The sequence below is a fragment of the Leuresthes tenuis genome, unplaced genomic scaffold, assembly GCF_036924035.1.
Source record: "Leuresthes tenuis unplaced genomic scaffold, fLeuTen1.0.hap1 SCAF_21, whole genome shotgun sequence".
Taxonomy (NCBI): Eukaryota; Metazoa; Chordata; class Actinopteri; order Atheriniformes; family Atherinopsidae; genus Leuresthes; species Leuresthes tenuis.
The window spans coordinates 15,714,935-15,826,760 of record NW_027325375.1 but is presented as its reverse complement, the minus strand read 5'-3'; the positions used below and the strand labels follow the sequence as shown (position 1 = coordinate 15,826,760).

Here is a 111,826-nt window from a genome sequence, read left to right as displayed (position 1 = left end):
GATAGGATGAAGTGGAGCCGGTGGGATCACTTGATTTGGTTTCCCAACCAACTGACATATGTGACATGAGTGGCAGTGTCTTGAAACATCTCTTTTCAAACCAGGCCAGAAGAAATGCTTCAATGTACGATAGTAAGTTTTAGCTATCCCTAGATGTCCAGACAAAACATTATTATGAGCTAAGCTCAATATCTGTGCACGGTAACCAGCAGGGACAACAATCTGGTATGCAGTATTACACCCACTGTCATCAGCTGAAGGAGCCCACTTACGCTTCAGAATCCCATCTTCCCAGTAGTAAGCCACTTGAGAGGCAGTAATCTTATCTTTAGGCAATGCTGCTGCTACACACTTGGCCAAGGAAGGATCTGCCTTCTGAGCCTCTATCAGCTGCTCCCTGCCAACCTTTACCTGAGTCTCAGACTCATCAGTCAAGGTGACAGGATGGTACAATGTAACCTCAACAGGATCACCTACAATGGAATCAATAGATTGTTTAGCTACAGTTAATTCAGAAGTGGCAGAGGGACCAGCAGACACCATCTCGACAGTTTCTTCATGTGGGGCACTAAACACTTCTGAAAGGTCTACTACATCCTCAACCTTTCTTGACTGAGCACGACTTACAACACAAGCAGGAAACACTTTTGGCATCTGAGATAACTGATCACCTTCGTTAACAGACCTAGAGCTAACTGGGTTGTTCACAACTATGGGCGTAGGGAACACCTCCCCACCAGCCAAATCATTACCCAGAATCATGTCCACTCCTTCTACAGGAAGTTCAGGGCGAATAGCCACTGTCACAGGGCCTGTAACCAAGCCAGACTGTAAATACACAACATGCAATGGGGCTTCAAACCAAGTCAGTCCACACCCCCGCACTAAAGCATTTTCACCGGTAGAGGTTTCTTCATAGAGTGGCAATACTCCCTCCACCAACAAAGACTGAGCGGCTGCTGTATCTCTTAGGATACGAACTGGGACAAACTTCTCTAACTCAGAGGTGGCCACTAACCCCTCCATACGGAAAGGTGCAAAAAGGTCAGGCTCAGTGCTGTTCTCACTGGACTTACTCAGCCTTTTCCCCAACCCAAGTCTGTCCTTAGTGAGCTGACTGAGACCATCTTCTCCCCCAGGCAGACGTGACACTGAAGCGAGCAATGCCACTGGCTTAGCAGGTTTCTGCTTCTTACTGAGAGCATGACAGTCAGCTTTAACATGACCAGGCTTTTTACAGAAGAAACAAACTCTCTCAAAATTTCGAGAGCCAAAACTAGCAGGCTTTGTAGCAGAAACCAAAGAACCAGGACTGTTACTGCCAGCTTTAAAGCGAAAAGGACGAGGAGAAGCATAGTTCCTGGCTTCACAAGGTTTATCATTAAAATTACTTTGTGAGCCAGGACATATTCGTCAGCAAGCACAGCGGCATCCCCAACTTTGGTTACACGCTGCTCACTCAGATAGGTGGCGACTGCTTCAGGAACACAGTTTTGGAATTCTTCCAAAAGTACCAACTCACAAAGTTGCTCTTTGGTTTCAGCTTTTTGAGATGTGCACCACCTATTAAACAGAATTTCCTTCTCCCTAGCAAATTCTACAAAGGTCTGCTTGTCAACCTTACGACTACCTCTAAATCGCTTTCTATAGGCGTCTGGGACCAGCTCATAAGCCCGCAAAATGGCTGCTTTAACAATTTCATAGTCGGCACTTTGGGTGAGTGTTAATGAAGAGTAGACCTCCTGTGCTTTACCAGTTAAGACACACTGAAGCAACAAGGTCCATACATCTTTTGGCCAGTCAAATGTGGTGGCTACCCGCTCAAAATGGGCAAAATATTTTTCCACCTCTTTCTCAGAGAAATAAGGGACTAAACTAATGTTCCTCCCAACATCAAACCGAGAGGAAGCAGAAGACGTACGAGAACTGGTACTCTGAGACTGCATCTCAAATGACCTCATCTCCAACTCTTTCATTTTCTCCTCATGTACCAGCCGCAACCTCTCCATTTCCAACTTCCTCCCCTCTTCTCTGTCCTTTGTCTCAATTTCCAACTGTTTCATTTTGAACTGCAACTCCAACTCTTGCAAACGAACAGATTGAGCATCCTGAGTCTGCAACTGCACAGCCTCTGTCTTACCAGCAGACACCTTAACAGGATGACTTAAGTCTGAATCTTCAGACTCACTCAATAGCACCCCCTGCTGAACAAGAGCAGTGACTATTCTGGCTCTCAGCTCATCCTTCTTAAGAGAAATTGATGCAGTTTCAATGCAGTAGTGCTGTGGAATGGACATGAGCTGTGCCTTACTGTAATTAAAAAGCTTCTCTGCTGTAGGACCTTCAGTAAACCTCTCTAGGTCAAACTCCATAATGAGGTTGAAACAATAACTTTATGCAAATATAAAGAGATGCCACTGAGGCCCAACCCGGTGCAACACAGTAACACTACCACACAGCAAGGGCTACCAAAACCAAGCACAGTAAATTACTACAAATCCTCCAACATCACACAATATCACACTTCCACAAAGAATTAAAGTGTTTTATAACAACAAGCACAGTTAAGGTCACTGTCAGACTACACAAAGCCAGAAATAAGCAATTACAACTTACAAAGAACACACTAGGCTGAACCATAGCAGTTACTCCACAACTATTTCTCGCCACACAGTATAGAAATAGTATTAATACTGCCACTTCTACCTGAGCCAAAAGCACTCAATACTCAAGTCTACTGCTCTTCTCCACTGATAAGAAAGTGGAACACAATTGTAATCCCTACAAAAACCATGTGACCAACAAACAAAACCCACATATGAGCATATGAGCATCAGGGTCACACATACTCCTGTAAGACCACCACTACAGCCTAGCATTTGACAAAATCTACTGCGCAAAACAAAACAAAATTGCTCCAACTCCCCATACACACCCAACAAGGTTGCATGTGGAAAACAAAGGCCGGCACATGCCACCACATGCTATCAATAGCTTAGAGGTTGTCTTAAATAACCTATTCTAGAGTTTACCTGGTTCCCTCTCTCTAAGACTGTTTACCTTACTAGGACTCAACTAGTCTTCGTTGGCTTTCCTGGGCACGCCAGGGGCCACCCCAGGGTTACCGCTCAAAAACAATAAAGTGGTGATGGTCACACCGGCTGACTTAACCAGGCAAACTCTCAGCAAAGAAAAACCCTACCTCATGTGGCAACACAAACATGGACCTCCTAACAAACAAACAAAATGGAAAACGTGGGTCTAGGGAAACAAAGCACTTACTCACCTACTTCAAACTAAACTTTGGATGAGCCCCCATTATGTTACGACCAGTCACAACATAATAAGGAAAACCATACTGAGTATGATGGAAAAGAATAACATTTATTTACAACCAAAAAGAAGTGCAACACAAACAAAGGATGGGATCTTGTGCCAGGGAGTTGAGAGAGAGGGGGCAGAGGAAAGATCCGCTTATATAAGCCGCGCCCTCAGCCTCATGCAGGTGCCCTCAATCATCTCTCAGGGAACTGCACCTTAAACAGAGACATGGCAGACACATACAAAGGATGGCAACAAAAATATACAGTGACATGTAACACTTGGCGTCGTACTAACGGAGGTTTGTGCGGGGTTTTGCCGGCACCGCTGCGCCCCTGTTCCAGCTTCTACAAAAGGACAAAGACTTTGTGTGGACTGAGTCATGTCAGGAGGTGTTCAGTAGTCTCCAGTGGGCTCTGAGTGAAGCCCCGGTGCTGGCTCCGGTTGATCCCGATTTACCCTTTGTCTTAGACACAGATGCAAGCAGTGAGGGTGTTGGGGGAGTGTTGTCACAGGTGGGGGCGTGTGGGGGCGTGTGGTCGCTTATTTCAGCCGAGCATTCAACAAGCATGAGAAGCGTTACTGTGTCACCCACAGGGAGTTGTTGGCAGTGGTACTATCGATCAGGCACTTCAGATACTACCTGTGTGGGTTGGGGTTCTTAGTGAGGACTGACCACTCGGCCCTGCAGTGGCTCATGACATTCAAAGAGCTGGAAGGGCAGGTGGCCAGGTGGCTAGAGGAGCTGCAGGCCTTTAACTTCAGGGTGGAGCATAGGGCTGGGGTGCGTCACGCTAATGCAGATGCCCTCTCACGCCGGCCATGTGCAGCAGACGGGTGCCGTTTTTGTGAGAAGAGAGAGGCGAGGGAGAGGGAGCTCCTGGAGGAGGAGACCGGGACCACAGAGTCCGTGGGAGAGATGATGTGTCAGGCGCTGCAGAGTGGAAGCAGCAACAGGAACAAGATGTAGATCTGCAGCCTGTTCTACAGTGGGTTGTGGCTCGGCAGCGGCCAACGTGGGAAGAAGTGGCAGCATTCTCCGCCACAACCAAGGGACTGTGGTCCAAGTTTGATGCTCTGCGGATGGCGCAGGGCGTCCTGCAGCAAGCCTGGAAGGAGCCTGCAACGGGTGAGGATAGGTGGCAAGTTGTGGTCCCCAGAAGCCTGCGGGTAGATGTGCTTGGGGCCATGCATGGAGCGGCGGGGTCTGGGCATTTTGGGGTTGCAAAAACCCTCCGCCGCCTTCACCAGTGCTTCTACTGGGGGCGGTGTAGGAGGGACGTAGAGGACTTCTGCCGTCAGTGCGACCCCTGTGTGGCCCGCAAGGGTCCCTCTGGCCAGTCACACGCTCCCCTCCAGCAGTTTGCAGTGGGTGGCCCGATGGAGAGAGTGGCGGTGGACATTGTGGGCCCTCTGCCACGCTCTTCCAAAGGTAACCGCTATGTTCTCTCAGCCATCGACTACTTCACTCAGTTTTATGGCCAGAGGCATACCCGCTGCCCGACCAAGAGGCGGGAACAGTTGTGGACGCGCTGCTGGAGGGCATGTTCAGCCGTTTTGGGGTGCCGGAGATCATACACTCCGATCAGGGGAGAAATTTTGAGTCCCGGCTGTTTGCTTTGATGTGTGAGCGTCTCGGTGCACACAAGACTCGCACCACCCCCTTGCGACCCCAGAGTGATGGGTTGGTAGAAAGATTCCACCGCACCTTGGGTCAGCAGCTGGCTATCCTCACGTCGAAGCACCAGAAGGACTGGGATGACCATTTGCCCCTTGTGCTAATGGCGTGTCGGTCTGCAGTGCAAGAGACCACAGCTTGCACACCAGCTCTTCTCATGTTGGGGAGAGAGCTGCGCACCCCAGCCATTGTGGCATTTGGTCGACCGCCAGATTTGGAAGACACACCCCCGGGTCCTGAGTACGCACGGAAACTTCAGGATCGCCTTGAGTCAGTGCATAGTTTTGCTCGGAAGCAGCAGTTGAGTGCTGGTGTGAGACAAAGACGTAATTATGACGTGAGAACGCAGGGGAGGCATTTTCTGGCTGGTGAGCTGGTGTGGGTCCCCAACGCAAGAAAGGTCGGTGCCATAAACTTGACAGCCAGTGGGTGGGCCCTTGTAGAGTGTTAGAGAGACTGGGAGAAGTCGTCTACTGGGTGCAGCTGCCATCCAAGGGCAGAAAGGTGGTTCTCCACAGAGACAGACTGGCTCCTTACAGAGGGGCCTCTCCCGTACCTGCACAGACTACATCAGCAGCTCCATCCCCGCAGGCTTCCTCACCTTTCCCTCCATCCCCCCTTTCCCCATCCACAACGGTTGTTGTCATGAAAACTAAATGTATGTTCTGTCAGTTGATGTCAGTTATTGTCAGTTTGATAGTTTTTCTTACTTTTCTTAGTTTTCTTAAGTGGAGTAAGGAGATGAATAAATAATAGAGACTTACCGAAACGTCGTCTCTTTCTCTTCAAACTCCACACAGATACAATTCGATGCATAAATCTTCAGTGCTAGAAATTCAATCACTATTTTCTTTCAAAATCCCATGACACAGATTTACTTCCATATATAGTTAATGCAAGTAATATTAAACATATAAATAATAATAATGTGGGTATATCACCAATGGCTTTGTATGCCTCACATGCACCAGAAGCACCACCGTATTCTTTGGCCCAAAGCTAATTCAAAATAGACTGAAGCAAAAAAGGAAATAAAGGCAATAAGCCAGTAAGCAGGGCTTTCAAGTCAGACAGCATACTGTCCAGTTGACAGCACAAGCAATACAGTGGATCGACTGTGGCTTTCCAATAGAGTTATTAGCAAAACTATACAGCAAATAGTATGCACTGCCCAGTGAATGAACATGTTTGGAGTTGTATCTATTATGCTTAAATGTGCACGGAATACATTAAATATTATTGCTTTTTTCAAGCAAATCGAAAGAAGGATGGATTTATGACAAGGTGAACTAAAACATTTGGGTAAAAACTCAAAGTCATCACTATGGAAATATTACATTTGTTTTCAGTATGAAAACATTTGGAGATATTTAGATCTTTTGGATAAAGTTTCAATATCTCAATTAGTTACAGTATGTGACTGTTAAAAGACTTTCTTTTATTTAGTGTTTTCAGTTGTTACGAGACACACAACATAAGACTGTGTTATGAGACTGTGAGACTATGTGATTGTACTGCTGTTTATGTAGATGTAGTATCTTGTTTTCACTACAGTGGGTCTTAAGTGAAAAGGCCAGAAGCTCATGCTGTGTCATCATGTTTTGTTTAAGCCCCGCCCAATTTTTTGTTTTGTTTGTTTTCTGTACAGCGTAAGTTGCAAGTTCATTCCTCAATGACTGAGTGTGTGCTCGTGTCAAATAGATATGCTAAAAGTAGCTAAATAATATCTTTGCCGCCATCGGCTTATTCTCCGAGTTCAGCTGCAAAGCTCAATAGTGACATTAATGAGTCACATTGGCTCTTTTTGGGTTAATATTGTCCACAGAATTATGTTCTTAATAGTATTTGTCACAACCGGGGTAGAGGGGTTGTGCGTGGCGTATAGGAGGTAGGACCCAGATGCAGACTTTAAAGGAAAACGTGATTTATTAACACAAAAGAAACATAAAGCACGGCTTAGGCCGGATTGCTATAAACTGTGGGGAAATCAAACAAACAAAACTTGGCTAAGGCTATGGCTATGGAAAAAGTTGCGGTAAAACCTGACCAGACAAACCTGAACACATGAACAACCGTGGGGAATTGTCAGTGAGGATTTTGCAATGAACTTGTCGGAACCTGGTAACTAAATACTGTGGTGAGGTGATTGGAGACTGTGCAGCTGTGAACAAAAACAGATGACTTGAGGGAACATGATGACATGGTAAGAGTGACTAGGGAAAACAAAAACTAGTGACTAAACAGAAACCTAAGACCTGAAAGCAAAACTATAATAATGACAGGAAAAAAATCAAAACCCAAGAGATTACAAAGCAATCAAAGACAAAACATGACATGACAGTATTTGTGCCATTCTTGTTATCACTATCTAATAATAATCATAACCATAACCAGAAATGCGCTTTCTAAATGACAGAATAACCCACTGAGTGAAGAAGAATTTTTTATGTCTGTTTGTGTTTGCCATTATGTAGCAGCTACAGCATTGGTATTCCTGTAATTTGGAAACCTTTGCTGTGCTTTTCCCTCTGAAGCACTTGAAACATTCATTCTACAGCTCCAGAAACCTGAGTAACTTATATGAATATTAAATCCTCAATTTCCAGTTTTATTTGGATTTTATAGAATCAACTGAATATTCTTTGCATATTTGCTGATTTGTTTTATACTGATTAAAATGTCTATTGATTATTTACAAATCTTTGTCAGTCTGGACAAAACCACAGTAAGACACAAAATTATGATATTGATCCAAATGTAACAAAACTGTATTTCTAAATGAGACCTCCAATCAACAATCGCAACAAACAGTAAGATAAAACATAAAATAGTAAGATGCTGACTATAATTTTGTTTAGATGTACGGTATATACACATATATATGTATGTGATTATATTATGCAGCAAAGCACTGTGAATGACATTCCTTGATGTGTCATGTCATAAAGAGTTCACAGTTTTGCAGCTAAAATCTGCTTATTTCTTTTGAAAAACGTCTTTATAGCATTCAACACTTCTCCTGTCTTTAAAGAGTACACAATTGGATTGAGCAAAGCTGGTATGGTGTGTGTCAAGGAGGAATTAATCATTCTAGTATTTGGATGGATGTAGGAAGCCACTGCAGCTATGTTGGTGGCCAACAATGGTAGAAAGAAAATAGTTACAAGAATCATGTGAGAAGTGCAAGTTTTCAGTGCTCTCAGTCGTTCTTCTCTTGATGCAATCCTGCTCAGTGCTGTGAAAATGCATACATAAGTGAGAAATATCAGTATAAGAGGAATGCAGACAATTGTAATTAAAGCAACATATGCCATTATATTATTTAGTGAAGTGTTATTACAGGCTAGACGATATACTGGTGCGTGATCACAGTAAAAGCTTTGCACCACCAGAGATCCACAGAAAGAAAGGCGATCAATAAGTCCAGCCATAAATGCCATCAGACTCAACAAAAACAACCATGCAAACAACAGCATTGCAACAATGGCATTTTTAGTCACAATACAGTGATACCTCAAAGGGAAGCATATTGCTATAAGTCTGTCATATGCCATAGTGACAAGCGTCCATGACTGTAAACCTGCAAAGAATGCAACAAAGAACATGTAACTTATGCAAGCTCCGTAGACAATATATCTCCTGTTAAACAAAAATGTGTCTAAGAGTTTTGGGATGAGAGCAGTGCTGCCACACAGATCTATCAAAGCAAGGTTGAACACAATCATGTATTTGGGGGTATGAAGAGTTTTTACCAGGCAGATAATAAAGAGGAGAAAAACATTTCCAAGAACAGTTATGATGTATACAAAACACAAGAAAACATAGTAATACTTAACATTAGACATGTTGGAAAACCCACTCAGAAAGAATTTTCCAGGACGAACAAATGTGGTATTAAATACAAATGTTACTTTTGCATCAAGATCCATTGCAAAATATCGCTTCCCCTGAAAAAACTAAAATGAGCTGTGGTGTTAGAACTTGTAATTCATAGTCTGTATCACGTGCACTGTGAGTAAGGCGTTGGTAACTGTGTCACATGGTCTCTAATGAGATATTGACATACATGAATGTGTACATGTCTAATTAGTTGGAAGTTAAACTCTGGTGTCTTAGGACACTCACAATATGCCTTGTGGCGTTGATGAATGGAGAGACAAACTGTGGCAATCGTAAAAGCTGACAGCAAATGCTCCAAACTATTAAATAAAATAGTATAAATTGTAGTTAACTCTTCTGTCTTTAAATAGTATACAATTGGATTGAGCAAAGCTGGTATGGTGTGTGTCAAAGAGAAATGAATGCTTCTGGCATTAGGATGTAGGAGGTCATTGCAGCTTTTGAAGTTAGTGGCCACCGCTGGTAGGAAGAGAATAGCCACACTGACCACTGCTTACTGCACGTAAGGTAATCATAAGTACATCACACGATCCCAGTAAAAAAAAAAAAAAAATCATGAGCTATCGCTTTAATGTATCATTTTAACAATGGTTAATACAATAAAAGGGAAGTTAATTCCACAAGTGCCTTTTTTCTATATGATTTGGAATTCCGTTATAGAAATTGTAAGAGGTGCCATCACCTCTGAACTTTTCTCCTTAGATTTTTAAATCTATCTAAAATCTATACTAAAAATATTATTGTCAGATTTAGAACTGGATACATCACTCTACCTATTCCACCAAATAACAGGGAGTCTTATTTTAAGATGATAAATAAATGCTGTATGATTTTAATTCTTGTAAGAACATTGACAAAAACAGTTCTCATTGACTTTATTTTGGGAGGTGGGGGTTTGAATGTCTCTAGCCCAGTGATGAGGAAACATGAGACGATTGAAGAGAGAAAAAAACCTTTACTTGCTGAGTTGTCATTTTCCAGGACGAACAAATGTGGTATTAAATACAAAAACAGTTCTCATTGACTTTATTTAGGCAGGTGGGGGTTTGAATGTCTCTAGCCCAGTGATGAGGAAACATGAGACGATGAAGAGAGAAAAAAACCTTTACTTGCTGAGTTGTCATTTTCCAGGACGAACAAATGTGGTATTAAATACAAATGTTACTTTTGCATCAAGATCCATTGCAAAATACCGCTTCCCCTGAAAAAACTAAAATGAGCTGTGTTGTTAGAACTTGTAATTCATAGTCTGTATCACGTGCACTGTGAGTAAGGCGTTGGTAACTGTGTCACATGGTGGGGAGGTGGGGGTTTGAATGTCTCTAGCCCAGTGATGAGGAAACATGAGACGATGAAGAGAGAAAAAAACCTTTACTTGCTGAGTTGTCATGTTGCAAGTGTCATGTTGCAACCTCCTATGGTAACCTAATGACATTAGCTGATGCTTGGATGTGTGTGAGTAGGAATAACTTCACACAGCAAGGAGTCTTTTGTAGTGGACTTTACTTCCTTCTGCAGAAGAGTACAGATCACTTAGCCCTATAATGCCATTTAGAATTGTAGGCTCTGACTGAGGCACAGAGCAGAAACCTTATTGTCCATGAAGTTAGCCTGTGCACTGCACAATTGTTTATGGCAGCAACAGAACACATCCTCTTTGCTCATCCTCATGTTGAATGGGGGGCGTAAACTCTTTAACTGTGAACTTTCTTAAAATATTAAACATTGCGATATTAAAAAAAAAGAAAAATCATTTAATGTACTGGCATGTGAGTAAAGTGTAGCAAAAGCAGAGAAACCAGAAATCTTGCAAAACCAAACTGATGATAATGAGAGTCGCCTTTCATCTTTCATCATTTAATAATTAATCAAATGTATAAAGTCTTGAGCTATTTGATTAAATCTCAGGCTAAGATGTGTAGGATGTCAACAACATGGGAAAAATCACAAAAAGTAGAAAGCAGCAGGTAAGATAATGGCCTGTTGACCTTTTCTCCTTCTTTTGGTCTTTCTCTAAAGTGGATGCCTTATGGCTTTTACATCTTGACATCTTTTACGTCTGTGAATGGTTGGGATCCGCCTAGCCCTGGATTCACACCGAACGCAAAACAAGCGACGGAAGTGGCCAGTTGGCATTCATTTCCAATGTACGAGAGCGAAGACGCGCGGCAAAAGGGAACGTGGCGGTGAGCTGCTCGAAGGGAGAGCGGTGAGTGATGCGGAGGGGGATTAATGCCCCGATGAATGCTCAGCGTTGGGGCATGGGCCCTGGGTCCAGTGCACGGCCATGTCTGGGTGGCTGGGGCCTAGCGGGGTCGGTGGGCTGTTGCCCCTGGTTCCCAGGGAACCTCTGCTCTATTCTTATGGAGGCTCTGTTCGGGGGCTTCCTCTGCAGTCTTCTGGGTGGATGCGTGGTTGTCCCTGCGGTGGGCTTCCCGGGTTCTTTGCTCTGTTGGGGCTGCTGGTGGCCTGGGTCTTGTGGCCCTCTCTGTCTGCTTCTGATTGCTGGGGGAAGCTGTGGATTGTGGCTCTGTACACTTATACACTCATTAACCTACTAAGCATGGTTATCATGTAGGTCCTGTGCCATGGGTGTTGCATGTTCATGCACACACACACATGCCTTCATTAGCCCAGTAGCATGCTTGCTAAGCAGTTGATGTATTATCCTGTGGTTTCAGGTCATTTATATCCACAGTTGTGTTGTATGTGATTGCGGCTACTTGTGCTTGTTTTTGTTTGTTTGTGTGTTTGTTTTTTCTCTGCTTGTCTGCTTTCAGGTGCTCCTGGTGGCGCTAAGGGCGGCCACAGAGGCCGTGGATTGTCATCTGTTTTGTTTTTACAGGTGTAGCAGCTGGTTGTGTGGTTTTTCTTTATATTTTTGTTCTGTTTCTTCTTCTTTGCTCTTCCTCTTTCCCTGTCCCCCAGTCCGGTTTGGCACTATTACCTGCGAAATATTGTAACAAAAATAAATAAATGGGTAGTTGGTGGGCATCAGGGGGGGCTTTACATTTATAAAGCTTCCCTTGGCAAAGCAAATCTGTTTGGCATAAAAGGTATTCAGATTCTGCTGCCATAATGCTGGACAGGACAGGGGGAAAAAAATGAATTGTGCTCCGGGCCATTGCCTACATAGGGGATAGTAGCTGTGGGGATGGAATCAGAAACAACTATTTACACCAGGGTTCTCACAGTCTAAAAGATAGATAAAGCATGAGTTACCCACTCTATCCTGGGCCCACAAGTGCTGATGATGATGATGATGATGATGAACCCTCTTTTTTTTAAAATAAAAGTCTTTAATTGGATAGCAGTCTCACTTTAAAGGAGCATGTGGAACAGTTTGCTGAGAAAATATAAAAAATAGGTAATCAGAATGAAATCTCTCATCTGACGACAAAAAAATTATTGAACCATCTTGACCCTAAAGAAGTCTACATTTACCAAAACAATGTAGAAGGTCATAGGCCCTCTGACTACAGATTTTAATGTTCAGTACAACTGTATAATTACAATTCTTTAGACTGGAAATTCAGACAGGGAGCAATAAGGGGAAGTCAGCCAGGGCAATAGGCCTCAACACCATCTTCAGCTGCTTTATTGCAGCATATATGTTGTAAGATGTACATGACTCCAAGATACAAATAAGTTCCAAATTACATGCAAGGTTTTTCTATTCCTCTAATAAGCTATGTAACCCATTTTCACATCCTTCACTCGTAAGATGTATGACTGAGGCTGCTGCTGTTCACTTGCAAAAATATGCATTATGCATAATCAGTATTCATGCCCATTAAAGTTGTTTTTGCTGATGTATCCATCCATAACCTGTAATGTTATCACAATTAGTATTTCATATTGATTTTAGCATTCACACTTCAAATGTTAACAGAAATATTTGAAGAAGAGACACAAGACAAACAAAGACTTGCTTGTACAGGGTTTGATTTAAACTCACAACCAAGAACAAACTAACAAAGCAATGTTTAGATTTTATTTAGACACCAACATTTTCCCTTAAGCATATTAAAACATTTTCATTTCATTTTTCCTAAACTAGTCATGTACACTCTTTCTTGTCTAATTTTTTTCCCCCATTTCTTTTTCTGAAGTTAATTAGATTCTATGTTTGTGTAGCATTGCATGTACTTTTTTAGAGAAGACACAGTTTTGTGGGTTATGTCGAAAACTACTGTACATCACTAGTGTTTCCCAAACAATCGGATTACACCTACATCTACCAAAAAGACGCACAGAATAGACTACAACTGAGTATCAACATCATAGCAATACTACAGCCACTACACCGGGTCAACAACAAAACCAACGAACCCCCATCTGTTACAGAATGGCTCACGAGGTGGTGGGCAAGATAACTTAATTTCAGGACAAGTTCATGCTGCTGAGGTGCTGTCAGTCTAGGTGACAGCAAGAAGAGAGCCACCAGACTGCAAGCTGAAGCAGCTATTTCAAGGGGGAGAGCACAGGTGTGTCCCATCCTACTAACAACCCTCCTGCAGACAGATAGAGAAAAGCAGTAGTAGCAACAAGAAGAGCTGATGCAAGGGGGAGGGGTCGTCACAATACAAAGATTGACTTGATGACAATTTGCATTAATTTTAAGTTTGTAATCACCTCTTGAAGGATGTGATTTTCTTAAAGACAAAGAAAAGTTTTTCCTTTATTTGGATAATACCCTTTACGAGTTTTCATTTTGGTTTGCTGTCTGACCTGAATGATGTGACCCTAATTTCATCAGCAGCTATTCTGATCACAATTTCATAGATTTTCTAATTGTTATTTTGGATCCACTGATTTTTAATATTTTCTTCATTGATACTTTGATTTCTTGTGTCTGCAGAACATAAATGATTGGGTTTAACATGGGAGGAAAGACCGAGGTCAGAGACAGGTTTAAGATCCTGTTATTTGGATGAATTTTTTCCATCAAGGTGAATGTAACCAACAGTGGGGTGAAATAGACTACCACCAATAACAGATGAGCTATGCATGTTTTAAAGGCCTTCATTCCTTGGTGAACTGTGGCCAGTTTAGCTAATGTATAGCCAATATAAAAGTAACTTAATAGGATAAAAACCAATGGAATCCAAAAAATAAGAACTGGGTAAAAAAAACTAATTACATCATTGGGAAAAAAGTCATTGCACGCAAGCCGATAAATCTGACCATGGTCACAGAAATAACTGTTAACAACCACTGAATTACAGAAGGAAAGTCTTGTAATAAGACCAACTGCAATTAGAACAGCAATGATAACAAAAATCCAGAAAGAGGTAATCAGAGAAAACATAAACCTGTGGGTCACCTTCGCTTGGTAGTGAAGAGGATAGGTGATGGCAACAAGTCGATCATAGGCAAGAGCAACCAGGTTAAAAGATTGCATCGAAAGGCAAGTGTAGCAGAAAAAGAGGAATGTCAAGCAGTCATTGTAAGGAATTAGGTTATGGTTAAACAGAAAGATGTCAAGAACCTTCGGAACCAGAGCGGAGCTACCAAACAGGTCCACAAATGCAAGGTTAAAAACTGCAACATATTTAGGAGTTCTTAGGTTATGATCCAGATATATTACAGCCATTACAGCTGTGTTTCCCAGCACTGACACAATGTAGACAAAGAAGAGAAAGACATAGTAATATTTGACATTAGGTATCCCGATAAATCCTTGTATAATGAAATATGGAGGACGCACAAAAGTAATATTTTTTCCTAGAGCATAGTTAAATAATTCCATTGTTAAACTCTTTCAAGCTTTCAGTGTCCACAGCACGGTGAATAATGTGTTGTCCTCTGTCAGTCAGCACTTTGTTATGTAGCTGGAGAGATGGAGGTGAACTCTTCTCCAGAGCTCATGTACCAGTGCTCTGTCAAGCTTTAAATGATCTGAGAGGTAGTCATCAAGCAGAGCAATGCTACCCCCTCCTCTGCATGTTAGAGCATCATTGCCTGTTCCCCTGTGTGTATCATCATCAAACAACCCTATGTCAGTTAAACCTAATCATTGCAGTCATGGAATAACACGATCTTAGCACAAGCCTACATAATACCTATTATATTTTTGTTTTAGTTAGTTTGTTTTTTATATTGGTTCTTATATTTCAGAGTTCTGATAAGCTGTATGTTTAAACTCTGGTTTTGTATAAAGTTATCATTGGGGAGATAGTAAATCAAAGCATATTTCCTCAGCTATAATAGAGAAACAGAAACTTGGTAATACAAAGATGATTAGACAGCAACCATGTCAGGGATTTTGTAAGGCTGTGCTCAGACCCAGTGCTTTCTGCACTATAGGTGGTCGTCTCCTGGCATTTCACTCAATACTGAGATCAGGCTAAATCTTCAGTCTTCCTTATTTTATTTCAGAAATGAAGACCTGCAAAATGAATGGCCCAACCATCAGTATCAGTACCCCTTCAATATCTTGTCAAAAGTATGTTGTGGCACATGACAGAAGATGTGAACTTATGTCATGGTTATGTGGTGGTTAGCACTGTCGCCTCACAGAAAGAGGGTTCCAGGTTCAATCCCCACCCAGGACCTTTCCGTGTGGAGTTTGCATGTTCTCCCTGTGTATGCATGGGTACTCCAGCTTCCTCCCACTGTCCAAAAACATGCATGTTAGGTTAATTAGTGTCTCTAAAATTGTCCTTAGGAGTGAGTGTGAGTGTGTGTGTGGTTGTTTGTCTCTGTGATGGACTGGCGACCTGTTCAGGGTGAACCCCGCCTCTTGCCCGATGACCGCTGCGATAGGCTCCAACCCCCCCGTGACCTGACCGACCGATTAAGCGGCTATAGAAAACGGATGGATATTTTCTTTATTAGATATTTATTTTGTATTAGTATAGTTTAAAGGATTTGTGCTCAGAAAGGAGGAAAAACATGTCAAATGCTGCTTTTCCTTATGTAAGTAAGCATGTAGGTAAGCTTGTTCCAGCAGTCTAATCTAAGTTTAATGTAACAAAGACAAAGAGAGCAGAACTGATTTTGCCCTGAACCCTTTGTCACACTCCTTTTCAATCACTCTGACACACAATGCAGAAGAGAATGCAACGAGATGGAAAGCAGGTTGAAAAGCATCTTTACCTGAGTAAAGATGGTGCCAGAAAATTGAGCCATAAATAAAAACATGCCCAGAATTGGTGCATCAAAGTGCCTCAAAATGACAAAGCCTTTGGTGTTGCTGCTACATCTGCTGAGGATGATGAGGATAACAGGCATCCAACAGAGAACGGGCCCAAGGTTTAAGATAGATGAAGATGGCAGTCAGTGAGGTTGACTATATGGCAATAAGATTAGTAAGTGAGGTTTTTCTGTATTTCTACAAAAGATGAGCAAGGCTCAGCTTAATTTCAGTTATTTGTCCATGAATATATTAATTTTTAGCCACTTTTACTTCTTATTACATTTAAACACAGAAACAATGAATTGGAAAAACAACATTAAGCTTAATCATGACTTTTTAATTTAGTAAAGGACTTGAACATTCTGACAAAATAAACAAGTGCAGGTGACTTTACTGTATATTACATATAGCTATACTGTGGGGAAAAATATATTGTTTAGGCTTGATTACCTTTTTTGCCTTAATCTGTTTATGAAAACATTCTGCCCATATGTGGTCCCACATAAGTTTCCGACTGATTTTGTATCAACTCTTAAACCTCAACACTTAATTTCATCTTTGGCACCATATGAAATCCTTTTAACACATGCTGTCATCCTCACTTTACACACTATCTTAATTATACCTGATTCAAAATCAAAGAATCAATCAAGTCAAGAAAAAAGTATTTTATTTAAAATAGTTTATTTTCTTGTTGTTTAGTTATTTAAATAATCTCTGAAATCAACTAGCAATAGTCACAGCATTTTTAGCATATGCAGTTCCACAGTAACTAATTTCACAAAGAAGCAGAAGCAGTTTGAGGAATTCAAAGCAAGAATCACACAATTGATTTTGTTTTGTGTTCTTACAAACTTTCATATAAAATACAGTTAATTTATATTATTATAGTATAGTATTATACCTGTATTATGGTATGTCTGTTTATACATGGCAAAGTACTGTGAGAATCTAGTTTTAAGTTTAGAAACTTTTTATTCATTGAATTTCTTTCCTTAACAAAATACAAACTAATATGTGAGATAATACTGCAAATAAAAGGTAAGAAACACTAGCACTGACAATTATGATCACTTTTCTATTGTAATCAGGTATCCATCATCAGTCTGTCTTGTGTTTGCAGGAAACAAAAAAGAAAAATAATTAGGCCAGAGACATGACACATTTAGATACACATTTGTTCTTAAGCTAAATATGATTGTCACTTCTATTTAAACAGTTGCTAATTGCCGCAAGTTAAAGAAAAGCTCTGGAAGTATTAAAGCCCTCAACTATCTCTTGAACTGTGGAAAACTCAGTCAAAGCATCACAAATACAATACAAACATAAATAAATGATGTATGAGATAACAAAGTAAAAGTTATAACATTGGAGCTGAGTTAGCAACAACTAAACATTAGTAAAATTAAGTTACTCATGCTACGAGGCTTCTCGCTTTACTGTTAGTTACTATTAAAGTATAATTTGTCATTTCTGAGCTCAGCTGAACATTTCATTGAAGTCACTGACAGACATGTTTATTCATAAATCACATTACTTGTCAGCCTTTTTTTTGTTAAACATGACATATCTATAAATTTTTGCTAATGCATGTTATAACAACATGTAAAAACTGTAACAGAGGGTTTAATCTTCATCTGTTCTATCTGGAAGTGCTTCCTTTACAACTGGAATTAGATGCAAAGTAAAACATGCCGCAATTACAGATTCAAAAATTCTCCCAGACCAGATCTCACTTTACCATGATTTTGGATTGCCTCCTGATTTGTAATATTTTCTTCATTGATACTTTGATTTCCTGTGTCTGCAGAACATAAATGATTGGGTTTAACATGGGAGGAACCACTGAGGACAGAGACAGGTTTATGATCCTGGCATTTGGATGTATTTTTGCACTCATAGTGACAGTGATTAATATTGGGATGAAATAGATTGCCACTAATGAAAGATGAGCTGTACAGGTTTTAAAGGCTTTCACTCTTTCTTGAACTGTAGCTACTTTAGCCAAGGCATGGCCAATATAAAGGTAACTACATAAGATGAATGTAATAGGACACCAAAGAATGAGAACTGGCAACAAATTGCCAATGACTCGATTAGGAGTAATGTCATTGCACGCAAGTTTGTATATCTGACCATAGTCACAGAAATAGCTGTTAACAACCACAGACTTACAGAAGGAAAGTCTTATAAGAAGACCAACTGCAATTAGAACAGCAATGATAACAAAAATCCAGAAAGAGGCAATCAGAGAAAACATAAACTTATGGGTCACCTTCGCTTGGTAGTGCAGAGGATAAGTGATGGCAACAAGTCGATCATAGGCAAGAGCAACCAGGTTAAGAGCCTGCATTGAAAGCCAAGTGTAGCAGAAAAAGAGGAATGTCAAGCAGTCATCATAGGGGATGAAATAGTGATTAAATAAAAATATGTCTAGAACCTTTGGCACCAGAGCAGAGCTACCTATCAAGTCCACAAATGCAAGGTTAAAAACTACAATATATTTAGGAGTCTTTAAGTTATGATCCGAGTATATTATAGCCATTACAGCTGTGTTTCCCAGCACTGAAACAATATAGACAAAAAATAAAAACACATAGTAATACTTCATGTTAGGTATGCTAATAAATCCACTTATTATGAAATATGCAGGACGCACAAAAGTGATATTTCTTCCAGAAGCAGAGTTGAATAATTCCATTGTGCGCACGTATTCGGTCTGAGCTCTGGCAGCAGTACTGCACATGTCAGTGCTGTGATATCATGTATCGTCAGCTCTTTATTAATTGTTTTTCATACCTCATTTATCCTCACGTCTGATCCTCTGAGTGTAGAAAGCATCAGGGGGGAAAAACAAAGGTTAAAACAAACTGAAACTATTGTATTGTTGCAATATACGTATATTTAAAGTACTCTGCAAAAGTTTTAGGCAGGTGTAAAAAACTGCTGTAAACAAAGAATACTTTCAGAAATATAAATAATGATTGTTTATTTTTATCAATTTACAAAATGCAAATTGAGCGAACAAAAAGAAAAATCCTGCCCTGATCTCAACATCATCGAGTGTGTCTGATTCACTGCATTTTGATGATGGATGAAAATAAATGATTAACACTTCCATTTTTGAAAGCATTCTTTGTTTACAGATTTATTTTTCACCCCTGCCTAAGACTTTTTCAAAGTACTGTAACTATATGTTTAACATTTTCCAATGCAGTTTGAAAGCTTGTAGAGCCACATATGTTTTAATGTAAGTTATATGGTATTTCAGTAGCTGACATTTCAAATAACCCACTGTTTAATGAGAAAATGATTTCAAGACTTGCCGTTTTTAAGTTGTTCATGACTATTTTTCAGCTTTTTTAAATACCTCCTGTCAATTTAGAAATTAGTAATTTTTTGGTTCAGTTGAAGTTTCTTAGATAGCCCAAAATCAATGACTTTCCTGTGTTTGTTGGAAAACCACATAAATATGTACATACATAAATTGTTCTCATACAATTAATATTTAGCTGGCAGTGGTGATCCACACATTACGTTCCACTTTATAGCACTAGCTATATATTAAACTTTTATCATTGCTGGAGCTCCAAGATACAAGTATTTATATGCAGTTGCTCTTTCAAACAACTATATGTATCTGTGCATTTTAAACATTTAATAAGCCTTGCAACCTTCCACACATTACAAACAACTTGACTATAAACATAAATACATCTCGATTGGTTATTCATGTAATTATAGCCCTAGCAAAAAATAAATACTAAGACGCCTTGCAAAGCGAAGCACGTTTCACTTAACCACATTAAATTCATAGAACATTTTAGAACATGCCACATCGTTAATTGTTGCTACAATGAAAGCTAAGTTTTCCCACTCATACTTCCAAAGTCGTCTGTGCCTGCAGATGTGGCCTGTCGGAACAACACACCACAGTCTGTTACATTCTGTTTGAACAACAGGTGGAAATATTCTTTCCACGTGACCTCTTTATAACCTAGAGTCAATTGCCCTTTTTAAAGATGTCTGCATGGCCCTGTTTGAGTGTATTCTGAACTTTATGGGTTTGCAAAGAAGTAATGTCAGTTCAAGTCATAAACATATTAACGCCATTGGACTAGAAACCTTCACATAAGCATATTCATTTGGTTTCCTTGTCTCGTTTTATCACACAAGTAAAAACAATATCAATATCTTTGTCACTTCAAACACTGCAAAAGACATCTGTACTGTTTGAAAGTTGTTTCTCGGTTATCTTTTGAAATCTTTCTAAATTCAGTAACTGTTTATTTGAAAGTTATTCCCTCAACAGATACAAGCTTCATGCATGTGATCACACCAAATATAATGGGTCAGAAACACCAACAGACATAGAGAGGTGTGGTTTCTTCTTTATTGTTATCTTGGAGTGCATTTTAAAAAGATTTCTCCAAGGAACTTTGGTTCACTCTGTTTTTTATGTAGAAATAATTGTGCTGAACACAACAGAAGATTCAGCTTCATGATCATGACATTTAATTATATCCATACTTTAAGTAAAGTAAACAGAAGTAAATGTCATGATCATGAGGAGGACATAAATCATTGCTAATTTAATATGAGCAGTGCAGGTTTTAAAGGTCTCAGGTGTTTCTTGAACTGAGGCCACTCCAGTCAAAGCACAACACATACATTGATAACAAAATAAGATGAAATAAAAACTATAAAGTTGAAGGCAAATTAGCAACAACTAAACATTCATAAAATAAAGTTACTAGTGCTATGAGGCTTCTCGTGTTAGTTTTTTTAAATATCAAACCTTAAAGGGGAACTCCGGTATTTTTAAACCTAGACCTTATTTCCACCATGAAATACATTTATCTACTCACCGAGAAATGTTTATCACGAGTTATCTAAATAGCTTCCGAAGGACGCCGACTTTCGCCAAACTGTTCTCGGTGAGTAGATAAATGTATTTTATGCCAGAAATAAGGTCTAAGTTTAAAAATACCGGAGTTCTCCTTTTATTTGATTTCATTGCAGTCACTGACAGACATTTTTTAGTAATAAATCACATCACTTGGCAGCTTTTTCTTAATTTCATAATATTGTTTTAAGCTCTCGTGAACAACATGTACAAACTGTAACAAAAGTTTCATCCTCTCTACTTGGAAGTGCTATCTTTAACTGGAATTAGATGCAAAATAAAGCATGCTGCAATTATATATTTTACAGTTGTCCATGACCAAATCTCACTTTACCATGATTTTGGATTGCCTTCTGACATGTAATATTTTCTTTACTGATACTTTGATTTCCTGTGTCTGAAGAACATAAATGATTGGATTTAGTATGGGAGGAAAGACTGAGGACAGAGACAGGTTTATGATCCTAGCACTGACAATTATGATCACTTTTCTATTGTAATTCTGATGTGCATTCTAGTCCTGAGCAACGTTTTCAGGTATCCATCATCAGTCTGTCTTGTGTTTGCAGGAAACAAAAAAGAAAAATAATTAGGCCAGAGACATGACACATTTAGATACACATTTGTTCTTAAGCTAAATATGATTGTCACTTCTATTTAAACAGTTGCTAATTGCCGCAAGTTAAAGAAAAGCTCTGGAGGTATTAAAGCCCTCAACTATCTCTTGAACTGTGGAAAATTGAGTCAAAGCATCACAAATACAATACAAACATAAATAAATGATGAATGAGATAACAAAGTAAAAATTATAACATTGGAGCTGAGTTAGCAACAACTAAACATTAGTAGAATTAAGTTACTCATGCTACGAGGCTTCTCGCTTTACTGTTAGTTAATATTAAAGTATAATTTGTCATTTCTGAGCTCAGCTGAACATTTCATTGAAGTCACTAACAGACATGTTTATTCATAAATCACATCACTTGTCAGCCTTTTTTTTGTTAAATATGACATATCTATAAATTCTTGCTAATGCATGTTATAACAACATGTAAAAACTGTAACAGAGGGTTTAATCTTCATCTGTTCTATCTGGAAGTGCTTCCTTTACAACTTGAATTAGATGCAAAGTAAAACATGCTGCAATTACAGATTCAAAACTTCTCCCAGACCAGATCTCACTTTACCATGATTTTGGACTGCCTCCTGATTTGTAATATTTTCTTCATTGATACTTTGATTTCCTGTGTCTGCAGAACATAAATGATTGGGTTTAACATGGGAGGAAACACCGAGGATAGAGACAGGTTTATGATCCTGGCATTTGGATGTATTTTTGCACTCATAGTGAAAGTGATTAATATTGGAATGAAATAGATTGCCACTAATGAAAGATGAGTTGTACAGGTTCTAAAGGCTTTCACTCTTTCTTGAACTGTAGCTACTTTAGCCAAGGCATGGCCAATATAAAGGTAACTACATAAGATGAATATAATAGGACACCAAAGAATGAGAACTGGCAACAAATTGCCAATGACTCGATTTGGAGTAATGTCATTGCACGCAAGTTTGTATATCTGACCATGGTCACAGAAATAGCTGTTAACAACCACAGACTTACAGAAGGAAAGTCTTGTAATAAGACCAACTGCAATTAGAACAGCAATGATAACAAAAATCCAGAAAGAGGCAATCAGAGAAAACATAAACTTATGGGTCACCTTCGCTTGGTAGTGCAGAGGATAAGTGATGGCAACAAGTCGATCATAGGCAAGAGCAACCAGGTTAAGAGCCTGCATTGAAAGGCAAGTGTAGCAGAAAAAGAGGAATGTCAAGCAGTCATCGTAGGGGATGAAATAGTGATTAAATAAAAATATGTCTAGAACCTTTGGCACCAGAGTAGAACTACTTATCAAGTCTGCAAATGCAAGGTTAAAAACTACAATATATTTAGGAGTCTTTAAGTTATGATCCAAGTATATTATAGCCATTACAGCTGTGTTTCCCAGCACTGAAACAATATAGACAAAAAATAAAAACACATAGTAATACTTCATGTTAGGTATGCCAATAAATCCACTTATTATGAAATATGCAGGACGCACAAAAGTGATATTTTTTCCAGAAGCAGAGTTGAATAATTCCATTGTGCGCACGTATTCGGTCTGAGCTCTGGCAGCAGTACTGCACATGTCAGTGCTGTGATATCATGTGTTGTCAGCTCTTTATTAATTGTTTTTCAAACCTCATTTATCGTCACGTCTGATCCCCTGAGTGTAGAAAGCATCGAGGGGGGCGGGGGTTCAAACAACTGAAACTATTGTATTGTTGCAATAGGCAGGTGTAAAAAAAAACCTGCTGTAAACAAAGGATACTTTCAGAAATATAAATAATGATTGTTTATTTTTATCAATTTACAAAATGCAAATTGAGCGAACAAAAGAAAAATCCTGCCCTGATCTCAACATCATCGAGTGTGTCTGATTCACTGCATTTTGATGATGGATGAAAATAAATGATTAACACTTCCATTTTTGAAAGCATTCTTTGTTTACAGATTTTATTTTTCACCCCTGCCTAAGACTTTTGCAAAGTATTGTAAATATATGTTTAACATTTTCCAATGCAGTTTGAAACTTGTAGAGCCAAATATTTTTTAATGTAAGTTATATGGTATTTCAGTAGCTGACATTTCAAATAACCCACTGTTTAATGAGAAAATGATTTCAAGACTTGTCGTTTTTAAGTTGTTCATGACTATTTTTCAGCTTTTTTAAATACCTCCTGTCAACTTAGAAATTAGTAATTTTTTGGTTCAGTTGAAGTTTCTTTGAAAGCTCAAACCCAGTGACTTTCCTGTGTTTGTTGGAAAACCACGTAAATATGTACATACATAAATTGTTTTCATACATTTAATATTTAGCTGGCAGTGGTGATCCACACAATACATTCCACTTTATAGCACTCGCTATATATTAAACTTTCATCATTGCTTGAGATCCAAGATACAAGTATTTATATGCAGTTGCTCTTTCAAATAACTATATGTATCTGTGCATTTTAAACATTTAATAAATTTTGCAACCTTCCACACATTACAAACTACTTGACTATAAACATAAATACATATTGATTGGTTATTCATGTAATTATAGCCCTAGCAAAGATTAAATACTAAGACGCCTTGCAAAGCAAAGCACGTTTCACTTAACCACATTAAATTTATAGAACATTTTAGAATATGCCACATCGTAAATTGTTGCTACAATGAAAGCTAAGTTCTCCCATCTCATAATTCCAAAGTCTTCTGTGCCTGCAGATGTGGCCTGTCGGAACAACACACCACAGTCCCGTTCACAATCTGGTAAGATGATTGCTACTCTGTGTCATCTAGGTTCTCAGAGGACACATATGCACAGGCAAGGGAATTAGTGTACCCTTTTTTTATTTTCATTGGAGGAGAGACAATGACAGATATGATGGAATTTGTTAGAAAATTTCATGTTTACATTCTGTTTGAACATCAGGTGGAAATATTTTTTCCACGTGACCTCTTTATAACCTTGAGTCAATTGTCCTTTTTAAAGATGTCTGCATGGCCCTGTTTGAGGGTATTCTGAACTTTCTGGGTTTGCAAAGAAGTAATGTCAGTTCAAGTCATAAACATGTTAAGGCCATTGGACTAGAAACCTTCACATGAACATATTCATTTGGTTTCCTTGTGGTCTCGTTTTATCACACAAGTAAAAACAATATCAATATCTTTGTCACTTCAAACACTGCAAAAGACATCTGTACTGTATGAAAGTTGTTTCTCGGTTATCTTTTGAAATCTTTATAAATTCAGTAACTGTTTATTTGAAAGTTACAAGCTTTCAACAGATACAAGCTTCATGCATGTGTTCACACCAAATATAATGGGTCAGAAACACCAACAGACATAGAGAGGTGTGGTTTCTTCTTTATTGTTATCTCGGAGTACATTTTAAAAAGATTTCTCCAAGGAACTTTGGTTCACTCTGTTTTTTATATAGAAATAATTGTGCTGAACACAACAGAAGATTCAGCTTCATGATCATGACATTTAATTATATCCATACTTTAAGTAAAGTAAACAGAAGTAAATGTCATGATCATGAGGAGGACATAAATCATTGCTAATTTAATATGAGCAGTGCAGGTTTTAAAGGTCTCAGGTGTTTCTTGAACTGAGGCCACTCCAGTCAAAGCACAACACATACATTGATAACAAAATAAGATTAAATAAAAACTATAAAGTTGAAGGCAAATTAGCAACAACTAAACATTCATAAAATAAAGTTACTAGTGCTATAAGGCTTCTCGTGTTAGTTTTTCTAATATCAAACCTTAAAGGAGAACTCCGATATTTTTAAACCTAGACCTTATTTCTGGCATGAAATACATTTATCTACTCACCAAGAACAGTTTGGCGAAAGTCGGCGTCCTTCGGAAGCTATTTAGATAACTCGTGATCCATATAACGGAGTATATATAGTATATAAAGTATTGGTGAAATAAATGTTTATGTTTATGTATTTAGCAGACGCTTTTATCCAAAGCGACTTACAAATGAAGATTTAACAAGCTATATAAAGCTAACAATAAACTACATAGAAGGAACCCACTAGTCTGACTATGTCAGGTGACAGAGTAGAGATAGGGTGTAGGCATAGAAAGAAGTGCAGAAAAATAAAGTGCAGAGATAGAGGGGGTAGGGAAGTACAAGGTAAGTGCTAGGACAGGAGATTTTCAAGAGCTTCTTGAAGATAGACAGGGAAGACAGACAGACATATATAAATAAAGACAGATAATGCCTTATTTAGAGGCTGCATCGTCTTTGCCCCGTTCACTCCATTATATGGATCGCAAGTTATCTAAATAATTGACATTTCTGAGCTCAGCTGCACATTTCATTGCAGTCACTGACAGACATTTTTTATTCATAAATCACATCACTTGGCAGCTTTTTCTTAATTTCATAATATTGTTTTAAGCTCTCATGAACAACATGTACAAATGTAACAAAAGTTTCATCCTCTCTACTTGGAAGTGCTATCTTTACAACTGGAATTAGATGCAAAATAAAGCATGCTGCAATTATATATTTTACAGTTGTCCGTGACCAAATCTCACTTTATCATGATTTTGGATTGCCTCCTGACATGTAATATTTTCTTTACTGATACTTTGATTTCATGTGTCTGAAGAACATAAATGCTTGGATTTAACATGGGCGAAAAGACTGAGGACAGAGACAGGTTCATGATCCTGGCATTCGGATGTATTTTTGCACTCATAGTGAAAGTGATTACGATTGGGATGAAATAGATTGCCACTAATTAGAGATGAGCTGTACAGGTTTTAAAGGCTTTCACTCTTTCTTGAACTGTAGCTACTTTAGCTAAAGAATTCCCAATACAAATGTAACTGAACAAGATGAATGCCAGTGGAAGAAAAAGAAAACAAATTGGCAACAAATTGCCAATAACACAATTTGGAGTAAAGTCATTGCACGCAAGTCGGAATATCTGACCATGGTCACAGAAATAGCTGTTTACAACCACAGACTTACAGAAGGAAAGTCTTGTAATTAGACCAGCTGCAATTAGAACAGCAATTATGACAATGAGCCAGAAAGAGGCAATCAAAGAAAGCATAAACCTATGGGTCACCTTCACTTGGTAGTGCAGAGGATAGAGGATTGCCACCACTCGATCATAGGAGAGAGCAACCAGATTAAGAGCCTGCATTGAAAGGCAAGTGTAGCAGAAAAATAGGAATGTCAAGCAGTCATCGTAGGGGATGTAATGGTGATTAAATAAAAATATGTCTAGAACCTTTGGCACCAGAGCAGAGCTACCTATCAAGTCCACAAATGCAAGGTTAAAAACTACAATGTACTTTGGTGTTTTTAGGTTATGATCCAAGTATATGACAGCCATTACAGCTGTTTTTCCCAGCACTGACACAATGTAGACAAAGAAGAGAAAGGCATAGTAATACTTCATGGTAGGTATGCCAATAAATCCACTTATTATGAAATATGCAGGACGCACAAACGTGATATTTTTTCCAGAAGCAGAGTTTAATAATTCCATTGTGAATTTATTGTTGCACCTATTCTGTCTGAGCTCTGGCAGCAGTACTGCACAAGTCAGTGCTGTGATATCATGTGTTGTCAGCTCTTCTCTGTCGGTGTCCCTTAGATTCTGAACCTGAAGAAAGCTTTAACTGTTTTCCGTATCTCATTCATGTGTGATCCCCCCCGAGGGAATTTCCTTGGAAACAAACTTAATTGAGTACGGTAATGAGAGAATCTGTTCATACGTGGAAATATGTATATTCAATTTCACACATGAAAAGACATACTTTTTGCAAAAGTGTTAATTATACACTGTAACAGTCGAACGATCATTGGTTATCATCCTCTCAATCCCCTTCCAAACTTGTAGTTTTTTATGCTTCCAGAGTAGCTGAATATTCTTTACAATTAACAAAGCAATAATGGATTCCCTTTTCACATATGTGATTTCCATATGTTTAAAGGATTTTAAAGCAAAATTATATGGATGTTTATATATATATCTTTAAACAGCTGTTGGAAAAAATAACAAAGAAGTGGAACAAATTTTAATTATAACTCCAATATTTGTACATCTCATGACTTTCCCCATGCTCCCTCCAGCCACACTAGGAGGAACTTGTTACTTTTTAAGTAAACACACCCCAGAGTTTTGTGTCCTGCATTTGCTCTCTGTGTGTGACATCGATACAAACAGAGCATGAAGTTCCAAAGCCAAAGTAGATAATTGGAATGAGTCAAACGTGAAAATCCAACATCCAATTCAGGGACTGCTGTACACCCACATGTATATTAGTGTATTTGTTGGGGCCTAACCTCTGACATGGATTAATCAGGCACTGTCAGGTTTGGTGGGTTAGTATCTGTTAGCAGCCAAAATACAAATTGTATGCGGTAATTATTACCTTTGTTGCCTTCTTTAAGTGATGTTTGTAGCTGGGTGCTGGCTGTTGGTCTTCTGTTGTTTTTCAGGCTGGGCTGGACGGCTGGGAGGAGCGCTCTCACCATTCCCACCTGTGTCCTGTCACTAATCTGGCACCAGTTAAAGCCTGCTCTCTCCTGGCCTGCGGTGTCGGATTATTGTCTCACTATGGATGAACACGCATGCCAGTTGTATACGTCAAGCCAGAGATCTGTACCCAGCCCAGCCAGCCACCGAGCCAGCCCGCAGCCCATATCCAAGCCTGTCTTCACGAGCACATACACGGGATCTTCGGAACACGGGAATCACTCATCTCCCGAGCCTTGCCCGCAAGGCCTCCTTCCACCTCACTCGGACCCTGGTTCATTCTCCTCGCCTCCTGAGATCCTTATTTCCCCCTCCCTGAATAAATCCCTTTTGACCACCTTCTGTCTGCTGTTCGCTTTTGGGCCCAGTCCTCTCCAGAACCTAACATTGTACATGGAATTGGTTTTAAATAAAGTGGCCATCATACTGACAGAACCCTGTCACCCAGTTCATCAGAAATGCATTTTTAATATTTTTTTCAGGCATATAAGCACAAAAATGTAATTGGTTTAAAATGCTAAAATTGTTTAACAAACTTAAAATTCTTTTGAAAGAGTACATTTTTCTATGCAAAGGATCTTTTTATGCAAAATATTGTAATTAGGGTTTATATATATATATATATATATACATTCATGTATAATACATTCATATGTATGATGTATATACATACATCATACGTATGAAGGTGCGATGACAGATCAAAACACTTTTAAACTTAGTTTTTAGAATATGCATATCTGTTTCCCTAGCAGAAAAGGGGAAATAAATGACCAAATCAAGTGTTAACATCTTTATCATTATTGGGTCAGTTGGTGCATCCTGGATGCATTTTTTTTTTAAATGTTCCTACAACTAATCTTGTTGTTTTGTTTTTTTTTACATAAAACTTACTACAAACCTTAAAAGTTAGAACAAACAACTTTCTGTGTACACCTAAACTAATCTTTAACTAATCTTTACTTAAAAAGCTGTTTAATGAGGCCCCTAATGAGTTGTTTATTGCCACTGCTCATGCAGCATGATGACACATTTGTTGTGTCACACAGATAAACACTTAATTGCAGGGAACAACCAAGGGAAAAGGAAGGCTGTTGAAAGTGAGTTGTAATACAGTAATACTAGATTGAAACTTTTCACAACTTTTTGTGACATGTTAGGGTCAGTACACTTTTATAGATCACAGATACTGGCTCCTTCTAGCTGTCTTGAGCGGCTGGGGTCATAGTTTGCAACTTGAAAATTTATTATGAATTTACCATTTAAATTAGTTATAAAAAAAAAAGACAAACTAACTTCAAGGACTTTCTATCTTTTACTTTTGTGTAATTTATCTCCAACAGTGCATACGTGCGATGAAATTATATGTAATATCTTTAGAACTAAAAATGGTTCTAAATGGTCCAATAATGATTCTAGAACAGTGATGTCAGTAAAAAATAAAACCACTAAATCAAAAAGCAGTTTATTTTTAAAATGTGAGAATAAATACAAGATCACTTTGTAAATGTTGAGAGGTTACTTGAAAAGAAGACATATTTATTTTACAGTATTATCTCAACAAATTCTTTATCCACTGATTTTAGAATATCACCACATGTGCACATGATTTTTATTTTATGTGGGATACTTCAGACCAGTTATAATATTATGATCACCCACCCAATATTGAGTGGTCTGTCCCGTTTTCCACCAAAACAGCCCTGAACTGTTCGGGTGTGGACTCTATTAGACCATAGACCTGAAGATATACTGTAGTACCTTGCACAAAGCAGTCAGTTTCAGGTCATTTAAGTCCTGATTGGTTTGAGGTGGGGCCTTAATGGATCTGACTTGTTTGTCCAGCATATCCCACAGATGCCCGATTAGGCTGACATTTGTTATAGGTTTAATATTACCTTTTACTATACATATTTATGCATTGTGCTTATACTGAGTTGAAACACTCATTTTTTAAGGAAACAAGCATTGACCCCATGGTGTGAAGGAAAGAGACTGAGTTGAGTGTTGAAAGAAACTGCCACATGCTGACAGGGGGAGTCAAGACAGGTGGAATGATGAGATGGGGTACGAGGCTCATATCGGACCAAGGTTCAATCAGGAAAAGCCAAGCCTAAACCACGACTTCTCCCCAACTTTTGGACTAATAATATTTACATCATATTTGTATGGCAATATAAAAGTTTATTTTGCAAAGGAGTGAGAGCAAATGTCATATTTCCAACTATTAACCCACATACAAACTCAACTCTTATGTTATGGGTTTGTAATGATAATAAAATGATATATAAAGATTCATCTGATCATTTTTGACAAGTTGTCACATTCTTCATTTTCCCTTTTAAGCTTTTTGTGGTGTCCTTGCAGTGTTTTTGCACTCAGCCACTTTATCCATCACCTGCACTACCATCATCACAAAGACATTTTAGAAGGGTTAATGGATGACTTTAGGAAACCATTAAGTGTCTTACTTGAGCAGCAACATCTCAGATAAAAAAAAAAAGAAAAATAGCCAGAATTGAAAGTAAACACCAACATGAGCATATTCGAAGAGTGCACAAAACTCTTTGTTTTGGGTTATACAGAACTATGTGTTCTCTAATCTTGCTTTGAAAGTATGTTTAACCGAGGTACTGGGTTTATTCAGTAGAGAAAAAACATTGCTCTATTTGACCCACCTGTCATTGTCATTCCCACCTGACGACCACACGGTCTCAGCACGAATCTCAGACTGTCTTTCTGACATATCAACATGGATGAAAGCCCATCACCTCCAACTTAACCTCCCTAAAACTGAACTGCTTGTCTTCCCAGCCAAACCAACCATACACCACAGCATCTCCATCCAAACTGAATCCCTATCTCTTGCTCCATCAAAGGTAGCTAGAAACTTACGTGTCATGATTGATGACCAACTAACCTTTAAAGATCACGTTATCTCCGTTGCTCGTTCATGCCGCTTTGCATTGCTAAACATAAGAAAGATCAGACCATACCTAACCCAACACGTCATCCAGCTCCTGGTGAAGGCCATGTTCATCTCCCGCCTTGACTAGTGTAATGCTCTCCTAACTGGTCTCCCAGCCTGTACTATGAAACCTCTGCAGATGCTCCCGAACGCAGCGGCGCGTCTGGTCTTTGATCAGCCTAAAAGAACACACATCACCCCTTATGTTCATTGAACTCCACTGGCTACCCTTAGCCGCCCGCATCAAGTTCAAGTCACTGATGTTAGCCTACAAAGTGCTTAACGGCTCCCATCTATTTGAATGCTCTTGCAAAGGCTTAAGTCACAACTCAGTCCCTCCGGTCGTCGCAGGTTTGTCGTCTAGCAGTGCCTACACCACGCTTAAGACAATCCAAACTCTTTTCATGTGTCGTTCCACGATAGTGGAATGACCTACCGAGCGCTAAGAGAACAGGGACGTCCCTGTCTATCTTCAAGAAACTCTTGAAAACCTAGCTCTTCAGGGAGCATCTCCTGTCCTAGCACTTACCCTGTACTTCCCTACCCCCTCCATCTCTGCACTTTATCTTTCTGTACTTTACTCTATGCCTGCACTCTATCTCTACTCTGTCACCTCTGACAGAGTCTGACTAGTGGTTTCCTTCTATGTAGTTTATTGTTAGCTTTTCATATAGCTTGTTATATCTTCAATTGTAAGTTGCTTTGGATAAAAGCGTCTGCTAAATGCATAAACATAAACATAAACATAAACATGACCAAAACATGGTCCAGGTCATTTAAACTTTGTTAACTTCATGAGGCAAAGAAAGTGGAAGTAGATGCAGGCTTACTGCATTGGCCTCCCCTGGATTCTATTCTGTTAATACTCAACAAAAATAATACAGGTTCTTACATTTACAATCTAAGACCAAACATGGTTCACTCTACTCTTACTGTTTCTTCATACTGTAGATATGTAATTGTGTTTGCTGTTTTTTTTTCTTTTGTTGTTTACATCAAGCATATTGCATCCTCATAAAGTTTGGTTGAACAAACTTCAGTTCACAACTGAACAACTCTTTAATCCCAAGCTGACAGCTGGAAAAACTCCCGCCTAATGAGGCTGTTAATGACTTGTTTGTTGTCACAGCTCAGGCAGGGTGATGACACAAGCAAAATGTGAATTTACCTCTTGGCTGAGCAGCATTTATTGACATTAAACATTTATAAACAAACATTTATTTGTTTACTTTACAAATGTGAACCATATGAGACGAGAAATATTGATACCGGTCACGATTTACGTTTTGATTCATGTCCTGTCTCGTCATTTCCTGTTTTATTTTGAAACACTAACTACTCCTCTCGTTTCATGTACCTTGCCCTTCCTCCTGTGTCAAGCGTCTGATTGTCTTCCCTGATTCCCAAAGTGTTTCCTCCTGTTCCCCTTGGTTCCTCATGCGCTCTAATAGTCTGCGTCTCTCTTGTCTTGTGTGTTGTTTCATGTCATGAGCTTCATTACTAGCGTCTTTGTTCCACAGCCATAGATTCCTTGAGCCTACAGTCGAGCGATCGTCCTGCAGAGCGTATCCTCTGTTTTGTTGTAAGTTTTTTCATAGCCATAGTTTATTCACCACGTTAAGTTTCATAGCCTGATTTTGTTCCTCCCATTTGGAGTGGTTTTGTATTTCAATTAACTTGTTGTGCCTCCGTTAAAGGAGTGTTTAAGTTAATTGTTAAAGTTTTATAGTGCCTCGGTTTTTTTGAGAGAGCGTCTTTTGTTTAAGTCCGCCTCAGTAGGAGAGTGTGAGTTTATTTTATCTTTAATAGCCCTTTGTTTTCCTCCTAGAGTGGAGAGGTTTTGTTTGATCATTTTCATAACTGCACCCTCCTCAAGCATAGTTATTGAGGAGAGTGCTTTAGGAGTTTCACAGCCCTTTGGTTTGTTCTGTCTGGAGATCCTCGACCCGCTGTTTATAGTAAATAAACATTCTTGATCTGAAACTGACCCTGCATCTGTGTCCTGAGGCCGTGACAATGCCCGGGAAATAAAACAAGAAAGGAGAACAAAATGAACAAGTCCTGCAACCCATACTCAGAGATTGTTTGTCTTATATGACCAACAAGCTCTCCTATGGGCAGCTGGAGATAGTTCCCTCTCTGGTAGTTCCCTGTAATACAACTCATGTGATCACTTTCAGTCCGGAACAAGAATCATTATTAAGTGTTTACCGTAAAAAGCCGCAAAGCCTTCATAAGAATGAGGGACAGGATGGAGTGGGAACTTTTGTGTTTTCATTCATTCCATCTTTTTTACAAACAGTAATTCTAAACTAATTGTGGATGCAGATGGGCTGACTCACTAGCTTTAGACCTCTTGGAGTTCTTTTGTACTCCACCTGTGCACCTCAGCAAGCAAAAGTCCTGAAAAACTATTCTTATTTTTACCATTTATTAGTAAACACTAAATTTACACTAAAATAAAGAAACCTAAATCTAGATTTTTTCTACAAAAGACAAACTAAAATGCGATGCAAGTCAAAAGACTGTGTTGCTCTAAGGTCCAGTGGCTTCTGGCTACCTTTCTGATGTTTTCTTTCTTCTCTGTCCAAACAGCCAATCAAAGCTGAGCAACATATGCGTCATTGGTCACTGGTTAAATACTCATCTCTACAGCAACACAGAACTATCAGCACAAGGAAATAAATAAATCACAAAACTAGAAAAACTGTATATTAAATTCTAGTAACATAAAAATGGCTTCAACACTAATTCAGACAAATTTCTAATAAAGCTATTGTTGTTCACATATTTTTCTGTTTATTTTGTGCGAACGGTTAACGCGTCAGAAATTCACTCAAATCAGCCCACCGAGACTATATGTAAACTTGCAGTCGCTTAAAGCATTTCCAAAAAGCCCCTTTGCTCTAATAAAATCCGGATTTTATAACCTCAACATAGATTCCTGGTTAAGATTAGATACTGAAACTACTTGGCTCGGGACTTTTTTTAATTGTTGCTTAGGTGATACATCAACACTTGCTCACATTACAGCAAAATGTTGCATATTTAAAAAACACAATATAAGTAATCATTTCAATCTGAGCAAACAACCGATGTGATTGATTTTGAGATGACACCAAAGTCTGGTCATAAATTTTCACCTTACAAGTCAAATTTAGGTTACAGATAAACAAAGCATCCCCAGTTCAGTGAGCTCTGATGTCTTCAAAAAGAAACTTATGTGGTGGTACCTGATGCTCAAGCACCAGAAGGGAAAAGCTTTTGTTACTGTTTTTAAATTTAGAATGCACATAAAAAACACCTTGATGAAAATGCAATTACTGACAAATGGCATTCGCATTTTAACATTTAGTGCAAGGTAGTTTGATATAAGACCGATATGAAACTGTTTAGATTAAGTAAAAATATTTTCATAGGCTTGCATTTATGTTGATTATGATTGTGTCATGGGAAAAAGATAAAAACGTTTCATGCTTTGGTGGACAATGACAGTGGAGTGAAAAGTTGGTGATCAGTTGTTACGTTCTCCTGCAACAAATGACCACACAAAATGTTTTGCTGGAATCGGAAAAACAAACAAAAAAAAAAACATTGACCAAAAAATTTCAGTTGAGAAAAATATTTCAACTATAAAAATTAATGGCAAAACTTTAAAGTATTGCCAGAAAAGGAAAAGCATTGATAGATAAATGGCAAATATGGATTTTACATTTTTTTTTACAATCAAACAGCACTTACAGACCAAAACCAAGAGGGAGATGGACAAAAACCAAACTTTTGAGGAAGCACATCCCAAATTGCTGTGGCACATCATAATTCTTACTGATTCCATGAGGCTCGGTGTGTTGTGTCTAATACAATATCAAAATGTCTCTCAGGAGACTATTAAGGCTCTAGGGCCTATAAAGTCAAACTGCCACATCAAGCAATATCCTGGGGATTTACTATTAAGGTATTGTTACCAAATAAATTAAATTAGCTTCGTAGGTACATTAAAGGAGTTTAGATTGTCCCATGGTGAGATATCACATTTGAAAAGAAAAAAAATAAAGAGGACAAAATGAAAAGATTCATCCCCTTGGGAATCAACAGTGTGGCCTTTTTTCATGATTTCAAAGAAAACTGCCTGGTGTTTTTAGCATACACAGCCAGACTGAAACTAACGCTTATTTTCCTCTGCAATTTATACTCAAAGTTTTCCTCTCAGCTCGCCTGAAATTAAACTATCCTGTCCATTTCAGAGCCAATAGGAAACCATCTGATTGTCCAAACTAAGAGCTCTAACTGATAAAATATAGACTAATCATAAGTGCTTCAGAATGCCCCACTGAAAAAGAAAAAATACATAGAATATATATTTACACACATATATATATATATATATAATTAGATCTGTTGTGTCATTCTTAAAGGTGATTCTTGAAAATCAAAATGAGAAAAAATAATGGTACAAGAAGAAACAATAAAAAACATGAAAGACATTAACAACATTTTTGTTTTGCAGGTTCAAGGCGCCCATCTAATACATTGTAACAAGGCCTGCTAAAGGCCTACCTCTGCATTGATATGCTCAAGAGATACTCCTGACAAAGGAGCAGGACGTTACAATAGTCATTTTATTCATGTGACAAATTTCATTACATGTAAACGCAATAAACTTTGCACCGAAAGACACAATTCATAAACATATGCACAAACATTAGACATGAGGAAAAAACAAAGAGCACTGTCCATACAAAAGCAGAAGTGAATTACACAGTGTCATTCAGTAAAGTACATGCCCAATGCATATCAAACATACAATAAAGCCCCCCCCAAAAAAGTTGTAGCAATATATGACACCACTGGAGTTAGAATGGGCCCTATCAAGGATGTACACAGCTGATCTGCTTTAGAAGTCGTTGTATATCTAGCAGTAAATTATATTATAGCATAACCTGTCCTAGTTATTGTAGGAATTCTTTTAGTACCCACACAAAACATCCACAAAAGTAGTAGTTTCACAATTAGCTGTTACCACAGCAATGATAATACTATTAGGAATTTGTAGCAGCAATTATAATAATTATAAAAGTATAAGTAGCGCTGGCATTTTATTTAAAACATTTTAAAATTTGAAAACTCTAAGCCTCAATCAAATAGATACGTTATAATGTGCAAGGACGATCATCGTGGATTTCGAAGTAAACTTTGTGTTCTTTCCTCCTCTGCAAGCTTGACCCCAGGGAATCCCACCACAATGCTACTGTGCCTTCTCATTTGCCCTCAGGAGAGTCCTGATGTGTTTTTTCCCTTCCTCCCATAAGGCTTTTTTCTGAGAGGACAACAATCTTGCTCAAATCTCTTACGACCAACTGGATAATTGATCCTGAGAGACTTGGTGCTAACACACCCTTTCCTTGAAAGAAGACACAAACACAAATATTTATCACACAGATGATGTAGATATTGATATTGATATAATTTATATTATTTCACTACTTTTTGTTTTTGCAAGTCTATGTGCAAGCAAATACCTTTCCTTCCAATCATGACACATATCTCTGGTCTTTATCTGATCTGTAAACATAAAGAACATTAACTTTATGTAGCCAGGTGGAAAAGGGGAACTATAAGTTTACGCCACCAAGTGGAGCTGTCTCAATTAAGGAGTCCCACCTTTGGCTGTGGTATTTGGTTAGCAGTCCAGAAGAATACCTGAATGTGAGACGCCATATTGTTTACAACAACACGGACATGTGGGTTTGGTCAGTTAGACAGTTAGAAATAACTCATGAACGCAAGGCTCAAGAAAAAAATAGAAATCGGAAAAAAAATCATGCACATTGCTGTCAGACTGCTATCTGTGTACAGTTGTAAGCGAGGGAGGGGAGAGGGGGGTGGAGGGCGGGAAGATTAATGTATCGAATACATTTGAGCCACTGTGATTGGTTAATGATTATGACTGTCAACTTGTGATGTTCGAAACTCTGCCGAAGTGGAAATTGTGAGTAAATGAAAAAGAAAAATGTCGGGAAAGAAACCAGTGGAGCTCAAAAAAGAAAAAAATCATAAAGAGAAATTACACTGGCTGTGCGTAATAGCCGACGTGGATGTTTTTTTTTTTTATTTACTCTTTTACATTTATGCTCCTTGTGTGACCGTTTATATGTTTATGGTTCAGACCGTTCTGTGTAAGAGAGCTGCACTGGGATTGGGTCCCGCCGACACCCAACTAAAATCTTGCGGGAGCGGGCGGTATGAACGTTGCTGCGGGCGGGAGCGGGCGGTGTAGGTACCAGATGTGTTCGGGTTACCAGATCTGCTCAGGGCCCTGCGCCTGTTTGGGTTTACGTTTACCCCACTATTTACATTTTATGAATTAAGTATTTTTTGCCAATATGAGGTTATTTAATAGAAACTCCAACTTTATTACAAACTACATTGCGTCCCATTTCATAAGAATCAGATGTGCTCGGGGTGAAGTCCCTTTCGAAAGATAATGTTGGATTTCTTTGTAAAAGCCGTCCATGTTTCCTACGAAGAGCCGCGAAAACAACTTCAATAGGTTGTTTTTTTTACCTCTTCAGTAAGTTGTCCGGACCAATCACATTCCCAATCACATTCCCTTACGTCATCGTGCCAACGTCCAGCCAATAGGCGCAGGGCCCCGAGCAGATCTGGTAACCCGAGCACATCTGGTACCTACAGCGGCTAAAAAAAAAACACTGCGGGATCGGGATGTATCCTAGCGACAGGATGTCAATAAATGATGTGGAAAGGTAGCTCAAAGAAGGTCTTTACAGCACAAAGACAAAGCAACATTTGGAGAAGTTTCTCAATAGTCCATGAATCTCTTTATTAATAGCCTATACAATGACGTGTTTTCTCCTGCAGGACGGGAGAAGACACAATGCATTTCCATTATTGTGTGGGTATAAATTATGTTTTGCGGGTGCGGGTGATAATGGTCAGAAATTCAGCGGGATGAAGAAAATAGTCTCGCGCAGGGCTCTACTGTGTATTTTAAAAGAACTTGACAAAGCTCTCATAGTGTCATATGAGTATGTTAATTCAATTTCTGTATAGAGATATGTAGAACTATGTAAAAGTCTTTGACATTAAAAGTATGTTTTGTTACAGTCAAAGTTATACTGCAGTGATTCTTGAAACATTATTTTATGTATTATAAGTATGTATTCCCGGTGGCGGTGGCGTGGAGGGCCTTGAGAAAGTGGTTAGCCCCGGGGCCCATGGTGTTTTAATGCGGGCCTGATCATGACCATGTTTTTGTGAAGTATTTTGTACTGATGCCTCTGATTTTGTTGATACATAGCGGATTCACAGGTCCAGGTCAGTTTCCTGAGCTTCGTTTCTGCAGTGTCTTGTGTTGCAGACGGATAATCGTGTCAGTATATTCACACGATTCAATGATTCAATTGATTGTTTATTAATGTCTGAAATGTAAAATGTTTAACTGGGAAATTGTGCGCTGTTCGTGTTAGAGATCAGCCATTATAGTTATTTTTGCACTCTTGTTATATTTTGCTTGTACTTGTCTACTGACTTCTGTTGTCAGAACTTATGTTTTAGCACAAGTTAAGTCTTGAGAAACCTTTGCAATGCCAAAGAGCCCTCTGAAAGTGGTTTATTTTGTTTTCTTTTGTAAGGATTATATCAGAGATTATTATAAGCAGCTTTGAGTTGTATTTTATTCTTTCATATTCAGGTAAAGTGAACACCAATTTTTCTGTTCAGAATAAAAATAAGATTTCTGTGTGCTGAGCCCATTTAGCCATTAATGATTAAACTAGACAGACAAAGACATAGACAGACACAGTTGTTAGCCTTTATATGCAAGGCCTGTCCACTGATATAAAGTTATTTTGACATGTATCATTGTATTTAAGGATAATAATATCAGGAAACATTTTTTTTTAAATTAGTCATGTAAACCTATAAAAAGAAGAAAAAGCCTAAATGCCTGGCTGAAAACAGAACATGCTTTTCTGTCAGAGTAATGTTTGATGATAGATGATGAACCCAGAGTACACTGAAATGCCACATAAAGTCAATGAATGCAACACATTCTGACAGAAAGTTCTCCCAGGCCCTCAAAGCTGGTAAATTTAGACGAAATGATGAAAACATTGCAAGTATGATGTTGTTTTCTCTAATCATATTACAGTTAAAGTAATTAGAAAAATAACCAAACTGCAGCATGTAATCCACTTTGCCAAATCATTTGTTGTCCTCTTTCTTTTTTTTTTTTGAACAATTCAAACTCTGTCTCCATCCTACTTGAAGAGATAGAAGTGGTTGAGGACTACAGCTGCATGGGATGTTACCTGGACAGAAGATTGGACTGGACAAACTGTACTTCTTAAGTAAGTTTCAATTCTTTGGTACACCATGGTTGCATATTTTCCACAAGTCTGAGGTGGAGAGTGCAATCTGTTTTGCAGCCATCTGCTGGCAGCATCAGCGCCAGTGACTCAAAGAAACTGAACAAACTTATAAAGAAGGCTGGTACTGTGCAGGGGCCTGTTGTGAAGCCAAAGCTGCACAAGTTAATGGACAGAAAAAATAACATTGCACCTGCTTTATATAATATCATGTTGAAACAACGGCGTGTGTTCAGTAAGACGCTTCTTCAGCTCCACAAAATGAAACAGGAAGTGATTCCTGCCAGCAGTAAAAACCATACAGTTTGTGACAGTTTGTAATTGTTGAAGGGAAAATAATTTTCAAATTTTCCTTTTGTTTCTTTAGGACAAATAAAGTACTTTTTTCATTTTATTTTTAATTTCTTTTAACATCCGCTTTTAATGTCAGCAAATGCATAAGCATTTGTTTTCCTCTCAGGTGGAAATAATTGTAATGGATGCATATTTTTAATGAAACTGAAAATGGATCACACTATCAACTTGCTCGTCTTTCCTTAGGTACCCTCACTCTTCTGCTGTGTCTAATCACACATTTTTATTTGCATTATCTCTGTCAGCTTCACCTGTAGAGCATTTTATGGGCCCAACCAAACAATATAAGCTTTCTGTAAAACTATGTCTGTCAAACCACTGGTGTGCGCAGACATTGGCCACCAGTTTAGCTTTGCCTATGCTGGAGAGATGTTAATTTTTTATGTTTCTTTAGCCCTCATCATCCTCTCTTAATTTTTCATCATCATTTCAGTCTTACATTTGGTCAGTGGACAGGCGAGGTTCACCTGAGGTAAGAGTGTGTTTTTACATCTTGTATATTTGTCAGATTAAACTAGAGATCTTCACTTGTCCGATTACAAAATGTATGTCCCAAATGGACCCATATTTCCATCTTATTTTGATAATCTATTCTATCTCATTTTCAAAAACGCTTTAACCATAAAGTACTACCATACTACCTGTGCCAACCAGAGCTGTGCCAACCAGGGCTTTATCATTTCTTTATACTACATACCACACTTCTTTGTCTACACTGCTCCACACTTTCTTAACTTAGCAATGACACCTGACAGGTACATAGCGTCATACAGTCTCTTTTTCTCCAGTGATCAACCCATTCATCTACTGTAGAAAAACTAAAGAAGAGAATATTCAGATGCTTGTTTAAGACACAAAAGGCTAATACTCCTACCAAAGCCTTGCCAAATTATTATTTGTATTATTATTATTTAGTTTTTATTGTTAATTGCCTGCGTCCACTGGACAGGGCTGATGGCTTCAGTAATTTCTGTCATACCTTGGTCCCCAAGATTTTCCGTGGTTGCAAACATTTTTAAACCAACTGCAGGTTTATGTTGTTTTTCAAAGGCTATGACAAACTATCAGAACTTGTTTCTATTCTTCAGAGACAAAGCTGCATCAACAAACTTTGCACTGTCTCTCTTTCACAAAATCTTTATCTAAATGAGGGCCCTCTAACTGTTACCGTCACTGTGTGACGTAAGCTTTCAAGCTCACCTCAGATGTATGCTGGTAGATCATTTGCCTTATTCTACTTTCAGTATGGTTCAGGTGGAAGACAACTACACATGGGTGTCAGAGTTTGTTATTGTCAGCTTTCTAAGTCTCCAACCAGAGTATTTTCACGTGGTGGCGTGGTTCTTCTTCATCCTTTATGTTACTACACTGATGGGTAACCTGACGCTGGTTGTAGTGTTTGCTTTGGAGCAGAGTCTCCAGAAGCCCATGTACATCATCATGGTCAGCCTGGCTCTCTCAGACATTGGTAAATAAATTAATAAATCTTTTATCTTTTATGCCAAGTCAGGTGTTTTTTTCCCTGACCAATGGTACCATTTCTAATCTTTCATTATAGTTTTTTTCTTCTGTTTTTTCCTCCAGGCTTTACCACAGTGTCTTTGCCAAAACCTATAGCTCGCTATTGGTGGAATGATGGAAGTATTGCCTTTTACAACTGACCATAGCTGTGGACCAATATCTGACCATCTGTTTTCCTCTCAGGTGGAAAAAAAGGAAAACACTTATATCAATCTTTTGTCTAAGCTCTGTAACTAGACAGAAAACACACTACGAAAACACATTACACTCTTTTCCGCTTCATCCTCTCCTCAGATACGTCGTGGTGATGACATTCAAGACTATAACAGGCCTGACAATCTTCTGCGGGGTTGTGGCACACATCTTCCCTGGCATCAGTTCCAACAGTTTTGCCAGGATTGCATTTTGTGGGCACAACCAAATCATACAGTCCTTCTGTGACACTTTGTCTCTTAAATCTCTAGTGTGTGCAGATATTAGCCGCCAGTTCAGTGTCTCCTATGGTGTCGCAATGTTTAATCTTTATGTTCCTTTAAGCTTCATAATCTTGACTTACTTTTGCATTGTCATTTCTGTCTTGCGCATGGCCAGTGAACAGGTGAGGATAACCTCTTCTCATTCTAAACTGATATGTTTCTATGTTTTGCATGTGTCAGATTAAGCTAAGGAGCTTTGTGAGGTTACAAAATGTATGTCCACGTATTTTTGTGTTTTAATTGTATTATCCAAATTACTTTAACTATTGTCACCTTTTCTACCTGTGCCAGTGGTGGAAGAAGAAGACCAGGGGGAGCTTAAATGGAAACTATAAGGTTATTTGTTTTTCTGCCAACAAATACTAAAAAGATCAGCAGGACAAAGATTGTATACATCGCACTTTTGACTTTGGACTTTGTTCATTTACTGAAAAGCTGCCATCAATGTATTTTGCCAGAAGATGGCGCCATCCTCAAATCTTTATGTTCATCGGCAAAGAAGTCACACACTAAGCAACACAAATCATGTATTATGTAATGCTTGGATCTTACCCCATAATTATATTTGCACAAATAAATATTTATGCAAACATGTGAACTGAATGTGTGTGAACAGCAAAAATCCTCAATCTAGCTCTTTCCTAGGTTTTGTATGGACTGACGTTTCAAACAACAGTGAAATTCCCAACAAAATGATACCTTTGAATGGTGCCACAGTCTTTTCTGTCATGACCCAGACTCTTTTCATTACGACGGAATAGTCGTATTCATATTGAATGACTGGCCCTTGTGTAGTGGATGTAGTATGACTTCAGGGAAGAGAGGAGAAAGAGAGGTAAACAGGAGGGAGAAAAAGAAAAAAACTACCCGGGAGCCAGACTTGCCTCTATCTGTGCTGCTGTGCTATGTTATATTTACTGTCACTTTATATTTCATCTCCAAAACTTGAAAAAAAACATCCATCCTTTAACTTTATCTTTGTTTGTTCAGGACGTCATTAACCAAGTCCATTAGGCATGACACATTTGCAAAAACACCTCACAGGATGGCAGGCTGGACCGTACTTTGTGTTACACTCTGTTCTTCCTGCTGCACTTTGGCCTACTCACTGTTGAGCAAACTGGACAAGTGACTGAACAGCATCACATGTTTGTAATAAAAGAATTATGCAATTTGATTTTCGCCTCTCATATATTGGGACTTAATCTTCAATGTTGAACGTTCAAGCCATGCCTTCGACGATTATAACAAGTACCATGACAAAAATTAACAAATGAGAATCTGTTGCCAGCTCATAACAAACACATTCCAACAGGAGGTATGGAATGTAGTAAGTGCTGTGGCATGAAAAAGTTTTCACAATCTGATCAAAATCTGCTGTTGTGAAGAGCCAGTCAACTAAATGATGACTGGACTTTTACAAGGCATGATGTTTAAAATGCCACATTTCATTATAGTAATATAGTATTTGAGTAAACTGGCAAACAAACAGAAAAAAGACCAAACAATTGCATACTTCTACTTTCAGCTGTTGTTCAGCTCAAGACAGAAGAAAGAAATCCTGGATTTGGAGCGACAGTAACAGAAAAAAAAAGAATAACTTCTGAGTTAGGGATGCACAACCTCTGGTAATATATCTTAGCTTATTTTGACTTTCATTTTTTTGAGGAACCCTGAAACAAACAAACCAAACTGTCACACAAACTCCATTGTGGAAGTTTAAAGGGCCCAAAGCAAAACTGTAGGTACCCTGCATGTTTATTAGTTAATGACACTTCCTTCGGCAAATATCACATCCTATAAACACTTTTTGGTTAAGATTAAAAGATATCCCGCTCTACCTTGAGGGATGTTTTCCCCGTAAAATACTTTTATGATGTGAGACTCTCAGACAGTCTTGCCTGAACTGTACAGCTTAAAGGTCTCAGTGATTGTATTGACTTTGTGGTCAATAGCAAAATTTTAACCTAGCACCTTATAGAAATTGATATCGACAAGGATTTTCATGCATTCTGACCCATAACCCAGTTATACAACCCACCATTTCTTCTTGCTTGCAAAACTTACTGTTATTTAATTTAATCTTTTTAGTCAAATGTGTTCATTTATTTTCATGGCTCTCTAGCAATCTCAGAGGCGTTCTCCAGACCTCAGCATGATGTTCACTGGCTCCTGTGAACTGATAAATCTTAAATGCATTACGAGCTAAGGAAGCAGCAACGGAAGGCCATTTAGCTGTCTTCCAACAACCTCCAGCTGTGTAGGCACAAGTTAGCACTTAATTTTCAGTGCTAAGCTGGCTAATGATTGTTGGGGTAGGATTTGATTTGTCACTTTATATCTAAAGTTTTGAAATATGCATAATTTGGTCTTTACAGTTATCGTGAGTACCCATAACAAGTTGGTTTGACACCTGTGGTTAGATCATTTCTGTAACTTAATAGAAGTTTGAGGGAAGTACTCTTAACATGTATTCACGGTGTCAGAGATTCTTGGGCTATAATTTTGTATTTTCATGAATCAAAAAGGTTTTTAGAGTACATTTCAGACTAAAATGCAGAAGATGTTTCATCCTGTTATTTTGAAGATGAACACACAGTTCAGCTAAATCATTTTGTACATAAAACGTTCTACTCTCAATTGTCACTATCTTCAGACACTCTTTGAAAAATTCTTGCATAGATTTACATTAGTATAATGAGAGAAATGTACCGAGAATAAAAGGGCTTGTGCTTGAGAATAATTATCCATAAATATCACACGATTGGAGTAATTACTTTAGGGTATTCGTGATTTCAGAGAATTTGTAGAGTTTATAAGTTCAAACTAAAGGTGTTTGAGTGTATAAGACCACTTTAATCCTTCCTTCAAACCACCTTCACAATTCACAATATTGATTTGAACAGAAATACCAGCTGTGTTTGTTGAGCTCCACATTTAAGTCCGCTAAAAATACCTGATGTGTGGTTTAGCACCCCGTTTGGATTCTTGTTGATCACTCAGTGGCACTATTCTTAACACTATGGGCAATGAATCATGACAGAGGGAAGCGCACTTCAATAACCTTTATTTAGTTTACAGATGTATTCCATTTTTGAAGACTGGAGGGAGGAGAAGGAGCATTAGTGCTATTTACAATTGGTTTGAAAACGTTTATCTCTGTACAGATTTGAACCCTGATCAATATAAACAATATTTTTAAGACCTAGTGCTGTTACAAAGCGATTCTTTAAAGCAAAAAAACCACAAAGAAAAAGGATTACATTAAATTATGAACAAATGGAAAAGAAAAATAATAAAAGAGCACAGAAAAAAAAGAGTAAAATCCATCAGTCCATCAATGATTAGAGAGGATTTGCTTTTAAGCACAAGACATTGTCAGCGAGTGACTGTGAACTGGCTAGAAGCTAACCATTTACACAATCATAGACTAAACACCAATATAATGCATATCACAAAGATCTAAAGTCATCATGTTCTATATAAGATTTATATTAAATATATTCTACACATGTTACCTTAGTTTGGAGCATTAATTCCATTGGAAACATATAAAACAAAACGATACATTTTTTTATACATTTGTAATAATCTGATAAAGGAGCACATGCTTCTGTTGTGCAAAATGGATTTATTAATTCAGAATGAGAATAAATGAGACAGAAAGGAGTAAATTAAGACACCCCCCCAAAAAAAATCTGAAAAAAAAATTGATTTTGCTGCTTATGCAGGGACTGTCGGACAGATCCTTCAAAAAAGAAGCATGATGAGAGTGGGATGGTGCATGTTTTTATTAAATCACAACACTAGTCGGTCAGTAATATGCATGGACTGTCAAAACACAGTCACAAAAGTCATGGACCAACAAACATCCAAAACAATACCACTAACACTGGCTGTTTGTCTATTTGTTTGCTTAGTAGGCTTCGTTTGGCTAAAATAAGATGGACTGAAAGAGCAGAATGTATTTCGGACAGTACAGCACTCTGCAGACAAAAAGGATTAATTTCTCTCTTGTGACCAGTGAGGGCACATGTAGAGTAGGGCAGTAAAAAGAACACAGATGTTTGTGTTTGTGATTGAGCATGTCCTAGTTTGAGTTCTCTGATCAGGCACATCAACGCTTTGTCTGCTGCACTGAGGGATTTCACACAAACACATACGGTTGGATGTGTTGACAGGGTGTCATAGTGTGTCTGTATGTGTGTGTGTGTTGGTGAGCTGTTAGTGGTTAAAGTTCTCAGTGCTCTCTGTATGGGTTAACAAGGCCACACCCACAAACTTGAGCACTGTATTACAATGACAACCTGGTAGAATGAAGAGCCATTTAGGAACTGACTAAATCGACCAGCTGAGGAGGTCAGACAAGGTGTGTATGTGTGCTGCAGGTGTGAGCTTGTGCACAAGTGAATGGCAGAAGGCTTAAGAAATAAAGAAAAGAGAAAAAAAAAACCATGCAAATCCAGTTCCTTCCTCTAATTTTCAGCTATGACAACAAATCAAGTACAACAAAGGAATCAACTCTATGTTTAATCAATTTCCTGCTCCCCAACTCTGTCTTGGATCAGTCTGAGCCTGCTGTATGTGTGCATAAGGTGGGGGGGGTGGGGGGGGGGGGGGGGGGTGCATTTGTCTGTATGCATATCCTCATTGTGGACAGGCTCCAGGACAGGGGACAAGCTCATTGGGTCCAGGATATTGATGGTGTGAACAGATGAGAAGGATGGAGGGCTGGCAGCGTAGGTGTGTATTTACAGAATGACACAGCAGTTACTCTCCCCGGTCTTCTCTCTATTCCTTTGACCTGGACACACATAAAGACAAAAACATCACAATAAAGGCAAACAATGATCCTGCACAGTGAAAAACTGATCCAGCATAAGATGACCAGCAATCATTTCATGAATGAAAAGCATTAAGTTTGGAGAGAGATAAACACTGCTTTCTATAATCAACGAGATGACATCAGTAAGTACAGCAGCATCAAAAGCATCTTTAGAACTTGATTTGTGTTTGGACTGTTTTTGACCAGTCAAGCTCTCCTTGTAACTTGTATTTTAGACCCAATAAACAGACTATTCAAGGTGATTTTCCCCTTAATCAACTCTTCCATATTGGCTTCATTCAATTGACAGGCCAATGATCTCTTCTCAACCTCTGATAGCACATTTGTGCCTGTGCTTGTCCTGTTGGATCTCAGTGCTGTATTTGATACGATCAATCGCAAAGTCACAGAAACTTGAACGTGTTATTGGGATTAAAGGAACTGCATTAGGCTGGTTTCAGTCATATCTAACTAATATATTTGAGATTGCTCATATAAACGAAGAATCGTCCTTGCACATCAGAGTAAATTATGGAGTTCCACAAGATTCTTTTTACTTTATACATACTTCCATTAGGTAACATTATTAGACAGCATGACATAAATTGCCACAGCTATGCTGATGATACTCAGCTGTACTTATCTATGAAACCAGATTAAACAAATCAGTTGGTGAAACTACAAGCAAGTCTCAAAGACATACAGACCTGGATGACTGAACACTGAAGTCATTGCCTTCGGATCCAAAAATACAGGGAGAAACTGTCTAATAAACATATTTACTTCTTTGTTTCTAGTACAGCAGTGAGGAACCTTGGGGTCTTTTTTTTTCAAACCAGAATCTGTCCTTTGACAAAAATATAAAACAGGTTTCTAGGACTGCCTTCTTTCACCTTCTTAATACTGCCAAAATTAGGAACATCCTGTCTCAGACTGATGCAAAAAAATTGCTCCATGCATTTGTTACTTTAAGATTGGACTACTGTAATTCTTTATCATTGGGCTGTCCCACAAATTCTCTGAAAAGCCTCCAGCTGATCCAAAATGCTGCAGCCAGAGTTCTGATTAGAACTAACTGGAGAGATTTCTCCAGTTTTAGTTGATCTTCATTGGCTCCCTGTTAAATTCAGAATAGAATTTAAAATTCTTCGCCTCACTTATAAAGCTCTTAATGACCAAGCTCCATCATATCTTAAAGATCTCATTGTTAGATATTTTCCCAACAGAGCACTTTGCTCTTAAACTGCAGGTTTACTTGTGGTTCCCAGAGTTTCTAAAAGTAAAATGGGAGACGGAGCCTTCAGTTATCAGACCCCTCTTTGTGGAACCACCTGCTAGTTTGGGTTCAGGAAGCAGACATCCTCTATACCTTTAAGATTAGGCTTAAAACTTTACTATTTGATAAAGTTTATAATTAGGGATGGCTCAGGTGACTCTGAAACATCTCATAGTTATGCTGCTATAGGCCTTGACAGCTGGGGGACCTCTCATGATGCACCTTTCTCTCTCTGATCTTGTTTTTCTCTACGTACATATGACATTGTTGTTGTCATTAACTTGTGTTTCTCTTTCAGCAGATATCCCTGCCCTGGTGTTATGGAGCTTGTCTTCTCTTTCCTGTCCTCTCAACCCCCAACCAGTCGACGCAGATGGCCATCCTTCCCGAATCTGGTTCTGATGGAGCTTTGTTTCTATTAAAAGGAGTTTTTCTTTCCACCGTGACATACTTAGGATGGGGGATTGGCTCAAAGAGAAGTTTCAATGCAGTCTGTTGGTTTCCTAAGGTTGCCTACTTTTTTGTGATTGGCTCTGAATGAATTGAACTAATTTGGAATTGAATTGCCGTATTTTGCGCACTATAAGGCTCACCTGATTATAAAGCGCACCCTCAATTAAGGGGTTAATTTCTATATTTAACCCATACATAAGGCACACATGATTGTAAGGCATACGTATTACGTAATATTCTCTGATTGGTTTATCGCTGCCATCACACGTAGTGTATGTATTACGTCCCTGTGTCAGCGGGAAATGGTCCGACCGTCAAGGACAACATCGTCGGTCGTTTTTACACTTATAAACTTATAAACTGCACATCAGTCTGCATCACCCATCTCAGACTGAAGAACAGGCACTCACTGGGACATGGGCAAATGCATTAATGATGACATGATTCAATTGCTAAGTACGAGCTCGATACAATCTTCGCCCCATTCAGAGTGAATGGCTGGGCCTGACCCTGGATTCACATCGAATGCAAAGCGAGCGACGGAAGTGGCCAGTTGCCATTAATTTCCAATGTACGAGAGTGAAGAGGCGCGGCAAAAGTGAACGTGGCGGTGAGCGGCGCGAAGGGAGAGTGGTGAGTGATGCGGAGGGGGCTTAATGCCCCGATGAATGCTCTGCGCTCCCCACAGTAAATTCAAAATGGCGGTATCCGTGACAGATTTTAGAATCCAGTGCACACATAAAGCGCACTGGATTATGTGGCGCAGGGCCATTTTTTGTGAAAATTTAAGGCTTTTAGGTGCGCCTTATGGTGCGGAAAATACGGTAATCTGACAGGAATACCATAGTATTCCAATTAATCGGAGTGTAATTGACTTTAGTAGTTGTACAGAAACCTGAAGATATAAGTTTCTGAGAAATATAAGGAAACGCTGCCTCATCATAAAAAAGCTTTTAATACATCTTAATATTTAACTGTTAATATAAACTTAATATGAAACTAAACACTTTACCTGCAATACTGGTGTATCTCTTTAAAACTGACAAATCTGCATTAACTAAACCATTTCTTCGTTCACAAAACAGGTTTTACTCTTAAGTAATATGAGTTTTTTTCTTTTCTTTTTTGTAACCTTTCCTCACTTAGAGTAATTCTGCAGAAGGCATAGAAAAGTAAAGATTTGTTAGATCTGATCTGCAAGTAAAATCATGTTACAACACTGTCATAAAAAGGAAGCCTGTCATCGAGAATGATTAATACTAGCTATGTATTGTGCAAAATGTGCTGTATCTTGGGGTAACACTTAAAAGAGCCAGTTATATGCACTAGTGGCCGTTCCTGAAACAGAAGCCATGTGTAGAAGTAAATAAGGGCTTGAGAACAGAACATTTAAAGTTTTCAGCATGTGAAAAAGCCCTCTGAAAGAAAAAGAGGGGAGACGGGGGGGTGGTTACCTTGGGAATTTGGCTCAGGCAAAGTCTCTCTGGCAACTAAATGCATCACTGTGGTCTTCCCCAGGGGCAACTTGAGAGCTAGCATTGGAGAAATGAGAGCAACAGAGAGAAAGAAAGAGATGCAAGGGTTATTTTCAGACAGCTACAGTAAATCTGTCTGTAAAGTGTCATTCACCACGAGAATCATTTGACTCCTTCAAATTTCAATGGAGGAGCCAGGGTTGAGCTTCTCTGTAAAGAAAAGTAAGCTGTGGCTGTAGATGTCAAAATACATGACTGAGAGGTCATTTGGTTCCAGAAAGATAACGTCTCACAGTCTGAAAGTGTCTGAGATAGATAAAACAGTATAAACATACATGTAATCCAAGTGTTTGATCAATGTCACTTTTTGATATGGAGTTAGTGGCTCATTTATTATTCTTGGATGGCTAAAATCGCTTAAAAAGGACTCGGATAACTTGGAATAAAAGAAAATCTTAAATTATTCAATTTCAGAAGTACAAGTCGGGGGACAAATCATTACGATTTATAATCAACTTTTCACACAAATGTTACTGAACCACAAACCAGTACGTTTAACAAAATATGAGTGAATTGTGTACATCTCAGGTGAAAGCAACTGTGTATAAGGAGCTCCAATCAATCAAACGGTGATTGTTATCAGCCAATATTTGTCCAGAGTAATGTGATCAGTGGTCACTAAGAACGCTGATCGGGGGTCGACTGTGAAAGACCAGCTTTACATCGCAAAAACTGCAGGTGCATTGCTGAAATGCTACGTCACAGTTGCATGTGTGTATGCATCACCAACCTCTCTTTGAACCAGTGACTACCGATTGCTTTGAGGTACTGAAGTAAATTTCACATCCCGATGACGTAGCAATAGATCTTGTTAGTGAAATGTGTGCTTTAACTTGAGTCTGCGATTACATTTCAGAACCACTGGAAGTTTTGGCTCGATTGTAACAAGATGTAATATAATCGTACAAACATGTTACGACATATGATAAAGAGAATTATCAGATGGATGGCACTAATGGGGGGAAAAAAAGTGTATGGACAGTCGTAGCTGCATCAACCACAAATAGCACGGTCAAATCTAAATGGATTTAGTGAGGGGGGGTGGGTCGAAAAGCAAGGAGAAATGAGGTGGCTCAGCCACAAAAAAAAGACATCCTCTTTACTCTTCACTGGCTGTATTCATTTTCAAACCCCCTCCCTCTCTGTCTCTTCTTTATTCTTCCAGACGTCTACTCTTTAGCCAGTCTTCCGCCTTTTTCCTGACCAGTCTCTTTCCCCTCTTTTTCTGTATTTCCTCTCTCCTCCCTCTCCGTCAAAGCGGGCTTGTCAAGAGCACTGAGGTACCTCTGTTCTACGGCTCAGGAAAAAGATGAGAACAGCAAAGAACTTTCCAGCAGCACACTGCTGTGATTTCGTGTGCATGTCTATGTGCACATAGGCGTTTTCTTTGGGTGGTGCAGCGCCAGTGTTTTCTCACCTCCTAGTGTTACGTTGCCGTGTAGAAAACGTCCCTGGTAGATGAGCCTCAGGATGTTAGGACTGCTGACCTGCTCCTCCTCCCAGTCTGACAGAAGAAGAGGGAGACAGATGGAAAGTGAGCGTTTAAAAGAAAATCAATTATGGATATGGATAAAAGGAACTTTTATTCTTTTTTTTTTGCTTATCTCATGATAGGAACGTACATAATTCCTTTTTTCTGAACGTCTCTATTATTTGAACTTTTATCCATGATTTGATATAATCATAATCTTCTTTATAATTAAAACATCCCTGCATTATTGTAAATATGGCCTAATTTTCCCCTTTGCAACCTGAAATTAAATTCAGTTTAAAAGGCTTCATGATGGTGTGGTGGGTAGCACTGCTGCTCAGTAATGAATCTGAATATTTGGGCTTTGTGGAATGTACGGCAAGGCTTGATAAAGAGTTGGAGTAAAAGATGAACATGAGGTGTGGCTTGGGAAGAGCAAAAGACAAAAGGGAAGGCATTAAATGAGAGAGAAAACAGTGGAGGGAGTTGCATGGCTGCAGAGTCTGGCCACCAGATGTTTGTTTCTAGCTAAGCCGGGGGTGTTGCTGACTGAGTGCCTGCTCTGGGTCTCATGGGGTTCCAGTCTGTTGTCTGGGAGTAGCACAGGGCGCTTCCAAAACTGACGGGAACGAACAAAAAAACCCTATTATTAAAGAGAATCCAAGTCCATCTGTGTGATCTGTAGTTTTTCTTACTTTGTGAATTTATCTGGAACAGGACTACATTCACGTCACCATGAAAATATGCTGCTCTCGGTTCTGTTTAGAGGGTGGTCTGTCGTATCAAATGAATTCTGGTCTTATAGCCGTTAGGGAGTGGGTGTATTACAGAGATCCAGCATTCCTGTATGCGTTAACAATCAGGTTAAAAAGAATTCACTACAGTTAGCCAAGATCCCAACATCTCAGTAGGCCCTCACTGCCATATGGATGTAAATGTAACAAGGTCCTTCATATTAAATATAAATAATTTCTGTGCAGATGCGCAACTGAGTTCAATGAGCTCGTTTATGGATGAGGTTCATATTCTCCATTAATATTGCACCGAAGAAGGCTGTCAAAAACTGACAAATTTCAGGTGGGCACCTCTCACTAACACCAGACTAAATGCCATTCTTTTAATGAATTATTTTGCTGAGTTGTGCGGGCATGCACTCTGCATGAGCCATAGCCACCAGGCCTTGTGTTTATTTTTGCACCAGACACAGAGGTAACTACCAAATATGTAACTAATGAAACGGCATTCGGACATGTGTGACAAAAATCATTAAAAACCAGCAAAACATTGAACTTTGTCAATGTGGACATTCTTCCTTAGGCAAAAAGCCGCTGACATTTTGGCGTCCATATGTGGCGCTATTAATGCAAGAGCATGTAATGTCACTTCTAAACCAAGCATGATGACAGCAGACAATGTTATTCAAAAATTCAATACAAATATATAAAGAATTTTGTATATACAACTACACGATCAATTAAATCATATATATCTTGCAACACTACATTAAGTTTTAAAGCGAATAGGTGGATGATTTAATGTTAAAAAATTAAACAGCCTGGAATGCTAAGTCTTGGTAATCATAGAAGTGACTAAAACTGTGCAGCAACATTCGCACAGCAGGCAGCACAACAGAAACTGACAAAAAGAGGCATGCTTCATCAAAAGCAGGTTTCCAAATACCGCTATTAAGAAGATAAAAAAGGACAAAACAAGGCTCTGCCAGGTGAACCTGAAGAATTCAATAGGTGACTCGACCTGTCAAACACCTGATTTTGTCGTATGTAGCTAAAGGTCTGTTTTCTCAGAGGAGTTATTTTAGGGGTCTATTGTTGCATTCTTTCACCTGCTGCTGAAGTTACCTTTTGTTACTGTTGTGCAAACTGTGAGACTGAGGTGTTTTTGTCACAGGGGCTCTGCTGGTTAATGTGCTTCAATTGTGTGTGAAATTGCGTGTGTTAAATTGCTACTGTAGCTTAATGTGAGGCTAATGTTTGGATGCATCGTGAAGGGCAGGGCCCACTTAAGCCATCTTGCACTGGAGTCTGGTGCTGACTCGTTCCATCGTTGGCAAAAAAAATATGACTTTATCTGATGCATGATAAATATAAATCTATTTAAGCTTCACAGTTTATAATTATTTAGAATATTATCATTCAGCAAGCCCTGAGCTTTTTTTTTTTCATAGAAACAGCTTCTTGCTGCAGCATAAAGCAAAAAGAAAAGTTCAATTGTGAGTTGAAACTTTGTTATTTTTTCTATTGAAACTTACTATTAACTTAATATGAAGCCACATTGCTCATTCAGGATCATTTTAAGGTTTATTACTGACAAAAAATTTAAATGACAGTTGCTTTAAAGTAAGTGTAGTGTCAAAGCAGTTATATATGGGTAATCCAAGTGATGGGAAAGTCGTTTTTTACATGCGTTATTGTGCTTAATTAAAGTGTGAGGAGTAATGAATAAAATCAAAAGTCTGAGTGACCTGTCTCTACTTTTTGAAGGTAAATTACAAGTACCATCGCTCTAGGTTGACATTATTTATCACTGAAGGATTTTAAACTACTTTTATATCACACAAACACCTTATCTGTACACTTTCCTCTGCCATTACCAGTGACAATCATGAGCTACTCACCCATTGGCCAGTTGTCATAAACATGTTTGGCAATGTCTGCTGCAGAGTCGTTGGGAGAGAAGAAGAATTCTTTCGTCTTCCCACTGACTAAAATAAGCCGCAGATTTATCTGAAACACACAAAGAGCACAGTCAATACGTTAGTATCTGATAGACAGTACAGAGCGCATGAAAAATTTATACACACAAAACAAGTGTCTCACACTGCATTTCTGCCTAAACAGTGGGATCAGAAGGCACACAGGTTCTAGTGAAGTAATTTAATAGGAAACAGGAGAAGGATATGAGGGCCCTGTGGAGCATCCTTCCGCTGGATCAACTCCCATCTGTCACTCCAACTTCCTTCTCAGTTTTCTCTCCTGACTCTTACTGTTCTGCATTGTCTTTGACGCCCCGGTTTGCCGACTGTCAATTTGCTCCCTTTTCACTTTTACCATTAACGAGACTGCCTTTAAACATGTGCTTTATAACAGAAAATAGCATAAAGGCTCCCCACGTCAAACAGTAAGGTGCAACTTAGAAGCATGATGCACATTTGTTTTCAACCTTACATTTTCCAACTATTTTAGATTTTCTAATTACAGTTTTAATTCCCAAACTTGAGCACAGAATAAAAATCTTGGGTGTGAAGGCATTAAGAAACCTTACAGTGACAGACAGAGAGCTTTATAACACCTTTATAAATTCAACCCAACCATCAACATTAAGCTTGTGTGAAATACTAAAGATTGTTCCAATCTGAAAACAAACTCAAATGGTTATTCCAGTAGCAAGTGATAACCGCAAGTCAAATGAAAATGACTAATAGTGTGACAAACTCTCAAGAGAAGTCAGACTCAGAACATCTTTGGAGCAAGTAGGGGCACAGCGACCCAATATAAAACAACATGTCGAAGCACACAGATGTGCATTTCTAGGCGCCATATGTCTTTGCATCCTTCACTTTAGTGCATACACTGGGTTGAAATATTAATCTGTATAGCAATTAAACAGCCCTGCATTAGGATGCAGATCAGAGTTTCTCTCATATACAACATGATTTGTGTTTATTAATGGAACAGTATGCCTTTAAGAATCAGAGCAGCAGTCTGTGGTGTGTGTGCGTTTTTGCCTCCGCTTACTGTATTTGTGTGGCTAGCCTGCAGTGCTCGGATGGCACAAGCACATGCGTCTCTGTTGCTAGTGTCTTTCCATACGCTGAGTGTATGTTAGCCCCACTCTCTGCCACACCAAACCTACTCTGCTATCGGCACACGCACACACGTGTAAATGGAGAAATGATACCCAAACAGCCCCGCTTTGAACTGGCTGCAGTGATGTAACAGAGCTGACACCAACGAATTAAAGCAGAGATCTTTGTAAACACGTTGCCAAATCAGCTTATAGGTTTAAGCACAGAGGAGCCATACAGAGGAATAAACACACGTGCACACATCACACACATTTTTGAGCTTGAAAATCACAAATCACAAACAGTCATCACAAATGATAATTTGCTTATTTATATTTTCATCTCAACAGTGACAAACTGCCACAAATATATAGAAAATAAAAAAATAAATATGCTAAGAGGGATACCTTGAACTGAGCCAGTTACCATGGCGACTCTATGACCCTGAACTGGTCACTGGTAAGGTTTTTCTTCAACATACTTATCCTCAACAAAGTTTCCCCCTGACTCCTTCCTCTTCAGATCATGAGGCAGCTGTCTAACTCTCATTTCCTCATTTGTGCAGTTGTTATTAAAGCACAAAGCAGAACGCCTTCGTTTACAGCTGTCTGGGACACCGAAATCCGGACTAGATATTAGCACAGGTTATATGACTGCTGTCTGAGTTAGTGACCCAAAGACTTTTTCATCAATGTCAGGTAGATTAATCAACAGTACGGCTCAGCATAAAGTTTATAACAGCATGATTTGCGCTCATTAAAGCAGTAATTTCAAGCCAGTTCCCTACTGCACTAAGTTGTACTTTGATGTAGAAATGACTGTTTGTACAAGACAAATGAGCAAACTGAGCAAAACGTGACCTAATTGTGTTAACTGTTGTTGACACATTCATGTTTCTAGCTTCCTGTTATTGTTTCAACTTCAACTAAACGGAACCATGCAGAATATTAGCAACTAGCAAATTCATACTATTAAAAGGCACTAACAGATATAAGAAACCAACTAAAAGAGGAAGAAGTTTAACACAAACATGTGCTCGTTCCTTTCTTGTTGAACACTTGGTCGTAACCACATTGTCACCATGGTGACAGGCAGTCGTGGGTGGCTTAACCTGATAACACCTTCAAGATAGCTTCTTCAGCCCACTTTTTTTACCGTGCCACATCATACTGACGTCCTCCACTTGCAGCAATCTCTGCATTCCTCCAGCCACTTTGTCTGTTTCACTCTGCCACTCACTCGAACCCTCTCTGTAAATCTCTGTATATGTACAGCATACAGCTGAGATATGTACAAGCCCAGAATAACAAGAGGCACTGAGTTACACAACAGTTAAACAAGGCACACTCTACCTTTCTCCACGTACCATCCGACACAACACAGAATATCTCTGTCTGCAACTTTTGCCCTCAGTCTTTGCTTTCTTGTATTAGTGTAAATATCTTCTTTTTTTTTGTCTAGTTCATTTAAAGAGACACATGACAAATGAAAAGAAATACCCAGTGGAAAGATAAATCATTTAAGCAGTGCTTCCATAGTTGGTACATGAGTTATTAAATAGTATGATGACTGTATGAGTACAGAAACTATACAAATCTAATGGCTTGTGGAGTAAACATTTCGCCAAATAAAATCTAATTCTACAGAACATTGGAACCAGTGCTCCAATTAAGACATCAAATTAGGAATATTTCAGGTAGAGACTGATGACTGCGGGTGTGAATGATTTATTTTCTTTATCACCAGTCTGTATCACTTTGAATCAACTTTATCTGAATTTATTTTATTTTTCCCACTCCTTCCTCCATCTCACTGAGTGTCACTGTGGCTTCTTCCTGGGTTTCCCTTGGCAACAAGATTTTGCAGAAGCTTAGGGAACTATATTCAACTTGAAACTGTTTACTAAAATCAAAAAGTCCAGGGTATTAGAGAGGTCATCAATTCATTCATAAACACAGCACATATACATATCTGAAGGCAAAACTCCAATTACTTGTGAATATCAGAATCAGCGCCCACATCAGCTGATTTAATCATTTTGTAGAGCTTATGGAGAGTTGATACCACATTGTGAATAATACTCTGTTGCACTGTGGAGATGTGAAAGCAACTGTAAGCCTTGTGAACAGAATGTTGAAACATCCTGCTGCATTCACTCCTTCTGAAAATGCAAACGCAAACAAACCTGTGCAGGAAACCAGTGACACAGCTCTACAGTTGTCAGGCATCCACAGAAAACTTTCAGACACACACACTCTGCGTCAGTGTGACCATGCCGCTGCCAACATGTGAAGCAAGCAAACCGTCTTTGTTAAACACTGCTTGCACGCAGAGGAAAAGCAGGAAATTCAATGGCATCTATAATTATTCCACCCAGAGTACAGCTCTCAGCTCTTTCTGGAGGCAAAGGAGTGTGTGCGTGTGTATCCGTGCGTGTGTATGTATGTTTACATATGCTTGTGTTTACAAGTACATTATCCTGAATGTATTATTGCTGCTCTTTAGACCCTCTGCTACAGGCAGCAAATTATAGTGTGAGAAGCCTTCCAGTGGGAATGTATTAGAGCAGCTTTATATGTAGTCTATACAACAAGGTTAGGTGCTGCAGTCAATGTAGATTTCGAACTGGATGAATGAATTATAAAGAGGAGGTTTGTGATTGGCTCGACTGGTCTGTTTAAAGCGAGGCGGTTGAACCCAGCAGCCCGCATGCTTCAACTTGCCTGTACAATTTCCGCAGTAAACTCAGCAACCTACCCACACAGTTCTCTTAAAAAAAAAAAATTTAAAAAAAAAGTCATTACATGTTGGCTTTCCTGTTAATCGCAGACAGGAACTGTCTGATGGCACTGATATCTAGCTGTCAACACATTCAAATATGAATAAAAATTAGCTGCTACCCAAGAGGAGACATGAGAGGCTGTGTTGTGTCATGTTGGAGAAAGAAAAGAAAAACCTGCCACCTGAGCAACACTATTCCAGATTTTTTAATTGCTCAAAACCGCAAGCTGTGAGCATTTTGCGAATCCAAGAGCAACTGCAATTCTTAGCCGGTACTGGCAACACACTGTATCAAGGACCATTGTTTTCTGTAATCAGAAGCACCACCGTGTACGAGGGAACCCTGTATGAGAAGCAGCAGCTTCATGTCCTCAGAAAAGAACATTTCAAGCAAGCTCATGAGAAAATAAACTCATCTGATTAGTCAAGGAGCATATTAATGCAATATTATAAATAGTGTGCGTGTGAGTGGTGGTGGTGGGGGGGGGTTTGTATGTGTTCCTTCCTGTGGGTACACACAGAGCAGTTATGCAACTGGGCTGACTGATTGTATGATACAAGAAAAAGCCTAAGGCAAGGACACATATTCTCAGAGGCTCTGTGACTATGAGTGTTATAAGGGGGATAATGCTTGATTAGCATTTTGAGTTTGAGTTCCTCCTTTAAACAAGTTCTCTTTATTAGTTATTTCGACACTAAGCAGGACCAACTGCAGCTTACCGTATTAGATGGTGCTTACATTCATGTATATTCATTATTAAACTCAAGTCAAAGGTTTTACTGATGCTACAAAAACAGCTTGGTAGTAACAAGACAGTAACACACAGCCATAGATCACAATTCCCTAATTAATAACACTTAGCTGTGTTTCTACTACAGTCAACGATGATTTACCAAAATGCAAACATCATACTTCAAATCTTTTACTTTGAAAACTTGTGTTTGCTGTCATGTCTGATTTTCTTTTCTTCTTTTTTTCCAAAAAGATAAGAATTTGATTTGCTGACATAAACCAAAACATAGAAAACTCGAGTGGGATACATTCAAATACATCTTATAATAAAATCCTTCACAGGTTAATCAAGTGTTTGGGTCATAAAAGCAAATTGATAAATACATCATTGTTGACTCACTGTGGTCAGGTGCTGTGAAACATGGGTTATTTCAAACAAATGAGGACATTTACATTCTTAGGAACAGCAAAAAAAAAAAAAAAAAAGCATATCCACTAAGGAACCAAAGCAAAAGTAGGAAGATTTTTGAGGCCATCCAGATACAGTATCTGCCTTACTTTAGCCTGGCAAAAGAGATTTCCACTGCAGGAAAGATACAGCAGAAGAACATTGACCCAGCAGAAGTTTGTTTATCATTAACTTCCCCATATTTGTAACCTATGTATCTTTTACGGCCAGTATGTCACAGTTTGTTTTGAATTACTCCCCCAACAGATGGGAATTCCCAGCACACACCGGTTTTCTCTGAGAAATATATAGAGGACAGGTGAAATACCAAAGGACAAAGGTTGCAAATAGATAACTTAATAAAAACATCAACAGTGAACACAGTGAGACAGGACAAGATGACTCATTATGATCATTGTTGTGTATACAACCAGCAAATGCTGGACTTTGAGGCAACAAAACTGCTGTTCTTCCTGTAACTTCTCACCTTGGAACAAATTGTCATTTTTGCTGTTACACAAGCAAAAAAAAAAAAATTAAAGCTACAGCCGTGCAGTCTGACTTGTCAAGGCCTATTCCAACACTGCTGAATATGCCCACAGTCATGCTCTGCTGGTTGCCATGCCAACCCTTGTGTTAACCATGGAGCTAGTTAGTCATCTGTGCGATTCTGCCTTGTTTTTCTGCATGTTCACAGTGCACTCGTCTTCTGGGTGCTCGTGTAATCAGTGAACAATGCAAAAAAAGAAACTTAAATGTTACAAAGTAAAAGTTTTACTGATTTTCTCCTCATGCTTCAGAGTTGCTGGGCCGTCACAAGGTGACGGACGTAATATACAGTAATACTTCAAATATATCCCTTTAGGAGTGTTTTTAATTCAAGAAATCACAAAAGCTACACTTGACTAATTAATAAAAACAATGTCTCTTTAATACAAATTGTTTCCCAAAAGGAGGCAAAACTATAGTTATTCTTGCATTTCCTATTCACATCCAAACATCACATTCACATACCAACATGTGAAGTGTCTGACTTTTAGACTAAAGTTGACAGGTTTCCTTAATAATAATAATATGTACCACATACAAACAACAGCTAAGGTAAAGCATTTCCATCTTTTGTGGCTGTTGAGGAAAATGCAAATCTTGCTTATTTGCCCTGAAACACACAGGAGCATGCCTGGCACTACATTTCATAATCAGACAGCAAAACCAAGTGTCTTCTAATGTCTCACACAGATTTTTTTTTCGTTGCCCTTTTTATGTGATAAAAATCAGATGAAGTTTGGTGTGAACCAGCAAAACAAAAAAGGACAGATTCACTCAAATCTACACCATCTACACCGTCAATATTTGTAATAGAGGCACCTAATACAAGGTTGTTATGTTTGCAAAGTGTAAGGCCGCTCATGTGACCTGGTGGTCTGGGATCAAGTCACAGCAGAGTTTTCTTTCCAGTGTCTCCATGTTTCTGATTAAAGTGAGCGGCCTCCTCTGTGACCATATAACACAAGCGGTGTTCCTGTTGGGTCATTAGTCATTAAAGCAATCATGCACCGTAAGACACGGATGCACTTTCTGGTGCTGTTCACTTGCTAGCTTCCTGAAGCGCAGGCAGCCAATGGTTACATTAGCATTCAAAGCATTCAAAGCAGCTCCAGACATTCTGTGGGATTATAATTGCACAAAATACGTACACAATAATTTCCAGGTTCAGCTCTGGGGCCTTTCTGTGTGGAGTTTGCATGTTCTCCCCGTGTATGTGTGGGTTCTCTCAGGGTACTCCGGCTTCCTGCCACTGTCCAAAAACATGCATGGTTGGTTAATTGGTTGGTCTCTAAAATTGTCTTTAGGAGTGAGTGTGAGTAGTTGCTCGTCTCGTTTGTCTCCGTGTGGCCCTGTGATGGACTGGCGACCTGTCCATGGTGTACTCCGCCTCTTGCCCGATGACCGCTGGGATAGGCTCCAGCCCCCCCGCGACCGGACCGACGGATTAAGCGGGTATAGAAAATGGATGGATGTACACAATAATGATCCTCCATTTAGATCTCATCTTTAATACTATTCATGTAGCATGTATACAAAGTGAGCAATCCTGTAATCGTTAGATAAACTCTTAGATTGCAAAGACTTTGGTATTTGATATACTTATTTCATATATTTTTTGAGTGTTGGGCAAGCAACTATGAGGGTTATCATTTTAAGCGGTTAAATTTTTTTGCTTTTAAAGAAAAAAAAAAGTGTGCTGCTCACTCCTGTCACTCAAATGTCTGATTATACAGTTGCCCTGTCATGCCTCATATCTCTGTTCAGCTTGATCCTTTAGACCGTCACTCAAAAAGACATCCTTTGAGATGACATCATAGGTGGAATCCACTCTGCTCCTCTTCTTTTCTCCTACATCTCCTACGTGTCACAAGCTGGATCAGCTTGTTCCTGTACCTGAGCTTCGGCTCCCTACCTCACTCCCTTCGACCTGTATACATACAAATAAACCTTTAATCCATCAGCTGCTGATTCTCCCCTCTCTAGAGACAGGTAGTGCTGCCTTTAGTGCCATCATAAACTCGTCTGGCATGCGCACACACCCAAGACTGCATTCCTTCCTCTTGACAGACACCAGGTAGTGTAGACGCCTTTGATCACATCTTCCTCGTATCGCTGCCTGCGTGTGATCAGAGACGTCACAAGGCATTGAGACAGGTGTTCCCTGCAGAGCAGCTTCCTGCTTCTCCCTCAGTGCTTTGTTAAGGGAGAGGCTTCACACTTTAAAATGGTTGCTCAACACACCAAGACTAAATTAATTAACATGGCAAATGTGAACCATGCCATAACAAGTGAGCAACTGTACGGCATCCTCTTTAAACTCCCCCACACTCACCGGACACTATGTGTGGATACAGAGAGATCAAAGAGACCTTTGTCTTCTGTTTATGTGTGTGACTTAGGTGCAGAAAGATATGGGGACAATGAAGCAGAAGCTGATGTGTTAGCCAACCTTCTGATGAATAATGAAGTAATGAAGGCAGCCAAACAACCAGTTCAATCAGAGACCTTATGGTTCGTTGGCCCTGGCTGAATCTATCCAGCCCTTCTTCCGCTCCAACAGATTTCCATGTGCCCTTTAACGCACATGCACAACCATTTAGAGTATCTAATATGGTTTGTTATGATAAGATTGTACACAGAAGGGCCATTCAGGCACGTATCTCAGTGCTATGACACATTTCCTTGCTCTGAAAATTGTTTGTACGTGTATTTAATTGCAGACGCATTTCATAATAAAATTGAAGTTGCGTATTAACAACTCACGCAGATGCTTGACTCTGAAATAATTTCACCATGCTACTTCAGGGGAAAGAAAGCACAAAGTAAATACAATTCACATATTGCATCTGTTGGGCAGATGGTTACCATGTGATGTGGCATCTTAGTTACTGAATATTAGAGCAACTGATTAATTTGTTTTTCTTGTTAGGCTAGCTGTCAGTCTGCTGTCAAAGAGATGAAATAGATGACTTTTCGATGTTTTAACATATAAACATGCAGTGCTCTGACATTTAAGGTCACATGTTAAACACAAACATGCCATCTGAAGTGTTTTAATACCTTCTCGTTTATATCTGAAGAGAAAAATGCTAAATGCCACATGTATTTCAGTTCATCATTTCATTTTACCGGATATGCACCTAAACTTTTCACTACTTTTAAGATTTTCCTCAGACACTACCTCATCCTGATTGTCACTCCTAAACCCTGTATCTGCGCAAATGACAATAAAGCTAAAGACCCACACACTCAAAGTAGGACCTTGACATAATCGAGCCCTTTTCCTTCTGAAGCATCTGCAAAGCACAGTCAAATTCTATGATTGGACATTACCGAGGCCTGCGCTAACACTGCAAGTCTGCACTCAAAATGAAGCTGCAAGACACTGAAGCTCCCACAAACATTGGTGAAAAGTACAGCCGACCTACACTGCTGCTCCACTTTGCAGCACTGCATAGTGTGTTAGATGTAAGGTTTAACACGTCATGCTTTTTATTGCACAGTGGAGTATGTCAGGGTGCAGTAAAAACCATCTGTGAAGGGTGACGTTACACACCCCATTCTGCCACTTATCTGCCATGCTTTGGACAAAGAAGCATCGCTGCATTTATCACAGTTTTGGATTCCAGAAAGCAGCCCCAACTGTACACACATCAGGTGGAGTAGGCCTGACTGTTCTCATCTCAACAGGGGAAAAACCAGACTCCTATCAATACTTTCAGACAAATGCCTGAAACCACAATGTACAAGAGAAAAAAACCATCTGAAAGAAAAAAATACCAGGAGAGGAAAAAGACAGCAGAAATTTGTAGAGCCCCACATCACCCCAAAAGTGCTGATGCTGTACAGACAGCACGAGAACAATGTCGAAGTCTGATGCTAAAAAACGCTGACACTTCAGGAGGCGAGCCTGAGGGGGCCGAGGTAGGAAATGAGAGAGCAAGAGGGAGCAGAGAGAGAGACTCAAAGGCAGAACAACAAAGGTCAGACAGGGGCAGCGAGACGAGGAAGCTTGACATTGAACAAGGCAGTAAAGTCCACCAAGTTCCTGCGGTCATCCACTTACTAGCTGGTGTTTTACACTTGCATTTACACAAACACACAAACATTAGCATGCTATCCCAAAATTGCTGCTGGGGGTGCCATTTAGGCTTTGGTTTTGAGGATGTTGGCTGAGTTGTGAAATTTCTCTCGTATCCTTCAATCGATTCTCTTCTCATCCCTTTGTCAGCGTCTAGACTGTCTGCCCCGCTCTCCAGGTTAGGTTTATTGAGAGCGATGAAACCCAGAAAATAACAAGGTCCAAATAAGTGAGTCACCTGCGGTTTTCAGAACTGGTTAAGCATAGAAAGATGCCGACTGAAAGAGGTACGGAAATTACAACTTTCCTGTTTGACTTAGAAGTTTAAATGTTAGCTAGACAGGGCACATATGGAGCTGATAAGGATTTCCGCTAAACAGATGTTTTCCTACAGCGAGATCTAAACCCATATGCTTCAACCCAATACTAAAAACATCACCCTGCTCCACCAGAAACAAACTGTGAAACCACCAACCATTTGTCACTTTTCTGCAGACAGATGTGGCTCTGAGAAAGGGCCATAATGGTGATGCACTGCAACAAACGGCTGTAAATTTCCAGTGATTGTCCAGTCGTATCTCACTCTGTTTTATAACAGTGACAGTTTGGCTTACATCACTTGAATTAAAAAGCTAATGAAGTGAGTTAACCAAATGGCACAGAACGATGCTTGGAATGAAAGGATAACTTATTTGCAAAAATAAAAACACTCAAATAAAAGCTTTAAAAAGGCAAATTTTACTTCACTAAATAAAATAAACGTATGTAAATACTATAAATGATGTCAAACTTACAGTCAATAACTGGGTCAAAGACGCGGCATGTCAATTCTGGTGTCCGAACCATATTCATAATATTAAAAAGACATAAAATTTTTAAAACACTACAGTTTATTACTCAATTCTCCCCACTTTACTTATTTACATGAGCATTTACTTTAAGAAATTAAAATTTAAGGAGCTATTTATCTCAAAAGTACAAAACTGTCCTTCCTGGATAACGTCCGGGCTTAAAATGTATGCACAAAAATATGCTAAAAATGTCAAAAATCCTAATTAAAGCATCAATTATGTACTGGGCATAATTATGTTGATGTCTGTAATGACACCTTCAAATATAGTAACAACTCTAAGATTATTTACATTTTTATTCAAGAAATACTTTTGTCCCAGCTTTTGGAGTCCCAAATGTCCTTCCTGGGTAACACACATAAAGTGGCTACATATGCCCATATTTGGAAATGGACTGTCATATTGCAAGGTGTTGCATCAGCCAACAGACCCTGAAGGACCCCCAAGACAGAGCAAAAGGTCAATAGGTCTCTCTTAAAATGTTGATATTTTACCTTTTCGGTCGGTCATACATGACGTCCACAAATCATGTGTCTTTCTGGATAACGCTAGTAAAACATCTATAATTTTTTTACTTTTTAAAATCATCTATTTCATGTCAAATATGACATTGATGTGTTGAAGATTAAGCTAATATTTTATTCAGTAGACCCAGTTAGTGCCTGATTATAAAGGAAATTTAGTTTTTTTGTCCTTCTTGGATAACGATATGTCCTCCCTGGATAACAAAGATATTCTGTTACCCAGGACATGTCCTCTGTTATCTAGAATGGACATGTTTTTAAATTCAGATTGTTATCACTATCTGTAGCTTATTAGGCATTGATTTGATGTTGTAATGTTATATTAATGATAAATTAAACGATTAATGAGGAAATATTATGTATTTTTTAACTTTTATGACATTTTTTGTTATCTTTTTCAATGGTAACACCACAGGATATTTTCCGTTTCCCGTCTGTCTCAACTATGCTATCTAATAAATATCTTATATACATATATATATATATATATATATATACATATACTGAGCTAATCTTTATGGTCTTTTAATAAAGTTTTAGTATAGCTTTTGATGTTTGAGGGTCAGTTTTGTCCTTGCAGATGCCACTGTCTAATAAAGAAAGGCAGAGACTTTTCAGGGCCAGGAAGAATGCTGACCCACAAGCTAGGGCTGAGTATCTTGAGAAAAAGAGAGAAAGGTATTGTGATTTAGTAATGAAGAGATTATGCAGATCAGTTAAAAATGATAATACGTTAGTTAAGCAATGTGATGTGATGTTTATGGTAGGGCATATTTCTTCTGGAGCATCGGCATCTTGGTAATTAATCAAACCTGTACACCATGTAATTTGTTTCATTTCTAGGTACTACAAAGATAAATCCAAATTTCAGCCCAAAACACCTATTCAGCTGATGACTTCTGCTGCTGCAAAAAAGAAAAGAGAACAATGGAGGAGTAATAAGAAGAGGGTTAGGGTTAGACTGAGACAGTCAAATAATTCAACCCAAATTTCATATTGTATTACAGTATTGTGTTTTTTGAGTTGAGGATACAATAACAACCCTTTTACTTACACTGTAAAAAAATAAGACATTTTCCATCTTTTTTTCTCTTTTTGGCACTAAATATTGTGTGACAAACAGGAACGAATGAAGCCATTTCACTATAAATGTCCAAATATATTACATAATTCTGATAAAAATGGGGTTTTCTGAGAAGTAATTATTTGTTGAGCTCTAACTGTAATTATACAAAAACTTTTGAATACCAACAATGATAGAAATTTTAATTAATTTTGAAAACCATTTACGTTACCCAGGAAGGACATTTTCCATGGGAGAAATCATATAATTCACTGAAAAATGTTTATTGCACTCTTAAAACAAATTCCTGTTGTTGAGTGATATACAAAACACCCTAATAATGATAGAAAGTGACTTAATGGGTATTTTTAGCCAATTTAATTTTTTTCCATTTGTAAAATCCTTATTCGTCTTTGACCCAACTACACTGAGAATACAATACTGGCATCTCTGTTGCAAGAATTATGCCGTTATTTTACATTGAACTTATTTACAGTGAACGCTGTATTAGTCATCTTCGAATCAGAGGGTTGTATGGCCTCAGACACATCTCCTGCCACAACTAACCCCAGAATCTATGTGAACCAACCTTCTGAAACAGACAAATTCAACACCTTGCTCTGTCCTCTTTCTTTTCAGTGCTGTAGCGGTCATTTTCCAGTGTGCAAAGTTGTCTATCAGAGAAACCCATGAAATTGAAAGTGTACTCTGCGAGGAACCGGGGGAGCACATCCATCTTGAGTAGTTATAAACACTTTTGCCTTCTAACGAAATCGTACAGCAGATCATATGAGTGGATTCTTCTCCAGGACAGCTAAAAATGTAAGTCTCCGTAACAACAGAATGTGGACCTTCATGATAGACTCCATAAAACTTCCTCTGGCCTAAATCTGGTGCACCCAGCGGTCTTTGGGCGGTCTGCTTTCCAAAAACTGACACTCTCTTATGAAGTTCTACCTGATTGTCCATGACCTGTTTGCTTATGCATTATGCTAATACCAGAAACCACTAAACAAACAAACTCAAAAGGCCAACATGCCACATGTCAGCATGCTACGGGTGTGAAGGGACCACACAGAGGGTTGTTGATCCCCGATGATAGCACAATAGTAACAACCTTCTGTCTTTTATCCCTCTCATCCTACCATTTGCTCTCCAACAGCTCTGTCTGCTCAGACCCCCTCCTGTCACTCTCCTTCACTTCCATCACAGGGTGTCTCACCAATGTGACTTCCTCCCCCGTGTTTTCCTTCCCCCCGCAGCGTGTAAACCCTGGAGTCATGTAAAGCATTCCCATGCAGAGTATGGAGTGACCTCTGCTCCCCCACCCACCCCCCAATGTCTCTATAAATCCATGTGTCCTCTTTCCTAGGTGGTCGCCCCAGCAGTGTGTAGTCGATGCCCTGCTGCCAGGATTAGCTTGATTTGTAACCTTTCGGGTTGTCCTTTGTCCTATGTACTGAATGTCTGCATGTTAAAGACACATTTGAGATACTGAAGCCTCTTTTTCTCTTTACTTTTATTTCGAGGATAAAATAAGAAAACAAAATAAGCTTGAGAACGATAATAGAAAGAGATGAATCTGTCTTCTCACTATGCAGGTACAGAATCTTTTTAGTGAGGTTTTGATGCTGGCAGACAAATCAAAAAGAGTCTTTACTCTTGGAAATGTAAGGGCGCATTTATGAGGAGGCTGAGCAGTACTTTAACATGAAAACTGATGTAACGTGTGAGAACAATGAGACATCAGTGCAGAGAGCAGGAAAGGCTGCGAGACAGCAGTTATATCCACAACGCTGCATTTTCTTTTCTCCTTCAGAAAAGAGCACTGCCCTGCAGTCACAGCTCACGTGACAGAGTGTGTGTTGAAGAGAAAAAGTGAGTGTACGTGCAATTATAGACTGTATTTCTATTAGAGTGCGAGAGAGAAAAGGGGGCACACACATAGAGATAGCTGGCAAGCTAAAATGCCCTCTGTGCTGGAATTTACCAGATGGTACTGGACAGAAACCAGGGCTAATACTCACACATATACACACTCACACCATGCTTTCCAGAAGCACAGACCTACAGCCAAACAGCCTACTGCTCGAGTAATCAAAATCGGCTAATTATTTATAAGTGTATATTAGATAACCACTGGCCTCTGGTACAGAGCCATACAAGCATGATAACAGAGAAACATGTCTGTCTGCATCAAGCTCCATGTGAATGCATGTGCTTGCTCAGCTCAGAGTTTGTGATGTGTCAAGTGGAGAGAAGAGAGTCATCTTCATTATCTCAGTGTTTATGGTTGTGCGGTTTATGTCTGCTGTGTAGTGCTGCAGTGCAACAACTTATCTACAAACACTAAATCTTAGGCTGGTTTTGTAACAAAAGATCGGTCTAGTCAAGCACCTGTTGTGCAATGAATCTTGCTCATGTTATACTTTATAAAGCAATGGCTTCACTTCCTCCAGCTCGCCGATCCCCTCTCTGCTGAATCTACAAAATGTTTAGTTATTTCGTTTGCCTCTTTTAGCATTAATATTTCCAATTAATGTTGTCTTTTTGTTGCTTTGCAATACTGGAAACCCGAATACGACACAGGGAGATTTTGTATCCAGTCAGTCACCAGGAGCCAATGCTGACTGACCCAACGTAGTTACTTTTTTCCTATATAGAGGGAATGCACGTGATGAAATCAAATTTCAGATTGTACTTGGGTTATACCCACTGAGTAAAAATAGTTATTTTACAATATTTTGAGGAATTTAGGACAGCTAGTCAGTATTTCTAAATGTAAATGTAATGTTTTTGCTATCATCTTTTGGAAAAAAACATTTACTGTTACGTTGCTCCTTTCAGACTCCATTGTGAATGAGGGTTGGATGTTAGCTAGTCCCATTAGCTATTTATCAAATTAAACCTATAAAGAAAGGAGACTCAAGGTTCAAGTTTGTCCCAAATATGAATGTATAATGGGCAACTCACACATTCATTTACAAAACATGTTGAAGCACTGACAGTCATGTATAAAAGCCAAGTACCTGCCCTGTGTATAACCAGAATGTCATTCGGGGTCCAGGTCACCCTAACTTTAAGAACAAATTCCACTTTGGAATATGACCAGGCATCCAGATTATGAAATGCCTCAAGGGTTTGCCTCATGAACTTTCCTGGTGTAGTGCTGATGTACTCAAATATCAGTAGATATTTCAGACCACATGATAATGGCTGCTGTCCCCATTTTCTTCTTTTAGTCAATAAGATCCCTGTTGAGGCTGACAGCCTTCAATTCAGATTATAGTCATGTGTGTACTCCCAATCTTGCACCTTGCGGTGTCAGTTTTGTTGAATGTTTATCCTCGCAGGGGGAATGTCTTGATAAATCAGTGACATAGGTACATATCTTCTATAGCTCTAGTCACACATGTATATATTACCTTTACTTTTTTCTTTTTTTATGGCCTCATCGTGACAGGTATGCAATGAGAGCAATTATATAAATGTTGAAACGGTCAGGAGCAGTAGCAAACATAACAAGCATAACATGGCCTTAAGAACATATAAACATGTAACTGTCTGTGTCTAGAGCATTTAAAATATTCACCATTGAGAGTATCCTCTTGGTTTTGATCTTTGAGGCACTGGTTATGCTTGTGTTGTGCGCAGCAGGAAAGAGGAAGCCTCAGTGGGGAGACAGTGGAGGTTAACCCGTTACACAAGCAACAACAGGAAGGAACAAGGCAGCGACAAGGGGAGGAGGGAGCGAGTCAAGTTCTCTGACAAACACTGTTCCATCACAAGGCGACAAAAACTGTGGAAACGTGAAGGATGACATAATCAGCCGGTGTGTGTTGTTTATGGAAAGTTGCCTGTTACGTGACCATAATCATGATGTTAAGCATTTTGTTCAATTATGATCACGTGTTTGCAGTGTCACAGCAGGATGCAGAACTGAGAACACTATGGCAACACAGCAAGTCCCTGTTTATTCAACACTGTGTACCTCTGAGCAGTTATGGTCCAAGGGAGCTTTAAACTGCATTGTTACTGTACTAAGATCAACTAACTGAGAAGTCAGTGCCAACCTAAATGGAAGTCAGCTACACTCAGTTAAAATGTGCCAGCTTTACTCACCCAAAAGCATTCGAGCTCCTGAACCCACTAGCCTAGAATGCTAATGAAAAAGCTGGTGAGCACTACTGTATATTCAGCCAAATCATACAGCATCTGGCGCAGAGAAGCCACTTTGTAGAATTGTGCAATGAAACTTCACTAAATGTAGATATTTGCGTCCTCTGCGAAAGTCAAAGTTCTGTTGCTTCTCTTTAGGCAAACTATTGTTCCTCATTACAAGGAAACAAGAGACTTGAAAAACCCTCGATCATTCTCGTCCAATGTCCACTGCTTCATTACAGCTGGCAAGTTCAGATACATGACATACACACACACTCACACACACCCTTGCTGGGATCATTAGAGGTATTCATAGTCTGAGTGCTCCATAGCACCCAACATGCAATGACAAATTTGTGCAAGACAGCATGAAGGCCAAATATACCCTCTCTCCATGTTCCCTGCTCTCTAACCCCCCCCCCCCCTTCCAAAACTCTATCTTTAATTCATCTGTGACCTCAGCTTCTCTATTCCTCATTGTCTATGTTCCACCATCATATCTCTCTGTGAACAACCTGAAATCAGAAGATGTAACAAGGGATAATGTTACTGTCTCATCTGAGTGTATGACAACCACAAAAGGGCAAAAACTAATCCTGCTGAGTTGTGACTGCTGCTATTACAGCTCACTAAACCAAGCATCACTTCATGTCCATCATATGCTTATACTAGAACTGGATAGTGTAGTGGTAAAATCCCCTGCATGAAAGGTACTACCTCCAGTAGGGGTCCTTAGGCAAGACCCCATTACCCTATCTGCCTACCTGTAAGTCGCTTTGGATAAAAGCATCTACTAAATACATAAACATAAACACAAGAAATAAACAATCCTGATGTGTTTGGTGCATGGACAGAGTATCATTTCAGCTGTAAGATTGAACTAATGCAATAGTTTTGTTTTATGATCGACATGAAAAATGCCTAATTCAGGATCACGGCTTTCACCTCCGTCACTCAGCGCCGGCAGCCCTCATCACTACAGTAATGCAACAGGTCGTGGTTTCCATGGGGATGATGAAAATGTCAGCTTCACCAGTCAATGACAAGCTTGGATAATTGTAGTCACAGCTACTAAGTACGACTAAATGATACCAAAGAAGGTTAGTCATGCGACCACAGTTTTAGGAAAACAATTAGGTTTATGCAAGGGCTGACAGTGGAACAGACCACCTCGCTGCATAAAATGTGTAGAAAGTCTCTTGGAGCTAAAAGTAGTCGCATAACAAAAACTTTTTTACATTCCAAAATCAAGCATTCATTTTTCATCATCCATCTCCCAATCCTCAGTTTTTGTTGTCTGAAAAGAACAGAAGAAAACCCCTAAAGAAAAAAGATGAGGATGAAGTTGGATTATCTTATTAGCCAAGTGTTTAGCAGCTTTAGCTTCTTAAAAGCAAATACCATTTTTGCTTGTTTTCCGTAAAAGTGAACATTCTAATAGTTTAGATATTTTACAATGAACCGCTATGACATTTCTGATGATAATCACAGTGCGAGGTGTTGTTCCTGAACCAGGTCGACTTGGTGTTGCGCATGAAAGCTCGTTAGTCCATCTGTGTTTTGAAAGAATTAAAGGAGAATTCTCTGTGTGGCGATCACAGCGGAATAAAAGCCAGCTTCAAGGAATGTTAAAGATGAGTGGAGGCCAACAGATCCTGTCGGAACATCCAGTCAATGAGGGTTGACCTTTGGATGACAGCTTGGTGGCTCTCATCTGCCCTGTCTGGGACCCAAAGAGTCGAAATGTCAACCCTCAAATTCTATAGAAGTTTGAATATTAGGCACTTATTTAGAAGTGGCAGCCTGTTCCAAAATCTATCAGGAAAAGACAAGCAACTCTGATCAAAATACAAAAACATACAGTGTGCGAGGGCACAGCAGAGCTTTAATGCGAATGTCCCCTCAGCTGGAAATTGTTTCCAGTGCAGCTGAAAGGCTCCTTTTATTGAACCAGTCAAACTCCACCCCCCTCCTCATCCTCTGTTTCTTCAACACACAAACGTGCACATTCATAGTCTGTTTCAAATCAACATTATAATGAGAAGGAAAAGGCTTTCTTTTCTTTTTCTGAAGTGTTTTACTTTGACATGTAGTATTATATTAGGAAAAATAGTAACAGTTCTTTATTTATATATATATATATATATATATATATATATATATATATATATACACACATATATATAGATATCTTTATTTAAGCATTACTTATAATATCATCTGAATGCAATAGGGGGGAAAAAAGGCTTTTTCAAGATGAATTTTTCAGAACAATGAATGCCTGGTGTCAACTAAAATCAATACATATTGAACATTTTGACTCGATCCATATTATCTATAGGGAATACAAAAGCTCATTAGTAACACCAAGCTCACGTTTATGGTTCATATTAGTTCAGATGACTGCTTGGATAAAAGGTTTGAGTAGAATAATGTAAGTGTCTATGAAGCTAGTGCACAAAAAACTACATAAAGTAAAAGACTCTTTTTAAGCTGCCGTTCTTCTTTTCTTATCTGTCCCTCTGACAGCTCAAGTTTCTGCTCCCTGCTCTAGTTTTATTTCAAACAGCTCGGATGATCTTCGAAGATCACAGGTTTTGATAGGGAATACAATTATTCATATCTGAAAAATGTCACAAAAGTTGTAGGATGAAAGAGTTCTTCCATTTTGGCTGGCGAGCTAAGCTTACAAGAGGGATGTCCGGGATCAAATGGTACACTGCCACAAGCAGACACACAAAATCATTTCATGCAAACAATGGCTGTTAAATGCAGCTCAGTTCGTGTTGGGATCTAGAGCAACAATGAACTAACACGGAAGTCACTCCACCGGCAATGCCGACAGCAAACGCGTCACATTCAACAGGAAGGACAGGTTGTGCTTTAGCTGGCTTTTCATGCAAATGTGCACACGCATAATCCTGTCGACAAATACAGACAAGCCCTTCCAAACAGGCCGCAGGAACACAGGGTCTAGTTAGTATGAGTTGGCGTCTTATCAGCTACTTAAATATTACTCACACCCACACCCACTCACATATGTCATGCTTGGACTCTGAAACATTTGGCAGAAAAGCTGAGGAGTGTCCTCACTTTATTCCTCTCCTGAGGTGTTCAGTGTCCAATGTGCTACAGAGACTTTAGCACTTTCTGTCGCCCTCACTGCTCATACAGGGGTTAGGGACATCGAGTATGAAAGAAATGCTGATAAATTGTCCCGTAGGATCACGACCAAAAACAGAAGGACAGACTAGAAGTTTCCTCTCAAACTAGGACCCCCCAGAGCGACTGAAGAAGTTCACATTCCTCAGCCTATGCAAAGCCTACCTGTCAACATTGACTAATGAAAAGAGATGGATTTCCAGGCAGAATAATACCTTATATCAATACTCACACACTGACCTTCCTAAAAAAAATCCTCTGTGGAACTCACAGCACTATTCAGTGTTCTAGCCGAGCTGACCAGAAATGCAAACTGAGAACAAAAGGAATAGGGTGGGACTTTCAGATGTGGGGACTGAGGAAATCTAATAGCTGCCATTACACTGAGGAATTAATCCTTGTGGTTCTTAAAATTTGCTTTTGCAAAATCTGTATCCAGCCTAAATGACCAAGAGCATGAAAAAGTCTAAGTTTAATTTATCAATCAACTGCAAGCATTTTATTCAAGGAAATATCGAAGTGAAATGCTAAAAAAGCAAGTGCCATTGCTGAGTGGTTGGATTGGGATACTGTAAATCAAATGTGAAAGCTAAGCTTCCACTAGTGCAAAGAAAAGGTTATACAGTTGCTGATGTTGGTTTCTGCCAATTTCAAAGAAGACCTAAAGCACAACAGAAGGAAAGGAAACAACTTAGTAAATCACATCTAACATGAAAAAAGATAAATGATCCACCTCACTGGCTTTTTATAAGGATGACCAGACAAATAATACACTCACAAGATTGGCTATTCTCAGATATTACGCATCCCAAATATTCACAGAGATGAACGCTATTCCTGAAAAAGAGCTCTCTCCACTTTATTCTTGTGGATGTCCACCGCAGTTGTTTTATGCGTATCTCCTAACATTTTTTTCCAGTTTGGACAACTACTTCTCCTAATGCACTACAACCAATAGCAACATAGCCTTCTGTACCACTGGCTAAACTGTGCAGCCTAGTATAGTTGTCTAGCCTAGTTTTTAATAAGTCAAAGGAAAAGTGTCTTATTCATATTTGTCTTTTGCAGTTTTTTTTTTTTTTTTTTTTTTTTTTTTTTTTTTTAATGGCAGCAGATTTTCTTCTCCAGTAGACAGAAATCTGACTATGGTCTCCAAAGTACAGGGAAACATCCGTTTTGCAGAAGTTATCTGTTCTTGTTTTGAGGATCTGAAAACGAATTGGTATGTTCAGGAGTATTTGGTGTAATATAAAATCTATTCTCCATAACTACAGCCTGTGACATTCATTCTACACCAATTCTTCTTTTCTTTGTGTCACATGCCAAAGAAGATCTATGTTTACTTGCTGCATGGTAATGGACTACACGGGTTTGTCAAAAATACACACACAGTTTGAGGAAGCCACAGCAATACAAAATATACTCACAACATTGAAGAGGAACTCCTAAGAACAGTTCAGAAAGTTAGGAAATGGTATAGTGATGATAGAATGCTACAACAGTGCAACAGTGTACCATGCTTCACAGAGGACAACACACAGGGCGCACATGCCCCAACACATGCCCCAAAAAAGATCACAAAACTGTTACATAAGCAATCAATAAATGAGAGGTTCCCAATAGGACTTCCTGTTGGTGTCACAGACATCCATCAATACAAAACTGAATTAACTCCAGGCAATCACGAGGACTGCTGGACATATATATTGACAAAGGCTTTGCTGGTACCAGCAACTGTCAATACGAATACAAAATGCAATGCAATCATCTTGCAGAGACAGAGCACGATCTTACAGCTTAACAATAAAAGGAACATAGTTAGAGACAGTTCAACAGACAAACTCAGTGGTTTTCTGTTCCGATTAATCAAAATATACTCTTAATTTATGGGTGATTCATCCACAGAATATGAATCAAGTAGAGTCCTCACACCTTTACAGCTGCCATCAGAACTTTCCATGGCTCTACCAGGCCAACATGTGACAATGTCAGAGTCAATATATCAACTGCTGCGCCAGGCAGCATGACATAATCCCGGAGTGTGATTTAGACTGGCAACACATGGCATCGGTAATGCACACATATCCACCGACATGTTTCGTCCAACTGGCAGTGTCAGGATTCAGCAGGGCTCTCGTCTCCTTTGAGTGTGTCAATCAAAGTCCTGTTAGCAGCACCTGCCTGAGGCTGCAGAGCGCCTGCAGACTTCTCTCTTTCTCTTCTTGCTCTGTGTCAGGCATGCTGAGCCAAGCACAAGTTGAATTAGGGACAGGGTTTTCAGCAGCAAGGGTTCCCCATCCATTGTTCTGTCATCAGAGACCAACACACTGATCACCTCTGACCCTGACCTTTGACTTCTTTGTGCCTGTGTGTTTCTGTGTAGCCTATAGGGTATATGTGGGTATAAACTACGAGCCGCTCTCAAAGCCACACACGGAGTAGCAGTGAGCCACACACTAACACAACAGACAAAAAATGTATAATCCTTCCCAGATGTTTAGTTTATAAAAATAATCATGGTGGCGCAAGTAAAACAAATAGGCAATATTCTTAATAACTTGGTAAACAATAAAACAATTAGCACCAATTTTTTGTCAAAATTTTGAAAAATACCTTTGCTTTTAGCTTCATATGATGGAGTTTTACTATATTAAACTGAACACATTTGGGTTGTGGACTGTATATCACTTTAGGTTCTTGGAATCTATAAAATGTATTTCTAAACAGATTTATTCTAGAATAGACATTTATGAACGTAACTGCTACATTAATAATAATAAGTATTGCAAATAACTACCATATCCTACAATTTTCTATAGTCACTGTAAAAATAAGCTAAAGCCCACTCAGCGTTACAAACTATTTTACCATTAAAAGAACAACAGCAGCTTTTCCCATCAAATCAAAACAAAGAAACTGAAGATTTTTAAGAGCTTACACTGCTGTTTGCTGCACAATAACACGAACGAGTGATCGAGAGAGCAGGATTTTTTTTTGGTTTCTTCTCAGGCAAGAGGCTACACACAACAATTACCTATTTGTACAAACAAAACTATTTTATTGCAATTTCAAATAAAAAAAAAAAAGAATCAGCTGGCGTTGGACATGTGAGCAACATGACCTGACGTTTGAGGGGTTGAAATGTTCCTTCGTACCTCCTGGTCTGCTTGAGTCAGGGCTGTGATTGCCACCTCCAACACAAATGAACATGTCCTCACCACTGCACAAATGACAGGGTGTCTGACTTCTACCCACTGACTGTGCGTGACTGAGCATGTGTGCCAACAGGCTTTCTTTTTTTTCCTTTTTTTCTTCGTCAGGAGACGTCTGTTCCCATAGCTGTAACCCCGGTTGCTCTTATCTGAAACGAGGTGCTTTATTCTTCTTCTGTTTCTACCTCGTCCCTCACACATCACAACACGTACCTGCAGTGCACCCTGTACATATACTCAAACAGGCCTCGGACCTCAGATTCAAGCATTGCGCTGTTGCCATGGGTACCATTTCGACCCTGTCAGCACTTCTGAGATCCGCCCTGGAGCGAGGTAATTTACCCCCTCCTTACCCTTCACAGTTTTTGTATCCTTTCACCTCCTCCTTCTTTTCCTTCAGAGATGGAAAAAAAAATCCCATCCTCCATTCTCAAGGGACATGACTGTTCCTTCTCCTATTCTTTCCCTCAGATTCATTCACCCACAGTGTTTGGCACCAGCAATCTTCTCTCCTCCTACTCTCACTCCCACTCTATGGAGCCTCTCTAAGAATGTGTGTGTACATTTGCTCCTTCCACAGGCTGAGAGAGTTAGGAGGGAGGTGGGGGTGAAGTGAGAATGTGTATATGCTGCTGAAATCACCTACTCAGGATCAGTGAGATGTTGATAGCTGATATAAATTTCCTTGGGGAACACAAGAGCTCATTTGATGTATAGACTAAGCTACACCACAAAGGAGAGTAACTGTTCTGGAGATTAGGGAAACCTCCAATGTAGAGTCTGACCTTTAGGTTTCTGCTGCAGGCATGTTAACAGCATGAGCCTGGAGCCAGCCGCTCTGGAATGAATAAATCTATTCAAAACAATATTCAAAACTAGGCAGCTGAAAAGAAAATAACTTTACCACGGAAAAGATTAACTCTACGCCAGACATTACCAGTAAATTATGTAATGATATAGTGATTCTTCCCCCCACAGGGAAATTCAGTAATGTTCAAAGACACGCTGGAGGCCCAAACCCAAACGTTTTCTGGTTAAAAGATTATCTTGTGTGACCATTCTAATGACACTAATTGGAAGTATATCACTGTTACCACAATCAGAGACTGACCTGTGACCGTGAGTGAAGTTTACACACTGTGAAGCCACAAAGACAAAATAGTAGGACAGGAACAAGTTTCCAGACATAACAGATGGGATTAAATTATTAAATTAAAGATTAGTTTCAGGGTTACGCCTCATAATCCATGGGAATTCCACGTGCAGTGCTATTTGATGCTTTAGCTCTGACTGGACTTAAACGTAGAGGTTGGCTCACATCTGACAGACAACTAAATGGACCTGCTGTTCAGAGGATCAGCCGAGCTTGGACAGGCAAGAGCATACGCACAGTTGGGATAACTGATATCTACATGGAGCGGGACATTACGTGGTTTATCCTTTCTATACATAGAACTGGGAGTATTCTTAGTGCCACTGTGCACTAGCAGCAAAGATGACAGATATAAAACTGCCAGAGGGGAATTAGTCTGTTAAACACTGGGCAAAACTCAGCCAGAGGCAACTTCAATTTTTGGAATTGCTTACCCGTGTGAGACCAACATAAATCTTTATGGCGAGAGCTCATAACACATACTGCAGTTAGTGAACGGGTGTTAAAACGAGTTAATTTGTCACATGAGGATGGTGATTGAGAGGGTATGGACAGAGTTGTCAAGTCACCTGACGATGACCATGAGTCAGAGAGGTTGGTGGCTGGCCACCGTTTAAAGTGCCCCTCACCGTTAGGTTTGATCTACAGGGGCTGTGACAGCTGCAGTGCAAGTGCCACTTGCTTGAAAGCAGAAAAAGAGCACCAAGCTATTGAGAGCCCGTTTCTTTTCAGGCCAGCTATCTGTCATACTGGGGAATCGCAAAATGCCAAACTTAAAATACAGAGTAGACACCAGAGCCTCCATTTGACAAAGGTGTGTAACTGTAGAGTGAATCGCCAATATAATCAAACTAGCAGTTCACTATATTTGTTCAAGCCGGACAATTTTGGTGGTTTTAAACACTCTGGCAACTTTACTATCTAATATCAAAGTTAACCATTTTACAAACCATGCTGCTGCGTCGTTGTGTCCATTTTGCCCACATTTCAAGGATCCCACTTGCCTTCCTTCATTTCCTCGCAACATGAAAACCAATTGATAAGACTCATGAAACTTTCTCGAGTTTTGATTCCTCCAAACCAAAATGACAAGCAATGGTTCAAGCAAAGGTCATACCAGAGACCCTAAAATCAGTCACACTGCCTCCCACCCTGTGGCATGGAAGAAATAACACCCTTCACATGCATGGGAAGGCAGAGGGATGTTGTATACCAGCCTTGTATGATGCATGGACGTCACAGTGTGGTCGCCTGATCGCAACTGCTTTAAAGTGTTGGTCAAATATTGCTTTACTAATGTTCTTACTTTCTTTATCTTTTTCTTTACAGCGGTCTAATCAATGTTTTCTGATACGTCTGACAGGACCATCAAATCCTATCATCTTTGACGAACATGACACGCCAAACTCACTCTTGTCAGATGTGCATTATCATCGGGGTAGGGGGGGCTGCATACTAACTTTTCCAGTGCACAATAATGTACACAGACTTCATGTTCAACGTCAACAATAGCAGATAAAGAGCTTCAAGAGCTTCCTGTAAAGAGTCTCATCTAAAGGGAGTTGATGGCTATCAAATCTAGAGCTGTCTAAAAAAAAAAGCATCAGCATGAAAAGTAAACTACACAAATTGTCATTTAAAAAAAAAAGACTGCAAATGTACTAATATAATGAATCAAGTTGAACTAATGCTGTTTCTTTTCCTAGGACGCCCTAAGAGTCCACAAACAAAACTTTGAGCATAACAAGGAAGTATGATTTTCCTGCAGACACACTGCACAGCTATGTGATAAAAATCGGAATAATAAAAGCAGAGGCAGCAGCCCTGAACTTCAGAAATGCTCCTCTACTTCCGCGTCTCCTTGCCTAGAGCTCTGTTACAGGTAAAATGTTAAAGAGCTGGCAGGAATTTCTCTCACCATGTCCGCTGGGGTGCTGCCCGTCATCTCGAAGGTTTTCCCGGTCCTCAGAGGGCTTCACAGGCACATAAACACACTGTCACGCAAGCAGAATAGACGCGAGTGTTTCCTCCTTTCCCTTGCCTTCTTGAAAGCTCCCACAAGAACACGTCCTCGTCGGGTATACAGCGGGAGAGGGTAACAATTTATCCCTGGTGATTTGCTCTCTCCAGTCACAACACAGAGGTAGTCAAGACGGGTTACAATGCCTCTTCCTCTCTATTGCACAATCATTTCGTCGATTATACCTCACACAAAGTGGTAACCATAAAAGTAGAGCTAACGTTAAAGGGGTAAGCTGTCGACCCGAGGGCCTCCTTCGACCCTCCAATCTTCAACAATGCCCTGCTATGGAAAAGGTGCCTACGCCATACGAAAAAACCCAGTACTGTTGGCACATCCGGAGACGGGTCTTTTTCTCTTGGTAAGGAACAACAAAAAATATCCGCAAGATTAACGGCTACCGTCCTTTATTAAACTCAAATACGTCCGGTAAATGGCAGAGAAAAAAAGTGACACACCATTAAACGTCTGCCCCTCTCTTTAAAGCGTAGGTACGGTTTTCGTTACGGACCGCACTGCTGTACCTTTACAACTAGCTCAGCTGTCATTCTCTCAAAAGAGACGTCGTCAATCCAGCAACAGATGACGATGCACAACTTCCGGTATAAAATTTCAAAATAAGAAAACACATTAAATAAAAATGTGTTTTGTTAATGAACCTTAATAAGTTTTGGTTGTTTTCTTTTGTATTCCTTTCACTTATTTTTTGGTATTATGTCTATGTAGAACTTCTATACAAAATAATGTTTTCTCTTTGTGTCCATATTTTTTTGTTTATGCGATATTTTTTTCAAAAGTGTTCTTCTGTACTTAATTTATCATTTCTTACAGAGTTTCTGTATTTGGTTTATCCGTCTGCCACTGTAATGAGGCATTAGTTCCTGCAAAAAAACTGTTAAGATTATTATATTTAATAATATATTATGATACTAAGATCTGGGCAAAAACTGGAGAGGTTTGGATCATTTTGGTGATCCAACCTTGTGTGTAAATAGCGGTAATAAGAAAGAGTAATAAATAACTATAATTGTTGCGTTTTTACAATATATTTAGATATATAAAGTTTAGATGAAATTGGGATGAAATGCAAAAATGATAAATAGATAAATGTATTTGGATCTGCACCAAAAACTTAATCATTTCACTTTTGAGTAATTCCGCTAAATTGACAAACCAAACCAACTAATAACTGCCCTCACAGAAGTGGATGCTATTAAGATACCTACTACTTACTAATATAAGTCAAGTTGGTTGAGGTGGCCCTAGCTGTGAATTATTCAATGAGCACATGTGATTTTGATTTGAGTTGAGACACTGATGCCACGTGCACATTACCAGCTGCTTGAAACTGTTAAAAGGCAGTCAACCATCATTTTTTAAGATATTGATCTGACCGCTTTGCTTCTCTTTGTGGGAGATGTCTAGAAATGTCCATTTCAAGTGGCCCATACTTTTAAGTGCAAATTATGTCCATCACTGCACTTCACCGTGCTGTAAAGACAATATAAAATGAATGGATTTATTACCTAGAATCACCACCAAGAGGTGATGCAAGAAGTAAGATATAACAAAATTACAATCTTATTATGGAATTTTTGGATGTTAACTATTCTAAGTGAATCTTCCAGCCACTACCAATGAAACTAACATGATAACTCTTGTAAACTTTAAACACTCATTTGAGAAACTGAATGATTTCTTCAGGGTTTATTTTGAAGGCATAATTATTTCACATCCTGTGCTTTAGAGTTTCTGTCACTGCTGCTTTATGCAGTCCCGCTTGATAACATGGCTGCAGTTCCTAAGTTGTGGATAGAACAAGCAAATGAGTGTTGAAAGTAGTGGGAGCATGAATGGAGGTCATTACAGTCAAATGGGGGGTGGGGATGAACAGATATTGTTCGGTCTTATGAAAAGGAAACAAAGAGAAGGAAAACACTGGTTTTGACAGAATGTTGTTTATGTTTTTATGCTACACTTAAAAAAAAAAGGGATAAAACATTTATCCTTTGCTGTTGTACTCAGTTAATAATGCCCTCGCTGAGCTTTATGCGTAACACCATAGGAATAACTGATTGATAAAACTGAGCTTCTTTTCTGATTGTCCCCTCTTGGCTGGTTAGATATGAAATTGCACAGCAAGAGCTGGATTTGATGTGTTTCAGTCAGCATCTTTTTGGATTCATAGAAGTACTGAAAAATGTGTAGCTGTATTGGTAGTCACTGAAATGAACATATACAGCAGCATTTTGTTGAGCGGGTCCTTGGGGGGAATGAGACTATGCAACAAGGATGTCTGTCCTCCCTATAATGACTTAATCAATAAATGAGAAAATCAGTGCTCAGAATTGCATGTGCTGTTATGGAGAATGAAGAATGTTTTACTGAGCTGAAATGATACAGTAATGGTCTTTGTAGAGCAGAAGAGGGGGTTTTGGGGGCTAAAAATACCTCTTATACTGTGTGTTGTGTTTAATTAGTTAGTATATTACACACAGTCTGTACAAGAGATGTAAATAAAATACATAACAGTTTTAAAATATTAGCTCAATATAGCTGTGGGATAAATTAATAATATAGCATGCTTTAATACATGTGTGACATAATATACTGTTGAAGAGCTCCTCATGTATTCATGTCATTGTGTGTGTGTGTATGTCTGTGTTTCCATCAGAGATCAAGATGTCTATCGACAGCAGGTCTGTCCTCTCTCTGGTGGACTGAGTGAAATCCATTGTGGCATCAGGAGAGGCTTTTTCTCCGAGATCTACTGGATTAACAACCTAATCTCCCCACCATAAAGGGAGAGTTGAGCGGGGGTAGTGAGTCTGGCGCACACAAGCACTCATAAGCACACACACACATACACACACAAAACCATAAGCATGCCTGCACAAACACAGTGAGGTGTGAAAGTGATTTTGTTGACAGGGCTTTCAAAATTTAGGTCAGGGATTGATTTTCATCAGGTGAGCAAAGAGGGGCAGCAACTAGTTATTATTGGGATTTTTGGTCTGTCTTCTGATTGAGCTTACCGGGTTTATCTCCTTTAACACCTTGTTTCCTCCTATACTTTTTTGCCTTGTTCCAGCCCTGTAATGTCTCAGGATGCATTTCAGGATGCCTGATATACACAGACTTTAAAATGTGATCCTCCCCCAATGTTTTTACATGTGTGCAACCCAAAACCAAACAAAAGGAAAAAGACAGTGAGAAAGAAAAGAAAAACGCACCTCCATTAAGATGATTAGTTGGTTCAGCTTGATCAGCTTCACTTCACAAAGTTTATTACATACAACTCCAAATGACAAATTGATGACAATTCTGTATTTTCTGCAAACATCATCAGCGTTTCGTAAAAAAACTGAAAGTATAACAACACAGTTGAACAAACACGGAAGCAGATTTTATACAATGATTCAGAATTGTGTATTTGTGAGTGGCAAAAGTTTGTATATCTCTTTGATTATAACTTCATTTGATGGTGAATTTCAGATTGGGTGCCCTGTTTTGTTTAAAGAACGGGAATCTATCAAAAGAGATATCACAGAACCTCAGAAATAGGTTCTTGATTCCCATCTGGCTGTAAAAAGAAAACTTTTGTTTGTTTGTTGTGATTTTTAAATATTCTACTTTTATGCCACTGTTGCTGTTAGTTTTTCTTCATGTCTTGGTTTTGGCTTCACACCAGTGCCCAGTTCTCGTGTTATTCCACACCTGTCCTTAGTTAGTCATTACCTGTTTTCTCTTTCCTTGCCTGATCCACGTTATCCACTCCTACAATTTTTCTATTTGCCACTTTGATGCGCTTAGCCAGAGAACACCATTTAAATCTAAAGGACAATGTCAGGACATCTGTCTGTGAACTGAATCTCAAGTGAAAGTGGGTCCTGTAGCAGGACAACATTAATCACACAAGTTCTTTGGTTAATCTTTTGGAATCGGTTCCAATTTTATGCTTTATGGAAATGAGCCAAGCTTTTAATGTGAGGAAATCCTTTACAACAGAGTTTAAGCTGTTTTGAACACAGAGATGGGCTAAAACTCCATCCAGGTTTATCTACAGAACTGATCAACAGTTGTTAGAGACTAGAATGTCACTTCTCTGGTAAGTGGGAACTGGGGCTGGTGCAGGAACTTGAGCTAGATATAGTTGAGCTCACCTCACTGCACAGCATGGGTTCTTCTGAAAAGGGACTGCTTTAGGCACTTTAAAGGTGTGGAGATACGCACAATTCCCCTAGCTGAACAACTCTGTGTTAAAGTGTTAAACCATTTGATACCTCAGAAACAGGGCTTGGGCTGTGTTCCTCCAGGGTGAAGAACTTCTTACAAAGACAGAGGATGTTGTTGGGTGATTGGATAGAGCACTTTGAGGAGCTCCTCAGCATAACCAGGAGCTGTGGAGGAATAAGAGCCAAAGGTGAAGTTGAGGAAAAGTTTGGACTCAGCTCAAGGAATTGTATACATCAGCTATCCTGGGAACACCTGGGATCATCCACCAGGAACTTTAATGTGTTGCCATAGAGACGGTTAGCCTGTTGTCATTGTAGCGGGACCTTAAAAACCAGAAGCAAATGGATGGGCAAGTATATTTCCACCACTCAATAGCACTGTGCTTTATTTTTACTGACTGATAGTAATGCAGTATCACAGGTTATATGATGAAACCCTAAGAAACCCATGCAAACTGGATATTCCTCTTAAAGAATGACTGAAAATAATCCAGGTGCAGTGTTGAGAGGGTTACATACTGAGGCCTTAAAAATCTTCTCTTCCTTTTTTTAAGGCTGTCAAGTCTAATAAATTAATGTCCAATGTGAGAATTTCACAATAATCTTAAAAAAAAGTATTTAGTGATATCAACATGCTGCACTTAGAAGCATGTTGATATAAAGACGAGGAGGTGTGCATCTGGAGGTCACATTTCACCACAAATGTATACATATGTGCTGGATTTTTCCTATTTTAAGAGTCTGTTCAGAGTCTGTGCGACTGTGCAGACTCTATTTCCCTCCTCAGCACTTGTCTGTACTTGTTTGACAGTGTAGGTCTGTGTAATAGGAACTCCCAGGTCACCTTTACAACAGTTCCCCAGTTCCTCTCTTTAAGGTCTGCTGATCAAATATAAATGTTACATTCAGAGTGAAGACAATATGCCTCTGTAACCGCCGAAGCCTCTTGACTGTGTTCGTCTTTGGATTTTCATCTGAGCACCTGCTGTCTCATTCTGGCCACACACAGACACGTTGTTGACATGAAACACATTTATAGAACACCACCTGGTCATGACAAGGAAAAAGTCGCAATTGCTTTTTGTTTGCTTCAAAGGTCAAAGGGCATGATTAGAGCTGAAGAAATGTAGTGTATCCACTTTCAGCGAGGATCTCTTTCTATTTCCAGTGTAACTTCAAATTAGTTGCGGCTTTTTGGCTTTAAAGAATGGCATGCACAACACACTCACTGCTCCATATATAAACACTGACTCTGAGCATAGCTGTACTCAGACATTTCTCTGCCTGCTTCTGTTGCCTTCCCATGTTTCGCACAGATTATTAACAAGCACCGTGTGTCATCAGCTATTCTTAGATCCTGACATAGACTTTGAGACCGGACTGTGGCAGAGGGAGCCACAGACGCAGCAAAACACCCAACATGACGCTTCACGCCCTTGGGCTGAGTGGGCAATCCAGTTTGTCTCTCTTCGGAAGAGGTGTGACCAACTATTTCCCCACCGTAACCATACAGTGGAATTTCATGTCGCCCAGTGCTCATCTACAGCCTCCTCTTTGATCAAAAGTCTTAACAGAAAGAGATTAGTAGAGTACTCATCTTACACTGCTATCCAACCAATACAAGGTGAGCCAATTAGTTGGACTTCATGTGGTACACACTACTGTTGTAAAAACTTGTATTTTGAACCCATTTCACAAAGGATTCTCATTTCCTTTATTCTATTTTCAGTTTTTGCTTTTGTCTTCTCATGTCTGGAAATTTAGTGTCGATATTCATAGTTCCCAGACTATTTCTAAACACAAAGATAAGGCAATGGATGTTTACACCCTGCGTTTAAAATGATATCTCCTTTTATTTTCATGAGCAGCCCTCAAAAACCCTGTTCTCTGACTGACAGATCTGATACAATGTCACCAATCCTCAAAGACTGCCTTTATAACACAGGATCACGTCTCTCTCAAAACCTAAACCTGAGTTGGATTTGGCTCAGACTCACGAAGGGACAATCTAAGCCTGAGCTTATCTTCAGCTAACTGTTGTTCTGGGGATCAGGGGGAGGTGGGCACTCCTCTAATCTACCCACCTGTCTGACACACTCATTAGTAAATCCACAAATGGATTTGTCTGAGGATCTCTCCGACATACCTTTTTTTTTCCTGGAGGCTAAATTTGCTGATACAAGATGTATCTGTGATTTCAAGTTACCCCAAGTAGGTATTTGTGTTTTGAATCAGTTTTTCAATGTGTTTAAATGCAGTTTATTTGGTGAGAAGCACTCTATTACTAATGCAATTACTAATCTCCTCCTTTTGGCTGTGAAAATATTTGTCATCATTGCACGTTTTTGCCATCTGTTTGCTACAGAAGGGGAATAAACCAAATGCTTTGTGCTTGTAGTTTATATCGCAGTATCCCTGCTACAGTCAGTGTAGATTCTTATTTGATCCTCTTCTGTATATCTGTGACTGGGGGTTATTTAACGTTTAATGTGTCTCTCTGATTGTGTGATATATCCCAGAGAGGCTCTGCGAAGTCTGCAACAAATAGCTTTTCATTCTTCTCTCTGTTTGTTTGTTCAGCCTGCGCAGCTGACAAGGCGACGCTCACACATGGGCATTAACAATGATTGTGTAATACACAACACTACGCTACAGGCAAAGCTGTGGCCCTGTTTATGCGTAGGCATGTCAGGTATCACCTGGTGGAATTATGTTTAGCAGGATTCACTATACCATTAAATTTGCCATTAAATTTGCTCCACTTCTGATGACATTTTCACTTCTCTGTCTGATATGTGAACACACACAGAGAGATCACACCTTCATTGCTCCCAGGTGATACAGTTAATGACTTTGTTGCGCCTCTGATGTCTTTTTTTTTTTTTTTATCCCCAGCATGAGACAATTTTTTTTGAGTCAGTGTGAAATGTCTTAACAATCTCTGGAAAAACTGAATAAAATTTGGTTCAGACATCCAGGTTCTCTGCAGGGTACATTATAGTATATCATGGTATTTGAAATCATAAATTCCCTCAACTGCCTCTTCTTTGTATACTTCAAACAACAGGATGTTCACACTACATCAATCAGAAATTTGATTGATAAAGAGTGCAAAAGACCTTTACTCTGACTCCCCCCTCTGGTCAGTTTCTGCATCTCTCCATTTACTGTAACTATTCGTTTTTTGCTTCACAATGAACAGCTTATTTTAACTTTGAGGAGAATGATTACACTGACGCTTTACTCATTTTTCTGCATTCTTTCCATCCTGTTTTCCTTTCCGATTATTTTCTTTTTTCTTCATTTCTCCCTCCCTGCATCCCATTTTTTGTTCCCTCATATTTCTTATTTCCTTTCATTTTCTTTCTATGCCTTCAGTTTTTCTTTGTTCTTCTGTATTTTTCCTTGTTTCCTAGTTCTTCCCCTTCAATCCTACATTCTTTTTGTCCCCTTTATCTTTTATTTTTTTACCAGTCAGTATTTGCTCATTTCTTTCTTCTACCCCTCTGTTTTTCCTTCCTTCCTTCCACCCCCTCCTTATTTTTTTCTTTCTTCCCTCCTTCCTTATTTCAATTCTTCTTTCTCTCCTTCTTTCTTTCCTGATTTCCTTCTGTCATTTGTACTTCCCTTAAATCCTTTGTTTTCATCCTCAATTCCTTCTGTTCTTCATATTCTCTTTCTTCCCTCTTTCTCTCATCTTTCTTTGATTTTTTTTCATTCTTTCCTTTCTTGTTTCTCCTAATTCCCCCCTCCTCCCATCATCTCTCTTCAAATTTTTATGCCTCTTATGCTATTTTTTGTCCCTTCTTTACTTCTTTCCACTGGTCTTTTTGTCCACCCTTCCATCATTCTTGCATTATTTTCCTCCATCATTTTCTTCTTTTATTCCTTCCATCCTTATTTCTTTCATTTTCCTGCTGTTGTTTCCTTTCTTCTCTCCACCTGTCCCTCTCAAAAGATTCCCTCAATACTGTGACACTGCCAAGTCTGTAACTATTATTACCTGCCTGCTTCTGCACTTGTCACAATCACAGTTTCTGTTTGTGTCATTTTGTCTAACCCCTCTTCCCTCCAGCATTCAGATAATACTTGGACACGCACACACACATTATCACTATAATTCTTCCACACCGCTGTGGTTTTAGAGCAAACAACAAGTGGTGCCAGCCTCTACATGAGTCAGTCTCCGCTTCTTCCTTCACCCCCCTTTCTTTTGCTCTTCCTCTTATTGTTCCTCACTCTATCATGACTAGGCAGGTATAAAGCACACAATGAGGTGCTGTTATCAGCAGTGCTTGAAATGCATTATGGCTAGAATGTCGACATGAGAAAATTATAATGGTACATAATAGCTGTGATTTTGATGAGCTGTGGTCCTTCATTCACGGCTCAAAACGAAAGCAACTGTGACATAGTATACTCTGTATGGGGATCCTTTGGTCACATAACAGACAAAGTAGATTATGTCACAAGAATAAAGGGCTCATCTGCTTTATTCAGTCTTTATTCAATCAACACATGTAACTCCACAAAGCAAATAATAGGATTACAAGTTATTTTTGCTGGACTGAGCCCTCATTGTGTTGCAGGTGGTAACTGGATTGTTTGTGAGCTTTTGCAGAGCTTAAAAAATAAAGGCTAAACAAAGTCTGACATACCAATAAAGCATCCAAGCAGTTATACAGGGATATATATAGTAAGTGTTGTTTTTTTCAGAAAATTTCTGGCTCCATTCATCTTTTCACAGACATGTGGGAAGATACACATACATATTAAACAAAAACCTGTGATCGTTTAAGTTCACATGTTACTTTTGACATTTGATGGACTTGTTTTCTTCATAATTTGCCCACTTTCTCAACCTTTATACAAAACACTACACGATTAAACATCTGTATAGTGAAAAATGCTCATAATTTTTTAACATGGACATATCTAGTATTTGTTCTGCAAAGTCTCCTTCAATAAGACAGTTAGGTCTCCACTGGGATTGGCTGTGTCTGTTTTCTGTGCTGTTGGCGCCTCACTTCCTGCTTTGGTTTCCATCAGCTGAAATTCACTGGCATAAAATCAAGGGAGGACAGGTTTCCAATACTGCACGCACATCGAAACACAAACACTCCACAGAACTCCACAGAACTACACAGTCATGATGTTGGAGTTAAGATTCAGTATATGAAATATGTACATGGTCATTTTAAGTCTCAAAAATTGCCAACATTTTGCTTCTACAGTTCTCAGCTGCGATACAGCTCCTGCTACACTTCTGATGGCATGTACACATGTTCATGTTCACAAGATTATGGTGTTGACAGTTGCCACTGTTGACATTCAATTATAAATCATATTGCTCGTTTGTCCTCAACATGAGGGCTTTCTCAGGATATTGGTGTTGAATCAACATCCAATCAGGTTGTAAATTACAGTCAGTGTGATGATTTTAACTGATAACAATTCCATTAATTAATGTGCTAAAGCTGTGTGATAATCCAACACAGAAGACGTTCATTTAAGAGAGCTCTGAGGATATGCCCCCTTGGCACTTTCTCACTCGTAATAACCTTTTCTGAGAACACTGTTTGATTTTGCAAGAGTGCCAAAACCCTCAACCTTCCTCCCAGTGCACTAAGTTTCCCTTTTTTCTACAAGAGAGAGGATAAAGAGATTACAAAAAAAAACACTGTACAGTGATTTATTTCCATATAAGATTATTATTTGTAACTTAGTAACATTACTGTGCTGTGAACCCTTATCTGTACGTTCATCATTGAAAGCAGAATGATTATCCTGCTACAATGTGGGCTATGGTATTTGACAATAGTTATAATGCTATGGGACACTTCAGTGCACTGCAGCCATTTTAATGCTGTGAGTAACACCTGGGAAGATTAAAAAGCCTGCTGGGGGAAAAAAAGGCCATTAGCCTTCTTTTGGAACTGTTTCTGGCCACCTGTGTCAAAGGGAGTTCAGAAAAGGACCCAAATGCAGGATGTTTAAACCAAAAGTGAGCTTTAATTCAACCTGAGAAACCTCAGGAGAAGCAATAAACTGAAAAGATAAGGGAATGGAGAGCACAAAAACAAAACTCTAGTCACTAAAGTACAGCCACTGACTGTATATAGAAGATTAACTTAGCTGCTGCACAGTGGTTTGTGGATCATCATTATGGATCCTCTAGTTTAGCCTTTTATCAGTAACATCATGGAGCTTTGGATTAAACAGGCAGCCAATGGCAAAACATTACAGGTGGGAGAGTTGGACCAGCAGGCCAGGGCAGGAGGCAAGACAGGTGGCTACCCAATCCCATGTGGCTACCAGTCAAGTATCACCAAATTGAGCCAACAGATCTTGTGTTGGCTAATGACCTATGGCTGCAGTCAATTTAGGAGCTGGCAGGTTATCAACTGACTCTCTCACACAGTGTATGAAGTGGGAGAACCACAGACCAGCACAAGAGCAGTCAGCTAATCATGAAACAAGTATCTCAAAATGTAATGGAGGTGTGGGCCTCATGTCTAGCCATGCAGGAGTTGACCCTTAAACTGGACAAGCTTATATGGAAGACCCTGGAGATTAAAGAAAAAAAAATCAGACTGTGGCTGAGTCGCAGGCCCAACATTAACTGACTTATGAGCAGACTAACACCAGGACAGGGTGGGTTTTGCACTGGGAGGGAGGACCTCTATAACTCTAGGATGTGGTGAGGATGGGGAACAGGGCACTAGTGAGCACACCACAAGGGGCAAACTGGAGGCTGATCAGCTGGGGCCTCATGTACAAAGGGTAGGTACATACTTTTTCACGTCAACGATCAGATGTATCAAGAGCGAAATGACCGTGGAAATGTGCGCTGCCTCACGCAAATTTCAGGGCTGTAGTTCGCACTTTTCTACAGCGGTTGTTTCTTTTGCGACACTTACAGGTGATGTTGGGAAGCTTTTATAATGAATAAATTTAAACACAATTTGTCCTCAGAATGTGCGATGTGCACATCTGAGACACATGAACAATTATCACTGATAAACAATTAACACACCCATGTGTCTGCAATTACAGTTAGAGTGAATATAAACGTATGCGCAAAGTGGTGCAATGCAACAATGGCTGCTTTAGCGGTGTTGGAAGACATAGCAAATGGTGCAATAAGGAGAGAGCGTGTATTTAGAGACAGACATGATTTGTTGGCACATGAGGACAAGTGGCTCATCAGCCGCTTTAGGTTCCTGAGGGCAATCCTCCTGGAGCTATGCGCAGAGCTGCGGCAGGTGTTCCGTCGAGCCGCGTTTCCCCGTCAGATACGGTTTCCCCTGCATCTCTTCGCCGCTCCGCGCTGCACACGCGGCAAAGAGCGCGCGTGCCTGTTCAGCGCTCGTGCTTGCGCACTAGACAACTACAGACACCGTGAAAGCTAAAACAACGTCTGTCAGTGTAGTTGTCGTACTTTTTTGCACTTGCGCTGTCATCCAAAACATTCAAACACGTACATATATATTCATATAGGCTATTTTTATATACAGCCTTCATATGTGTGTATATACGATGGATGGATGGATGGATGGATGGATGGATAGATAGATAGATAGATAGATAGATAGATAGATAGATAGATAGATAGATAGATAGATAGATAGATAGATAGATAGATAGATAGATAGATAGATAGATAGATAGATAGATAGATAGATAGATAGATAGATAGATAGATAGATAGATAGATAGATAGATAGATAGATAGATAGATAGATAGATAGATAGATAGATACTGTTCCCCCTGTGATAAAGTGAGGAAACGCATCCTGATGGCCAAATAACACCCGTCAGATACTGTTCTCCCTGTGTTAAACTTGTTGATGGCGCCATCACTTTGAAGTAGTAGCACCATCACTTGGACCGTAATATTATTTCATAGAAACGTCGCAGTTTTTTACTATTAATGTCCCCTAATTTAACATTACGTTTCTTCTCCCTTCTTTCCTATTAGAAATGAATGATCACACCTTTTACGAGAAGAGTAAAGCTTTTGAACATACTTTAATTTGGTCCAGATATTATATATGTGTACTATAACAACATAACAACATTGAAAGACATATTGGCTGGACAACAATTAAAACAAACTTAAAACAAAATGACAGGAACAATAGTGATTTTAAAACTTAACAGGTGTAAACATAGGTATATCAAGTAACATAACAATGTCACATAAATAAAAATATGCTTCTTTTGAAATCTAAAATAAATAAAACAATAACAACAATTTGCATTATTACAATCGTAAAATTTCCACATCTCCTCTTCCCTCAACAGGCTACACAAATAAAATCATCTGATGTGTCTGGACATCCAGAGCAGACATGGTGAAACCACCCACCTCCCACACACATCACAGGATATCTGCAGAACAAAAAGATTTAGATTTATTGTACAATTTCATCTTTCATGTCGATAACACATAGCGTATGTTTTAAAAATTATTATTGCCTAAGAGTGTAAAACATTTGATCTTAGGATCTATATGCAAGATGAACAGTGTTTAACAAGGTTTAATTCTAGTGTGCCTATAGTATAAAGGCAGACAGATTTCTATTGTACCCAAAATTTTTACAAGTATCATTCTTAAATTGTTATTTTGCCCCTCCCCTGTAGGATACTTTTTTCTGCACTTTCTTTAGGATTGCTATTATCATTCCTAAATATAAAAATGATGATAATGGACATGTAATAATAGATCAAGTCAGTTAATCATCAGTTTACTTCCTCTCGTAGTTGACTGATGCAAGGCCTCACCCATAAAGATCTGTATCTTCTACAAGAGCTCCTTTGTGGCCCTTTGGGAGAAAGTCCCAGTCACAGCAACTTACTTGTGTGTTTATTGTTTTCTTCAAGCCATATCTGGAGATTATGTACCCTGACAACATCAGAGTCGATGTAAGCTTACTACAATACACTTTCAGACCCTACCCATCTATAACGCTTCATCACAGGCAAACATTTTTCTGTGCCAAAGCAAAAAAAATAAAAATTGCTAATCATTAGCCTTCTGTCCTTTCACTTAAAATATATCTAGCTGTCTTTCATTGTCACACTAACACAAAAGTTTCTTTCCCTGCGTGACATAAGGCCATCTCCCATAACATCCATCTCAATTAATGTCCTCATGTGGAGGTACATTCACATATGCCTGCTTCAAATGCCAAAGAAACACTTTGTAACTCCTTAGCTTGCACAGTGTGGTCCAGGAGCTACACAAAGCCTTTCCTTGCACCTCTGAATTTTTATTTCAAATGTTTCATTTGCATTCTATCATCATTGTAGCAGCAATATTATTACCTATTAACTTTTATTTTCATATAAAATATTCCTCTTAAGGTGCAAACATTTTGTAGAACACTGTGTTGAGAAATATCATTATACCCAAATTATGCTCTTATTGTCTTCTGGATCGTCCACATTTTCCTGTCCACAGATACAGCAGATATCTGTCAAGTCATCTGCAAGGGTAAAATGGTTTAAACACAGAGCTAAACATAACTTTAACTGATGTAGTTGTCATCTTTAATGAGAGCTACTTTTGTTACCCACCTGATGCCTCCAGGACAGTTTCTGCAATCTGCCAACGTAGCATATCCACATCCCCACGTCCAGCAGGAAAAACAGGCTGTTGTCCCATCAGTATATTCTCTACAAACTGAAAGACAAACATCAAACACATATTTCCGAACATGTATCTGTACTGAATATAGGAGTACATTTTTTCATACCTTTATGGCAAACACCCCGCAAGAGTTGGAGTCAGGTTGCAGGGGATGTGGAAGTGTGTTGCACTCCCACCTTGACACATTCATGCCTCGTTTCCTCAGAAGAGCTCTAAATAAGAGAAAGTTTTTACTAAATAAGAGAACGTTTTTTAAATTCAAGCAGAAGGGTATGCTTGCTTTGACTAATAACCTTCAAAAAAACATATTTACCTAAAGTTCCTTGAGTTCCTTTCTAACTTTCCCAAAAATGATTATACGTCATACTTATTCACTTGTGTATGTGATTTAACCAATTTGTTATGTAATTTGGCTTCATGGCTCATCTTGGAGGATTTTATAAGTACAATTTCAATTTATATAATTATCCTGGCGTCAGATTTTTATTGATACAACTCCAAGAAATATGAAGCATAACAGGAGAAAGAGCATTTTTTTTCAAGGACAATTATGTGCCGTTTGTAATTGTGATGTTTGCTATTAAGAATCTTCCCTTTTTATAGACAAAAATGGCTGTAGATCACAACATTTACAATGTAATACTTTATACCACAGACAACCAGCATCCACACCTGATAAGCCATACATAGTCGTATAAAATACTATATAATATTATTAATATAAAAATGTACTCTTCAAGGTTTGCCTGATGTAGAGCTACTGATAGCTACTGACCCAAAAATAATACAGCTTTGTTATGAAAATAAACAAATCACAAAACTGACACATACCTTGACATGTCTTTGCATCTCTTCAGCTTCTGACTACTTTCCCCAAGTGAGTCCAGCAGAAGAGATTTCCCCTGTTTTGGATATATAATCTGGAAAGATAACAACATATATGATTTGTTTAAAAACTGTCATCCTTGTATTGCCAACAAACTTTGACTGAAGCAAAGGCTTTGGAGATTAAATATGTCTTTATTGATGATATGCAAACACTTACAACAGCAAACCAGTGATGGTTGTCATTAACAATACCATAAATAGTGCTGTACTCTGTTGGATCCCACTGAAATAATTGAAACACAGTGATGTCAGTACCATGATGCCTTTTAAGTTAATTGTCAAACACTTAAAACAACAAACCTTGAAGCGTGGAAATTTCATTTGCCACACAGCTGACATGGCAAATGAGTCCATGTACAGCACTTTGTCTGCTGAGGATTTGTTGTGCTTTCTCTCCAAAAGTTTCATGTAGGCATTGATCACCTGAAAAGATGGATCTTTGCTTGTTAAATTATTGTAATGCCCATCCATTGCAATAACATTTCTAAATTGTTTACAGAAACACTATGCGTTTCACCTCGCTCTCGAGTTCCCTTCCTGGTGCTGTACGGAAAATGTCTTGGTAAAAGAGCTTATAAGGCCCAATTTTTGAAAGAATAACAGCTGATGTTGTGCCATCCCAGGCTTTCTGGATATCTAAAATAAAAAAGAAAAGAATTAAGAGTTTTTGGATGTGAAAGTCTTACAATACACGTTCATTATATTTACTAAGAAAAGTTTCCAAAACATACACTTCTCTACTTTTGTAGAGCCTGAAAATGGTGGCACAGCGGTATCCCTTTCAGCTTCAACACCTTGAAGGGTGGAGGCTGGCTCCTCGGCAGGTGGAGGGGTGGAGGCTGGCTCCTCTGCAAGTGGAAGGGTGGGGACTAGCTCCTCAGCAGGTGGAGGGGTGGAGGCTGGCTCCTCAGCAGATGGAAGGGTGGAGGCTGGCTCCTCAGCAGGTGGAAGGGTGGGGGCTGGCTCCTCAGCAGGTGGAAGGGTGGAGGATGGCTCCTCAGCAGGTGGAAGGGTGGGGGCTGGCTCCTCAGCAGGTGGAAGGGTGGAGGATGGCTCCTCAGCAGGTGGAAGGGTGGAAGCAGGTTTTTCAACTTTTTTAATGTTCTGAGGGATAATGGGTTGTTCTTAAAAATTCGAAGCTGGTCTGTGTTAACTTTGGGGAAAAAAGCGGTTGGGGATTGTAGATCTGCGCTTTTGCCGACAAGGTGAACTATATTGTAAGGTCTGGTCCAGTTTCTTTCCATTTTTCCACCCTTGCGCTGTTGGCTTCTTATGTTGAGCCGTAGAACTTTGTCTCCAACCATTAAAGTTTGTGATTTTTTATTTGGGCTCTTGTATTTGTTATGAGCTTTTTTCATGTTTTCTTGAACGATTTTGTAAATGGTGTCCCACCGACTCCTGCCCCAGAGTGTCCTCAATCTTGCTGTCAATCTGGGGCAAAAGAAAAAAAAAAGACGTGTAAATTTCAAATACCTTAAGAAGGTGTTCACTCTCAAATATTAGTTTTTTTCTGAAGTGAAAACATGGTGGTAATCCATAACCACAACAAATTAGAATAACATTTCATGTTTTTTAGGACTGAAGGAAGTATTATAAACAGGTGGATGAACTTACAAAAAGTGTGAATGATTGGAAATTTATTTTACTAAAATCTAAATCATAATAGCAATTTTCTTGTCCATTCGTAATGTAATGTTTTACATAATGATAAAATACCACCAGAGATACTGCAGTGTTAATTTTGAATATCTAAAAATTTCGATCAAGAGTCAAGAATAAACGTGACCTAAAGTAATGTCTTTCCATCTACAGGGCTCTTCATGTAGAATGTAATAAAGACAGATTAAATCATGTCTCACCATCATGTTCTCTTGAACCTCACATGGCAGACGAGCCTCTGTTCCAAAGAGGAGGAAGTACGGTGAAAACTTGGTGGTGTACTGTTTTTTTGTTCTAAGTCCAAACATCACCGCATCCAAATAGGTGTCCCAAGTGTTTGGTCGCTCACTCAGTTTGCAAAGTGCTCTGAAAAGAAATATCTTATCATTTTCTTGCTAAATTAACTGAAAGAAGCTGCCAGCCACTACATAAATGTGAACAAATTTACCAAGCCAGTGCTGGGAGTATTCGACCTAAAGAAATTGATAACCAATTCCGTGTCACAAAAAGGGGCAGGGGCACACAAAAGGGATTCCACTGCAGCTGGCCATTAACTCCAGGGCAGCACAAGATCACACCATGATAATATGAAAATGTGCAACAGCACAGAAAATAATGGCATCAACACTTGCTGGAGAGAAACGTATCAAAAGCCAATCTATGTTTCTGTACATGATGGATGACATCTGTCACTCCCAGCACACAGGCTGATTAGTACCACATTGTCAAAGAGGACAAAGTTTGTACTGGCGTAATGTTCGTGCAGAATGTTGAAAAGCCTGCACTAAAGTAAAAAAAAAAACAAAAAAAACATATGACATATGAATTACATATGAATTCTAAAATTGTAATTACCTTTGAATTGTCCCATTGAGCTTTTCTACCAGCCCATTGGTTTGAAGATGATAGGGAGCACAAAGGCTGCGCTCAATGTCCAGCCTTTGGCAAAGCTCCCTGTTCAACTGTTAGTCAAAAACAAATAAAAGCTTTAACAGATAATTATCAAAAAGAAAACATTTTTATCACTAAATTTCTAACTTAACTGAACTGTTTTATATAGCATCACACTCCAGTCCATAACACTAAAGTATTTAGCAACACACCTCATTGACAAATTCTTTCCCCTGGTCGGTCAGGATTCGCTTTGGAGCCCCGAAGCGATAAAAGAACTTTATGATACACTGTGCAACATTTGCTGCTGTTTTGGACGGCAGAGGATAGGCTTCGGACCATTTTGTGAAATAGTCAACCATGACTGCAATGTATTCGTTCCCAGCCTCTGTTTTAACAACCTTTCCTATAAGGTCCATCCCAACTAGTTCAAATGGTTGACTCACCTGAAAAAGGAAAAGAAAACAGAGAATAGCACTTTTGACCAGGGATAATAAAATATCCTTCATGTCGTGTTTTGAAATGTGTGTCACTTACTTCAATTGGGATGGGTTTTGTCTCCTGCTTTATTGTCAGTGCACCTTGCTGGCATTGCACACATTGACTGACCTAAAGAACCACAATTTCTTTAAATAAAATGTTAACCATCACAAAGCTGTTATAAGCTAAAACAATACATAAATGAATACAGATACAATACATGCATTACTCAAAGAACTTGAATTTTGAAAAAACATCCCTTTTGGACATAATATAAATAAGTTCAATAATATGTTATAGGATTTAAATTTGTTTTCTGGTTTTTCTGTGTTTATAGTTTTCATAATTTGTTATTTGTGTTTTGCCCAAAATAGTATTTGTTTTAATTAAATCAAACTTATTTATGTTTCATTATGTTTATTTATTCCCTGCATTTAGTTATTGTTAGTTACATTTGCATTTATGTTTCCTATTTCCCTGCTAGTGTTGGTCCTCCTTGCTCCACTGTTCAATCTCTTTCTCCCTCAGCTCTCCCCTCACACCTGCACCTCCTTTTCTTAGTATCACTGGTCCATTGTATCAGCATTCAACCTCCAGTATTTAAGCAACTCTCCTTGATTCGATTCTCACATAACCCTCCAGTTATTCTCCATGTAACCAGTCCCTGATTGCTCCTTGTTCTCACTGTCATCTCTTGGTATGCAAGTTATCATTTATGGTAAAAATTCCACCAGATAACTACTTGTCGCATCAACCCATAGCTTTGGTGTACCACACCATCTATTAACTTGACAATTAAATTTTTAAAGAACAATGTACCCTGTAAAATACTGTACTATGATAATGTACCAGACACAATGGTTTCCTTGATTTATAAGAAATACATACCCACTTATCAATGTCTTTGGACATGCCTGGCCAGTAAAACCTTCTGGTTATAGCGTCTCTGGTTTTAACTATGCCACAGTGGGCACCAAAAGCACTGGCATGAAACTCCTTAAAGATTTGTTGGGCTTCCTCTTTTGCAGTCACAACTTTGCGGTTTGACTGGCTGCTTCCCTTGCAGTAATATAATACTCCATCTGTCAAAATATCACAAGTTGATAATAAAAATTAAAACAAAGCTTATACATTGCTTAATTAAACAAAAATAATTAAAAACATAAGGAACTACCATTTTCAATATGAATGTATGTTAATGGGAGGTCGTGATGTGGTTAGTAATTTTCTAACCCACATACAGATTTTAAATGCTATTAATTTCTTAATTGCTTAGTGCCAAAGGCTAAATACCTTGAAGTAATTATTCAATTGGTATATTATTGTGGCTAAATGGTCTTGTTGATAATTCCAATGTAGTGTAAAAAAAAAAAAGGAAATACGGCTATAGGTACGATACAATTCTATATACCAGAAATTACTTATCGCTATATATATTAGGTAGGGGAAAAACTAGAGGCCTTTGAAAACATATACTCACCATCAACGGCAAAGTCCGCTGCCCGCCGCCTTATGGTATATTTTTGACTCTTAGAAGAGCCTACGGGGTAGCTTCCAAGGGATAGATATCTCCTAATATTGCTAAATGTTAACGGGTCCATTTTTCTACCATCTGTCTATCAGTATCTGTACCTCGATATCTGTGGGGCCTATCTATGTAGGGGACATGGGCCACGGTGTGTATTAATGAGGTGCATGCGGCGCTTGATTGTTTGTGGTTGGTGCTGAGGCAGGGGATCACGTGGATTAGGCGTGTGAGAGTAAAGGCTTGCCCTCACCTGTGGCACAGCTGAGTAAAGCTGACACCTCACTCACGTGAAAAATTCCAGCAAATAGATTAAATGGTTAGTGCTCCGTTTGTGCAGGTTTGTGCCGTTAAAACTGTCGTTTGTGCTGCTTTGGTTTCTGAGATATGAATAATAATTTCGGCCGATAATGTCGGTCATGCATGACGTCACCATCCCAAAGATAGATCTTTCTTGCTCCAAAACAAATCAAAGTGGTCTACTTTTTAGCTCCGTTTGTACTGGTTAGGCTCTTGTTTCTCCTTTCCTCTGAAAAACAGAGGGGCTATAAAAGTTTTATATTCTAATTGAGAAATGAAAAGTAATGAACTATGACTTCTAAGGTCACGCATAACAAAGTTACTGTTTGGAAATGTAATATACTGGGTACTTTCAAAGGAGAATAAACACTTTTGTTAATTTGTAAAATTAACTCTATGTTAACAATTGAACATTCTGATATCGAAAAATGCCTTTTTCACACAGCTATATGGTCAAAACAAAAGAAAATGCCGATTTCTGGTTGAGGATATTAAACAATGGCATAAAAGTATTTGCCTTTGATCTGCAGTTCTCAGACATTTCATCCATATCATCTCCTTTATTCGCGATGTTACATGCAATAAAGCCACGAAAACATATATGTGGATCTCAGCGTATTTTATTTGCAACAACATGGACGTGCGCGTCATATACCGTTCCCCCACTTTAACACAGGGGGAACAGTATCTGACGGGTGTTATTTGGCCATCAGATACCGTTCCCCCACTTTAACACAGGGGGAACAGTATCTGACGGGTGAAATAAAGCCATCAGATACCGTTTCCTCACTTTATCACAGGGGGAACAGTATCTGACGGGTGTTATTTGTACGCACAAAAAAGTAAATAATGTCGATAAATAATAATAATAATAAAAATTGTCGAGCGCGCAAGCACGTCTCGCTGGTTACGAGCGCTGAACAGGCACGCTCGCTATTTGCCGCGTGTGCAGCGCGGAGCGGCGAAGAGATGCAGGGGAAACCGTATCTGACGGGGAAACGCGGCTCGACGGAACACCGGCCTGCGCACAGTTCCAGGAGAATTGCCCTCAAAACGGCTGATGAGCCAGTTGTCAGCAAATCCTCTGTCCCTGAACACATGTCTTCTTCCAATTGCACCATTTACAATGTCTTCCAACACTGATAAAGCAGCTATTGTTTTTAATGGTATGCATTGCAACACTTTGCACATGCTTTTATATCCACTCATGTAAATGCAGACACATGGGTGTGTTAATTGTTCATGAGTCTCAAATGTGCACATCACTCAGTCTGAGGACATATTGTGTTCACATTTATTTATTATAACAGTTTCCCAACATCACCTCTAAGTGTCGCCAAAGACTCAACAGCTGTAGAAAAGTGCGTACGTCAGCCCTGAAGTTTGCGTGAGGCACCGCATATTTCCACGGTCATTTTGCTCTTGATACATCTGATCGTTGACGTGAAAAAGTGTGTACGCCACTTTTTTGTGCGTACGTACCCTTTGCACATGAGGCCCCAGGAGAAGGAGGAGGCAACATGGGATAAGGAAATGAAGGGATTCGTGCTGACAAGACAAATGCAGATCTGAGGTAGAATAAACAAAGGCTATATTCACTTTGCCAGTCACAATATCCAATTCTTATTCAATTGCAGTTCAGTAAAGATTAGATTTGACTGTTTTTTGCATCTAAATTGTGCAAAAAGCACCTTTTTGTGAGACCACTTTGGAGATGGGTTTTGCTTCACATCTGTTTTTGTGAACAATCCCTGCTGTCATAGTGGTGATATGATGCACATTACTTCCTTATCTTGCCTTATCTATTTGGTCTTTTAAATGTAGAAAGCCATAGAAACAGATTATCCAATTATAGTGTATGAGGTGCCTAACTGCAGGAATGACTCATTTACATTTCCCAGAGGAGAAATATTTTACACCATCTCTGTGACTGCAATATGATCAGTATAAATTAAACCTACAATGTGCTGATGTGAAGACGTGACTAGGTCAGTATCATCATGCTTCACAGAACAAGGCAGAAGCCCACTAAGGCATTTCACACATCAGTGCCAGTGTAACATATTTACATATTACATATTTCTGTTTCTGGATCAGCTTGTTTTCTCCTGTTTAACAGTTTAACAGTGCTGTTAAAGGCATATTCCTTGCTATTTCTTTGCTCCATTGCATTTAGTTCAGGCCTGTATTCCTATCTGGTGCTGGTCACTATCAGACGTTGTAATCTATCTCACTGGAGATTTCTTGTCTATGTTATTCTTGGCACATAACTGAAATCTTGTTTTGACATTCCAGAAAAAGAATCAAAAGCAAAACAACAAAAACAGCCAGATGTGATTCACTTGCAGTTTGCTGAAGACATAGAAGGCAAACAGGATAAAGTGAGCAGATATAAATAGGGTTACAAATGCAAAAAAAACAGGTCACGTGGATACAAAACAATCAGTCTGGCGGCTGAATGAGTGATAGAATGATAGTATATGTCATGGATAATGGTTTGCAAACCCACGTGCAGGGCCAATAAGACAAAGGAAGAGGATCAGCTAGAGTATTTATTTCTTAATCAGTAGTTGTCTGAGACTGACTGGATTTGAGGAATAGAGGGAAGAATGAAGGCTGGGAAAAGCAGAATAAATGTATAAATCCACCCTTCTGCTTCTAGCGTTTTGAACTCACTTCAGATGGACTTCATTTGAGACCAACAAAGGATTTTCCATTTGGCTTTGATCTGTTCTCACCTTTGACATCCTAATTGAGAGAAACAAAGATGGAAGGAAACAGTGGAAGTAAGGGGAAGGATGAGACACATGTAATAAAGAAAAATTGAAACAACACAGTGTATATGGTAGGGGCTGCAATCTACTGTAAAACTGTAAAACTGAGAAAAAATACTGAGTCTGTATTACAACTGCACTGGCATCGCTGTGACACTGAAGCTTAACAGGCACCCAGCCACCTCACTGTCCATAAAGAGGGACAAAAGCCACAGAAGGTGAAACTCAGGAATTTTAACCATGAGACAGTTAATCAGTGTAGCTATTTTCAATTTTACCTTATTGTTTTCAGTTTTAAGTTCAGTTTGGGTCAGTTTAACCCCCCAAAACATATTAGCTAAGTTTAGCAATGTTAAAGGTTTGGGTTCACAACTTCAAACAGAAAGCCTTTATGGTAGAGATCTGCAATGTTTTTTCATGGGCACTTTAAAGTCATGTTCCTGGACACTGACTCCTAGGTCCAAATGGCATCTGCAATACAATTTTCCTCAGTTTTTACAAATTGGAGCATGAAGTTGTACTTTTGGTCCAGAAAGCAATACTTGTTTGTTAGTATAAAGGTCTGCTGTGGAGGTGTTTTAATTACAAAAAGTGTGTCTCTGATCACTTCAATTCTGGCTTCTGAAAAATGTAGAAAGAATGTAGCCATGTTTCAAATTCAAATCTAAACCTATTTCCACACCTTGCATTTCTTCATGGCCTCTGAAGCTCCATCACACTGACACAGCTTTATACTATGCTTAGTAGTATGAGATTATATAAAATAATTCAATAATAATTTTTCTCCTGTACTTATTATTAATTTAATAAGTTATTAATTTATTTTTAGGCGCGCTTATTGGATGTAATTATTTTCTGTTAATATTTACTTGTGTATTGAGGAAGGGGCAAATCCAATTGAGTAACTTGTAATGATCAAACCTTGAGACCTCAACTAAAATTAAAGCAAAGAAGAGATCTAATCTCTGAGCAACCCTCAGACAGATGCAACAGTTTTGAGATAGCCCAAATTTTGAGGTGTGACCACGGAACAATCCACTGTTTTGAGAATTGTCACTATTGTGAAATTACAGGAAGAACAGAATAAGTGAACTGAATAAGATTCACATGTTGAGGCATCAAGATTAGATTGTGTTAATGTATTAAATGTTTAAAGGTTTTTTTGGACAGATAAAATGAGAGTGACTCTTGATGGAACTGACTGATAAGATTTGCTGAATGGACACAATGCATCAATTCGAGTCAGGGACTAGTTGTCGGTTGCACAAGATAATATCACAAGTGATATTTATACGTTACAATGCTAAATCCAATTAATCCAAGTGCTTCATGGTTTGGCTGTCAACAAAGGCCTGAAAATATTGTTGAAACTTGACTGCCACGTCTTGCAGTGAGAGTAATGCAGTGTCACACCAGAATGACTATTTCACAGTGAAAAATTATGCAATGTCACAATAAAGTCTCACAAATGCAAAAATCCGTACACTGTCTGGTTTACACACTTCTACAAAACAACAAATTATAAATTATTGCAAATTGTCATATAATTCTACCTGCTCACAATCTATGTGTCTTTATGATGTCACTGCTACATTTTGGATGTGGACAAATGTACCTTTTATACATTTTCTTTTGAAATTGGGAAAATCTATATGGTCCTTTGAATAGTATTGCAAGGCTGCTGCTTCTGAAAACGTTGATACAAATTTTTTTGATCAGTCTGACAACACACACATGTTTGTATGCTCACAGTAACATGCTAACAAGCATATGTTAGGTCACAATGAAACACAAGGGTTCAACAAAGTTTGTCTGGATTCAAACAGCCTGAGTGGACTCCTTTACTGCCCCCCCCCCCCTATGTTTTTGGCTGAAGTACATGTGGTTTGTTTACGTTGATCATACAAACACTTATCTTCACTGCCAAAATATCAATACGGTTTTAAATCAAAAGATTGAAATACACAGACAAAAGAAGATACAGCCAAGAGTGCAGGGTGACAAATGCGATTTCACAAGAACTCAACATTTGTCATTTGTCACCGCCTACTCAACTGTTTGCAACACTTAGAAATGCAATAGAAATCAAACATACTACACCCTTTATTCACTGACTTGTCTCAAGCTTGTAGAAATCTGATAAAGCATCCTTTAGAAACCGATAGTATGATATGATTCTTTAAAAAAAAACTAAAAAAAACTACTATATCACTACAAAGAATACAAAATTTGAGATTAAATGTGCATGAATCTGGGTTATAAACATAAAACCAGTGCTGTTTAACCAAACTATGATAAAAAAAAAGGACTTAGACCTCATCTGTTGCTTCTCTGAGAAAAAAACAAAAGCAAGCAGTAAAGAGCTACAAAAATGTGTAGGTGCTGAAGGGTTTTCTTTGCAATAGCATCACCTACTGGAGGTAGAAGCTTCTAACAAATCCAATATGAGAAGTGCTATGTCATACCTATCTGTCTAATCGTTTTACTCCTGCATCGCTCCAGCACTAGAACAGTCTCAAACACATTTCTGTTTGGAAATCTATGTTGCATTCAGAGGGGCCAGTGTACACATATGCAGCATCCAGGGAGTTTGCTGCATCAAAAAATTATTTAACTTGATTATTAACAGTATGAAAAATGCGGATTGCCTTTTTTTACACTGTTCCTGGCTTACATGCATATACAGTTCTGGCTGGAGGCTTTCATACAGTGCACACCATCATGGATGAATGTTAGTGCAAAGACTTTCAATTATTTCTTAGAACTTTTCTTTTTCTAAAGTAGAATAATTTCTATCTTTTATATGTATTTTCTTACTCAAGCTGAAACTTGTATTTGTTATTGGCTGTATTAAACCAACACAGTACAAAAGTATATTTTGTTAATGGATAGACCTGCAGCACTACAAATATCTTTTGCAGCCATCAACAAGCTAGAGATAGAATTTTTGTTGGATGCTTTGCCACTGACGTTGGCAGAATCAATAAAGTTTAATGGAAAATTTGAACATAACTTTTGAGCACAATTTGCAAATTTAGGCAGTGATTAGATTCACAGAGATGATAGCTCAGTGATATTCTGCCCAATCTATTTCCCAACTTGTGAAATTTGGCGTCATTGCCCTGCTGGAGTTCCTTGTTGTCTTTCTGCTGTCAAGCTGATGGTTTCGGGTTATGCTGGAGAATTCCATCTGCCTTTTGCAAGATAACATTTCACTGGCAAAAAAACAGTTTCAGAGCATGATGCTACTATCACCATGATTAATACTTGCCGCATAGTTCTTGAGACTAGTTGCCTCACCTTCATTCCCTTCAAGCATAGCTTTGGTCATCGTAACCAAACAACTCAATCACTGGGTGTGGCCGAAAAGTTAAAAAAATAATTATCTCCTGTTGTTCTGACAATAGGATGGCCTAGCATCTTTTTCCAATCTCTTTCCCTTTCCCTTGATGGAAAGCATCATGTGGTTGAGGAAATATGGGAGGAGCTGCATGGGTCTGTAACACTGAAACTACAGATGTTCAATGAATATTCTACAAAAAGTGCTTTAGATACTTTGTCTGTGTAATCTTATCACATTATCACACTAAGATGATCTCATGTAAATATATATACATGAGATTACATATATATTTTTTTTTCATATATATATATATATATATATATCCTGTATAATAGTAGTGATAGTATAGAATATTACTTTACTATCAAGGTTTGCGTTTCAAAAAGGAAAAGTGAAATATCATGATGTGAGCCCTTACCCTGTTGTCCTCATACTTATCCACACAAATTAGTCAGTACAATACTCAGTTAGTTTGAATGAATGAAAATAATCAAGGTTTGCTGTGAATGTTGCAGCCACAAGGAATTATAGCACAGCATCAATAGTCTTTTTTTCTTTCATAAAGGATGGTCTTGTATAGTTCCTGCTAAAGGAGATCTTATAGGAACCATTGGATCTCCTTTTCTTTTTCTCCTTTTTGCTCCTATTATGGCTGACGTTCGGACACTTCTGGGTTATTCTGCTCAGTTAGGAAGATTCCCGAGCAAAAAATAAATGAATAAATTTGATCGTGTCCTTTGTCTTGTTTGACCATAGAACAGCCCTTTGGAGGGCTTTTATTTAGTCAGCTGCAACTTTTAGTGGCTCTAAGCTGTTTTGTTCTAATAAGCTGATCCTTTGTGCCTTTTAGTGGGACAATTGTCACCCTCGGATTCATAAATGATGAATTGGTGCACACCTCATGAGCAGGCGTACTTGTCGCTTTGTTTCCAAAAACAGTGGAACACTGTAAATCTCACAGTAGGCCTACAATGGGACAGTTCACCATCAATCCAACAAGTGCAGTCCGACAAGTCCTTTTCATGTATAGATGCAGAAAAGTTCTGAGTTGTAGTCCATCATGATCAAAAAAGGAACTTTCAGTGTCACTGAATTCAAATCTAAGTGAATGTGTTTAAATTTTTTAAGCCATCTCTGTATGATTTTACACAGTGATGATTTAAAAACCCCACAACGTATAAATATACATATGCCAATCTGTTTTTTCAGTAGAAGAAAAAGAGCACTTCAAAGAAATCATTGAATGCACAGTTTTATCTGATATTCAGTCCAAGATGCAAACCTTTGACCAGAACTGTATTTTTAGGTATGTGGCATACACTGTTATAAAGAAAATGCCTCCGAACAGAAAAAAAACCCCTCCTGCATCACGATCCCATGGGATGTTTCTGATTTTTAAAAGGAAAAACAAACAAAACAACAAAAACGCCTGTCTGCTGCAGAGCCTTGATATGCACACTTCATTGAACAAAGGCTTGATAGGTGTACAGTTATGATGGGCTGTCTGCGGGTTCTTGGTTGCGCAGGGTGTCTTCTGAGAAAAGATTTGCTGTTGGGGAGAAACGAATGCATCTAAATCAAGGTGGGACTGATCATTATGAGCTCAGCTCAGACTTTATTGTCCTATACTTACAAGCTGAGCCTTTGTGTTTTTTCTGCTGATACATTTGTCATCCTGAGGTGATGCTCAGTACTCACCTGATGGAGAGGTGGACACTGAATTGTCATATGTCAATTGCTGACACTGAGTTATCTAAACATACATGCTTTTTTCAAAGTTGCGTTAGAGTTTGGTATATTTTTTGCTTGTTGGCTGCCCTTATAGTTGTGGGATTTAACACCACTGTCATAGAAAAACCTAATATCTATGTGTGCCCGGCACATATACAACTGGAGCCTATCCTAGCTGTCACTGGGCGAGAGGCAGGGTACATCCTGGACAGGTCGCCACTCCATAACAGAGCCACGTAGAGACAATTGAGACAAACAACAAAGGGTCAATTTAGAGTCACCAATTAACCTGACATGCATGTTTTGGGCAGTGGGAGGAAACTGGAGTGCCGGGAGAGAACCCACATATACACGCGGAGAACATGCAAACTCCATGCAGAAAAGGTCCCAGAACCAGGAAACCTATTGCTGTGTCCATATACAAGTTTGAGAATGAGGGTGAAAGAGAGTTGTGTTTATGTACTGTAGGTAGAAAATGTCTGGGAACTTCCAGTCATTTGCATTTGCCACTGAAGTAATGAATACTCATCTAAAACCTCATATAGCATGGCCTCATTAAATTGGTTTGCAGGCCATCAAGAACCATGCTTTCTTTAATTGTAGAGAACACATTTCATGAAAAATCATAAAATCCACATTCATCTTGAATTGACACCACCATGCCCTTTCTATTTTGAGGTGTCTGTAGGAACTGAAGTATAAGATAAGACTTTAGTTGTTTGGACCAAATCATTACTATCTAAATCAATATCTATCTAAACTACAAATACTTTGAAATTCCTATAGTGGTGGATATTGTCAATGGTTAGGCTGCAGATATAGGCTATGGTCACTAGATGTCATCCTGAGACTGCTTATTGTGCTCAGAGTGGGCATTGGCAAAGATTAAAAGGCTTTAGATCCAGCAGTGGCGCTGTGTAGCTAAGCCTGTCTGCTATACTGTATTTGCAGTTCTGACCTTAAAAGCCCCACACAGAAACTGATCAACAGCTGAGAGGTGCCATGTGGCACTGTAACTGTTTCAGCATAGTTTCCCCTTCCTGCCACTCACCACTCATGATCAACTGCAGTACAGAAAGCATCATTTGACAGCCTTTTTAGGTCATTTGAGGGTAAATCTGGGATTTTTAACTGCATCATTTAAGGTCTGTAACTTGGAGCGCACCATATTGCTTATTGATCGCAAAAAAAAGAAGAAAAAAAAGAGGGGAACTGACTTGGAGCTGTCAAATGTTTTGAGATGGTGTTTGCCTCAGGTTGGCTTTGGATACAACACTTGTAGTTTTGAGGAACAGTGACAGCTAACGTGTCCAATGATGAGATTTACAGTTTAGGGGATTTCCCCATGGCAGTCTTTATCCTCTGGAATGTTAGCTTTAAAGTGTGTGGAGTGATCAGAGATAGAAGGAGGCCATGCCGCCTTCAGGGCCACACAAGGCTTTATCAGAGCAGTGCAGAGGTCAGCTGCTGCCCTGTGTGTTCCTGTCCTCTTGCCTACTTGATTGCGGGGCTCATTTAGTGGGCCAAGGCTGGTCTTAGTGCAGAGACGGAGGAGATATACAGCACAGCAGAAGATGCATCCTTGTAATTTACACCACAGGTCAGACGTGTCAGTGCTGCTCGGTGAATATTTGCGTATACTTAGGCTGGGAGCTGGTAACCTCCTGCCTCTCCGGGTTCTCTCCCATTGGGGTTGGGGCTGAGGAGCTGCGTGGCTGTGACCACGATGCGCAATGTGTAGCTTTTAGGCTTGGTCTTCAGAGGTTCGTACGGACTAGCCATATTCTTATGTCACTGGGATTTTTAAAGCACATAATCCTTCTTATATAAATGGCTTTTTTTTTTTTTTTTTTTTACCCTAGATGGGATCTGGAGTACAAGAGATGAAGCAGCTGTATCTAAATAAAACAGTAAGTCAGAGATGCATGTTGCATGCAAGAATGCCACAACTCTCAGTACCTCAACTATGGCAAAGTGTCACCATGCAGCATATTTGCATTTAACCACAGTAGGCTTAAATACAGGACACAGAAAGTTATGATGAGTCATACCTCATAGGAATGGTTTATCAAGGCCTGCGTCATTGGATGCTTACACACTCTCTTTGGGCGCTGTGTTAACCCAGTTTTTCTTCACCAATTGGTTGATAATGAAAGTTGATACACTTCCAGAAAAATAACAGTAAAGTCTTTGGTCTCATTGTAGCTATAAGCATCGATAGATAGTTAAACATTCAATTGTTGCTCACATACATTTTGGCAAATCTTGTACATAAAACCCATTTCTTCCAATAGAGCTGCAGCATACTTTTTTTTCTTTTTAAATATAATTCTTCAACAGCCCCCCCAAAGCAAACACACATATAGATAAACATGCAAACATCTATAGATCTGGTTCAGGACCTGCAGAACTAAACAAAACCTGATAAGATTTTCAAGACAATCATTAAATACACAAGTATTAAAAAAAAAAATGTTTATTGACATCAGAAGCAATTTAAATTTCAACAATAAACAAGGCGTTTTGTTTTTTTTTTGCGATTACAGTGGTACATAAAGATCAGTATAACAACTGTGATACGTCAATTTTGATAACATGTAATTTAAAATAAAAACACACAAGTAAAGAAAAAAAAGAAAAGAAAAGAGAAGGAACACGTCAAATCTAACTCATAATGTTTTTATGTGCTGTGCACGGCTAGCTAAGGGAAATACTGTAAGCCCACCCCTCTACACTGTACCAGGCAGGATAGTGGTCTAGGAACTACCACTGGGAAGAAAATAAGACTGGCAGAAGGATACAGACACCATACTTGTGTAGTGTTAACTATACAAAAAGGAGGGAGAGAAAAAAAAAAATACTGTACAGCATAAAAACAACCGATATACACAGCCTTTTTGTTGGCGTTTTTTAATTTTTTTTTTACCCCTTTGATACCAATGTATTTTCTTTCAGTAAGTGAAGTGTGTACAAGGGGTTAAATGCTTTATAAACAAGAATATGACCACTATCTCACTTGCTATCTACTCATCATCATCGTCATCATCGTCATCCTCTTCCTCATCCTCGTCTTCATCGTCATCATCGTCGTCATCCTTCTTCTCTACCTTGGCAGGGGCTTTTGCTGGTGCGCTGCCACCCGTTTTGCCCTTAGCGCGGTAAGCTGCAATGTCCTGCAAAAGGAGGAATGGGAAGATGGAGAACTATTGGTCAGACACAGCTCAATCAGTAAGTATCCACCGACTGCCAGCGTCAAGGCAACAGGTCACCAACACCTTACCTTCTCATACTTCTCCTTCAGTTTAGCTGCCTTCTTCTCATAGGGCTGCTTGTCCTCTGATGAGGTTGTGTTCCACATCTCACCCAACTTCTTGGCAACATCTCCGATTGTCAGACCTGGGCTCTCACCTTTCACCTTAGGGCGGAACTCTGAGCAAAAGATGAAGAAAGCAGATCTGGGGGGGACGCAAAAAAAAAAAAAAAGTAATTAGTTATTTAAACAAGACATTATGATTAATGCTGCGACTTCTCAGGGAACGATTCAGAACGGCGTCCTTTTAAAAGACTTTCCATTGCAGGAGATTGCAGAAATCACAAAGCATCAACTTTTAGTACTTACGGGGGTCTCTTGGGGGCATTAGGGTCCTTGAACTTCTTCTTCTTGCCTCCCCTGGCTGGAACGTAACTCATCATCTCCCTCTCGTAGCGGGCCTTGTCCTGTCTGGCCAAATCTTCAAATTTGCCCTTCTCCTTAGCAGACATTGTCTGAAAGCAGAGTCATCTTGCTTATTAGCCATGTGTTGCAACACAAACACAAATTCCGGTGTGGAATGGTTCTGCATTTTTCTGCTCAATCTGTTCAGCTGCAATCACAGACAACATCCTGAACTGTCCTAACTACACCAAAAACGATGTTGACCAGGACTAGGTTTTATGATCGTCTTCATGCACTACCTTCCATCGCTCAGAGCACTTCTTGGAGAACTCGGCAAAGTTCACTGAAGCATCAGGGTGCTTCTTCTTGTGCTCCTCCCGGCAGGTCTGGACAAAATACGCATAGGAGGACATCTTCCCCCTCGGCTTAGTTGGATCTTTCCCCATCTTGATGGCAGTATCTGATGACAAATGTTTTAAAAATATAATCAATTGCACACTCGCAAAAGCAAAAAACATCTTAGAAATGTACAGGCCATTGTTATGAGGACTATGGATAAATATCAGCATCAACAGTTGTCCTCTGAATGTGTCCTAAATAAGAAAAATACATTGCTTTTCATATTTCTTACCGGCCTGTCACACTCCTTACTACACAATGGAGGCATCTTATTTTCTTCTACTGACCCTTACTACTGGTTGCACTATTTTAGTAACCCGCCCCCGCTGCAATGAAACTGTTAGGATTAGTTAACAGTCCATTATAATAATATTAATAAAAAACGCTCAGCACGGACGGAGCAGATGCGATCAAAATGACTTTT

General features: G+C 39.1%; 7 protein-coding genes and 1 pseudogene across 7 annotated transcripts in view; 1 reads left to right on the top strand and 7 right to left on the bottom strand.

Annotated features, from left to right (window-relative positions):
• Nucleotides 1-7,950: 7,950 nt before the first annotated feature.
• Nucleotides 7,951-8,928, bottom strand: LOC140279280 (olfactory receptor 52E8-like). Its single transcript, XM_072374405.1, has one exon. The coding sequence runs from the start codon at nt 8,926-8,928 to the stop codon at nt 7,951-7,953; it is 978 nt and encodes a 325-aa protein (XP_072230506.1).
• A 4,742-nt stretch (nt 8,929-13,670) lies between these two features.
• Nucleotides 13,671-14,651, bottom strand: LOC140279619 (olfactory receptor 1C1-like). The gene has a single exon (XM_072374774.1). It carries the CDS (start codon nt 14,649-14,651, stop codon nt 13,671-13,673), a length of 981 nt encoding a protein of 326 aa, XP_072230875.1.
• A 3,121-nt stretch (nt 14,652-17,772) lies between these two features.
• Nucleotides 17,773-18,750, bottom strand: LOC140279688 (olfactory receptor 1C1-like). Its single transcript, XM_072374848.1, has one exon. The coding sequence runs from the start codon at nt 18,739-18,741 to the stop codon at nt 17,773-17,775; it is 969 nt and encodes a 322-aa protein (XP_072230949.1). The 5' UTR covers nt 18,742-18,750.
• Nucleotides 18,751-20,928: 2,178 nt separating this feature from the next.
• On the bottom strand, nt 20,929-23,093 carry LOC140279279 (olfactory receptor 1E16-like). Its single transcript, XM_072374404.1, has 2 exons — nt 22,182-23,093; nt 20,929-20,973 (listed from the first exon to the last, which is right to left on the bottom strand). The coding sequence occupies exons 1-2, from the start codon at nt 23,091-23,093 to the stop codon at nt 20,929-20,931; spliced, it is 957 nt and encodes a 318-aa protein (XP_072230505.1).
• A 3,003-nt stretch (nt 23,094-26,096) lies between these two features.
• LOC140279783 (olfactory receptor 1E16-like) lies at nt 26,097-27,065 on the bottom strand. Its single transcript, XM_072374954.1, is given in 1 exon segment — nt 26,097-27,065. A coding segment is annotated over 1 exon segment (969 nt).
• Nucleotides 27,066-28,139: 1,074 nt separating this feature from the next.
• LOC140279278 (olfactory receptor 1-like) lies at nt 28,140-41,949 on the top strand (annotated as a pseudogene).
• Nucleotides 41,950-44,814: 2,865 nt separating this feature from the next.
• Nucleotides 44,815-80,409, bottom strand: ubl3a (ubiquitin-like 3a). The gene is made up of 5 exons (XM_072374528.1): nt 79,766-80,409; nt 53,960-54,068; nt 51,271-51,357; nt 49,773-49,850; nt 44,815-46,568 (listed from the first exon to the last, which is right to left on the bottom strand). Exons 1-5 carry the CDS (start codon nt 79,790-79,792, stop codon nt 46,516-46,518), a joined length of 354 nt encoding a protein of 117 aa, XP_072230629.1. The 5' UTR covers nt 79,793-80,409; the 3' UTR covers nt 44,815-46,515.
• Nucleotides 80,410-109,812: 29,403 nt separating this feature from the next.
• Nucleotides 109,813-111,826, bottom strand: part of hmgb1a (high mobility group box 1a) — a 3,939-nt gene continuing 1,925 nt past the window's right edge. Inside the window, exons 2-5 of the mRNA XM_072374492.1 lie at nt 111,303-111,463; nt 110,968-111,113; nt 110,629-110,803; nt 109,813-110,521 (exon numbers count right to left, since the gene is read on the bottom strand). Of these exons, the coding sequence (XP_072230593.1) occupies nt 110,372-110,521; nt 110,629-110,803; nt 110,968-111,113; nt 111,303-111,449 (618 nt within the window). The 5' untranslated portion in view covers nt 111,450-111,463 and the 3' untranslated portion in view covers nt 109,813-110,371. The remainder of the gene's footprint in view (nt 110,522-110,628; nt 110,804-110,967; nt 111,114-111,302; nt 111,464-111,826) is intronic.

What these genes read in the sequence shown, in the direction of transcription:
- ubl3a (XM_072374528.1), bottom strand. Translation starts at nt 79,792, where the DNA reads ATGACGGGCAGCACCCCAGCGGACATG. An exon ending in CGGCAACGTAACACTAGGAG is followed by an intron (nt 49,851 to 51,270) that starts GTGAGAAAACAC and finishes CTCCAATGCTAG; the next exon opens with CTCTCAAGTTGCCCCTGGGG. An exon ending in GCCTGAGCCAAATTCCCAAG is followed by an intron (nt 46,569 to 49,772) that starts GTAACCACCCCC and finishes ATGTGTGTCCAG; the next exon opens with GTCAAAGGAATAGAGAGAAG.
- LOC140279280 (XM_072374405.1), bottom strand. Translation starts at nt 8,928, where the DNA reads ATGGATCTTGATGCAAAAGTAACATTTGTATTTAATACCACATTTGTT.
- LOC140279619 (XM_072374774.1), bottom strand. Translation starts at nt 14,651, where the DNA reads ATGGAATTATTTAACTATGCTCTAGGAAAAAATATTACTTTTGTGCGT.
- LOC140279279 (XM_072374404.1), bottom strand. Translation starts at nt 23,093, where the DNA reads ATGGAATTATTCAACTCTGCTTCTGGAAAAAATATCACTTTTGTGCGT. An exon ending in TGCAGACACAGGAAATCAAA is followed by an intron (nt 20,974 to 22,181) that starts GTATCAATGAAG and finishes CTACTCACCGAG; the next exon opens with AACAGTTTGGCGAAAGTCGG.
- LOC140279688 (XM_072374848.1), bottom strand. Translation starts at nt 18,741, where the DNA reads ATGGAATTATTCAACTCTGCTTCTGGAAGAAATATCACTTTTGTGCGT.